The sequence below is a fragment of the Oncorhynchus nerka genome, linkage group LG11, assembly GCF_034236695.1.
Source record: "Oncorhynchus nerka isolate Pitt River linkage group LG11, Oner_Uvic_2.0, whole genome shotgun sequence".
NCBI classification, from domain to species: domain Eukaryota; kingdom Metazoa; phylum Chordata; class Actinopteri; order Salmoniformes; family Salmonidae; genus Oncorhynchus; species Oncorhynchus nerka.
The window spans coordinates 26,261,590-26,405,768 of NC_088406.1; the positions used below are offsets into that span (position 1 = coordinate 26,261,590).

At 45.7% G+C, this 144,179-nt stretch overlaps 1 protein-coding gene and 1 pseudogene across 2 annotated transcripts; both read left to right on the forward strand.

The window, feature by feature from the left end:
- Positions 1-17,532: 17,532 nt before the first annotated feature.
- On the forward strand, positions 17,533-23,313 carry LOC115119987 (cis-aconitate decarboxylase-like; annotated as a pseudogene).
- Positions 23,314-34,829: 11,516 nt separating this feature from the next.
- On the forward strand, positions 34,830-103,902 carry LOC115119984 (solute carrier family 12 member 9-like). Of its 2 annotated transcripts, XM_029648880.2 has the most exons (13): positions 34,830-35,385; positions 50,429-50,563; positions 50,952-51,089; positions 51,646-51,963; positions 54,596-54,703; positions 54,790-54,901; positions 64,753-64,910; positions 67,965-68,047; positions 70,117-70,241; positions 88,194-88,386; positions 100,486-100,660; positions 101,622-101,768; positions 101,896-103,902. In XM_029648880.2, exons 1-13 carry the CDS (start codon positions 35,160-35,162, stop codon positions 102,822-102,824), a joined length of 2,847 nt encoding a protein of 948 aa, XP_029504740.1. In that variant the 5' UTR covers positions 34,830-35,159; the 3' UTR covers positions 102,825-103,902. The 2 variants fall into 2 exon arrangements, with proteins under 2 accessions (XP_029504740.1, XP_064880407.1); XM_065024335.1 differs by lacking the exons at positions 34,830-35,385; positions 50,429-50,563; positions 50,952-51,089; ... (4 more) ...; positions 67,965-68,047; positions 70,117-70,241 and adding an exon at positions 73,412-74,516.
- Positions 103,903-144,179: the final 40,277 nt, after the last annotated feature.

Consider the following 144,179-nt stretch of genomic DNA (forward strand, 5'->3'; position numbering starts at 1 on the left):
CTAGAGAGATAGGAGGCTGCTGCCTTGAGAGATAGAAGGCTGCTGCCTTGAGAGATGGGACGATGCTATCTAGAGAGATAGGATGCTCCTGCCTAGAAAGATAGGAGGCTGCTGCCTAGAGAGATAGTAGGCAGCTGCCTAGAGAGATAGGAGGCTGTTGCCTTGAGAGATGGGAGGCTGTTGCCTTGAGAGATGGGAGGCTGCTGCCTAGAGAGATGGGAGGCTGCTGCCTAGAGAGATGGGAGGCTGCTGCCTAGAGAGATGGGAGGCTGCTGCCTAGAGAGATAGGATGCTCCTGCCTAGAGAGAGAGGATGCTCCTGCCTAGAAAGATAGGAGGCTCCTGCCTAGAGAGATAGTAGGCAGCTGCCTAGAGAAATAGGATGCTCCTGCCTAGAGAGAGAGGATGCTCCTGCCTAGAGAGATGTGAGGCTGCTGCCCAGAGAACTAGGCGGCTGCTGCCTAGAGAGATAGGAGGCTGCTGCCTAGAGAGATAGTAGGCAGCTGCCTAGAGAGATAGGAGGCTCCTGCCTAGAGAGATGTGAGGCTGCTGCCCAGAGAACTAGGCGGCTGCTGCCTAGAGAGATAGGAGGCTGCTGCCTAGAGAGATAGTAGGCAGCTGCCTAGAGAGATAGGATGCTCCTGCCTAGAAAGATAGGAGGCTGCTGCCTAGAGAAATAGGAGTCTGCCTCCTAGAGAGATAGGATGTTGCTGCTTAGAGAGGCTGTTGCTGCCTAGAGAGAAGGAGGCTACTGCCTAGAGATATAGGAGGCTCCTGCCTAGAGAGATGGAAGGCTGCTGCCTAGAGAGAGAGTAGGCAGCTGCCTAGAGAGATAGGAGGCTGCTGCCTTGAGAGATGGGAGGATGCTGCCTAGAGAGATAGGATGCTCCTGCCTAGAAAGATAGGAGGCTGCTGCCTAGAGAGATAGTAGGCAGCTGCCTAGAGAGATAGGATGCTCCTGCCTAGAGAGATAGGATGCTGCCTAGAGAGATAAGAGGCTGCTGCCTGAGCGATAGGAGGCTGCTGCCTTGAGAGATAGGAGGCTACTGCCTAGAGAGATGGCGGCTGCTGCCTAGAGCGATAGGAGGTGGCTGCCTTGAGAGATAGGAGGCTGCTGGCCAGAGAGATAGGAGGCTGCTGCCTAGAGCGATAGGAGGCTGCTGCCTTGAGAGAAAGGAGGCTGCTGCCTAGAGAGATAGGAGGCTGCTGCCTTGAGAGAAAGGAGGCTGCTGCCTAGAGAGATGGTAGGCAGCTGCCTAGAGAGATAGGAGGCTGCTGCCTAGAGAGATAGTAGGCAGCTGCCTAGAGAGATAGGAGGCTGTTGCCTTGAGAGATGGGAGGCTGCTGCTTAAGAAGATAGGAGGCTGCTGCCTAGAGAGATGGGAGGCTGCTGCCTAGAGAGATGGGAGGCTGCTGCCTAGAGAGATAGGATGCTCCTGCCTAGAGAGAGAGGATGCTCCTGCCTAGAAAGATAGGAGGCTGCTGCCTAGAGAGATAGGATGCTCCTGCCTAGAGAGAGAGGATGCTCCTGCCTAGAGAGATGTGAGGCTGCTGCCCAGAGAACTAGGTGGCTGCTGCCTAGAGAGATAGGATGTTGCTGCTTAGAGAGGCTGTTGCTGCCTAGAGAGAAGGAGGCTACTGCCTAGAGAGATAGTAGGCTCCTGCCTAGAGAGATAGGATGCTCCTTTCTAGAGAGATAGGATGCTCCTGCCTAGAAAGATAGGAGGCTGCTGCCTAGAGAAATAGGAGTCTGCCTCCTAGAGAGATAGGATGTTGCTGCTTAGAGAGGCTGTTGCTGCCTAGAGAGAAGGAGGCTACTGCCTAGAGATATAGGAGGCTCCTGCCTAGAGAGATGGAAGGCTGCTGCCCAGAGAGATAGGAGGCTGCTGCCTAGAGAGATAGTAGGCAGCTGCCTAGAGAGATAGTAGGCGGCTGCCTAGAGAGATAGGGGGCTGTTGCCTTGAGAGGTGGGAGGCTGCTGCTTAAGGAGATGGGAGGCTGCTGCCTAGAGAGATGGGAGGCTGCTGCCTAGAGAGATAGGATGCTCCTGCCTAGAGAGAGAGGATGCTCCTGCCTAGAAAGATAGGAGGCTCCTGCCTAGAGAGATAGTAGGCAGCTGCCTAGAGAAATAGGATGCTCCTGCCTAGAGAGAGAGGATGCTCCTGCCTAGAGAGATGTGAGGCTGCTGCCCAGAGAACTAGGCGGCTGCTGCCTAGAGAGATAGGAGGCTGCTGCCTAGAGAGATAGTAGGCAGCTGCCTAGAGAGATAGGAGGCTGTTGCCTTGAGAGATGGGAGGCTGCTGCTTAAGAAGATAGGAGGCTGCTGCCTAGAGAGATGGGAGGCTGCTGCCTAGAGAGATGGGAGGCTGCTGCCTAGAGAGATAGGATGCTCCTGCCTAGAGAGAGAGGATGCTCCTGCCTAGAAAGATAGGAGGCTGCTGCCTAGAGAGAGAGGATGCTCCTGCCTAGAGAGATGTGAGGCTGCTGCCCAGAGAACTAGGTGGCTGCTGCCTAGAGAGATAGGATGTTGCTGCTTAGAGAGGCTGTTGCTGCCTAGAGAGAAGGAGGCTACTGCCTAGAGAGATAGTAGGCTCCTGCCTAGAGAGATAGGATGCTCCTTTCTAGAGAGATAGGATGCTCCTGCCTAGAAAGATAGGAGGCTGCTGCCTAGAGAAATAGGAGTCTGCCTCCTAGAGAGATAGGATGTTGCTGCTTAGAGAGGCTGTTGCTGCCTAGAGAGAAGGAGGCTACTGCCTAGAGAGATAGTAGGCAGCTGCCTGGAGAGATAGATGGCGGCTGCCTAGAGAGATAGGAGGCTGTTGCCTTGAGAGGTGGGAGGCTGCTGCTTAAGGAGATGGGAGGCTGCTGCCTAGAGAGATGGGAGGCTGCTGCCTAGAGAGATAGGATGCTCCTGCCTAGAGAGAGAGGATGCTCCTGACTAGAGAGAGAGGATGCTCCTGCCTAGAGAGACGTGAGGCTAAAGCCCAGAGAACTAGGCGGCTGCTGCCTAGAGAGATAGTAGGCAGCTGCCTAGAGAGATAGGAGGCTGCTGCCTAGAGAGATAGTAGGCAGCTGCCTGGAGAGAGATAGGAGGCTTTTGCCTTGAGAGATGGGAGGCTGCTGCTTAAGAAGATGGGAGGCTGCTGCCTAGAGATATAGGATGCTCCTGCATAGAGAGAGAGGATGCTCCTGCCTAGAGAGATGTGAGGCTGCTGCCCAGAGAACTAGGCGGCTGCTGCCTAGAGAGATAGTAGGCAGCTGCCTAGAGAGATAGGAGGCTGCTGCCTTGAGAGATAGAAGGCTGCTGCCTTGAGAGATGGGACGATGCTATCTAGAGAGATAGGATGCTCCTGCCTAGAAAGATAGGAGGCTGCTGCCTAGAGAGATAGTAGGCAGCTGCCTGGAGAGATAGGAGGCTGTTGCCTTGAGAGATGGGAGGCTGTTGCCTTGAGAGATGGGAGGCTGCTGCCTAGAGATGGGAGGCTGCTGCCTAGAGAGATGGGAGGCTGCTGCCTAGAGAGATGGGAGGCTGCTGCCTAGAGAGATAGGATGCTCCTGCCTAGAGAGAGAGGATGCTCCTGCCTAGAAAGATAGGAGGCTCCTGCCTAGAGAGATAGTAGGCAGCTGCCTAGAGAAATAGGATGCTCCTGCCTAGAGAGAGAGGATGCTCCTGCCTAGAGAGATGTGAGGCTGCTGCCCAGAGAACTAGGCGGCTGCTGCCTAGAGAGATAGGAGGCTGCTGCCTAGAGAGATAGTAGGCAGCTGCCTAGAGAGATAGGAGGCTCCTGCCTAGAGAGATGTGAGGCTGCTGCCCAGAGAACTAGGCGGCTGCTGCCTAGAGAGATAGGAGGCTGCTGCCTAGAGAGATAGTAGGCAGCTGCCTAGAGAGATAGGATGCTCCTGCCTAGAAAGATAGGAGGCTGCTGCCTAGAGAAATAGGAGTCTGCCTCCTAGAGAGATAGGATGTTGCTGCTTAGAGAGGCTGTTGCTGCCTAGAGAGAAGGAGGCTACTGCCTAGAGATATAGGAGGCTCCTGCCTAGAGAGATGGAAGGCTGCTGCCTAGAGAGAGAGTAGGCAGCTGCCTAGAGAGATAGGAGGCTGCTGCCTTGAGAGATGGGAGGATGCTGCCTAGAGAGATAGGATGCTCCTGCCTAGAAAGATAGGAGGCTGCTGCCTAGAGAGATAGTAGGCAGCTGCCTAGAGAGATAGGATGCTCCTGCCTAGAGAGATAGGATGCTGCCTAGAGAGATAAGAGGCTGCTGCCTAGAGCGATAGGAGGCTGCTGCCTTGAGAGATAGGAGGCTACTGCCTAGAGAGATAGGCGGCTGCTGCCTAGAGCGATAGGAGGTGGCTGCCTTGAGAGATAGGAGGCTGCTGGCCAGAGAGATAGGAGGCTGCTGCCTAGAGCGATAGGAGGCTGCTGCCTTGAGAGAAAGGAGGCTGCTGCCTAGAGAGATAGGAGGCTGCTGCCTTGAGAGAAAGGAGGCTGCTGCCTAGAGAGATGGTAGGCAGCTGCCTAGAGAGATAGGAGGCTGCTGCCTAGAGAGATAGTAGGCAGCTGCCTAGAGAGATAGGAGGCTGTTGCCTTGAGAGATGGGAGGCTGCTGCTTAAGAAGATAGGAGGCTGCTGCCTAGAGAGATGGGAGGCTGCTGCCTAGAGAGATGGGAGGCTGCTGCCTAGAGAGATAGGATGCTCCTGCCTAGAGAGAGAGGATGCTCCTGCCTAGAAAGATAGGAGGCTGCTGCCTAGAGAGATAGGATGCTCCTGCCTAGAGAGAGAGGATGCTCCTGCCTAGAGAGATGTGAGGCTGCTGCCCAGAGAACTAGGTGGCTGCTGCCTAGAGAGATAGGATGTTGCTGCTTAGAGAGGCTGTTGCTGCCTAGAGAGAAGGAGGCTACTGCCTAGAGAGATAGTAGGCTCCTGCCTAGAGAGATAGGATGCTCCTTTCTAGAGAGATAGGATGCTCCTGCCTAGAAAGATAGGAGGCTGCTGCCTAGAGAAATAGGAGTCTGCCTCCTAGAGAGATAGGATGTTGCTGCTTAGAGAGGCTGTTGCTGCCTAGAGAGAAGGAGGCTACTGCCTAGAGATATAGGAGGCTCCTGCCTAGAGATGGAAGGCTGCTGCCCAGAGAGATAGGAGGCTGCTGCCTAGAGAGATAGTAGGCAGCTGCCTAGAGAGATAGTGGCGGCTGCCTGAGAGATAGGAGGCTGTTGCCTTGAGAGGTGGGAGGCTGCTGCTTAAGGAGATGGGAGGCTGCTGCCTAGAGAGATGGGAGGCTGCTGCCTAGAGAGATAGGATGCTCCTGCCTAGAGAGAGAGGATGCTCCTGACTAGAGAGAGAGGATGCTCCTGCCTAGAGAGACGTGAGGCTACTGCCCAGAGAACTAGGCGGCTGCTGCCTAGAGAGATAGTAGGCAGCTGCCTAGAGAGATAGGAGGCTGCTGCCTAGAGAGATAGTAGGCAGCTGCCTAGAGAGATAGGAGGCTTTTGCCTTGAGAGATGGGAGGCTGCTGCTTAAGAAGATGGGAGGCTGCTGCCTAGAGAGATGGGATGCTCCTGCCTAGAGAGAGAGGATGCTCCTGCCTAGAGAGATAGGATGCTCCTGCCTAGAAAGATAGGAGGCTGCTGCCTAGAGATATAGGATGCTCCTGCATAGAGAGAGAGGATGCTCCTGCCTAGAGAGATGTGAGGCTGCTGCCCAGAGAACTAGGCGGCTGCTGCCTAGAGAGATAGTAGGCAGCTGCCTAGAGAGATAGGAGGCTGCTGCCTTGAGAGATAGAAGGCTGCTGCCTTGAGAGATGGGACGATGCTATCTAGAGAGATAGGATGCTCCTGCCTAGAAAGATAGGAGGCTGCTGCCTAGAGAGATAGTAGGCAGCTGCCTAGAGAGATAGGAGGCTGTTGCCTTGAGAGATGGGAGGCTGTTGCCTTGAGAGATGGGAGGCTGCTGCCTAGAGAGATGGGAGGCTGCTGCCTAGAGAGATGGGAGGCTGCTGCCTAGAGAGATGGGAGGCTGCTGCCTAGAGAGATGGGAGGCTGCTGCCTAGAGAGATAGGATGCTCCTGCCTAGAGAGAGAGGATGCTCCTGCCTAGAAAGATAGGAGGCTGCTGCCTAGAGAGATAGGATGCTCCTGCCTAGAGAGAGAGGATGCTCCTGCCTAGAGAGATGTGAGGCTGCTGCCCAGAGAACTAGGTGGCTGCTGCCTAGAGAGATAGGATGTTGCTGCTTAGAGAGGCTGTTGCTGCCTAGAGAGAAGGAGGCTACTGCCTAGAGAGATAGTAGGCTCCTGCCTAGAGAGATAGGATGCTTCTTTCTAGAGAGATAGGATGCTCCTGCCTAGAAAGATAGGAGGCTGCTGCCTAGAGAAATAGGAGTCTGCCTCCTAGAGAGATAGGATGTTGCTGCTTAGAGAGGCTGTTGCTGCCTAGAGAGAAGGAGGCTACTGCCTAGAGATATAGGAGGCTCCTGCCTAGAGAGATGGAAGGCTGCTGCCCAGAGAGATAGGAGGCTGCTGCCTAGAGAGATAGTAGGCAGCTGCCTAGAGAGATAGTAGGCAGCTGCCTAGAGAGATAGGAGGCTGTTGCCTTGAGAGATGGGAGGCTGTTGCCTTGAGAGATGGGAGGCTGCTGCCTAGAGAGATGGGAGGCTGCTGCCTAGAGAGATGGGAGGCTGCTGCCTAGAGAGATGGGAGGCTGCTGCCTAGAGAGATGGGAGGCTCCTGCCTAGAGAGATAGTAGGCAGCTGCCTAGAGAAATAGGATGCTCCTGCCTAGAGAGAGAGGATGCTCCTGCCTAGAGAGATGTGAGGCTGCTGCCCAGAGAACTAGGCGGCTGCTGCCTAGAGAGATAGGAGGCTGCTGCCTAGAGAGATAGGATGCTCCTGCCTAGAGAGAGAGGATGCTCCTGCCTAGAAAGATAGGAGGCTGCTGCCTAGAGAGATAGGATGCTCCTGCCTAGAGAGAGAGGATGCTCCTGCCTAGAGAGATGTGAGGCTGCTGCCCAGAGAACTAGGTGGCTGCTGCCTAGAGAGATAGGATGTTGCTGCTTAGAGAGGCTGTTGCTGCCTAGAGAGAAGGAGGCTACTGCCTAGAGAGATAGTAGGCTCCTGCCTAGAGAGATAGGATGCTCCTTTCTAGAGAGATAGGATGCTCCTGCCTAGAAAGATAGGAGGCTGCTGCCTAGAGAAATAGGAGTCTGCCTCCTAGAGAGATAGGATGTTGCTGCTTAGAGAGGCTGTTGCTGCCTAGAGAGAAGGAGGCTACTGCCTAGAGATATAGGAGGCTCCTGCCTAGAGAGATGGAAGGCTGCTGCCCAGAGAGATAGGAGGCTGCTGCCTAGAGAGATAGTAGGCAGCTGCCTAGAGAGATAGTAGGCGGCTGCCTAGAGAGATAGGAGGCTGTTGCCTTGAGAGGTGGGAGGCTGCTGCTTAAGGAGATGGGAGGCTGCTGCCTAGAGAGATGGGAGGCTGCTGCCTAGAGAGATAGGATGCTCCTGCCTAGAGAGAGAGGATGCTCCTGACTAGAGAGAGAGGATGCTCCTGCCTAGAGAGACGTGAGGCTACTGCCCAGAGAACTAGGCGGCTGCTGCCTAGAGAGATAGTAGGCAGCTGCCTAGAGAGATAGGAGGCTGCTGCCTAGAGAGATAGTAGGCAGCTGCCTAGAGAGATAGGAGGCTTTTGCCTTGAGAGATGGGAGGCTGCTGCTTAAGAAGATGGGAGGCTGCTGCCTAGAGAGATGGGATGCTCCTGCCTAGAGAGAGAGGATGCTCCTGCCTAGAGAGATAGGATGCTCCTGCCTAGAAAGATAGGAGGCTGCTGCCTAGAGATATAGGATGCTCCTGCATAGAGAGAGAGGATGCTCCTGCCTAGAGAGATGTGAGGCTGCTGCCCAGAGAACTAGGCGGCTGCTGCCTAGAGAGATAGTAGGCAGCTGCCTAGAGAGATAGGAGGCTGCTGCCTTGAGAGATAGAAGGCTGCTGCCTTGAGAGATGGGACGATGCTATCTAGAGAGATAGTAGGCAGCTGCCTAGAGAGATAGTAGGCGGCTGCCTAGAGAGATAGGAGGCTGTTGCCTTGAGAGGTGGGAGGCTGCTGCTTAAGGAGATGGGAGGCTGCTGCCTAGAGAGATGGGAGGCTGCTGACTAGAGAGATAGGATGCTCCTGCCTAGAGAGAGAGGATGCTCCTGCCTAGAGAGAGAGGATGCTCCTGCCTAGAAAGATAGGAGGCTGCTGCCTAGAGAGATAGGATGCTCCTGCCTAGAGAGAGAGGATGCTCCTGCCTAGAGAGATGTGAGGCTGCTGCCCAGAGAACTAGGTGGCTGCTGCCTAGAGAGATAGGATGTTGCTGCTTAGAGAGGCTGTTGCTGCCTAGAGAGAAGGAGGCTACTGCCTAGAGAGATAGTAGGCTCCTGCCTAGAGAGATAGGATGCTCCTTTCTAGAGAGATAGGATGCTCCTGCCTAGAAAGATAGGAGGCTGCTGCCTAGAGAAATAGGAGTCTGCCTCCTAGAGAGATAGGATGTTGCTGCTTAGAGAGGCTGTTGCTGCCTAGAGAGAAGGAGGCTACTGCCTAGAGATATAGGAGGCTCCTGCCTAGAGAGATGGAAGGCTGCTGCCCAGAGAGATAGGAGGCTGCTGCCTAGAGAGATAGTAGGCAGCTGCCTAGAGAGATAGTAGGCGGCTGCCTAGAGAGATAGGAGGCTGTTGCCTTGAGAGGTGGGAGGCTGCTGCTTAAGGAGATGGGAGGCTGCTGCCTAGAGAGATGGGAGGCTGCTGCCTAGAGAGATAGGATGCTCCTGCCTAGAAAGATAGGAGGCTCCTGCCTAGAGAGATGTGAGGCTGCTGCCCAGAGAACTAGGTGGCTGCTGCCTAGAGAGATAGGATGTTGCTGCTTAGAGAGGCTGTTGCTGCCTAGAGAGAAGGAGGCTACTGCCTAGAGAGATAGTAGGCTCCTGCCTAGAGAGATAGGATGCTCCTTTCTAGAGAGATAGGATGCTCCTGCCTAGAAAGATAGGAGGCTGCTGCCTAGAGAAATAGGAGTCTGCCTCCTAGAGAGATAGGATGTTGCTGCTTAGAGAGGCTGTTGCTGCCTAGAGAGAAGGAGGCTACTGCCTAGAGATATAGGAGGCTCCTGCCTAGAGAGATGGAAGGCTACTGCCCAGAGAGATAGGAGGCTGCTGCCTAGAGAGATAGTAGGCAGCTGCCTAGAGAGATAGTAGGCGGCTGCCTAGAGAGATAGGAGGCTGTTGCCTTGAGAGGTGGGAGGCTGCTGCTTAAGGAGATGGGAGGCTGCTGCCTAGAGAGATGGGAGGCTGCTGCCTAGAGAGATAGGATGCTCCTGCCTAGAGAGAGAGGATGCTCCTGCCTAGAAAGATAGGAGGCTCCTGCCTAGAGAGATAGTAGGCAGCTGCCTAGAGAAATAGGATGCTCCTGCCTAGAGAGAGAGGATGCTCCTGCCTAGAGAGATGTGAGGCTGCTGCCCAGAGAACTAGGCGGCTGCTGCCTAGAGAGATAGGAGGCTGCTGCCTAGAGAGATAGTAGGCAGCTGCCTAGAGAGATAGGATGCTCCTGCCTAGAGAGATGTGAGGCTGCTGCCCAGAGAACTAGGCGGCTGCTGCCTAGAGAGATAGGAGGCTGCTGCCTAGAGAGATAGTAGGCAGCTGCCTAGAGAGATAGGAGGCTGTTGCCTTGAGAGATGGGAGGCTGCTGCCTAGAGAGATAGGATGCTCCTGCCTAGAGAGAGAGGATGCTCCTGCCTAGAAAGATAGGAGGCTCCTGCCTAGAGAGATAGTAGGCAGCTGCCTAGAGAAATAGGATGCTCCTGCCTAGAGAGAGAGGATGCTCCTGCCTAGAGAGATGTGAGGCTGCTGCCCAGAGAGATAGGATGCTCCTGCCTAGAAAGATAGGAGGCTGCTGCCTAGAGAAATAGGAGTCTGCCTCCTAGAGAGATAGGATGTTGCTGCTTAGAGAGGCTGTTGCTGCCTAGAGAGAAGGAGGCTACTGCCTAGAGATATAGGAGGCTCCTGCCTAGAGAGATGGAAGGCTACTGCCCAGAGAGATAGGAGGCTGCTGCCTAGAGAGATAGTAGGCAGCTGCCTAGAGAGATAGTAGGCGGCTGCCTAGAGAGATAGGAGGCTGTTGCCTTGAGAGGTGGGAGGCTGCTGCTTAAGGAGATGGGAGGCTGCTGCCTAGAGAGATGGGAGGCTGCTGCCTGAGAGATAGGATGCTCCTGCCTAGAGAGAGAGGATGCTCCTGCCTAGAAAGATAGGAGGCTCCTGCCTAGAGAGATAGTAGGCAGCTGCCTAGAGAAATAGGATGCTCCTGCCTAGAGAGAGAGGATGCTCCTGCCTAGAGAGATGTGAGGCTGCTGCCCAGAGAACTAGGCGGCTGCTGCCTAGAGAGATAGGAGGCTGCTGCCTAGAGAGATAGTAGGCAGCTGCCTAGAGAGATAGGATGCTCCTGCCTAGAGAGATGTGAGGCTGCTGCCCAGAGAACTAGGCGGCTGCTGCCTAGAGAGATAGGAGGCTGCTGCCTAGAGAGATAGTAGGCAGCTGCCTAGAGAGATAGGAGGCTGTTGCCTTGAGAGATGGGAGGCTGCTGCCTAGAGAGATAGGATGCTCCTGCCTAGAGAGAGAGGATGCTCCTGCCTAGAAAGATAGGAGGCTCCTGCCTAGAGAGATAGTAGGCAGCTGCCTAGAGAAATAGGATGCTCCTGCCTAGAGAGAGAGGATGCTCCTGCCTAGAGAGATGTGAGGCTGCTGCCCAGAGAACTAGGCGGCTGCTGCCTAGAGAGATAGGAGGCTGCTGCCTAGAGAGATAGTAGGCAGCTGCCTAGAGAGATAGGAGGCTCCTGCCTAGAGAGATAGGATGCTCCTGCCTAGAGAGATAGGATGCTCCTGCCTAGAAAGATAGGAGGCTGCTGCCTAGAGAAATAGGAGTCTGCCTCCTAGAGAGATAGGATGTTGCTGCTTAGAGAGGCTGTTGCTGCCTAGAGAGAAGGAGGCTACTGCCTAGAGATATAGGAGGCTCCTGCCTAGAGAGATGGAAGGCTGCTGCCTAGAGAGAGAGTAGGCAGCTGCCTAGAGAGATAGGAGGCTGCTGCCTTGAGAGATGGGAGGATGCTGCCTAGAGAGATAGGATGCTCCTGCCTAGAAAGATAGGAGGCTGCTGCCTAGAGAGATAGTAGGCAGCTGCCTAGAGAGATAGGATGCTCCTGCCTAGAGAGATAGGATGCTCCTGCCTAGAGAGATAGGATGCTCCTGCCTAGAGACAGAGGATGCTCCTGCCTAGAGAGAGAGGATGCTGCTGCCTTGAGAGATAGGAGGCTGCTGCCTTGAGATGGAAGGCTGCTGCCTTGAGAGATGGGAGGCTGCTGCCTAGAGAGATAAGAGGCTGCTGCCTAGAGCGATAGGAGGCTGCTGCCTTGAGAGATAGGAGGCTACTGCCTAGAGAGATAGGCGGCTGCTGCCTAGAGCGATAGGAGGTGGCTGCCTTGAGAGATAGGAGGCTGCTGGCCAGAGAGATAGGAGGCTGCTGCCTAGAGCGATAGGAGGCTGCTGCCTTGAGAGAAAGGAGGCTGCTGCCTAGAGAGATGTGAGGCTGCTGCTTAAAGAAATGGGAGGCTGCTGCCTAGAGAGATAGGAGGCTGCTGCCTAGAGAGATGGGAGGCTGCTGCCTAGAGAGATGGGAGGCTGCTGCCTAGAGAGATGGGAGGCTGCTGCTTAAAGAAATGGGAGGCTGCTGCCTAGAGAGATAGGAGGCTGCTGCCTAGAGCGATAGGAGGCTGCTGTCTTGAGAGATAGGAGGCTGCTGCCCAGAGAGATAGGAGGCTGCTGCCTAGAGAGATAGGAGGCTGCTGCCTAGAGAGATAGGAGGCAGCTGCCTAGAGAGATATGAGGCTAATGCCTAGAGAGATATGATGCTCCTGCCTAGAGAGATATGATGCTCCTGCCTAGAGAGAGAGGATGCTCCTGCCTAGAGAGAAGGATGCTCCTGCCTAGAGAGATAGGAGGCAGCTGCCTAGAGAGATAGGAGGCTGCTGCCTAGAGAGATAGGAGGTTGCTGCCTAGATAGATAGGAGGCAGCTGCCTAGAGAGATGGGAGGCTGCTGCCTAGAGAGATGGGAGGTTGCTGCCTGGAGAGATGGGAGGCTGCTGCCTAGAGAGATGGGAGGCTGCTGCCTAGAGAGATGGGAGGCTGCTGCCTAGAGAGATAGGAGGCTGCTGCCTAGAGAGATAGGATGCTGCTGCCTAGAGAGATAGGAGGCTGCTGCCACTACTAGCTGATGATGATGATGCTCAGATGAGTTTGATCGAACAGAGAGAGAAGACGTTGCTTGCCAGATGTTCTGGAAGAAAGTTTGTCAACATTAATATCCCATCCTGAGAGTGGGAGGAGCTCGAGGAGTTCTTACGCCCTCACCCCCTTCACCCCTCGAGAGGTGACATCACACCTTACTTGGGTTGTTCCATGAAATGAGTGCCTTTTGTGTCCCTTTGATATTTTAAAGGGCCAATGCAGCCCTTCTCATGTGATTGTTCTCAATTAAAATTGTGAAAAATTAACAAAAATGGCTTCTTAGTAAAGATAAATTTCTTTAGCTAAAATGTTGCTAGGACTGTATGGATGTGAAAATGTGTTATTGGCAGGGATGTTTGCAACTCTTTCTTATTGGTCTATTAACTAATTTACCACCTGGTGCTGTCAACAGACAGGCCAAACTCCATCCCACCAAAACAGGTTTCAAACAGTTCCTACACTAAAAGGATATTATCATCATTTTCACAACTTCACAGTATTATTCCGACCTCAGTGTGAAAATATACACTGAGTGTACAAAACATTAGGTACATTGAGTTATTTTTATTTAACCTTTGTCTAACTCGGCAAGTCAGTTAAGAACAAATTCTTATTTACAAACAGTTGCACCCCCTTTTTCACCCTCAAAAAAAGTGCAGGGAGGAGGAACAGGGAGTACTGGGCTTTGGACACGCACAGGAAGCCTGGTGCGGAGGTTGAATGCTCCCGGTCGCCCTGCCAGTGCAGCTAGGTGGAATAGCCCGCACTGGGCTGTGCAGGCGAACCGGGGACACCATGCATAAGGCTGGTGCCATGTATGCCGGCCCAAGGAGACGCACTGGAGACCAGATGCGTAGAGCCGGCACCCGCACTGGGGACACCGTGCGCTCCACAGCATAACATGGTGCCTGCCCGGTCTCTCTTGCTCTCCGGTAAGCACAGGAAGTTGGCGCAGGTCTCCTACCTGGCTTCGCCATACTTCCTGTGTGCCCCCCCCCAATACATTTTAGGGGCTTACTCTCGGGCTTCCTACCGCGCCGCCGTGCTCGTTTCTCCAACTCCATTCTCCTATAACCCTCCTCGCACTGCTCCAGCGAATCCCAGGCAGGCTCCGGCACTCTCCCCGGGTCGACCGCCCACCTGTCTATCTCTTCCCAAGTCGTATAGTCCAGATTCTGCTCCCAAATCCAATAATCCTGACATCGCTGCTCCTCCTGCCGCTGCCTGTCACCACGCCGCTTGGTCCTGTTGTGGTGGGTGGTTCTGTCACGGCTTTCTTCTTTCGAAGGAGAGGTGGACCAAAACGCAGCATGGTTATAGTTCATGGTTCTTTAATAAGAAACCATGAACAAACTACAAAACAATAAACATGAAAACCGTAACAGTCCTAACTGGTGCATAAAACACAAAGACAGGAAACAATCACCCACAAAATACCCAAAGAATATGGCTGCCTAAATATGGTTCCCAATCAGAAACAACAATAAACACCTGCCTCTGATTGAGAACCAATCTAGGCAACCATAGACTTACCTAAACTGAACACAACCCCAAAAATCTACAAAAACCCCTAGACAAGAGAAAACATAAATAAATCACCCATATCACACCTTGGACTAACCAAAATAATAAAGAAAACAAAGATAACTAAGGCCAGGGCTTGACAGCAGTGCTGCAGTTCTTGACACAGTCAAACCGGTTAGTCTATGCCATGGAAAGAGCATTGTACTCTCAGTGTATATAAAACACAGGAAAATCCTGTTTTTGACTGCACTGATCTTGTGGATCAATTAGGGTGTGGATCCAGCCAGGGCAGATGGTACCATTCCTGCTCTCCAAACAGCCAGTGTGTCTCCTCGGGCCAGGATATCCTGCGCAGACGTTGCGCACTGTGTCTCCCGTATGTCTGCACAGCCCAGTGCGTCCTGTGCCTGCGCCCCGCACGTGCCGGGCTAGAGTCACCATACAGCCAGGACGGGTTGTGCAGGCCATTAGCTCGAGACCTCCAGTGCGTCTTCACGGTCCAGTCTATCCAGTACCACCAGTGCCAACACCACGCACCAGACCTCCAGTACGCCTCCACAGCCCAGTACATCCTGTTCCTCCTCCCCGCACTCGCCCTGAGGTGTGTGTCCTCGGTTCAGTACCACCAGTGCCGGCACCAGGCCACCAGTGCGCCTCCAGGGTTCAAGTACTCCCTGTTCCTGCTCCTCGCACTTGCCCTGAGGTGCGTGTCCCCGGTACCTCCAGTGCCGGCACCACGCACCAGGCCTATAGTGCGACGGCAGTCCAGTACGCCCTGTTCCTTCTCCCCGCACTCGCCCTGAGGTGCGTGTCTCCAGCCCGGTACCACCAGTGCCGGCACCACGCACCAGGCCTACAGTGCGCCTCGTCAGCCCAGAGCGTCCGGCAACAGTACCCAGTCCAAAGCGTCCGGCAACAGTACCCAGTCCAAAGCGTCCGGCAACAGTACCCAGCCCAGAGCGGCCGGCAACAGTCTACAGACCGGAACCTTCTACGACGGGCCGCATACCGGAACCTCCTACGTCGGGCCGCAGACCGGAACCTCCTACGACGGGCCGCAGACCGGAACCTCCTACGGCGGGCCGCATACCGGAACCTCCTACGACGGGCCGCAGACCGGGACCTCCTACGACGGGCCGCATACCGGAACCTACCATGACGGGTCGCAGTCCGGAACCTACCACGACGGGTCGCAGTCCGGATCCGCCAGAGTCTCCCTCCAGTCCGGATCCACCAGAGTCTCCCTCCAGTCCGGATCCGCCATAGTCTCCCTCCAGTCCGGGTCCGCCAGCCAGCCAGGAGACGCCAGAGCCGTCAGCCAACCAGGAGCTGCCGATACCGCCTGTCATGCCGGCGATGCTGGAATCTCCCTCTTGTCCGGAACTGTCAGAGCCGCTCCTCAGTCCAGTGACGCCCTCTACGATGATCTTCAGTCTGAGGCCCGCTGCGAGGGTCCCTGTCCACGTCCTGCACCCGAGCCGCCGCTGTGAAAAAGGCCCACCCGGACCCTCCCCTTTAGATTAGGTTTTGTGGCCGGAGTCCGCACCTTTGTGGGGGGGTACTGTCACGCCCTGACCTGAGTATTCTTTGTTTTCTTTATTGTTTTGGTTAGGTCAGGTTGTGACATGGATGATGTACGTGTTTTTTGGACTGTCTAGGGGTTTTGTAGGTTTTTGGGGTTGTTGACTATCTAGGTGTTATATATGTCTATGGTTGCCTAGATTGGTTCTCAATTATAGGCAGGTGTGTCTCTGATTGAGAACCATATTTAGGCAGCCATCTTTGGGTAATTCGTGGGTTATTGTCTATGTCTAGTTGCCTGTCTGCACTGTTTATATATAGCGTCACGTTCATTTGTTGCTTTGTAAGTTTGATTTAGTGTTCTTCATTAAATATAGAAGATGTATTCATATCACGCTGCGCCTTGGCCTCCTCCATTCAATGAACGTGACACATACACATGTTTAGCAGATGTCAGGTTGCAGTTGGAAATGAGATCTTGTTTTCAACTAGCTTACCTGGTTAAATAAAGGTGAAATAAAAAATAAATGTTAAATAAAAAATTGTCAGTGTAGTGAAATTCTTAAAAAAATAAGTTGCTTAGGGGCTGGAACTGCGCGGCTGCCCTATCTTTCGGCGCCATCTTTCATCTGTAAAGCCCTAGTTATTTTGTTGCGTTGACAATGTATGTTCTGAAGAAAAATGCAAATAAACCTAGCCCTCATTTTAAGATCAACCGGTCATCTGAACTGAACTCTTGTTTTAATATGGTGAAACTATTCCTTTTAAACAATGTTTTCAAAAGAAACATTGAACATCTAATAGTCAAATCAGTGTAAAAGCAGGTGGACTGGTTCTACTCTTTTTTTAAAACCATTTTGTGGTGAAAACTGGGTGGGTGGAGCAGAACACGTCAACCCTGTTATCCATAGATAAACAGGCTAGACATGTTTCAACAATTCACTTTTATTTGCATTTTTTACTTGCATTGAATTGCCCCTCCCTGTTGCACACAAGCTTCCATCCCATTGTCACAAGGGAATTTATGGCTAATTTAAGGTGAAATCGTCAACCCTGATACTTTTTTTACACATTATTTATTTAACCTCTTGAGATGAGTTAACTTGTTTTTATTAGGTTCAACATATGCTCTTTATGACATTATTTTTTTGCCCCACCAAGTCATACATCTCATAAGGCACCGAATTGGTGGAATGACCCCCCTGCCCCTCTCTGTCCTGTATCAGGGATCTTTATCTCTCTGGAGTATAACATCACACCTTACCTAAGAGGAAAATGCCTTCCTCCTGATGCTGATGATAGTGAGGGAAAATCCCCGCTTGTTATCGGAGTAGAGGTTCTTGTTTGTGGAATTTCCTGCCTCTCTCTGTCCCCCTGTATGCCCCTCCCACCCTTATCTGCCCCCCCTCCTGCCCCTCTCAGGCCCCCTCCCTGCCCCTCCGTCCCACTCCCTCCCCTCCCTGCCCAGTATTGGGGATCTTTGTCCCTCTGAAGTATAAAAGACTGACAGACTTCACCTGAGAGACAACCTGCCTCCTCTTCTACATATAGTCCTCCATCCATTCATCTATCCCTCCATCTCACCAACAGATCTACGAGGAAGAGAAATAAGAATTGAGAGAAGGAGGACAAACAGAGAGAAGAGCCCAAAACGACAAAACAGAGGACAGACAGTCAAACAACGAGGGAAGAATTTAACCACAGAGAGAGTGACAACAGACAGAGAACATGCTCTTCAAAGTACAGGTAAGCACCAGTCACTATTGTCACACTATGCATATAACCTATATGAGAATTATATGAAATGATTGATATTTATAGTATGGGTCTCTCTCTATCCCATTCCCTGTCAGTGTGTCTGGTTAGAGACCTAGAAAGGATGTTGTTGACTGTTGGTGATGTGTGTGGCTGTAATATGAGCTATATGGACACCATGCATTAACTGATTAATCCTACATTGATATATGTTAGTCTCTCTCTATTCCACTGACCGTCAGTGTGTGAGGCTAGAAGCCGAGAGAGAATAAAGTGGTATGTATGTATGTCTGTCTGTCTGTCTGTCTGTCTGTCTGTCTGTCTGTCTGTCTGTCTGTGATTTGTATGGTGAATACTTCAAGACTCAAGCTTTATCATCTTATACGATCAGGTGTTTTTTTTAAATAATTTGATGTAGTCATGGGGAATTCTGTTTTAATGACGCACGTCACACCAGGCTACACACAGCTCCCCAAGCTGTTTTATGTTCATTCTCTCTCTCTATCGGTCTCTCTATCCGTCTGTCAGGACTGTATTACTGACATACTGCTGTGTGTTTGTCAGAGATCCTTCAGACCCATGTCTGCTACACTGAGAGGACTCCACCAGTCTGCTGTGGAAGGTAAGCTCTGCTCAGCACTCTACTCTGTACTGTGTACTCTCTGCTGTCTCCATCCTGTGTTAGGATTTTCCTTTATCACAATATCAAAACACACACACACACACACACACACACAGAGAGAAACACGTTAGCTAAGTGTTTCTTTCTGGCTTGGATATGAGAAAGCTTATGTTTGACAGTAGTAAATATTGGTATGTTCTGTTCTATTCATACAGGATGTGTTGGTCAGGTCTATACTGTACATAGACCTAGGCTACATAGACCTACATTGACATAGGCTGTCTGTGTTGGTTCTCTAACTCTCCTCTGTTTCTCCGTCTCAGTTCAGACGTGAATAAACTGAGCTTAGAACATACTGGGGAGGTTTTAAACATTCCTGTCTCCTTCTGTCCTCGTCTCCCTTCTTCTCCCCTCTCCTCGTCCTTGTCAACACCTCTCCCCCTTTCCCTCCCTCCTCCTCCTCTCCCCCTTTCTTCCTTCCCCTTTCCACCTCTCCTCCCTCACCCCTCACTCCCCCTCCGCCTCCTCCTCTCCTTCCCCTCCTCCTCCTTCTCTCCTCGTCATCCTCCTCTTCACTCTTAATTTCCTCCCATCCGCCTCCTCTTATCCTTCCTTCCAGTGATACAGCGTCCAGCCTCAGAGGACAGTGTGACGGACAGTTTTGGACAGTTTATCCAGGGTGTCCAGCCCCACCACCTGACCCCCACCCTGCTCCACCGTAGCAAGAGGATGGTTCTGGACTCCATCGGAGTGGGACTACTGGGCAGCACCACACACGTCTTCCAACTGGCCCTACAACACTGTCAGGTGAAATAATAGAATGGAAACTTTATTGTCCATTGGTTACAACAGAAACTTGTCTTCTGCCTTTCCCAACACCCGATATACACACGCACACACGTTGAGAGGCACAGGGTCAGCCGCACAGAGCGCCCCTGGATGCAGAGCAATTGTGGGGGGTTAAGTGCCTTGCTCAAGGGCCCAACGGCAGGCGATGGTGTATGGGCTCAGAGACGAGCAGCTTCTCAGCTGCTAGTTCAGTTCCATTCCCATTTTTATGTCGCCTGGGACTTGAACCAGCATCTTTCAGCTTCCTTTTCTCCTCGTCTCCTTCCCTTCACCCTTCACCCTACCCCTAACTGATGTGAAAGCAGATAGCTTGTAGTGATGTCAGTCTACCAGGTTGGCACACCAGTGCAGATAAAGGAGAGGACACAACGTGAAGAGGCAAGGGCTTCCCTTACTGACAGCTCTATGAGTCCAGCCCAGTGTTGTAACAGTCTGTAAGAGAGAGCCTGCAGCCAACACACAGTCACTGGAACTAGGGTTAAGGTTAGACAGAGACAGTTGACAGACTACATAACTGTTAGAGGCAGACACTCTGTCATCACTTAGTCAGGACAGGAATGAAGGAATGTACTCTGTAAAAATTGGTCACTCACAGTCCCCACGGGGCGGCAGGGTAGCCTATTGGTTAGAGCGTTGGACTAGTAACCGGAAGGTTGCAAGTTCAAACCCCCGAGCTGCCAAGGTACAAATCTGTCGTTCTGCCCCTGAACAGGCAGTTAACCCACTGTTCCTAGGCTGTCATTGAAAATAAGAATTTGTTCTTAACTGACTTGCCTGGTTAAATAAAGGTAAAAAAATTTAAAAAAAAAAAAAAAAATAAAATGGTGATTAAGTTCATGTGTAGCTGTGTGGAAACACAGAGTGATATGGACACAGTGTTGTTAGGAAGAGGAGTAAAACAGGTTATTTTAACAGTTATGTTGTTCTTTCTCTCTACCTCTCCCTCCTGTGTCCTGCAGCACATGTATGCTCCCGATGACGTCAGTTCTGTTTACGGACGCAGAGGAACAAGACTCTCCCCAACCCTTGCTGCCTTCGTCAACGGAGTGGCCGTGAGTAGATACATCTACAGTAGATCTATATAGACATGAGTGTAGATATATGTAAGGTAGAAGAGCATAGACACTGTAGCGGAGAGACAGTAGGAACCAGGTGGTAGGAACCAAAAATCTAAAACTATGACTCATCAGAACAAAGTACAGATCTAATGTCCATTGCTCGTGTACCACAGATACCTTCATGTCTTAAAGTAGTAGTAGTATTTGAGCTGTTCTTGCCATAATATGGACTTGGTCTTATACCACATCACCACCACCACAATCATTCAGCCACACAACCTGGAAAAAGGAAACCCTCAACCTTCACCTTCTGTTTATCTGTTGTCTGCTGTGTCTGGGCTAACTGTGCCTATTGTGTGCCTGTTGCATGTCGGTTGTCCTGTACAGACCCACTCCATGGACTTTGACGACACCTGGCACCCTGCTACTCACCCGTCGGGGGCGGTCCTTCCTGCCCTACTGGCAGTCAGCGATATGCTGCCCAACAACAGGAAGCCTAGTGGGCGAGACTTCCTGTTGGCCTTCAACGTTGGGATAGAGGTCCAGGGACGCCTGATGAGGTTCTCCAATGAGGCTCAGAATATCCCCAAGAGGTGAGGACTGGACCATTTCTCTGGTGCTCTCTATGGTGCTGTAAAATAAAGTCTTCTCAATGCCTACAGGTCTGTTTGTGTGGTATTCTACCAGCCTGTCTCTGGGATAGGAGAGGCTCAGTGGCTAGTCTAATTCGTTTAGTTTAACAGGTGGATTCTCTCGGACATAGGTGTTTAAACACCATTACAGCCGTTCTACTGTGAGAATGCGGTGAAATGACTTATCATTTGTCAAATCCCTCAATACAACTAAAACAGACTCTCAGCCTCTCCTCCCTACGCAGACCTAAACTGTATAGACCAGATGGCTGTCCTGTCCAGTAGTATTCCATTCTGCACTAGACAGACACCTGTCCTCACTTTAGACAAATGCAGGTTAGGGTTTTTGATCAGGAATCTTGTTCTGGAGGCAGCTCTGCAGAGTGGTCAGTATTTGGCACAGGCACAAAGTCATACAATCAGATTTGAAACCTAACCGCAACCTTAACCACACTGCTATCCCTATTGCCTAACTCTAACCTTAAATTAAGACCAAGAAGCTAATATTTGTTTTCATGAATATAGCCAATTTTGATTTTGCAGCTGGCCTATCTAAGGGGAAAGCGCTCAGTTCTGCCTCCAGGACAAGATCCACGACAATAAACGTCAACCTGCTAGACAGACATTTGTACTCACTGGCCCAGGAATCATTTAATAATGACTGAGACAGACACTTTACTCAAGATTACTCAATTAGGCTGCTCCTAAAATAGACATGTTTATTTTAGTTTTAGTTTAGTCATCAACCTGTGCTTCCAAAACATCTGATCTCTCTCTGTCCCCCCCTCCCTCCGTCCCTCCCTCTCTCCACCCCCCCTCCACACCCCTACCCTCCCTCCAGATTCCACCCCCCCACCGTCGTGGGTACTCTGGGTAGTGCTGCAGCCTGCGCCCGCCTCCTCTCTCTGGAACGCTCTCAGTGTAGCCACGCCCTGGCCATCGCTGCCAGCCTATCAGGAGCCCCCATGGCGAATGCGGCCACCCAGTCTAAACCCCTCCACATCGGAACGCTGCGCGGCTGGGGCTGGAGGCGGCTCTGCTGTCCTCAATAGGACTGGAGGCCTCTCCTAGGGTCCTGGATGACACCTCCGGGGTTGCGGGGTTCAGTGCCTTCTACGAGGACTACGCCCCACAGCCTTTGACCTCTCCAGAGGAGGCGGGGTTGCGGTTCCTATTGGAGGACCAGGACATGGGGTTCAAGAGGTTCCCGGCCCACCTGGGGATGCACTGGGTGGCCGACGCTGCTGCCTCAGTGCACAAGCTACTGCTGGGGGAGCTGGGGTCACAGGGGATGGGGCGAGGGTCACAGGTCGTAGGTCAGGTGCAGGACATCTTGCTGAGGGTTCCCCACTCCAAGTACATTAACCGTCCATTCCCGGAGTCGGAGCACCAGGCCAGACACTCCTTCCAGTTCAATGCCTGTTCTGCACTGCTGGATGGGGAGGTCACCGTGTTCTCATTCTCCCAGGAGGCACTACAGCGACCCGACCTGCTGGCCTTGCTGGGGCGTGTCCGCGTTGAGCATCCCCATGACAACCCGGCTAACTTTGACAACATGTATGGCGAGGTGCAGGTGACGCTGGTGGGTGGGGATGTGCTGAAGGGACGCTGTGATACTTTCTATGGTCACTGGCGCAACCCGCTGACCAATGAGAGCCTGAAGAAGAAGTTCTGTAGCAACGCTGGTGCGGTCCTACCCAGGGAAAAGGTGGAGGGGCTGATTGAGGCTGTAGAGGGACTGGACAGACTGGAGGACTGCTCTCCTCTACTGGCACAGCTGCAGTGAAACACACACACATCACAGACGTGCACACACACACACACACACACACACACACACACACACAAATATACACCTCATCACATCACTCTTTTCTGACCAGCTGATCTTTCTGCATTTCACATCAGGTTTTGGGGGGTATCTGTACTTTACTATTTATATTTTTAGCAACTTTGAATTTTATTTCACTACATTCACCACAACATAGTGAATGGCATCATAGCCTAGTGGTTAGAGTGTTGGACTAGCAACCGAAAGGTTGCAAGATCGAATCTCCGAGCTGACAAGGTACAAGATCTCTTGTTCTGCCCCTGAACAAGGCAGTTAACCCACTGTTCCTAGGCCGTTGTTGAAAATAAGAATTTGTTCTTAATACGGACTTGCATAGTAAAATACATTTTGAATGCTTAACAGGACAGAAAAATGATCCAATTCACACACTTATCAAGGGAGCATCCCTGCTCATCCCTACTGCCTCTGATTTGGTGGACTCACTAAAAACAAATGCTTCATTTGTAAATGATGTCTGAGTGTTGGAGTGTGCCCCTGACTATCCGTAAATAAATACAAAATACTACTTTTAGAGGTAAAGTAATATTACTTTTTATACTTAAGGTATATATTTTAATTACATTTACTTTTGATACTTAAGTATATTTCAAATCAAATACTTTTAGACTTCTGCTCAATAAGTACTTTACTGGGTGACTTTCACTTTCACTTGAGTCATTTTCTGTTCAGGTATCTTTACTTTTACTCAAGTATGGCAATTGGGTACTTTTTCCACCACTGCTGTTTACTATAGTGTCATGAAGGGACTTTGCTTGTAGCATTTTAACACTTTCTACTGTGAGACAAGTTATGATGAAGAATCTACTTCCAATGTGAGGGAAGAGACATTTAACTGCATTGAATGATTTAAAGAATTAAAGCTAAATGAAGTTCAAATGAAGAATCTACCTCCAATGTGAGGGAGGTGGGATAGACTATAGGTGATTAACTTTAACTGTACATTAAATGATCTAAACAATCAAAGCTATATTATTATAACGTACTGTACGTTTTCCTGCATCCATTTATGGATTTACTGTGTTTACTTGACAATGTATCTCTACCGTTCTGTGTGGATTGGGAGAATGGAAACAATTCATTTGAAGGATGGCTGTGCTATAGATGTATATGTACATACAATGAATATACTTCATTTTCTTATTCTGTATTTTGAGAGGAGTTAAACTGTCTTATATTATATCAATCGTGTATTATTCTTATTCTATACTTTCGTCTCTAAATAAAAAGGTTGAAAACTCTGCATCTCACCTGTTTTCTCCTCTTTGTTTAACTCACTGTATCAGAAGCACTACTTTCACTCTGCTAACAAATATATTGTTTTTAAGATATTGTAAAAACATGAACCATCAACTCAGTGTCACATATTTTCCTGGTTGTAGTTTCTAAGGGAAAATATACATGTTATTTTCTCATCCTCGATTTCAGATCCTAATGGTCAGTATATTATTGTGGTTGGGACACTGTATTCTAGTGAGAGCATAAACTGGCGCTCACTTTTTTGGGTGTGCATATCGGAATGTTTCTTGGTAGCCTATTGGTTTTCATGGTTGCAAATGGAATAGTACATATTGGAAACATGTTCAGGCTGGCATAGCTTAATTGATTACATGGGTCGAATTTGATCAGAAGTGTATTGTGCCATATGACAACTTGTTGCTGTACTCATGAGCGGCATGGGTGCGCTCCAACCTGTCACTTCAAAAGCACTCAATTAATGGTCTTGGAGACTCAACACCTGAACTTTACGGTTGTGATATAGCTTGATATAAGCAGAATTCTCTGTCAGATAGAGTTGACCGTACAGTATGTGTTTTACACAGTAACATTGCTGTTTATTTGACTTTATTTCCAAGATGGCGTAGCAATGCAGACGTGGTTTGTTGTCCTCTTGTTTACTTTTTGTATTTTTCGTATTTTTTTGTATATATTTCAATATATTTTCAATCTCTTTTCCATTTTTTTTATTAAATATACCTTCCGGTAACCCGCCTCACCCAATGTGACACGGATCCGCTATTTTTTAGACCTTATAGCCAGAACCTCCATCAAAAGCTAGCCATCAGAAGCTAACCAGCTAATTAGCTACTAGCTATTTAGTCATTGTTAGTCACTGCTAGCAGCCTTTACCTTCAGCACAGACACCAGCTGTTTTTTTTTGCCTGGATAATACTTGCCAGCCTGCCTGTATCGGACTGTTTTCTCCACTACAATGCCAGATTCCTGCCGTAAACTCTGGACCATTACTCCTGATCATCACAGCTAGCTAGCTGCCACAGAGTGACCCAGCCCCGAAGCTAGCCCTGAGCCAGGCCCACCTCCCGGCCTACTCTGTGATCACTCGGCTACTCAGCCGATGCCTCCCGGACTCTACCCCTAACACGGCTAGAATCCACTACTCCACCGGATCCTTGCTGTAAGCTCTGGACCTTTGCATCTGATCATCACTGCTAGCTAGCTGCTGCCGAGTGGCTATAGTGGCTAACGCCCCTGCCCCGAAGCTAGCACCAGTTAGCCGCAAGTCAGGCGCATCTCCCGGCTAGCAAACAAAATTACTACAACTACAATACCTCTTTCGCCATCTGGCCCGGACCCTATGTTGACACAGTGCCCCGCCTTACCACCATGACTGGTCCGCCGACATAACTCCATCCGCTGTGCCCTCAACCGGCCTTTGCTGGACATCGGAGCAGACGCTTCTAGTTACCCTGGCCTGCTAACTTTAAACGCTGTGTCTCCCGCGTGCTAGCGTTGTAGAGACTACCCCGCCGCTTCCCTGTTCCATCTATTGCTGTTCACTGGGCCCTATGATCACTTGGCTACATAGCTGATGCCTGCTGGACTGTTCATTAATTATTTTTTGTTCATCTGTTGGCTCCTGCCTTGAACTCAGGCCCTGTGTGTAGTAAACCGACCCTCTCTGCCTATTCATAGCCATTTTACATGTTGTTGTTGTCCTAGCTGATTAGCTGTTGTTGTTTTACCCATTGTTGTCTTAGCTAGCTCTCCCAATCAACGCCTGTGATTTCTTTATGCCTCACTTTATGTCTCTCTCAAATGTCAATATGCCTTGTACACTGTTGTTTAGGATAGTTATCATTGTTTTATTGCTTTATCATTGCTTCTCTGGACGGTTCTGACCAAGAATATGTGGACAACTACAAATACCTAGGTGTCTGGCTAGACTGTAAACTCTCCTTCCAGACTCATATTAAACATCTCCAATCCAAAATTAAATCTAGAATCGGCTTCCTATTTCGGAACAAAGCCTCCTTCACTCACGCCGCCAAACATACCCTCGTAAAACTGACTATCCTACCGATCCTCGACTTCGGCAATGTCATTTTCAAAATAGCTTCCAATACTCTACTCAGCAAACTGGATGCAGTCGATCACAGTGCCATCAGTTTTGTCACCAAAGCCCCTTATATCACCCACCACTGCGACCTGTATGCTCTAGTCGGCTGACCCTCGATACATATTCGTCCCCAGAACCACTGGCTCCAGGTCATCTATAAGTCTATGCTAGATAAAGCTCCGCCTTATCTCAGCTCACTGGTCACGATAACAACACCCACCCGTAGCACGCGCTCCAGCAGGTACATCTCACTGGTCATCCCCACAGCCAACACTTCATTTGGCCGCCTTTCCTTCCAGTTCTCTGCTGCCAATGACTGGAACGAATTGCAAAAATCTCTGAAGCTGGAGACTTGTATTTCTCTTACTAACTTTAAACATCAGCTATCTGAGCAGCTAACCGATTGCTGCAGCTGTACATAGCTCATCTGTAAATAGCCCACCCAATCTACCTACCTCATCCCCATATTGTTTTTATTTACATTCTGCTCTTTTGCACACCAGTATTTCTACTTGCACATCACCATCTACTCATCTATCACCCCAGTGTTAATTTGCTAAATTGTAATTACATCGCTACTAAGGCCTATTTATTGCCTTACCTCCTCACGCCATTTGTACACACTGTATATATACTTTCTTTTTTTCTATTGTGTTATTGACTGTCCTCTTGTTTATTCCATGTGTAACTCTGTGTTGTTGTTTGTGCCGCACTGCTTTGCTTTATCTTGGCCAGGTCACAGTTATAAATGAGAACTTGTTCTCAACCAGCTTACCTGGTAAAACAAAGGTGAAATAAAAATAAATAAAGGCATTTTTTCACAGTGGCATCGTTATGCTAAGCTGTTAATGGCATCAAAACCAAAATTCTGAACACTTTATCTAGCCTAAACAACTGCAGATGGGTAACCCCATGCTACAGCCATCTATAGCCTAATCACTATCTGTAAACACTATCTGTAAAGATGTGTTACTGAGAGTCGGGATTCAAGTTCAGGGAGGGAGTGTTTTAATAAATAAACTCAATATGAAACATGAACAACGCACAGATTTAACACTGGAACAGAAACAATAACTCCTGGGGAAGGAACCAAAGGGAGTGACATATATAGGGAAGGTAATCAGGGAAGTGATGGAGTCCAGGTGAGTGTGATGACGTACATGTGTGTGTAACGATGGTGACAGGTGTGCGCCATAATGAGCAGCCTGGTGACCTAGAGGCCGGAGAGGGAGCACACGTGACACTATCCTACATCAGTTAGGCTACAGGAGAATTGTCATTGCTAATAGCACACCTGCCTGAAAATATGTAGTCTATAGCGTTTGGTGAAAGAGACAGTCCTAAAAATACAACTTTTTGCCAAAATTAGCTAATTTATGGAGGAATATTAGCAGGTGCGTGGTGTGCGCTGACCTCTAAATGGGTATTAAATTGCATTCCAAGTTGCATTGAAGATCCCTGAGAACACACTGGCCTCCATCATTCCTTAATCCCATAATGGAAGAAGTTTTTTGAACCATCAAAACTCTTCCTAGAGCTGTCCGCCTGGCCAAACTGAGCAATTGTGGAAGAAGGGCCTTGGTCAGGGAGATGACCAAGAACCTGATTGTCACTCTGACAAAGCTCCAGATTTCCTCTGTGGAGATGGGAGAACCTTCCAGAAGGACAACCATCTCTGGAGCACTCCACCAATCAGGCCTTTATGGTAGAGGGGCCAGATGGAAGGCACTCCTCAGTAAAAGTTACATGACAGGCTGCTTGGAATTTGTCAAAAGACACGTAAAGGACTGGAGGATTTTGTTTTCTCATTTTGTCTGTCATAGTTGAAATGTACCTATGATGAAAATTACAGGCCTCTCTCATCTTTTTAAGTGGGAGAACTTGCACAATTGGTGGCTGACTAAATACTTTTTTGCCCCACTGTACCTGAGCACAGGAGTTTCCTGTTTTAGTTTCAGTCTATAGGCTGGGAGCAACAAAATGGTGTCATGGTCAGATATTCCAAAGGCAGGGCGGAGGAGGGCTTTGTATGCATCGCGGAAGTTAGAGTAGCAATGATCCAGAATGCAACCAGCTTGTGTCGTGCATTCGATATGCTGATAGAATTTAGGAAGTCTTGTTCTCAGGTTAGCTTTGTTAAAATCCCCAGCTACAATAAATGCAGCCTCAGGATGTATGGTTTCCAGTTTACATAGAGTCTAGTGAAGTTCTTTCAGGGCCGACGATGTTTCTGCTTGGGGGTGGGAAATACACGGTTGTGACTATAATCAAACAGAATTCTCTTGGATGATAATGCAGTCGGCATTTGATTGTAAGGAATTCTAGGTCAGGTGAACAAAAGGACTTGAGTTCCTGTATGTTGTTATGATTACACCATTTGTCGTTAATCATAAGGGATACACCCTCACTCTTCTTCTTACCAGAGAGATGTTTGTTTCTGTCGGCGTGATGCATGAAGAAACCAGGTGGCTGTACCGACTCTGATAACATATCCCGAGTGAGCCATGTTTCTGTGAATCAAATAATGTTACAATCTCTGATGTCTCTCTGGAAGGCAACTCGTGCCCTAATTTCGTTCACCTTGTTATCTAGAGATTTGACATTGGAAAGTAATATGCTCAGAAGTGGTGGATGGTGTGCTCGCCTTCTTATTCTGACCAGTAGGCCGCTCCGTCTGCCTCTCCTTCGGCGACCGCGTTGTTTTGGGTCGGCCTCTGGGATAAGATCCCAGGTCCGAACAAAGGATCCGATTCAGAAAGTCATATTCCTGGTCATAATGTTGGTAAATTGACATCACTTTTATATCCAGTAGTTCTTCCAGGTTGTATGTAATAACACTTGAGATTTTCTGGGAAAACAATGTAAGAAGTAATGCATAAAGAAACGAAGAACCTGTAGCGGGGCAACCATCTCTGTCGGCGCCATCTAGCTCTAAATCCATTATCTGTTACTTCTGTTATTACCATGTATATTTATTTAAGCCTGGCCTTGTTTTGTTCTGAAATATCAAGAACGACTGTTTGATTTTAGGCCCTGAAATCTCCATTCCCTGTTTGGGACCTGTTTGATTCTGTAGCCTACCACATTAGTACATCATTTTGCAATCACAATCATCCTGTTCATTCACTTGCTTTACCCTGGTTATATCTAAATAAGTCGTATTTGTTTTGTAAAACATCTACTGTCTCCAGGATTATATTGCCTTGTAAGTTTAAGAACTAATAAATGAACTGTAGTTATAATTGTAACTATTTGATATTTTCTTGCTGTCTTATAGCAAGTTGTGCTCCATCAATAATTTCACACTCCCTTACAGATAGAAGGAAAGGAACTATGGTGAAGGAATGTCTACACTTCTCACCTGTAACGGGTTGCTGTATGAGAAACACTGAGACGGTAAGCCTGGCATCGTGAAGTTGGCCCGCCAGATTCCATCGATTCAGGCCAGAAAGATCCACCGGCTGTGGCACTCAGCAGATGAGTGCACCCGGAGGATAAATCACAGCACAGTTGATTGACAGACTGTGGGAGCAACACAAAGATTCCCTCCCTTGACAACAACACAACTGGTTTAGTGACGCTGCAGTGCCCAATCCATGTGATTGGAGGCAGGGGGAAATGCGGAAATGGATCAGCCTGGTAACTCAAGGTATGGGGATGCAGGCCTTTGGCAATGACAAGACCAACAAAACTTGACTTGCTAATCCCTCTTCAATGAATTCAAGCACGGTTAGTACATTGATGGGCTTAAGTTGAGGGTCAATGTTTATCCCACCCGGATGCTCGCAAGGGGAAGGCCGGAGATGGATTCTTCTTGCAGGTGCTGTCCAGCCACGTATGAATCTTGCTCACACATCCTGGGTCAATGGTTGTCGATCCAAGGAGCCCACATAAATAGGCAAAACAAGGTGTGTGAACTATTAGTAACGGAAGCTGAAAGCAACAGATGGAATTTTATCAAGGAGATGCATATCTCCATGCTGAATGGGAGACTTAGGAAACCTGACTTGATATTTGTGAAAAGCTGTGCAGATTTGGAGGTTGATATTACGGTGCGATACGAAGTCGCCTTTGACACCCTCGAGGTGGCTAAATCTGAAAAGATTGCACACTACCTCCCTGTTGCTCCATCAATCATAAACAAGCTGCCGGGAGTCGACAGGGCCACCTTCTTTTGCTTCCCAGTAGGGGCCCGGGGGCAAGTGACCTACTCGTAAAGATCAAGTTTTGCAGGTCATGGGAGTATCTCGGTCCTGAAGGGCAGCCTTCGTAAAGCTGATAAACTGGAGAGTCCTGCTCTACTCCATAGATCTGCTGAGAGAATTCCTCTGTGCAGACCAACTCGAGAAAGACGCACCAAGGCACGAAGGTGTTTAAACAACCCGGGGCCACATCAGGCTAAGTGGATAATGCAGCCCCGGATTGTTTAAACAGCAGGTCCGGGACAAGGACGTGCTACCTTGTCCCGGACCTGCTGTTTTCAACTCTCTCTCTCTCTACCGCACCTGTTGTCTCTAACTCTGAATGATCGCTATGAAAAGCCAACTGACATTTACTCCTGAGGTGCTGACCTGTTGCACCCTCTACAACCACTGTGATTATTATTATTTGACCCTGCTGGTCATCTATGAACGTTTGAACATCTTGGCCATGTACTGTTATAATCTCCATCCGGCACAGCCAGAAGAGGTCTGGCCACCCTTCAGAGCCTGGTTCCTCTCTAAGTTTCATCCTAGGTTCCTGCCTTTATGGGAAGTTTTTCCTAGCCACGGCGCTTCTACATCTGCATTGCTTGCTGTTTGGGGTTTTAGGCTGGTTTCTGTACAGCACTTTGTGACATCAGCTGATGTAAAAAAGGGCTTTATAAATTCATGTGATTGCTTGATATTGCTCCCTACTCCATAGAACGAAAACCATAACCGCAGTTGGGAGTCCACTTCGGTGCTCGTCAGAGCATGGTGTAATAGGGTACTCAGATGACAGTGCAGGCTGAAGAGAGTAAACAGGGGTTGCTCACAGTGGTTCATCCTGGCATCAGAAATATGTAAACTTAAATCTAAATTTTAATATAACACAAAGTCATAAAGTTACAAATCGATTTTGTTTGTGCGTGCGTGCATGTGTGTGTGACTCCCTAGCTGCAGGAGAAGCATGCTGAGGTGAGAGGGGTTTGGGGGTGTTGTTGGAGAGTGAGGACACAGACCAAACTCAGCTGGAGAGACTGGAGCATGGAATAACAAACTACCTTCACATAGTCACCAACCTGGACATCACAGTAAGACGCACACACACGTACGCACATACCGACAGAGACATACACACACTTGCACACTTACTCTCTAGCTTTCATTCATGACATCTCTCTCTCTCTCTCTCTTTCTTTCATTCTTTCTTTCTTTTTTTCTCCACAAATACTTGACTGTTTGTCTGCTGGTCCACAGGATGACATGACAGACCCAGATCCAGACCCAGGCTGTCCCAGCCAGCAGAGCCAGAGTCTGAACCAGGTGCTGTAGCTGTACGGCAAGCTGCTCCGGGGGAAGCTGGAGTGCCTCTCCCTGGACCTCAGAGACAGCTGCTTGGGACAGAGATGATAACCTGGGATTTCTTCTCTCTCCCTTATCAATGCTGAACTGGATGAAGAATCTAGGGCACACCCTGGTGGAGATCTCTTTACTACACGGCAGTGTTTTGCTACCACCTGGATTTATTGATGGAGTTACAGAGTCCTCTGCTGGTGATATACAGCACGACATGGTGTGGTACCCGTTGAGGGATAGGTGGGATCTGAGTAGGCTACAACTGGCTTCTATAGAGCTCGCCAGCGTGTAGTCCTAAAAACTGGAAATGAGTTTCCTCTGGTTGGTTCAGCCATTCCTATAGGGGAAATGAATGTTGAAAGAATGCGGTTATGACAGCTTTAGGAGATCTTATATTTTTTGTTCTGTAAGATATCAGTTAACACTACCTTTATGAATGATGTCTTTCTGTGCTTGCTTTGCTGCTTACATAAATGCTTCAAATTTCACAAAAAGTGACATTAGCTGATGAAGATGATCTCATAGAACAAAATGCATACAATCTCCCCAACCTGTGCTTATCAAAATCCTTATTTTCAGCATTAATCCAAAACCCCATTCATTTCCCCATAGGCTTTGGCCAGCGAGCCATGGCGGAGTTAGATCCACAAAAGGACGCCATTAATGGCTCTCTGTTAGAAGCAGGCACTATCAGTGAGGCAAAGTCCACAGAGACTGGACCTATGCTCTTAATTAGATGAGACAATTCTAAAGACTGTTGGCCCCACTTTAAACTGCCTCTGTGCCAAATTGGAAGAAGACTTGCTACATTATTTATTCAAATGGGAATATCCACAGAGTAAAGGTAGCCTATTATGTATGGTTTTTCACAGCCATGATAGGAGGGAAAAAACATCCATGGTGGAAATATAGTTGGTTAAAAATCGATTACTGCACTGGTTGGAAGAATGGAAGAGGAATATTTATCAAATGCACACTTTTGAAGAATGGTTGGTTTGGAAAAAGTTGAGCCAAAAGACTGAATAAAAAGGTCAAGCGAGGGAGGGAGAAAGAGTGTGTGTGTTGTATTCTGTATGATTGATATTCATATAGGCTATGTCACAGTTTATATAGAAATATGATTAGCTTATTATTTCTGTATTTTCAATATGCATGATGTAGCCTGTTACATGGAATGTTATAACAAATTGAAATCATTAAATGCATTCCATTAAACGGTGTAGGCTATGTAAATAATTACATGTATAGACGTTATGTAGCCTCCCCATGGTTTCTATTTATAGACTACATCCGTAGAAGATTAAATCTAATGCAAGAGTGTGGATTTTTGGTATTAGTGCTGGACTCAGTGATTTATTTAGCAGTTTTTAGGTTGCGATTCCATGGTAACGTCAGATAGAAGGATTAGCCAACAGCAACATAATTACTGTAGGCTAATTTATTCCAAGGATACAATGTCACTTGTTGAGTGTAAACAGGTGTCAACTTTCGTTTCGATGCAAAGTTTCCAGTAATAAGGAAGTAAGACACGGAGATTGTCACAATGTAATATTTTAAACCAAAATGCTTTGACAAGTTGGAGAGAGTTGATTGGACAATTGGGCTGGCTCATACGAGCGGGTGACAAACTAGAAAATACTGGCGTCACATGATAAATCTAGTCAACGGAATGAGCTCCGTGAAATCAGCGCCAATATGCGACATCAACGTGTCCCAAATAGCTTCAAAATAAAAGTTCTCCATTTACTTGAACACAATGGCTTGTTCGACATTGCCGATTGACTGATATACAAATCACCTTGCATCATAAATAACTACTTTGTAGAACAGTCAGTCAGCATTTACACAGGATGTATGGTGATTTGACTCTTTTGAACAAGGCCAGCATCACACACGCTATCACCATAAGGCCATTTTCTAATAAAAAATCCCCCCTGAAAAAAAGGTTACTTGACTGTTAAAGAATGCTTTTCTGATTTAACAATTAAAAAAACATATAGTTTAAAGTTCCATGCATTTATTGAAAACACAAACAACATAGAGTCTGGTGTCTAGGTTTCTTCCTAGGTTCCTGCCTCCATGGTTGTTTTCCAAGCCACTGTGCTTCTGCATCTTCATTGCTTTGCTCTTTGGGGGTTTAGGCTCGGTATCTGTAAAGCACTTTGTAACAACTGCTGACGTAAAAAGGGCATTATGAAATACATTTGATCGATTGATCAACAGATGTTTGATTCTATAACATTTATTTTAAACTATAGATGTCGTCAGCATAAAAGGGGGCATTTCAGAATCATCAGACTCTCTACTAATAAGATCCAGTTTCATACCATGAAGTTTACCGCAAGTGTCTATTTTTCAGCAGAAAGCTACTGTGACCGCTGACCCCAAAAAATACCCCAATAACCCAAGGCCTTTTTTTTAATTTTTTTTTTACAAATCTCTCTAAAAAATATCCCAATAACCCAAGGCCTTATTTACAAATCTCTCTAAAAAATACCCCAATAACCCAAGGCCTTATTTACAAATCTCTCTAAAAAATATCCCAATAACCCAAGGCCTTATTTACAAATCTCTCTAAAAAATATCCCAATAACCCAAGGCCTTATTTACAAATCTCTCTAAAAAATACCCCAATAACCCAAGGCCTTATTTACAAATCTCTCTAAAAATATCCCAATAACCCAAGGCCTTATTTACAAATCTCTCTAAAAAATACCCCAATAACCCAAGGCCTTATTTACAGCTCTTTAAAGAATACCTCAATGACACAAGGCCTTATTTGCAGGTCTCTAAAAAATACCCCAATGTCACAAATCTTCACGGTATGACACAGGATCCCATTAGTAGAGGGTCTGAGCATTCCAAAACAACAACTTTTATAGTTTTAAAAGTACAATACTAAGCAGATGTACAGGGCTGACAACTTCTGTAGTTTAAATGGTACAGTAGAAATGTGATGTGTAGAGCTAAAATGAGCTAAAAACTATTTAGAGGGTGCAACAGTTCAACACTTCAGGAGTCAATGTCAGTTGGCTTTTCATAGCTATGTATTCAGAGGTCAAGACAGCAGGGCCGGGAAAGAGAGAGAGACAGAAGGGGCCGAAACAGCAGGTCCGGGAAAGAGAGAGAGACAGAAGGGGCCGAAACATTTACATTACATTTAAGTCATTTAGCAGACGCTCTTATCCAGAGCGACTTACAAATTGGTGCTTTCACCTTATGACAAACAGCAGGTCCGGGACAAGGTAGCACACCCGATGAATCAGGTCAGGGTCCCCAGTTGCAGGAAGAACAGTACAACTGGACCAGCAGCACAACTGGATGGACTGGGGAAGGGGACATCCAGGAGTCGTCAGGCCAGGTAGTCCTGAGGCATGGTCCTAGAGAGCATTTCTAAGATCACAGTACACCAGATAACAACCTGGCACATAGGCTATTGCAGCATACATACTTGGGACTTTCAAAGTTTGTTATTTGATTTCAATAATATATTGTTTGTCTTTTGGATAAATGTATGTTTAAGCAATTTTAAATTCACCCTTAGCGTCATTGGCATTGGATGCATCTGGTTTTCTGGCATTGGAAACAACCTGGTGCATCTGATTTTCAGGGATACAATACCTTCAACCTAGGTTCCCTTTCCCGTGAAAACCAAACGTGGGAACTCCGCTCAGGCGTTTCTTTTACCCCTGCTAAATTAGGTTGCTTAATAACTTTTATTTTGAAAATGTGCTGTATGATTACATGACCTAGATGTCGCTGGGTTCACAACACAGTGGCTATAATGGTAACGCTAAAGACAACTTTTACGAAAATGTTTTTTTTTTAATGTAGGCCCACGACAAGATAGTGCTGTCTCTGAGTTCGAGTGGAGTTAGGCCACACGAGGAGAACATGTATTTATAATGTCGAGGTAGGCATTCTATATCACTATATTGATTAACATTCAGACTTCAATGATTGGCCCGTGACAGTGTTGTCCAGCGTCTGGTTACATTATTGAGAAAATCATGTCTTAGTAAAGTCACGCGAACTGATTTTTGCTTCTACGTTTGGGAGTGAACTCTAGAAACTATCTTAGTTGATAAAGCCGAAACAATTGGTGGCAGGGTGTTCTGAAGTTCTGGCTAGTCCTAGTAGCCAACAGCAGCTTCGCCATGTCGGAGAGGACACCGCTCCTGCACTATCGTCTCTCCACAAGCGTCAATGAGCAGTCGGGGGAGCATCATACATGTCTGCCTGGGGAGACTGTGGAGCAGTCCCTGGCTTTTTCCAGACTGAAGTCGGCGCACCAGAGTCGTCCCAAAAAACTCTCCACATTCTTTGGGGTGGTGATACCCACCTTACTGTCTATGTTCAGCGTGGTGGTCTTCCTACGAATTGGTGAGTATAGCCTACGGTTATTTATGACAGTGTCCACAATATAGCTTTATTTTAGGCCCATATTGGTAAATTTGAGCCAGTTGTAGCCTGGAAACCCGACTTTGAATTCCATCGAATTCTACATCGGGCATAAATTAAAGTTGGAATCAGGAAAGTTAACTCTCACGAACTCTACAAACCAGAATGTGGGAAAAAATGTTAACGTTAAAATATAATTTTATTCAACATTCTTGAATAAAAATACAGGCCTGATGGGAACAATTTTTTCGGTAAACTTTCCAAATGTCGACAAAAAATACGCTAGACAAGGTGGGATCTTCTTGTGTCAGTAAAACGAATGCAATTATTAGATTACAGATTAAGAAAATTATGAAATTCACACGGTGGTGAAAGTGCAAGGTGACGAGTTAAATGCGACTTTTCTATAAATATCGAGTCTTATTCTGGTGATTTGATCGTCGATGTTTGGCTGTCTTTTAACAAAATAATATCGGTCTTTTGTCGTTATGTAGGCTATATGTGCGCTCTAGCCAAAAGCGGGCAGATACCAATTTTGGTTTTAGAAGTGGGGAACATTATTTGGTGGGGATTTGGGGTCCTCTCAATTTTGGGGGGCATCTGAAGCTATTTTCCTTGCATTTCTACAAAATCTAATATGGCCCTTCTAGCCGTCTCTATTTAGAACAACAAAAAGTAAGCAAAAATGCCCACGGTCATCTAGGTAAGAGATCATTATTAAATATGCTTAAATGATTGCAGTGGCGACCTGAAGTTCAGGGCTCTTTTGAGCCCCACATTTTTTGCATAAAAAAACAACAATAAAACAAACAAAAAACCCATTTTAGGGGGGGCTTGCATGTTATTATGGCATTAATACGTGTCACATATCAGTTTGCAAACAATGTAAAATAATATATATTTGAGTTAATAAAGCAGCATACAAACATGGTCTCTTTTTTTGTTTTCTTGAGTAAGGCAGCTCCAAAATGCAGGTATTTCCGCCTAAATCAAATCAAAATCAAATCAAATTTTATTTGTCACATACACATGGTTAGCAGATGTTAATGCGAGTGTAGCGAAATGCTTGTGCTTCTAGTTCCGACAATGCAGTGATAACCAACAAGTAATCTAACTAACAATTCCAAAACTACTGTCTTATACACAGTGTAAGGGGATAAGGAATATGTACATAAGGATATATGAATGAGTGATGGAACAGAGCAGCATACAGTAGATGGTATCGAGTACAGTATATACATATGAGATGAGTATGTAGACAAAGTAAACAAAGTGGCATAGTTAAAGTGGCTAGTGACATAAGAATGCAGTCGATGATCTAGAGTACAGTATATACATATGCATATGAGATGAATAATGTAGGGTAAGTAACATTATATAAGGTAGCATTGTTTAAAGTGGCTAGTGATATATTTACATCATTTCCCATTATTAAAGTGGCTGGAGTTGGGTCAATGACAGTGTGTTGGCAGCAGCCACTCAATGTTAGTGGTGGCTGTTTAACAGTCTGATGGCCTTGAGATAGAAGCTGTTTTTCAGTCTCTCGGTCCCAGCTTTGATGCACCTGTACTGACCTCGCCTTCTGGATGATAGCGGGGTGAACAGGCAGTGGTTCGGGTGGTTGATGTCCTTGATGATCTTTATGGCCTTCCTGTAACATCGGGTGGTGTAGGTGTCCTGGAGGGCAGGTAGTTTGCCCCCGGTGATGCGTTGTGCAGACCTCACTACCCTCTGGAGAGCCTTACGGTTGAGGGCGGAGCAGTTGCCGTACCAGGCGGTGATACAGCCCGCCAGGATGCTCTCGATTGTGCATCTGTAGAAGTTTGTGAGTGCTTTTGGTGACAAGCCGAATTTCTTCAGCCTCCTGAGGTTGAAGAGGCGCTGCTGCGCCTTCTTCACGACGCTGTCAGTGTGAGTGGACCAATTCAGTTTGTCTGTGATGTGTATGCCGAGGAACTTAAAACTTGCTACCCTCTCCACTACTGATCCATCGATGTGGATAGGGGGGGTGTTCCCTCTGCTGTTTCCTGAAGTCCACAATCATCTCCTTAGTTTTGTTGACGTTGAGTGTGAGGTTATTTTCCTGACACCACACTCCGAGGGCCCTCACCTCCTCCCTGTAGGCCGTCTCGTCGTTGTTGGTAATCAAGCCTACCACTGTTGTGTCGTCCATAAACTTGATGATTGAGTTGGAGCGTGCATGGCCACGCAGTCGTGGTGAACAGGGAGTACAGGAGAGGGCTCAGAACGCACCCTTGTGGGGCCCCGTGTTGAGGATCAGCGGGGAGGAGATGTTGTTGCCTACCCTCACCACCTGGGGGCGGCCCGTCAGGAAGTCCAGAACCCAGTTGCACAGGGGCGGGGTCGAGACCCAGGGTCTCGAGCTTGATGACGAGCTTGGAGGGTACTATGGTGTTGAATGCCGAGCTGTAGTCGATGAACAGCATTCTCACATAGGTATTCCTCTTGTCCAGGTGGGTTAGGGCAGTGTGCAGTGTGGTTGAGATTGCATCGTCTGTGGACCTATTTGGGCGGTAAGCAAATTGGAGTGGGTCTAGGGTGTCAGGTAGGGTGGAGGTGATATGGTCCTTGACTAGTCTCTCAAAGCACTTCATGATGACGGAAGTGAGTGCTACGGGGCGGTAGTCGTTTAGCTCAGTTACCTTAGCTTTCTTGGGAACAGGAACAATGGTGGCCCTCTTGAAGCATGTGGGAACAGCAGACTGGTATAGGGATTGATTGAATATGTCCGTAAACACACCGGCCAGCTGGTCTGCGCATGCTCTGAGGGCGCGGCTGGGGATGCCGTCTGGGCCTGCAGCCTTGCGAGGGTTAACACGTTTAAATGTCTTACTCACCTCGGCTGCAGTGAAGGAGAGACCGCATGTTTTCGTTGCAGGCCGTGTCAGTGGCAATGTAAAGCTCAGTGCTTTCTGTGGTGGTGGGGCAAGCCAACAGAAAATACGGAGCATTGCACCGTGATTGGCTCAGTGTTCTGTCACTCATAAGGACACTAAGTCACCTCCAAGTCTTAAGGGTAGAGCTCTCAAATTCAAGCCCCTTGGGTGCTGCCATAAAGTTACATTAGAAGTGCCTATCCAAGAAGACTCAAGGTCATTGGCCACAGATAAAGTACTTACAAATAAATACTAGAGTACTTACAAATAAACAATTCCCCACAAAGACATGGGTCCAAAACCCGTAGCGCACCAGTAACACATAGCACGAGTACTTACAAATAAACAATTCCCCACAAAGACAAAACCTGTACAATAGCATGAGTACTTACAAATAAACAATTCCCCACAAAGACATGGGTACAAAACCCGTAGCGCACCAGTAACACATAGCATGAGTACTTACAAATAAACAATTCCCCACAAAGACATGGGGGGAAACAGAGGGAAAATATACAACATGTAATTAGGGAATTGAAAACAAGACAACAAAAAAAATGGAACATGAAAAATGGATCGGCGATGGCTAGAAGACCGGTGACGTCGACCGCCGAACAACGCCCGAACAAGGAGAGGAACCGACTTCGGTAGAAGTAGTGACAGCACCCCCCCTCCCCCTTGATGCGAGGCTCCAGCAGCGCACCGACACCGGCCTCGTCCTGGCAATAAGATCTCAGAAACCTACCCATATCCTGGTTAACTCTCTCCACCTGCCCATTACTCCTGGGGTTAAATCCTGAGGTAAGGCTGACCGAGACGCCCAGACGTTCCATGAACGCCCTCCAGACCCTCGACGTGAACTGGGGACCCCGATCAGACACTATATCCTCAGGCACCCCATAGTGCCGGAAGACGTGAGTAAACAGGGCCTCCGCAGTTCATAGGGCCGTAGGGAGACCGGGCAAAGGGAGGAGACGACAGGACTTAGAAAAACGATCCACAACGACCAGGATCGTGGTGTTACCCTGTGAAGGTGGAAGATCGGTTATGAAACCCACCGACAGGTGCGACCACGGGCCATTGTGGAACGGGTAAGGGTTGTAACTTACCTCTGGGCAGGTGCCTAGGAGCCTTACACTGGGCGCAATCCGAGAAGGAGGAAACATAAATAAACAATTCCTGACAAGAACATGGGGGAAACAGAGGGAAAATATACAACATGTAATTAGGGAATTGAAACCAGGTGTGTGTGAAAACAAGACATGAAAAATGGATTGGCGATGGCTAGAAGACCGGTGACGTTCTCTTTTCCTAGTTTAAAATGATAAACATTCAACATTGGCCATACTGTCAATGAAGCATGGTTTGTGTCGCTCACAAAACAACTTAACTTGAAACTGCAAAATCTGATTTTAGTGAGTTCAAGACAACTGGGACCTCGGGGAAAAACAAGCTACGACTGGGAAAATACATTTTGGACTGTCATCCAACTCGGAATTGTAAATTCATAACGCTGCCTCTTTCTAGAGCTACGACCTGAAGATCAGTGACTTCATCATGATTCAACCTTTCTATATATTCGAGGAAAGCACCATAAATCCAGAGAATCCCAGACTTTGATGAAAACTTTTGCCCAAGAAGGACCGCCGTGCCACCTTCCTGTTCAAGTGAGCACAGCACATCAAGATGAGTCCAAAAATGTCTGGTATGCTGCTGCATAAATTATGTAATATGCCAGGGAGATATGCATACTGTAGCTAAGAAAGTAATACTATGTGTATGTTGTGTAGTAAGATGTTAGTAGCCCATGTGCCTCACCCTAATAATTTGTCTATTTTTCACCTCTTAATTTTGCCTACTGTTCTGACTTGGTGGTGAACATGTAGCCTATGAGCTGTTTTTGATAAATGTAATCATTGAATGTTGTAAGAGCTTTCATTGTCTGCTTATATGCCCCCTTTATTTATCCTATGGTTCTGACTGTTGTACAGGGAGAACACTGTAAGAATGGCCCATGTTCTTAATTTTTTCACTGTTCATTTCAAAAGTGCTGAACAAATAGTTATACTGACTACGTCCGTCCTAGCTTGCTCGTTAATGTCTTAATCAAAATTACGAATATCCTCTTATCCGCTTGTTGTCCCCTTATGCCATAGTTTGTACATCTCAATTGTCAGTAGAAAGCACATTTGTTTAACTTCTTATGGCTGGGGGCAGTATTGAGTAGCTTGGCTGAATAAGGTGCCCAGATTAAACTGCCTGCTACTCAGTCCCAGTTGCTAATATATGCATAGTATTAGTATATTTGGATAGAACACTCTGAAGTTTCTAAAACTGTTTGAATGATGTTTGAGTATAACAGAATTCATATGACAGGCAAAAACCTGAGATAAAATCCAACCAGGAAGTGGGAAATCTGAGGTTGGTCGTTTTCCAACTCCATTCCCTATTGAAGATACAGTGGGATATTGGTCATGTTGCACTTCCTATGGCTTCCACTAGATGTCAACAGTCTTTAGAACCTAGTTTGATGCTTCTACTGTAAAGTGGGGGCGAATGAGAGGGAATGAGTCAGAGGTCTGGCAGAAGGCTTCGTGCTCGTGAGTCTTGTTCATGTGGGAGGTAGCTTGCGTACCATCTCAATTCTACAGGCAAAGGAATTCTCCGGTTAGAACATTATTGAAGATTCATGTTAAAAACATCCTAAAGATTTATTCTATACATTATTTGACATGTTTCTACGGACTGTAACGTAACTTTTTGACATTTCGTCTGCTCCTAGTGAACGTGCTTCGTGACTTCGCGCTTCGTGACAAAACACGCTAACAAAAGTAGCTATTTGGACATAAATGATGGGCATTATCGAACAAAACAAACATTTATTGTGGGACTGTGATTCCTGGGAGTGCATTCTGATGAAGATCATCAAGTGAATATTTATAATGCTTTCTGACTAATGTTGACTGCACAATATGGCATATCTTTTTGGCTTTTTGGTCTCTGAGCGCCGAACTCAGATTATAGCATGGTTTGCTTTTTCCGTAAAGCTTTTTTGAAATCTGACACAGCGGTTGCCTTAAGGAGAAGTGTATCTAAAGTTCCATGCATAACACTTGTATTTTCATCAACATTTATGATGAGTATTTCTGTAAATTGATGTGGCTCTCTGCAAAATCACTGGATGATTTTGGAACTACTGAACACAACGCGCCAATATATACTGACATTTTTTGATATAAATATGAACTTTATTGAACAAAACATATATGTATTGTGTAACATGAAGTCCTATAAGTGTCATCTGATGAAGATCATCAAAGGTTAGTGATGAATTTTATCTCTATTTCTGATTTTTTTTTTTGTGACTCCTCTCTTTGGCTGGAAAAAAGGGACTTTGCTCTGACCTAACAATTGTTTGTGGTGCTTTTGCCGTAAAGCCTATTTGAAATGAGACACTGTGGTGGGATTAACAAGAAGTGTATCTTTAAAAATGGTGTGAAATACTACTATATTTGAGGAATTTTAATTTGGGGATTTCTGTTTTGAATTTGGCGCCCTGCACTTTCACTGGCTGTTGTCATATCGATCCCGTTAGCGGGATCTCAGCCCAAAGAAGTTTTAAGCATGTCAGCCATATCAACTATATATTTTTTATAGTCAGTAAATGAGACTGTTTCACTGCCAGACAAGGCTCCGCTGATAGCCAGGTAGGTGTAGCAGTGGTAAGGTGTTGGGACTGCTGTTGGGACTCTTATGTAGGCACTAATAGTTTGTGGGCACCGTTTGTCATCGTTATATTGCAGTTAATGTGTTGTGTAGTGGCTTTGCCGGCATTCATCTCACTTTTAAAACATTTTTTACCCACCAAGATGTACATGCTTAAATCACCACTGAGTAATTTATTAGACTGAACTAGATCAATGATAATTAAATAATCAATATTGTTGCACCTTTAACCAATAGCCTAACAAATAAACAACTCTTACAAAGTACAGACTTAAAGAATAAAAGATTATCAAGCCATCTATATCAAATTTCAGCCAGACCGCCCAGCCAGCCTGAACCACCTGCACGCCCAACCCTTATCACTCTAGTCAATAACTCAAATCTCTCCCCAACACAACTTCCTTCCCATGTTTTTTTGAATGTCTCAGGGCAAAGGTTTGGAAAACATCCATTTAATAAAATCACACACACGCTACCGTTCAAAAGTTTGGGGTCACTTCAAATTGTCCTTGTTTTTCAAAAGAAAATCACTTTTTTTGTGCATTAAAATAAGATCAAGTTGATCAGAAATGCAGTGTAGACATTGCTAATGTTGTAAATGACTGTTGTAGCTGGAAACAGCAGATAAATAATAATTGGAATATCTACGTAATTCATTGGACAGTGACCATTTTTTTGTTATTTTGGTTCTGTACTCTAGCATTTTGAAAGGAAACAATAACAATGAGGGTGACGTGTAGACTCCGCTTTAATTTGAGGGTATTTTCATACATATCGGATGAACCGTTTAGAAATGATAGCACCTTTTTGTACATGCCCCCCCCCATTTTAAGGTACTACAAGTTTTTGTTGAATTGGCTTCAGATGTGTCGTTAGGCAGTCGTATTAATTTGTGTTGTTAGTGAATGCAGGAGAGCTGTTGATGAAAAGTATTGATTCTAGACTATGCTATTGCCTTTGGAGGTTGTTGTTGGGGTGTGACAACATGATGAAGATAGCAGTGTTGCAAATTAAGCTGGCCGTCATAAGGCTCAGAAATGAAAATCAATCAGGAACATTGCAAAAACCCTGGGCATGCCCAAGTCAACAGTTTGGTTCATCATTAACAAGAAAAAAACAACCGGTGAACTCAATTATGTCAAAAGACCCAGTAAACTGAGGAAGACCACTGTAGTGGATGACCGGAGAATACTCTCTATGGTGAATAAAACCCCTCTGACAACAGCCCAACAGATCAGAAACACTCTCCTGGATGCAGGTGTAGATGTGTCAAAGTCTACCATACGTAGAAGACCACACCAGCAGGACTACAGAGGGTACACTACAAGATGCAAACTAGAGGTCGACCGATTATGATTTTTCAATGCCGATACAGATACCGATTTATTGGAGGACCAAAAAAGCCGATAACGATTAATCAGCCGATTTTTTTTTTTTTTTTTATTTTTTTAAAAAAAAAAAAGTATTTCTTTGTAATAATGATAATTACAACAATACTGAATTAACACTTATTTTAACTTAATATAATACATCAATACAATCAATTTAGCCTCAAGTAGATAATGAAACATGTTAAATTTGGTTTAAATAATGCAAAAACAAAGTGTTGGAGAAGAACGTAAAAGTGCAATATGTGCCATGTAAGAAAGTTAACGTTTCAGTTCCTTGCTCAGAACATGAGAACATATGAAAGCTGGTGGTTCCTTTTAACATGAGTCTTCAATATTCCCAGGTAAGAAGTTTTAGGTTGTAGTTATTATAGGACTATTTCTCTCTATACCATTTGTATTTCATTAACCTTTGACTATTGGATGTTCTTATAGGCACTTTAGTATTGCCAGTGTAACAGAATAGCTTCCGTCCCTCTCCTCGCTCCTACCTGGGCTCAAACAAGGAACACGTCGACAACAGCCACCCTCGAAGCAGCGTTACCCATGTAGAACAAGGGAAACAACCACAGGCTCAGAGCGAGTGATGTTTGAAACGCTATTAGCCCGTGCTAACTAGCTAGCAATTTCACTTCGGTTACACCAGCCTCATCTCGGGAGTTGATAGGTTTGAAGTCATAAACAGCGCAATGCTTGACTAACAACTAAGAGCTGCTGGCAAAACGCACGAAAGTGCTGTTTGAATGAATGTTTACGCGCCTGCTTCTGCCTACCACCACTCAGTCAGATACTTGTATGCTTGTATGCTCAGTCAGATTATATGCAACGCAGGACAACGCTAGATAATATCTAGTAATATCATCAACCATGTGTAGTTAACTAGTGATTATGATTGATTGTTTTTTATAAGATAAGTTTAATGCTAGCTAGCAACTTACTTTGGCTTAATGCATTTGCGTAACAGGCAGTCTCCTTGTGGAGTGCAACGAGAGAGGCAGGTCGTTATCGAGTTGGACTAGTTAACTGTAAGGTTGCAAGATTGGATCCCCGAGCTGACAAGGTGAAAATCTGTCTTTCTGCCCCTGAAAGAGGCAGTTAACCCACCGTTCCTAGGCCGTCATTGAAAATAAGAATGTGTTCTTAACTGACTTGCCTAGTTAAATAAAGGTGTAAAAAAGAAAATTTTTAAAAATCGTCAATCGGCGCCCAAAAATACAGATTTCCGATTGTTATGAAAACTTGAAATCGGACCTAACTAATCGACCATTCCGATTAATCGGTCAACCTTTAATGCAAACCACTGATAAACCTGAAGAACAGAAAAGCCAGATTACCGTTTGCTAAAAAGCACCTAAAAGAGCCCCAAGAGTTCTGGAGAAAAGTGTTGTGGACAGATGAGACAAAGATTAATATGTACCAGAGTGATGGAAAGAGGAAAGTGTGGAGGAAAAAAGACATGCCCATGATCCAAAGCATACCACCTCATCCGTGAAACACTGTGGAGGGGGTGTTATGGCTGGGGCCTGTATGGCTGCCAGTAGAACAGGCTCACTTGTCTTCTCGATAATGTGACTGCAGACAGAAGTAGAACAATGAATTCTGAGGTCTACAGATATTTTATATGCTTAGATAAAACCAAATGCCTCAACTCATTCGATGGCACTTCATCATGCAACAAGACAATGACCCTGAACATACTGCTAGAGCAACGAAGGGGTTTTTGATGGCCAAAAAGTGGAAAATCCTTGACTGGCTGAGTCAATCACCAGATCTGAATCCTTTTGAGCATGCATTTTACATGCTGAATAGGAGAGTTGAGATTGCCTGCAATGACAACAAGCTCAGTCCGATGATGCCGTGATCGATCCCGCTCCAGAGTACAGGCCTCGTGTAATGCTCATTCCTTTGACGATAAATGCAAATCTGATCATCACCCCTGGTGAGACACAACCGTGACTCGTCAGTGAAGAGCACTTTTTACGTGTCTTGTCTGGTCCAGCGACGGTGGGGTTGTGCCCATAGGCGACGTTGTTGCCGGTGATGTAAGGCAGGTTCTCATCAGACAACAAGTCTACAAGCCCTCAGTCCAGCCTCTCTCAGCCTATTACGGACAGTCTGAGCACTGATGGAGGGATTGTGCATTCCTGGTGTAACTCAGGCAGTTGTTGTTGCCATCTTGTAGCTGTCCAACAGGTGTGATGTTCGGATGTACTGATCCTGTACAGGTGTTGTTACACATGGTCTGCCACTGCGAGGACGATCAGTTGTCTGTCCTGGCTCCCTGTAGCCCTGTCTTAGTGATAGGTGAACATTTCTGTTAATTGAATGATTAGAATATTACCGCCCTGAAACATATAATTGTATGGAATTGATTAGAATGTATGAAATCATAATCAATAAATGTGTAGTCCTAGTCAGAATTAGGGTAAAACAATATGCCTTTATGGTATTTTAAACAGACTGTCTGAGCTTGGTGCCGACCTGACTAGAGATTTGGGAGAGAACGGGGAGTACGTCTCAAGGACAAAGTCACTATCTCTGTCGGCTGGGTAGTGAGACAGACAGTGTGTGCGTAGTAGGACGTGTGTATGTGTGTGCGGGCGTGAGAAGTCAGTATAAAATGAATTGATTTTGTATTCTTGACTTCAGAATGTTCCGTGAATAAACCTTTGACTATTTAGCTGGGCCTCCGTCTGTTTCATTCCACCAGGATCTTACAAATTCTGGTTTGCAGACAGAGAGTAATATAATTAAATTGGGTGATGTACCTGGAGAACATAATTCTCCTGTCACTTAGGCGTCTCGCAGTACGGACATTGCAATTTCTTGCCCTGGCCACATCTGCAGTCCTCATGGCTCCTTGCAGCAGGCATGAGGCACAAGTTTTTTGTTGTTGTTGATTATCTTTGAATGACAGGGTCCTGAAAAAGGGATGTTTCTTTTTTTTGCTGAGTTTAGTACTGTAGAGCTATTTTTACTTGCACACAATATAGCTGGAATCACCCCATCCTAACAATCTCCAGTATCAACGTTTGCAAGCAAACCAAAATGGGGAGAATGTACACATGCTGAGATAAAAGAACATACTCTTTGCCAGAATTCAGCCCGCCTTCACGAGACCACAACATATGCAAATATGTCCCCTTTTTTGCTTTACACTTCCAACAGAATAATACAATTTCTGAGTGAATGATATTCAGTTTCGCTGGCATATAGTACGTTCTATGGATGGTCTTAAACTGCAGTAATTTATGTCTGAGATTATATGAACATGACAGAGCATTCAAACACATCGGTTTCCATTCATCATCATCATCATCCGTCTCCCAGGTCTTCCTCACATTTTTGTTTGACATGTTTTGTCATCTGGAAAAGTCTCTATCAACCCTTGATATATTTTGGATATCAATTTTAGAGGTTTGCCAGACTGCCTTACAATAGGTTCAATCTTTGAAGCGTCTGGCTTGTCCAGTGTTTACTGCACGAGAGAATAAAGTGTTGCATCTGCAAAAAGGTTCACCTCAGTGCAGTCAGACTGGTCTTCCCTGGTTGCCTGACACTGATGAGACCCCTGTCACCATCTGATCCTGCTCAGATGAAGCATTACAAATAATTACCTTGGTGTACATTTATACATGGATTCTATTATTAGATAATATAATGGCTCAATAACTGAAGTGACCATTATTCCCAGATCCCAGACTGTAGCCTACCCATCAACTCAAGATGGAACTTTGTATCCATTCACTGATTGTTATAATGTACTGCAAAATTCACCTGTGCTCCGAAAACTGGTCTTCCCTGGCTGTCTGACCCTGCAGGGACACCGGTCACCATCTGATCCTGCTAAGACATGATGAGCATTGTCTTGTGTACTGACTGTGCACCATAACAGTGAAGCCTGTAGAACTGTTTATACTGTGTCAGTGTAACAAGTAGGAAATTAGCTAGGGAAACTGACAGATCAATAAAGTTACATTGCGCTGAAAAAATGTCTGAGCATCTACAGTTTCATCATTTGACTCAGAATGTGTGTGTGGGGGGGGGTGTCATGTCCCCCCTGTCCCCAGTGATGCCCCTGGTTAGAACACATGCCAATTCGGGAGGTGGCGTACTCACTATATATAATGTAAAGAAACAAAAATATGAGATCAGTAAAGTTGAAAATGCGATGGAAACCCATTTAACTTGTATGTTTTATTCAGTAGTGATTAATTTACATCTGTCCCTCATTTTAAGGTCAACCCTGTTACATGAACTAAACTCTCGTTTTATTATGGTGAACCTATTCCTTTTTACAGTGTAAAAGCAGGTGAGCTGGTTCTATTCTCATTGGCCATTTTCTGGTGGAAAACGAAGCAGATTGAGCAGAACACTTCAACCCTGACATAGATAGACAAGCTTGAAATGTTTTAGCAATTCTGCGTTCAGTTGCTACTCCCTGATACACACATCATGCTTTGATTACCCCTGTCACAATGACATTTATGGATTTAAAGTGAAATCTTCAACCCTGTAATCTTCAACTTGGCACTTACTATATGCATTTTTTTGTTTTTAACCGCTTGATGGGAATAACGTGTTGAAAGTGCTCTTTATGACAATCTTGAAATTAGTTGAAATCAAACCATTTTTTACCACGTTACACTGGGTGGAATGACCCTTGTACCACTTGGAAAGTCCCTTGATGTGTTACAGCACAAGGGTATGAACTTCTGAGAGGTATGGAGAAAAAGTAGGTTCACGGATAGGGCCTACTGGAGTGAGTGCATCCCAGGACACATTGGGAATGGACTGTTATGGCGGTCATAGTCATGATAATAAATGTGAAATAATATGTAAGACAACCATTTTCTTATTGGAGGAATAGAGTAGTTTGAAGTGGACTAACTTTGAGTAAAATGTAGTTCTAGCTCTTGGAAGAAATTGCTTTATTGCCTCGCACCATAACTTCGAAGATATGTTTACAAATACAATCCCCATTCATTAATATCTCATCTGTTTTCTTTGTTCAGAGGTGTTTCATTCTATCACACGGTAAGTAAAGTGGTCCCTGTGTTCTCTCTCCTGCCTTGATGTGCTACCCCCTCTGTTTTGCCCCTAGTCTCATACCTCTGCTGCTGTGGTGTAGAAACGCACAGGCTGAACAGCCAACAGTTTGATAGACAATAATACCATTCCACATAACATAAGCACTGTAGTGCATTGGGTCTTCTCTGGAACAATATAGTGCTTATGTTTCAACAATGCATAGGAGCAATAGGAGTGCTGCCCAGTGAATTGGAAGAGTTCTGTTTTTGTTAAAAGCATGAAATAACTTGTTATGCATTTTGACCTATTGTTGACTGTTGCAAGGAAATGGTAGCATTGTAGAAGTTTGGTATTTTGCCATAGGCTATTATCAATAAAAAACTATTGTCAGTCTAAACTGATTTTGTGACATTCAACAACATTTCTTAAACGTATCTGAATTAGAGGTTGACCGATTATGATTTTCCAAAGCCGATACCGATTATTGGAGGACCAAAAAAGCCGATACCGATTTAATCGGCCAATAAAAAATATAAAAAATAAAAAGTATTTCTTTGTAATAATGACAATTACAACAATACTGAACAAACACTTATTTTAACTTAATATAATACATCAATAAAATCAATTTAGCCTCAAGTAAATAATGAAACATGTTCAATTTGGTTTAAATAAATGCAAAAACAAAGTGTTGGAGAAGAAAGTAAAAGTGCAATATATGCCATGTAAGAAAGCTAATGTTTCAGTTCCTTGCTCAGAACATGAGAACATATGAAAGCTGGTGGTTCCTTTTAACATGAGTCTTCAATATTCCCAGGTAAGAAGTTTTAGGTTGTAGTTATTATCGGAATTATAGGACTATTTCCCTCTATACCATTTGTATTTCGTTAACCTTTGACTATTGGATGTTCTTATAGGCACTTTAGTATTGCCAGTGTAACAGAATAGCTTCCGTCCCTCTCCTCTCTCCTACCTGGGCTCAAACCAGGAACCCGTCAACAACAGCCACCCTCGAAGCAACGTTACCCATGTAGAACAAGGGAAACAACCACAGGCTCAGAGCGAGTGATGTTTGAAACGCTATTAACCCGTGCTAACTAGCTAGCCATTTCACATCGGTTACACCAGCCTCATCTCGGGAGTTGATAGGTTTGAAGTCATAAACAGCGCAATGCTTGACGCACAACGAAGAGCTGCTGGCAAAACGCACGAAAGTGCTGTTTGAATGAATGTGTACGCGCCTGCTTCTGCCTACCACCGCTCAGTCAGATACTTAGATACTTGCATGCTCAGTCAGATTATATGCAGCGCAGGACACTCTAGATAATATCTAGTAATATCATCAACCATGTGTAGTTAACTAGTGATTATGATTGATTGTTTTTTATAAGATAAGTTTAATGCTGGCTAGCAACTTACCTTGGCTTACTGCATTCACGTAACAGTCTCCTTGTGGAGTGCAACGAGAGCGAGGCAGGTCGTTATTGTGCTGGAATAGTTAACTGGTTGCAAGATTGGATCCCCTGAACTGACAAGGTGAAAATCTGTCGTTCTGACCCTGAACAAGGCAGTGAAAATAAGTGTTCTTAACTGACTTGCCTAGTTAAATTTATTTTTTTACAATCGTCAGATTGGCTCCCAAAAATACCGATTTCCAATTGTTATGAAAACTTGAAATCGTCCCTAATTAATCGGCCATTCTAATTAATTGGTCGACCTGTAATCTGAATGCTTTGGCATGATGTTTTGGTTAATAATGACATGACTCTGTATGTCTCAACTGTAGTTAAGGTGAAAGCTAATGAGAATTCCCCACTGCACGTTCTTATAGACAATTACTGTAAATTCCAGTTTCAACTTCCTGTAGGAAAGTTGTTCCACCACTTGTTAAATCACCAAACCCAGTTCCCTTTAGGGACTTTGAGATTATTTGAATTCGTTGTGTTTAACCATAGTGTGGCCCTTGTGTTCTCTCCTCCTCAGGTTTCGTGGTGGGCCAGTGTGGGCTGTATCAGGCCATAGCCATGTTCTTAGTGGCCTACTTCATCATCAGTATGACTGTGCTGTCTGTGTGTGCCATCTCAACCAATGGAGCCCTGGACGCAGGAGGGGCCTACTGTATCCTCCGCAGCAATACACACACACACACACACACACACACACACAGATGAATATGATAGTCAGATGTATAGACATATTATTTCAGGCGATGTATGAATGCCTTTCTCACACCACCCCATATACTTTACACACACTCCACCTCAGTGTTCTTTCTATTTCATTAATGTAGCATTGCATTCGTTCAGGTATCGGTGTGTGTGTGCCAGTGAATGGCTGGTAATTGCTTTCATTTTTATCTGTAAGACACATTGTGAGAGGTGGGTGTGTGTGTGTGTATGTCTGCGCCTATTCTTTCAGTGCCTTCACTACACTTTAGTGTGCACATACAAACACACACTCTCTCTCACACACACATTGACCCAGCCTTAACTCCCTCCTCCCCTAGACATGATAAGTCGTGCATTGGGGCCAGAGTTTGGGGGCAGTCTAGGTGTTATGTTCTTCCTGGCTAATGTGTGTAGCAGTGCCCTCTATATACTGGGTCTGGTTGAGGCCATAGTAGCAACTTTTGGGCTTCCAGAAGGTATACAGCCATACTCTCTCCCTTTTCTTGCTTTGTTTGAAGGTCAATGTTTTTTGGGATAGATCTTGTCCTGGAGGCAGAGCTGTGCGATTTCCACAAGATGGGCCAGCGGTCAAGTCAAGATTGGCTATATATTGTAAAAATTTATGAAATTAATTTAAGGTTAGGCATAATGTTGGAAGTGTGGTGCGGTTTAAAATCTGATTTTATTACTTTTTGGCTGTGACTGCCCTGCAGAGCTGCCTCCAGTACATGAGCCATCCCAATAAATGCCAGCCTGCGCTATGTTTACATAGACAGACTAGTTTTCTAGTATTTTTGTATTTGATCTAAAACTAATCTGATTTCACAATGGCTACTAATGCATTGCATGCCCATGTTAATGCTCATTGAATTAAACTGAATACATTTAAATCAAACTGAATTGGATTCCCACCCTTTGTGACCTTTCATCGTCTGTTTCAGCTTTCACCCTTTCCCCCTCATTCCTTCACTCTGTCATTAACCCCCTACACCTTTTAACCTACTCACCACCATCCCTTCCTTCCCACTCCAGATGGGGTGAGCCCAGCGGGTTCCCTCCAGGTGTTGCCAGCTGGGTATTGGTGGTCGTTGCTCTATGCCACCGGCATCCTCCTCCTCTGCCTGCTTGTGTGTCTGGTGGGGGCAGAGATCTATGCCAAGGCCTCCTTCCTCATCTTCCTGGTGGTCATGATGGTGCTGGCCAGCATCTTTATCAGCTTCTTCGCCATGCGCCCGCGTACCATCCTCCTGCCTGCCGCCCTGCCCGTCCACAACAAAACAGGGCCACAGCCACCCAACATGGCCAACTTTACCGGCTTTAAACTGGACACACTGCTGGGCAACCTGGATGGTGAGTAAGGGGTGTGTGTGTGTGCTACTCCCCAACATACACGTGTGTGCTTAATGCACTGTATGTGTCATTCTAAATAGAATTTTGCTTGATTTAAGGCTGCAATATATCACTTTTTGGGCGCCACTACCAAATTCACATTGAAAGCTCTATAACACACATTTATTTCTCCTTGAAAGCAAATCTAAAAAGCAGTAGATCTGATCTGTGTGCGCTATGCTTCCTGTTCTTGAGTTTAGTTTTTGCATCTTTTACATTTGGTTTTGTGCACCAGCTTCAAACAGCTGAAAATACAATATTTTTGGTTATGGAAAATATATTTCACAGCTGTTTAAATTTGTACAAAATTCTCGACACTTCTTGCTTGTTTTCTCACATAAACTGAAATAAGGCTAACTATTACAATTTTAGCAACCAGGAAATGGTGGAGCAATTTATGTATAATGCATCTTTAAGGAATGAATATAGCAAATAATTATTAAGGTGAGCGACGTCTCATGTCAGTTATGCATACTTTATGGTGGCAGAATTTACTGGTTTATCTCACACACACACACACACACACCATTTATAGCCTTAGCCTCTTGATTTACTGAATGTTTACCAGGGTTGCTGGCAGTGAAAAAGGTAATTGATTATTTAGTTGTAATTAGTGGGTCTCGTAAATATCCTTTGGCTCCCCATTTCCACCGTAACGTACCAACCTGACTACTGAGCTGAAGGATTTATATTCAGAGTGGAAATCAGCCTTCGAAGACCTTGTTGTCAACAAAATCACACATTGACACACTTCACACTTTGTTTGCCACTGTAAAGCTTTGCCTCCAATAACAAGGAAGTAGGTTAGAAGTCAATAGCTTCATACAGTTGAAGTCAGAAATGTATATACACCTTAGTCAAATACCTTTAAACTCAAAAATACCCTGTCCTCCAGTCAGTTAGGATCACCACTTCATTTTAAGAATGTGAAATGTCAGAATAATAGTAGAATGATTCATTTCAGCTTTTATTTCTTTCATCACATTCCCAGTGGACCGGAAGTTTAAATGAACTCAATTAGTATTTGGTAGCATTGCCTTTTAAATGGTTTAACTTGGGTCAAACGTTTTGGGGAGCCTTCCACAAGCTTCCCACAATAAGTTGGGTGAATGTTGGCCCATTCCTCCTGACAGAGCTGGTGTAACTGAGTCAGGCTTGTAGGCCCCCTAGCTCGCACAAGCTTTTTCAGTTCTGCCCACACATTTTCTATGGGATTGAGGTCAGGGCTTTGTGATGGCCACTCCAATACCTTGACTTTGTTGTCCTTAAGCCATTTTGCCACAACTTTGGAAGTATGCTTTCATTGTCCATTTGGAAGACCCATTTGCGAGCAAGCTTTAACTTCCTGACTGATGTCTTGAGATGTTGCTTCAATATATCAATATCATTTTCCTCCTCTTGATGATGCCATCTATTTTGTGAAGTGCACCAGTCCCTCCTGCAGCAAAGCACCCCCACAACATGATGCTGCCACCCCCGTGCTTCACGGTTGGGATGGTGTTCTTCGGCTTGCAAGCCTCCCCCTTTTTCCTCCAAACATAACAACGGTCATTATGGCCAAACAGGTCGATTTTTGTTTCATCAGACCAGAGGACATTTCTCAAAAAAGTATGATCTTTGTCCCTATGTGCATTTGCAAACCGTAGTCTGGCTTTTTTTAATGGCAGTTTTGGAACAGTGGCTTCTTCCTTGCTGAGCTGCCTTTTCAGGTTATGTCGATTTATAGGACTCGTTTTACTGTGGATATAGATACTTTTGTACCTGTTTCCTCCAGCATATTCACAAGGTCTTTTGCTGTTGTTCTGGGATTGATTTTCAGTTTTCGCACCAAAGTACGTTCATCTCTACGAGACAGAACGCGTCTCCTTCCTGAGTGGTATGACGGCTGCGTGGTCCCATGGTGTTTATACTTGCGTACTATTGTTTGTACAGATGAACATGGTACCTTCAGGCGTTTGGAAATTGCTCCCAAGGATGAACTAAACTTGTGGAGGTCTAGAATTTTTTTTTTCTCTGAGGTCTTGGCTGATTTCTTTTGATTTTTCCCATGATGTCAAGCAAAGAGGCACTGAGTTTGAAGGTAGGCCTTGAAATACATCCACAGGTACACCTCCAATTGACTCAAATGATGTCAATTAGCCTACCAGAAGCTTCTAAAGCCATGACATAATTTTCCGGAATTTTCTAAGTTTAGTGTAGGTAAACTTCTGACCCACTGGAATTGTGACACAATGAATTAGAAGTTAAATAATCTGTCTGTAAACAATTGTTGGAAAAATGACCCGTGTCATGCACAAAGTAGATCTCCTAAACGACTTTAAAAACTAGTTTGTTAACAAGAAATTTGTGGAGTGGTAAAACGAGTTTTAATGACTCCAACCTAAATGTATGTATACTTCTGACTTCAACTGTAACAAGCTATATCTGAACTTGACATGGCAAGATGAAGCATTGCTGTCCTTTTTGAATGCTAAGTCCTCCTTAAAGGCAAGAGACATGCATGTTAATCAATTCCATTTTTGTTGTTCATTATCTGAATTTGGGGAGGATTTGAACATGAAGCTGATTGAATTTATATCTAACCCTCCCCTAGCTGACTATGCTGTGGACTACACAACAGGAACCATGATGTCCTTTGCCACGGTGTTTGCGGTCATGTTTAACGGTTGCACAGGCATCATGGCCGGATCCAACATGTCAGGTAATAAATAGTTTTTTGATCAAAGGAGTCGGTCAGGAATGTGTGATTGTCTGTGTTGTCTAACCTGGTGTTGTGCTGTGTCCCAGGTGACCTAAAGAACCCTAGCTACTCTATCCCTCGAGGAACCATCACAGCTGTCATCTTCACCTTCATCATCTACAACCTCCTCAGTCTGATGGTGGCCTGCTCCTGTGACCGGTCAGTCACACACACACACACTAGTTTGGGCGTAATCTGTAGATAAACACACCTGTAACACGTATGTTCACATACAGATATAGGCACACACAAACACACAAACATTTGCACTCAATGAAAGCCACACATACTCGCATTTACAATTCTATCTCTCTCCGACACACTTTTTCTCACTCCCTCTCCCGTCTCTAGCTCAGTGCCAGTGTGCAGTATTGATGTGGCACTAACACAAGTATTGCCAAAGTGCTAAAGTGACATAAAAGGCCCTTTAAAGATGCATTGGAAATCAATACAGCCATCAATTATATTCCTCCCTGTCCTCCCATCTGCCTGTTTCGCCCTCTCCCCCTCAGTAGATCAGACATTGGCAGATAGAAAGGGAAGGGAAATATGCTGACTCATTGGCAGTGTTCACATGCCCACCAAAATCCTGTTATTATTCGGGATACTCAAGTATTGTTTTTGAGTTGACGCATATTAACATCATATCCCATTTATAATAACCCGAAAAAGCTTGTATCGCGGTTATGAGAAACCCGGATAGGATGCCTGGGAAATGCTGATCTTAGATGGGATACTGTGGCATGTATGCCAGCAGCATACCACCCTGCATACCACTGCTGGCTTGCTTCTGAAGGTAAGCAGGGTTGGTCCTGGTCAGTCCCTGGATGGGAGACCAGATGCTGCTGGAAGTGGTGTTGGAGGGCCAGTAGGAGGCACTCTTTCCTCTGGTCTTAAAAAATATCCCAATGTCACCCTACACAGGGCAGTGATTGGGGCGTCTTTCAGATGGGACGTTAAACGGGTGTCCTGACTCTCTGAGTACATTAAAGATCCCATGGCACTTATCGTAAGAGTAGGGGTGTTAACCCCGGTGTCCTGGCTAAATTCCCAATCTGGCCCTCAAGCCATCATGGTCACCTAATAATCCCCAGTTTATAATTGGCTCATTCATCCCCCTCCTTTCCCCTGTAACTATTCCCCAGTTCGTGGCTGTAAATGAGAACGTGTTCTCAGTCAACTTACCTGGTAAAATAACAGCTAAATAAATAACATAAACATCTCATCCAGTTGACTGTTTTTGCCGTCTGCTCAGGGTCAGTATTGAATATCATGGGTGTTGATGTTTTCATCTGATTATCAAACAAATCACTTAAAATGTTTTTTTTTTTTTAAGTAGGCTATACCTGCGCATTTCCATCCACCATAAATTATGGATTTATTTTGCTGATACACCGTAGCCTACTGGACCGTATAGCCTAGTGTCTTCGGCTACTTCCACCCCTAATTTAGATACATTTCTGCTTATAATTTCCAGCATTTGGTAGGCCGTTTATCAACTATAATTAGATACATGCAGCTTCTCACTACAGTAATGCTAACCAGAATGTCTTACATCCAATAGAATGAATGAAAATAGTAATGTAGTTAACACCGGTAAAGTTCTCTGTTTGGTTAGGGACCGTGGAGGAAACTCCACAAGGGTGAAAAGATTATCCCTGTGCAAAATGTCATCCGTTTGGCCAGTTTTTAAGGAAATGAAAAGCCTTTCTGATAAAACTTCAGTTTGCCTTGGGTGCATATTATATGTGGTAGAAATACTGTCTGCTTACGTTAGTGTCAAATATATAAGTTACATGTGCCTTTGCATTTTCTGGAGATGCTAAAAGACCGAAATCCTTTTTCTCCACTCCTGTTCCCGAGACACAAATGTAACCCATGTTATCTCATTTTAAGCCTACTACAAGAAATGGTTAATTCTGTAGGAGTTCATATGATATTCCTCTACATGTGAGAGGTTAGGTCTGTAGTCAGTGTCCAGATTTCTGTTACTTTTCCATTTAACCCATATGAACTTAAATGAGGAATATTCCCTTTATTCATGGATATAGGATACTTGTGAGCGGGATATCAAAGGTGCATGTAAACAGCTTATCCCGAATAAGACCTTAAGCAGGATATGAGCTACTATGTGGAATACTTTGCGCATGTAAACGTGGTCGTTGATGGATAATGTAGTCGTTGATCAGACATACTGGATCATGAAATCATAGGTGGTTGATTTCTACACAATCTAGATCATGAGAAGTGGCATTCAGGACCGGTCAGTACCTCTCTCGCATGCACACACACATTCTTTTTTACACTGAGGAAATTGAGCCCATTTCAATCCATACTTCAGGATATGAACAAAGGATAACAAGAATGCATTTCCTCCTTCGGTGTGTTCAGTTATCTAGCTGTGTCCTTATCTGCTGTTGGTTTAGTGTTGCTTTATTGCTGTTGGACAGGGCCCGGCATGCAGTGGATGGTGACGTTATTGGTCTTAGATAGTCGGACTGAATGGAGGAAATGTACAGGGTTTATGAATGATACTGCCTCCAAGGTCCTTTTATGGTACTTGATGGTGTCAACCATATCTAAACCTTGTACAGTAACTACTTAGACAGTTCAGGATATGTGAAAACACACTGACTGCTCCTCCAGTTGTACATAAAATACAGTGACCCGTGGAAGAGTACAGTGACCCGTGGAAGAGTACAGTGACCCGTGGAAGAGTACAGTGACCCGTGGAAGAGTACAGTGACCCGTGGAAGTGATAATGATAACTTGGCCAGGGGTAAAGTCACCATTTCATCATGCATGTTACTGGAATCATAAACTTGTTATTTGTTGCCATGGAATTCCACATTGATTGTAGCCTAATTTACTTAAAAGGCGTGTATGACATTCTTGACTAGAGGTAAACTCTCATAAATGCCCATTTACATTATGAAACAGTTACACCCTTGTCACAAGGTAGGTCACAGGTTGTCTTTCAACAATAGGCCACATTTCCTTTAGTTGAAAGTTACAATTGGTTGTCAGTTGTAAGGCTGCAGAAAAAGGGGCCAGAGTTTTTTTCAAGTCACTATTCAGAAAAACTCCTGGCGCTAGTCACGGATTGTTACATCTGTCACCAAACTAAAGAGAACTTTCTGCACTTTTAAAGTCAATGTGTCACCAGTGTGTCATTAAGAGACAGACTAAATGGATTACTCAGATTAAATAGGGAGAATGTGCATTAAAGCCATCAGTCAACGTCACGTCAAAGTGACATTACTAAATGCCAAACACTGGACCCCCCTTCACCACGGGCACTCTCTGCATTGCTATAGCAACAAAGCCTCGTTGAAGGGAAAGCAGTTGACTGTCTATCATGGTCTGGGTAAGTGATTTTCACTGAGGGGGAACAAATAGAAGCTTTTTGAGTTGGATGTTATTCCCCCCTTTTTTGGTCAAAAAAAGTAACTTGGTAGCAGTACCCAGAAGTATCCAACAGGTGGAGGTCACACCATCTCACATGAGGAGCTCCCTTTGTATTTGACTCTGACATTGAGGGGTTTCTTAGGTAGCGTTTACACAGGCAGCGCAATACTGATCTTTTCCCCACTAATTGATATTTTGACCAATCACATTAGTTGTTTTCACATCAAATTAGATTTTTTCCGAGCTGATCTGGTTGGTCAAAAAAGATCTGATTTGGGCTACCTGTTTGGATGCAACCTTACAGATACAGAAATGGTGTAACCTTTGAATAAAGCCAAAGTAAATTGCTCCCCTCTTCAGCTAGTTACTCTGCATTCTTGGTTAAAGGTACTGTGTTCACTTAACATAAATGTCAGGGAGATTTAAGAATGGCTGTTCAGATCTACAATAGTGCTGCCTTTTGGGAGAATGACATCTGATGCATACCTGAATAGGTTACAGGTGTACAGTTATAGAGTGTATGTGTTCTAGATGGTTCTGGGAAGGTGCATAGGAGCCCAATGTAAAAGACTATGATGATGGTTTCCTGTCCAGCTATGAGAAGTATATTAACCCAGTGTGACAGGGTAGGGAGTGGTGACAGATAGCCCATTGCCAACTTTCCAGCCCAATCCCCCAACATACAGTAAGCTTAGAGTGAGTGTGTCTGTATCTTGTTTAGGGACTGAGACCTGAATGATCTGTGTGTATTTTACGGTCTGTCTCTTTCTTTGGGGCGAGTGTGTGTGTGTGTGTGCATTCGTTCCCTGGATGACTAACTACAGTGTGTGGTTGTGTGTGTGTGTGTATCTTTATCTTCCCTCTATGGATGAGTGACATTGGAGTGTGTATATATGCAGGTGTGGTGCATGTGTGTGTGTCTGGTTGAGTGACTTTGTGTGTGTGTGTACACCTCTGTGTATTGTGCATCAGTGACCTGTTGGCTAATCCCATCCTGCTATAGAAGCTTATGTATTTATTACTGGCTGAATAATTATATTAATTTAAATCTGCCTCCCTCTTTTGTTCTGCTATCTTCAACATGCAGCCTGGTGTGTGTGTGGAAGCTGTGCAGTCCCACAAGGCTCTCCATCTCTTAGCTTTTTCTTCTGTTTTTCAGCTTTTTCTTCTGTTTTTCAGCCCCCCCCATAAGGCTTTTATTTGTGTTAGAATGTGGTACTGTTTTTCACTCCCTCCCGTTCTCCCTTGAGCATCTTGTCTCCTCCCTAGCTTCCCCTGGGGCTGTTTAATTCTCTCTCATGTCCCCCCCACACTCGCTGGCTCGTAGTGCTAGTCTCTTGTCCAGACATTGAGGCAACAAGTCCAACATTCTCAGTCTGTCTGCCCTCCTCTGCTTTCATCTCATACCTCTGTTCCCTTGCAATCACCCCACTACAGAGTGCCTGTCCTTGGCTCTCTCTGTCCATCCATCCTTTATTTGCTTGCTATCTCTCCACCACAGATCTCTCTCGTTGTCGGTCTCTGTCCGTCTCTGATCTCTCTCTGCATCTTTCTCGTTCCCCCCCTCTGTCCCTGCCAACACACAGGGATAGAGATTGAGAAGACAATGAGGAGGTTCATGTTATGTTGCCCATGACCTCTGGAAGAGGTAGCTGCTACATAAGCAACAGCTAATGGGGATCCTAATAAGGAAATAAAAAAACAACCATAAAAATAGTATAAGGAATGAGAATGTAGCAGAACAATAGGTAATATGAGAAAAGGGGTATAGTAGAGACAGTGAGGTAGAGTGAATGTGAGAGCAGCAGAACAATAGGTAATATGAGAAAAGGGGTATAGTAGAGACAGTGAGGTAGAGTGAATGTGAGAGAGTAGCAGAACAATAGGTAATATGAGAAAAGGGGTATAGTAGAGACAGTCTGAGAGAGTGAATGTGAGAGAGTAGCAGAACAATAGGTAATATGAGAAAAGGGGTATAGTAGAGACAGTGAGGTAGAGTGAATGTGAGAGTAGCAGAACAATAGGTAATATGAGAAAAGGGGTATAGTAGAGACAGTCTGAGGTAGAGTGAATGTGAGAGTAGCAGAACAATAGGTAATATGAGAAAAGGGGTATAGTATAGACAGTGAGGTAGAGTGAATGTGAGAGAGTAGCAGAACAATGGGTAATATGAGAAAAGGGGTATAGTAGAGACAGTCTGAGGTAGAGTGAATGTGAGAGAGTAGCAGGACAATAGGTAATATGAGAAAAGGGGTATAGTAGAGACAGTGAGGTAGAGTGAATGTGAGAGAGTAGCAGAACAATGGGTAATATGAGAAAATGGGTATAGTAGAGACAGTGAGGTAGAGTGAATGTGAGAGAGTAGCAGAACAATAGGTAATATGAGAAAAGGGGTATAGTAGAGAGAGTGAATGTGAGAGCAGCAGAACAATAGGTAATATGAGAAAAGGGGTATAGTAGAGACAGTCTGAGGTAGAGTGAATGTGAGAGAGTAGCAGAACAATAGGTAATATGAGAAAAGGGGTATAGTAGAGACAGTGAGGTAGAGTGAATGTGAGAGAGTAGCAGAACAATAGGTAATATGAGAAAAGGGGTATAGTAGAGACAGTGAGGTAGAGTGAATGTGAGAGAGTAGCAGAACAATAGGTAATATGAGAAAAGGGGTATAGTAGAGACAGTGAGGTAGAGTGAATGTGAGAGCAGCAGAACAATAGGTAATATGAGAAAAGGGGTATAGTAGAGACAGTGAGGTAGAGTGAATGTGAGAGAGTAGCAGAACAATAGGTAATATGAGAAAAGGGGTATAGTAGAGACAGTGAGGTAGAGTGAATGTGAGAGTAGCAGAACAATAGGTAATATGAGAAAAGGGGTATAGTAGAGACAGTGAGGTAGAGTGAATGTGAGAGCAGCAGAACAATAGGTAATATGAGAAAAGGGGTATAGTAGAGACAGTCTGAGGTAGAGTGAATGTGAGAGTAGCAGAACAATAGGTAATATGAGAAAAGGGGTATAGTAGAGACAGTCTGAGGTAGAGTGAATGTGAGAGAGTAGCAGAACAATAGGTAATATGAGAAAAGGGGTATAGTAGAGAGAGTGAATGTGAGAGCAGCAGAACAATAGGTAATATGAGAAAAGGGGTATAGTAGAGACAGTCTGAGGTAGAGTGAATGTGAGAGAGTAGCAGGACAATAGGTAATATGAGAAAAGGGGTATAGTAGAGACAGTCTGGGGTAGAGTGAATGTGAGAGTAGCAGAACAATAGGTAATATGAGAAAAGGGGTATAGTAGAGACAGTGAGGTAGAGTGAATGTGAGAGTAGCAGAACAATAGGTAATATGAGAAAAGGGGTATAGTAGAGACAGTGAGGTAGAGTGAATGTGAGAGTAGCAGAACAATAGGTAATATGAGAAAAGGGGTATAGTAGAGACAGTGAGGTAGAGTGAATGTGAGAGAGTAGCAGAGGGAGGGAGGGGTGGAGAGGAGATCTACAGGCCTTGTTAGCTGTTGATCCCATGTAATACTCCTCAGCCTGTCTCTCTCCCTGTCTGTGTTGCTCTCTCTCTGTCTGTGTTGCTCTCTCTCTGCCTCCCTTCCCCCTGTAAGTTGGTTTTGAAGCTTATTTAAAAGAAATGGCAAAATAATATTAACGTATGAATAAACAAATGAGATGATCAACAAATGAGGTGTGGAATGAGAATGAATGTCCAGGCTCTCATTTAGCTGCACTCTCCTCCTAAAATAATGTTTTTCTTCTGTCAGGTGCTTTACTTCGTTCTGATCTTTATTTCCATGGTACAGCTCATTCCAGCTTCACGATCTGATCAATAATCTGTATTATGGGATGGAGGGAACACCAGGACGCACACTCAAAAACAACTATATACACGCCTGTTTATACAAATGCATAGCCTTCACAGACATGTCAATAAAAAAATCACAAAGTACAAAAATGTGCATGAACACACACACACATGCACACATTATGTCCTCTGCTCTCCCTCTCTGCATGACTCACGTTCTGTCCTCTGCTCTCCCTCTCTGCATGACTCACGTTCTGTCCTCTGCTCTCCCTCTCTGCATGACTCACCTTCTGTCCTCTGCTCTCCCTCTCTGCATGACTCACCTTCTGTCCTCTGCTCTCCCTCTCTGCATGGCTCACGTTCTGTCCTCTGCTCGCCCTCTCTGCGTGACTCGCGTTCTATCCTCTGCTCTCCCTCTCTGCGTGACTCGCGTTCTATCCTCTGCTCTCTCTCTCTGCGTGACTCGCGTTCTGTCCTCTGCTCTCCCTCTCTGCGTGACTCGCGTTCTATCCTCTGCTCTCCCTCTCTGCGTGACTCGCGTTCTGTCCTCTGCTCTCTCTCTCTGCATGACTCACGTTCTGTCCTCTGCTCTCCCTCTCTGCATGACTCACCTTCTGTCCTCTGCTCTCCCTCTCTGCATGGCTCACGTTCTGTCCTCTGCTCTCCCTCTCTGCATGACTCACCTTCTGTCCTCTGCTCTCCCTCTCTGCATGACTCACCTTCTGTCCTCTGCTCTCCCTCTCTGCATGACTCACGTTCTGTCCTCTGCTCTCCCTCTCTGCGTGACTCACGTTCTGTCCTCTGCTCTCCCTCTCTGCGTGACTCACCTTATGTCCTCTGCCTCTCTCTCCCTCTCTGCGTGACTCATGTTCTATCCTCTGCTCTCCCTCTCTGCGTGACTTCTGTCCTCTGCTCTCCCTCTCTGCGTGACTCACGTTCTGTCCTCTGCTCTCCCTCTCTGCGTGACTCACCTTCTGTCCTCTGCTCTCCCTCTCTGCGTGACTCACGTTCTGTCCTCTGCTCTCCCCTCTCTGCGTGACTCACTTCTGTCCTCTGCTCTCCCTCTCTGCGTGACTCACCTTCTGTCCTCTGCTCTCCCTCTCTGCGTGACTCACCTTCTGTCCTCTGCTCTCCCTCTCTGCGTGACTCACCTTCTGTCCTCTGCTCTCCCTCTCTGCGTGACTCACGTTCTGTCCTCTGCTCTCCCTCTCTGCGTGACTCACCTTCTGTCCTCTGCTCTCCCTCTCTGCGTGACTCACCTTCTGTCCTCTGCTCTCCCTCTCTGCGTGACTCACCTTCTGTCCTCTGCTCTCCCTCTCTGCGTGACTCACCTTCTGTCCTCTGCTCTCCCTCTCTGCGTGACTCACCTTCTGTCCTCTGCTCTCCCTCTCTGCGTGACTCACCTTCTGTCCTCTGCTCTCCCTCTCTGCGTGACTCACCTTCTGTCCTCTGCTCTCCCTCTCTGCGTGACTCACCTTCTGTCCTCTGCTCTCCCTCTCTGCGTGACTCACCTTCTGTCCTCTGCTCTCCCTCTCTGCGTGACTCACCTTCTGTCCTCTGCTCTCCCTCTCTGCGTGACTCACCTTCTGTCCTCTGCTCTCCCTCTCTGCGTGACTCACCTTCTGTCCTCTGCTCTCCCTCTGCGTGACTCACCTTCTGTCCTCTGCTCTCCCTCTCTGCGTGACTCACCTTCTGTCCTCTGCTCTCCCTCTCTGCGTGACTCACCTTCTGTCCTCTGCTCTCCCTCTGCGTGACTCACCTTCTGTCCTCTGCTCTCCCTCTCTGCGTGACTCACGTTCTGTCCTCTGCTCTCCCTCTCTGCGTGACTCACGTTCTGTCCTCTGCTCTCCCTCTCTGCGTGACTCACGTTCTGTCCTCTGCTCTCCCTCTCTGCGTGACTCACGTTCTGTCCTCTGCTCTCCCTCTCTGCGTGACTCACGTTCTGTCCTCTGCTCTCCCTCTCTGCGTGACTCACGTTCTGTCCTCTGCTCTCCCTCTCTGCGTGACTCACGTTCTGTCCTCTGCTCTCCCTCTCTGCGTGACTCACGTTCTGTCCTCTGCTCTCCCTCTCTGCGTGACTCACGTTCTGTCCTCTGCTCTCCCTCTCTGCGTGACTCACGTTCTGTCCTCTGCTCTCCCTCTCTGCGTGACTCACGTTCTGTCCTCTGCTCTCCCTCTCTGCGTGGCTCACGTTCTCTGCATGACTCACCTTCTGTCTTCCGCTCTCCCTCTCTGCATGGCTGCCACCTCTTTATGATGGCTTTGTTTTGGAGTGCAGGTTTTAAAATGTCAAGCTTGTTCAGATTTATACTGCACTTGCCACACGTCACAGGAATGAATAACCAGGCTATAGCATTGACCAGCTTCATTACGTAAGCTCACACGTACACACACACACACACACACACACCAGAGTAACTTTAAATGGTCCAACCAACACACGTGCATACTCGAATGACTTGTGTTTTCACTACTCTGTGTGTGTGCTGCTGGTGGATGGTAACATTTTAAAGTGAATCATTATTAAGAATGTCAGAGCCTGATTTAAAGCAATGGTTCATAAACGTTTAACTGCGGCACACAAACAATAATGCAGACCAACACTCACACACCAAATAACACACACACACACAAATCATATCATTGGCATTACCTAATTTTCAGACAGAGGGGACAGACAGGGAATGGAGGGAGTAGACAGACAGAAAAACAGACCAACAGACAGAGATGGGTGGAGGGAAGGAGTAGGGGATGGTTTCATATGAATGTATATCATCTGATTTCTCTCTCATCCTCTCTCAGTATTCTCCTCCAGAGGGACTACAGTTTCCTGCGGGACATTAATGTGTGGAACCCGTTGGTGACCGTTGGTGTGTACTCCTCCACCATGTCTGCTGCCATGAGTAACCTGATAGGGGCCTCTCGCATCCTCTTCGCCCTGGCACGGGACGACCTGTTTGGTGGGTACACTTATGTCCTCCTCTTTCTCACGATCCACCTCACCCTTATTATTTATCTTTATAGCTTCTCTCTCCCTTCTCACTGGCGTTGTGTGTGGATATGGGAGATGAATAGCAGTATTAAGCAGGTTTCCCCTGTAGAGTGGGCAACTGGAGCAGAACAGATGAACTAGACTGAACCATGCTGAACTAGACTGAACCAAACTGACAGTGGCTCAGGATCACTGGCAATGCCTTTCATGGGTTAAACATATATTTTAGCTTATGGGTTTAGTTTTTTGTGACTGTATGATTAAAGGTGTTTAACTTAAAGTTCTCATCGTATGTGTCATTCATGGTGCAACCTGCTTGCCACTGTCCTACACCCACTGGGTAATGGATCCCCTAATATAGTGTAACACACATCTCTTCATCTCACCCAGTTTTAAAATATCTGCTTTGTCTTTGCGCTTCACCTTCCCCTTTTCTCCCCTTCTCTTTTATTTTCCTCCCTCTCTCCTCCATCCCCTTCTCTTTTATTTTCCTCCCTCTCTCCTCCATCCCCTTCTCTTTTATTTTCCTCCCTCTCTCCTCCATCCCCTTCTCTTTTATTTTCCTCCCTCTCTCCTCCATCCCCTTCTCTTTTATTTTCCTCCCTCTCTCTCTTCTTGGCTGCATTGATTTGAGTTGAAAGTCTCTAATTGAATTAATTTCATGTATCAACTGAAATGTGGTCCTAAATGTTACTCCTTCTCCTCCTCCCTCTTGCTCTCACATACAGTTGAAGTCGGAAGTTTACATACACCTTAACCAAATACATTTAAACTCAGTTTTTCACAATTCCTGACATTTAATCCTAGTAAAAATTCCCTATCTTAGGTCAGTTAGGATCACCACTTTGTTTTAAGAATGTGAAATATCAGAATAATAGAAGTGATTTATTTCAGCTTTTATTTATTTCATCACATTCCCAGTGGGTCAAAAGTTTACATACACTCAATTAGTATTTGGAAGCATTGCTTTTAAATTGTTTAACTTGGGTCAAACGTTTCGGGTAGCCTTCCACAAGGTTCGACAATAAGCTGGGTGAATTTTGGCCCATTCCTCCTGGTGTAACTGAGTCAGATTTGTAGGCCTCCTTGCTCGCACACATTTTCTACACGTTGAAGTCAGGGCTTTGTGATGGCCACTCCAATACCTTGACTTTGTTGTCGTTAAGCCATTTTACCACAACTTTGGAAGTATGCTTGGGGTCATTGTCCATTTGAAAGAGCCATTTGTGACCAAGTTTAACTTCCTGACTGATGTCTTGAGATGTTGCTTCAATATATCCACATCATTTTCCTGCCTCATGTTACCACCTATTTTGTAAAGTGCACCAGTCCCTCCTGCAGCAAAGCACCCCCACAACATGATGCTGCCACCCCCGTGCTTCACGGTTTGGATGGTGTACTTCGGCTTGCAAGCCTCCCCCTTTTTCCTCCAAACATAACGATTGTCATTCAAATTCAAATGTATTTATTTATATAGCCCTTCGTACATCAGCTGATATCTCAAAGTGCTGTACAGAAACCCAGCCTAAAACTCCAAACAGCAAGCAATGCAGGTGTAGAAGCACGGTGGCTAGGAAAAACTCCCTAGAAAGGCCAAAACCTAGAGAGGAACCAGGCTATGTGGGGTGGCCAGTCCTCTTCTGGCTGTGCCGGGTGGAGATTATAACAGAACATGGCCAAGATGTTCAAATGTTCATAAATGACCAGCATGGTCGAATAATAATAAGGCAGAACAGTTGAAACTGGAGCAGCAGCATGGCCAGGTGGACTGGGGACAGCAAGGAGTCATCATGTCAGGTAGTCCTGGGGTATGGTCCTAGGGCTCAGGTCCTCCGAGAGAGAGAAAGAGAGAAGGAGAGTTAGAGAACGCACACTTAGATTCACAGAGGACACCGAATAGGACAGGAGAAGTACTCCAGATATAACAAACTGACCCTAGCCCCCCGACACATAAACTACTGCAGCATAAATACTGGAGGCTGAGACAGGAAGGGTCAGGAGACACTGTGGCCCCATCCGAGGACACCCCCGGACAGGGCCAAACAGGAAGGATATAACCCCACCCACTTTGCCAAAGCACAGCCCCCACACCACTATTGTTTACAGAGAGATTATTTCACTTATAATTCACTATCACAATTCCAGTGGGTCAGAAGTTTACATACACTAAGTTGACTGGCATTATGGCCAAACAGTTCTATTTTTGTTTCATCAGACCAGAGGACATTTCTCCAAAAAGTATGATCTTTGTCCCCATGTCCTCTCTGTAGTCTGGCTTTTTTATGGCAGTTTTGGAGCAGTGGCTTCTTCCTTGCTGAGCGGCTTTTCAGGTTATGTCGATATAGGACTCGTTTTTACAGTAGATATAGATACTTTTGTACCTGTTTCCTCCAGCATCTTCACAAGGTCCTTTGCTGATGTTTTGGGATTGATTTTCACTTTTCGAACCAAAGTACGTTCATCTCTAGGACACAGAACACGTCTCCTTCCTGAGCTTGGTGGTATGACTGCTGCGTGGTCCCATGGTGTTTATACTTGCGTACTATTATTTCTACGGGTGAACGTGGTACCTTCAGGCAGTTGGAAATGTATTTTGATATTTCCATGATTTCAAGAAAAAAGGCACAGAGTTTGAAGGTAGGCCTTGAAATACATCCACAGGTACACCTCCAATTGACTCAAATAATGTCAATTAGCCTACCAGAAGCTTCTAAAGCCATGACATCATTTTCTGGAATGTTCCAAGCTGTTTAAAGGCACAGTCAACTTAGTGTATGTAAACTTCTGACCCACTGGAAATGTGATACAGTGAATTATAAGTGAAATAATCTGTAAACAATTGTTGGAAAAATTACTTGTGTCATGTACAAAGTAGATGTCCTAACCAACTTGCCAAAACTATAGTTTGTTAACAAGAAATTTGTGGAGTGGTTGAAAAACTAGTTTTAATGACTCCAACCTAAGTGTATGTAAACAACTGTATTCTCTCTCTCGCTTGCTCACTCCTCTCCCCCGTCTGCAGGCACGGTGTTGTCTCTAGCTAAGAAGACATCTCACAATGGGAACCCCTGGGTGTCTGTCCTCCTCTCCTGGTTCCTAGTCCAGGTAGGCCAATATGAATCCCTGGGTGTCTGTCCTCCTCTCCTGGTTCCTAGTCCAGGTAGGCCAATATGAATCCCTGGGTGTCTGTCCTCTCCTGGTTACTAGTCCAGGTAGGCCAATAGGAATCCCTGGGTGTCTGTCCTCTCCTGGTTCCTAGTCCATGTAGGCCAATAGGAATCCCTGGGTGTCTGTCCTCTCCTGGTTACTAGTCCAGGTAGGCCAATAGGAATCCCTGGGTGTCTGTCCTCCTCTCCTGGTTCCTAGTCCAGGTAGGCCAATAGGAATCCCTGGGTGTCTGTCCTCTCCTGGTTACTAGTCCAGGTAGGCCAATAGGAACCCCTGGGTGTCTGTCCTCTCCTGGTTACTAGTCCAGGTAGGACAATAGGAACCCCTGGGTGTCTGTCCTCTCCTGGTTACTAGTCCAGGTAGGCCAATAGGAATCCCTGGGTGTCTGTCCTCTCCTGGTTACTAGTCCAGGTAGGCCAACAGGAATCCCTGGGTGTCTGTCCTCTCCTGGTTACTAGTCCAGGTAGGCCAACAGGAATCCCTGGGTGTCTGTCCTCTCCTGGTTACTAGTCCAGGTAGGCCAACAGGAATCCATGGGTGTCTGTCCTCTCCTGGTTACTAGTCCAGGTAGGCCAACAGGAATCCCTGGGTGTCTGTCCTCTCCTGGTTACTAGTCCAGGTAGGCCAATAGGAACCCCTGGGTGTCTGTCCTCTCCTGGTTACTAGTCCAGGTAGGCCAACAGGAATCCCTGGGTGTCTGTCCTCTCCTGGTTACTAGTCCAGGTAGGCCAACAGGAATCCATGGGTGTCTGTCCTCTCCTGGTTACTAGTCCAGGTAGGCCAACAGGAATCCCTGGGTGTCTGTCCTCTCCTGGTTACTAGTCCAGGTAGGCCAATAGGAACCCCTGGGTGTCTGTCCTCTCCTGGTTACTAGTCCAGGTAGGCCAACAGGAATCCCTGGGTGTCTGTCCTCTCCTGGTTACTAGTCCAGGTAGGCCAATAGGAACCCCTGGGTGTCTGTCCTCTCCTGGTTACTAGTACAGGTAAGACACAGAGGAGAGAATAGTTCTGATTTCACCTGATCAATAATCTCTGATCAGGTCAGATGAAGGAAAAGGTAGGTTGATATGGTAGAGAGAAGGGTAAATGGAAAAAGATAGGTGGAGAGAGAAGGGAAGTACTTTGAGAGTACTGAGAATTGGCCAAGACATAATGAGAAAAGGAGATGAGATGGGAGGGTAAAGATACAAAGAGACAGAAAAAATAGATGGAGGTAGAGAGCTCTGATAATGACTGGCTAGTCAGATACTCTTCAAGAAGCTAGTGTTAAAGTCTAAATGGCTGGTCTTTGTCTTCCTCTCTCATCCCTCGCTCCGCTTCTACACTGAAGTGGGGGAGTAATTAGAGTGAAATCATTAGCCTGTATCAAAGCTCATTAACTAGTCCTCCCCCTCTTTTCTGCCGCTTGCTCTTTCTCTCTCTGCCATTTGAATGATTCACTGATGACACAAGTGTGATTCTAATCTCACTCCATGTTAAACAATCTCACAGATGAGAGAAAGGGAGCGAGGGAGGTCAGGAAGGAAGGTGAAAGGTGTTGGGCCAAAAGGGAGATGGCTATAGAGACAAGTCATGCATCAATTCAAAGTGATCCAGATGATATTTGAGGAAGAGGGGAAACCTTGGGACTGATTTAGAAGCCCCTCTATCTTTGTGGTCTGACCTTTTGTAAAGGGCTGTGTGATGTTAGTGATAACTCAGCCTCTCAGAAGAGCTTGGTGATTACCATGGGTTTATATGGGCTGGACATACAACACGAAGACAACTGACCTGATCTCACTCAGACACAGAGACAGGACAATGATGCAGTGGCAGGCCCAGAAGTTGCCCATACTGGCCTATGGCTGAGGGCTCAGTTAAAAGCTAATTAATACTCTTATTAAAGGGGAGAACTGAGGAGACTGACTCTCACTGACTTTGTTGTGGATGTCAGAGGAGAAACTATTTCTCCCCTCCATCTCTCTCTCCCTCATCTATTTCTTCTCTCTCCTTTTCTCCATCTGTAGTTGGTGTTGTTCACAGGGAAGTTGAACACCATCGCCAGCATTGTAACCATCTTCTTCCTGCTGGTGTACGCAGCTGTGGACCTGGCCTGTCTGGCTCTGGAGTGGGCCTCAGCTCCTAACTTCAGGTACTAAATCAAATCAAATTGAGTTTATCACACAGACCAAATAAAACTGGTGTGGACATTACAATTAAATGCTTGCTTATGAAACTTCCCCAACAATGCAGAGTTTAGAAAATAATCATGCAAAATTAAATCGAACTAACAAGGAATAAAATGCAGAAGATTGGAGCTATATACAGGAAGTACCAGTACCAGGTCAATGTGGAGCTATATACAGGAAGTACCAGTACCAGATCAATGTGGAGCTATATACAGGAAGTACCAGTACCAGATCAATGCGCAGCTGTATACAGGAAGTACCAGTACCAGATCAATGTGGAGCTATATACAGGAAGTACCAGTACCAGATAAATGCGCAGCTGTATACAGGGAGTACCAGTACCAGATCAATGTGGAGCTATATACAGGGAGTACCAGTACCAGATCAATGTGGAGCGTATAAACAGGGAGTACCAGTACCAGATCAATGTGGAGCTATATACAGGGAGTACCAGTACCAGATCAATGTGGAGCGTATAAACAGGGAGTACCAGTACCAGATCAATGTGGAGCTATATACAGGGAGTACCAGTACCAGATCAATGTGGAGCGTATAAACAGGGAGTACCAGTACCAGATCAATGTGGAGCTATATACAGGGAGTACCAGTACCAGATCGATGTGCAGCTAAATACAGGGAGTACCAGATCGATGTGCAGCTAAATACAGGGAGTACCAGATCGATGTGCAGCTAAATACAGGGAGTACCAGATCGATGTGCAGCTAAATACAGGGAGTACCAGATCGATGTGCAGCTAAATACAGGGAGTACCAGATCGATGTGCAGCTAAATACAGGGAGTACCAGATCGATGTGCAGCTAAATACAGGGAGTACCAGATCGATGTGCAGCTAAATACAGGGAGTACCAGATCGATGTGCAGCTAAATACAGGGAGTACCAGATCGATGTGCAGCTAAATACAGGGAGTACCAGATCGATGTGCAGCTAAATACAGGGAGTACCAGATCGATGTGCAGCTAAATACAGGGAGTACCAGATCGATGTGCAGCTAAATACAGGGAGTACCAGATCGATGTGCAGCTAAATACAGGGAGTACCAGATCGATGTGCAGCTAAATACAGGGAGTACCAGATCGATGTGCAGCTAAATACAGGGAGTACCAGATCGATGTGCAGCTAAATACAGGGAGTACCAGATCGATGTGCAGCTAAATACAGGGAGTACCAGATCGATGTGCAGCTAAATACAGGGCCTTGCAAAAGTATTCATCCACCTTGGCATTTTTCCTAATTTGTTGCATTACAACCTGTAATTTAAATGGATTTTTATTTGGATTTCATGTATTGGACATACACAAAATGGTCCAAATTGGTGAAGTGAAATGAAAAAAGTAACTTGTTTAAAAAAAATCTCTCAAATAAAAAACTGAATTGTGGTGCTTGCATATGTATTCACCCCCTTAGCTATGAAGCCCCTAAATAAGATCTGCTGCAACCAATTACCTTCAGAAGTCACATAATTAGTTAGATTACACACAGGTGGACTTTAAGTGTCACATGATCTCAGTGTATATATACACCTGTTCTGAAAGGCCCCAGAGTCTGCAACACCATTAAGCAAGCCGCACCATGAAGACCAAGGAGCTCTCATAACAGGTCAGGGACAGAGTTGTGGAGAAGTACAGATCAGGGTTGAGTTATAAAAAAACATCTGAAACTTTGAACATCGCACGGAGCACCATTTTAAATCCATTTGAAGAATTTGGCACCACAACAAACCTGCCAAGAGGGGGCCACCCACCAAAACTCACGGACCAGGCAAGGAGGGCATTAATCGGAGAGGCAACAAAGATAACCCTGAAGGAGCTGCAAAGCTCCACAGCAGAGATTGGAGTATCTGTCCATAGGACCACTTTAAGCCGTACACTCCACAGAGCCGGGCTTTACGGAAGAGTGGCCAGAAAAAAAGCCATTGCTTAAAGAAAAAAATAAGCAAACAGGTTTGGTGATCGCAAGAAGGCATGTGGAAGACTCCACCAAACATATATGGAAGAAGGTACTCTGGTCAGATGAGGCTAAAATGTAGCTTTTTGGCCATCAAGGAAAACGCTATGTCTGGCGCAAGCCCAATACCTCACATCACCCCGAGAACACCATCCCAACAGTGAAAATGGTGGCGGCAGCATCATGCTGTGGGGATGTTTTTCATCGGCAGGGACTGGGAAACTGGTCAGAATTGAAGGAATGATGGCTGGCGCTAAATGCAGGGAAATTCTTGACGGAAACCTGTTTGTCTTTCAGAGATTTGAGACTGGAACGGAGGTTCACCTTCCAGCAGGACAGTGCCCCTAAGCATACTGCTAAAGCAACACTCGCGTGGTTTAATGGGAAACAGTTAATTGTCTTGGAATGGCCTAGTCAAAGCCCAGACCTCAATCCAATTGAGAATCTGTGGTATGATTTAAAGATTGCTGTACACCAGCGGAATCCATCCAACTTGAAGGTGTTGGAGCAATTTTTCCTTGAAGACTGGGCAAAAATCCCAGTGGCTATATGTGCCAAGCTTATAGAGACATACCCCAAGAGACTTGTAGCTGTAATTCCTGCAAAAGGTGTCTCTTCAAAGTATTGATTTTGGGGGGATGAATAGTTATGCATGTTCAAGTTATTTTTTGTTGTCTTATTTCTTGTTTGTTTCACAAAAAATATCTTTGCATCTTCAAAGTGGTAGGCATGTTGTGTAAATCAAAGGATACAAACCCCGAAAAAAATATATTTTAATTCCAGGTTGTAAGGAAACAAAATGGGAAAAATGCCTTCGCAAGCCACTGTACAGGGAGTACCAGTACCATATCAATGTGGAGCGATATACAGGGAGTACCAGTACCATATCAATGTGGAGCGATATACAGGGAGTACCAGTACCATATCAATGTGGAGCGATATACAGGGAGTACCAGTACCATATCAATGTGGAGCGATATACAGGGAGTACCAGTACCATATCAATGTGGAGCGATATACAGGGAGTACCAGTACCATATCAATGTGGAGCGATATACATGGAGTACCAGTACCATATCAATGTGGAGCGATATACAGGGAGTACCAGTACCATATCAATGTGGAGCGATATACATGGAGTACCATATCAATGTGGAGCGATATACAGGGAGTACCAGTACCATATCAATGTGGAGCGATATACAGGGAGTACCAGTACCATATCAATGTGGAGCGATATACAGGGAGTACCATATCAACGTGGACCGGTATACGGGGAGTACCATATCAACGTGGAGCGGTATACGGGGAGTACCATGTCAACGTGGAGCGGTATACGGGGAGTACCATGTCAACGTGGAGCGGTATACGGGGAGTACCAGATCAACGTGGAGCGGTATACGGGGAGTACCAGATCAACGTGGAGCGGTATACGGGGAGTACCAGTACCAGATCAACGTGGAGCGGTATACGGGGAGTACCAGTACCAGATCAACGTGGAGCGGTATACGGGGAGTACCAGTACCAGATCAACGTGGAGCGAAATACGGGGAGTACCAGTACCAGATCAACGTGGAGCGGTATACGGGGAGTACCATATCAACGTGGAGCGGTATACGGGGAGTACCATATCAACGTGGAGCGGTATACGGGGATTACCAGTACCAGATCAACGTGGAGCGGTATACGGGGAGTACCAGTACCATATCAATGTGGAGCTATATACGGGGAGTACCATGTCAACGTGGAGCTGTATACGGGGAGTACCAGTACCAGATCAACGTGGAGCGGTATACGGGGAGTACCAGATCAACGTGGAGCGGTATACGGGGAGTACCAGTACCAGATCAACGTGGAGCTATATACGGGGAGTACCATGTCAACGTGGAGCTGTATACGGGGAGTACCAGTACCAGATCAACGTGGAGCGGTATACGGGGAGTACCAGTACCAGATCAACGTGGAGCTATATACGGGGAGTACCATGTCAACGTGGAGCTATATACGGGGAGTACCAGATCAACGTGGAGCGGTATACGGGGAGTACCAGATCAACGTGGAGCGAAATACGGGGAGTACCAGATCAACGTGGAGCGAAATACGGGGAGTACCAGATCAACGTGGAGCGAAATACGGGGAGTACCAGATCAACGTGGAGCGAAATACGGGGAGTACCAGATCAACGTGGAGCGAAATACGGGGAGTACCAGATCAATGTGGAGCGATATACGGGGAGTACCAGATCATTGTGCGGAGGAAGAAGGTATTTGAGGTACATAAAGGCAGGGTAAAGTGACTAGGCATCAGGATAGATAATAATAAGGTATTTGAGATATGTACAGTTGAAGTCAGAAGTTTACATACACTTAGGTTGGAGTCATTAACTTGTTTTTCAACCACTCCACACATTTTTGTTAACAAACTATAGTTTTGGCAAGTCGTTTAGGACATCTACTTTGTACATGACACAAGTAATTTTTCCAACAATTGTTTACAAGCAGATTATTTCACTTATAATTCACTATCACAATTCCAGTGGGTCAGAAGTTTACATACACTAAATTTACTGTGCCTTTAAACAGCTTGGAAAATTCCAGAAAATGATGTCATGGCTTTAGAAGCTGCTAATTGACATCGTTTGAGTCAATTGGAGGTGTACCTGTGGATGTATTTCAAGGCCTACCTTCAAACTCAGTGCCTTTGCTTGACATCATGGGAAAATCAAAAGAAATCAGCCAAGACCTCAGACCTCATCTGTACAAACAATAGTACACAGTATAAACACCATGGGATGAACGTACTTTGGTGCGGAAAGTGCAAATCAATCACAGAACATCAGCAAAGGACCTTAGTGCAGACCCAGGCTTCTACAGAGCTGCAATAGATCCCTTCCATTTTTTTTGACAGTGCTGTCACTGTTGTTGGGTGTTGACGGTGCTGTCCCTGGGCCTGGAAATGTTCTTTCTCTTCCTCAAGTGTGGGAAAGATCTCTGAGTAATCTAGGGATTCTGAGGGGGGATATATATTGTGCAAAGGAACACATATTTTTCTGTCAGTACAAGTTATTTTTCAGTTTTAACCTAATGTGAAATTTAACAATTTTGAGGGGATCAATTGGATTTTGTAGTTTGGATTTGTACCAAATGATCAGTCCTCCAGAGTCTCTGCCTCTATTGACAGAGCTGTGTTTCTGTGACGGCACAATTACCTCTCTGTAGCCTGTGGGGACAGTGAGGGACAATGTCAGCCTTACACCATGTCTCCTGCAGAATGATGACGTTAACATCTTTAAGATTTTTGTTGAACTCCAGTGCTAAACTCTTCAGTCCAAAGGTTGATGAGTTTAGGCCCTCCATGTTCCACATGCTAACTTGCAAAAAGAAAGAATAGCAGTCATAAATATAGTAACTACTAGTTAAGAGTTAAGAGTGAGAAACAGGATGACAGCTAACATTTTTTTGTGTGTATATATATGTATCTATATACTGCTCAAAAAAATAAAGGGAACACTAAAATAACACATCCTAGATCTGAATGAATGAAATATTCTTATTAAATACTTTTTTCTTTACATAGTTGAATGTGCTGACAACAAAATCACACAAATTATCAATGGAAATCAAATGTATCAACCCATGGAGGTCTGGATTTGGAGTCACACTCAATTAAATTGGAAAACCACACTACAGGCTGATCCAACTTTGATGTAATGTCCTTAAAACAAGTCAAAATGACGCTCAGTAGTGTGTGTGTGTCCTCCACGTGCCTGTATGACCTCCCTACAACGCCTGGGCATGCTCCTGATGAGGTGGCATGCTCCTGAGGGATCTCCTCCCAGACCTGGACTAAAGCATCCGCCAACTCCTGGACAGTCTGTGGTGCAACGTGGCGTTGGTGGATGGTGGAGTCCATAGCATCAATGCCTTCCTCTTGCAGGAACTGCTGACACACTCTAGCCACATGAGGTCTAGCATTGTCTTGCGTTAGGAGGAACCCAGGGCCAACCACACAGCATATGGGTCTGAGGATCTCATCTCTTGATGACAGACAACTCCTTTGCCATCTCCTCCTTTACCTGAACCAGCTCTCTCCTCATGGTGGCCTTTACCTCCTCACGCGCGGTGGTAAGGCTCTCTCTGAGCTCCTGGACAGAGTTCTTCAGCTGGGTCATGCACTGGTTGATATGGTCCTGTAGAAGCTCTGTGTCTGGGCTGGTGGTGGTGTAGCTGGGGGGCTGCTCCTTCAGCTCAGTAACCCATACCTCTAACAGAGCCAGCCTGTCTCTCAGCAGGCTGATGGTAGTGTGGTCTTGGCTCTGGTGGTTGTAGGCAGGGGGGAGGATAGTCCTGCAGTTGGGGTGCCTGAGGTGAGGGGAGAGGTCAGGGTGCTGTCCTTGTCTTTTTTGCTTTCCGCCATATTCCTTAGAGTGGGGAAGTCCAGAGCAGAGTGCAGCCTCACTGCCCTGTACCAAAACCACTGTCATGGTCCATGTTTACCATCAGAAACCTGTTTTCCTGGTCCTTATTGCTGTCCTCAAAAATATGGATTTGCCTTCCTTTGCAGATGCCTTTCTTTGTGGTATAGCTGAAATGCCTGGTTACAGCTGTATGCCAGGCAGTTGTGTGGTCTGTGTAAAACAACAGGTTTGTAACAGTCCTGTTTTGTGAGCAATTGGCAAACAAAAGTTTCTGGGTTCTCCCTCAGAATTCTGTTTAAAATTCATTCTTCCCCTCTCAGATTTGATTTTTGCTGGGTATTCAAAAATAAAAGGGGGGAAAGTCTGTCTCTGCTGCTGCTGGCACTGCCTCAGTGGCCATGTTGCTATGGTTACCACCAGTAAACAGTTGGAGCTAGATGGTAAGCTAGCTGACATATTTGAATTTGGCTAGCTACCGCGATGAAGATTGACAGAGTGAGTTAAAAGACCAATATTTACCTCCTGTGTTGATCTTCAGTTGTACAATTTGATTACCTGCACATCTTTTTGCTAATTTAATCGTGGTAGTCTGTTGAAGGAATTTTAATTCCTCTGTTTTAATTCCCAATTCAAATTAAACACTGTCAATTCATAAGAATTTGTAAGACCCTTATTTTATAGGAATGGACAGAGCCTGGTCTTAAAAGTCAAGTAACAGCCTTTATTCAAGAGAGTACTGAGTACATACACATTTTACCACAGGTTATAAACTGAAAATGACGTCAGCGTTTTCTAAATGTTCCATCTCTTCTTGACACTGGTAGAAAGGCTCTATAGCTCTCAAGCCTTTGCTCCTCGCCTAGAGCCAAGGTCAGTCAGTGTAGATAAGCATTCTAGACAGTCTGGAGATATAGTTCATTCATTTGTACCAAGGAACAGACCGTCATTGTTCTAAACTCTTGACCACATTCACTACATTATATTCAATACTGGGATCAAGAGAGAAAATTCATACATGTACAGTAGCATAATAGTATTCTGATTAGTACATCCTGATTGAAATGTATATGTAATTAGTCATTATAGATATAAATTCCCTTAACAGTCTCGCTCTTAACTTCTTTGGGACTTGGGGGCAGTATTGAGTAGCTTGGATGAATAAGGTGCCCAGATTAAACTGCCTGCTACTCAGGCCCAGTTGCTAATATATGCATAGTATAAGTAGATTTGGATAGAAACCACTCAGAAGTTTCTAAAACTGTTTGAATGATATCTGTGAGTATAACAGAACTCATATGACAGGCAAAAACCTGAGAAAAAAATCCAAACAGGAAGTGGGAAATCTGAGGTTTGTAGTTTATCAAGTCATTGCCTATCGAATATCCAGTGTCTATGGGGTCAAATTGCACTTCCTAAGGTTTCCACTAGATGTCAAGAGTCTTTAGAACGTTGTTTGAGGCTTCTACTGTGAAGGAGGGGGCGAATGAGAGCTGATTGAGTCATGGGTCTGGCAGGGTGCCATGAGCTGATCAATCACGCTCACGTGAGAGTTAGCGGCGTTCCATTTCCCTCATTTCTGCAGACAAAGGAATTCTCTGGTTGAAACATTATTGAAGACCTAACATAATCGTTTGGTGTGCTTTCGTCGTAAAGCCTTTTTGAAATCGGACACTGTGGCTGGATTTACAACAAGTTTATCTTTAAAATGGTGTAAAATACTTGTATGTTTGAGGAATTTTAATAATGGGATTTCTGTTTTGAATTTGGCGCCCTGCAATTTCACTGGCTGTTGGTGAGGTGGGACGCTACCGTCCCACATATCCCAGAGAGATTAACAACCAGAAAGTTATAAGTCGGGAGCTGTTCTTCTGCATGACTTCTCTCCCTCAATTATTGTTTTTTTTATTTTCTCTCTCTCCTCCATCTCTTTCCGTCATATCTCTCTTTCCATCATCTCCATCTCTTTCCGTCATCTTTTTCTCTCGATCGCCTCCATATCTCTCCCCCATCTCACTCTGGTTCTCTCCCTTCCTTTCACACACATGCTGCCCCCCGTCTGATGGTGTTGAGTGTGTTCGTGTTCCACTGTATGCCAGCTGGGTGTCGTGGTCACCTGCTAATTAAGACACAAACTGTCCACTTCTCCCAGCTGCACATCTCAGAAGGGATGCAGATAAGTGTGTGTTGAATATGGTGAATCCTTAACGTTGATGTGTGCTAGGGCTGCACAATTAATCACATTTTTATCTAAAGTGCGATATTGATGTGCAATATCCACATCACACACACAAAGAACCACCCCCTTTCACTCCAGCAGACAGCACAGTTCAGTTAGTCTTAGAGCATTACCTAAATAATGTTGTGCACCTCTAATGTATGCTGTTAATGTGTGCCTGGGTAGGTATGTGAACACATCTGTGTATCACAACAAATTTTTCATAGAGGGGAAACTATCTCTAGAAGTTCCTGCATCCCTGTACTTCTCTGTCCATATCAGTGCTTGTCCATGTGTCAAGGGTATTTTAAGTGAACAAAGTTTTATATATAGTTAAACAAACTTTTCCCACCCTCCGTATCTCCCTCCCTATTGGCCGATGGGATTCGGGCGGGGTGCTAAGGCGCGTGTTTGGCTGGCTGCTGTGGGGGCACTTCCTTAATTCTATTAGCCTGTTGTTGCTGCTGTTGTCGCAGGGCTGGTGTTGTTTGTTGTGTTCCCTGCGTCTCTTTCCAGCCGGAAATAATTTAAAGCCATTTAGTGCGTCTCTCCCCTGAGAACTGCTCTGTAATTAGCATAACTCATTTAGCAGAAATATTTCCTCTTTCCCCTAAATTTGGCACACGGGTGTTTTAGCTGACAGGGAGCGGGATACTGAATTATGATGTAGCGGAAGAGCTGTCCGCTTGTTACGTGTGTGCGTGTGTCCTCTGTGTGAGAAAAGCGTGTAAAGGGATGTGTGAAAATCTGTGTGTGTGTTTTCACTGTGTCCAACACACTCCTCTTCATCGTTCTGAATGTGCCGTGAAAGGGCTGTCGGCTGCAGCTTTATCAGTAAATGGCTCCAGTTTTTCAGAGCTCTCCTCTGGGTCAGTATGTTCTACTACTGATGGGACTGACTACTGGGTTTAAACTAGAGGACAGGGCTGAGTGGCCTAGACACACACACACACACACACACACAGGCTATATTTTTGAGTAAGACTTGAAGGCCAGGCTCTGTTATTAACATGCAGTCAGTCTGAGTGTACATTTTGTGAAGATTACTCTAATTACTTCTCAAATTACATGTAATGTGTGAATGAGCACTCACTGACATTGTATTTATAGATCTGCCAGCTTTGTGTGCACTTGAGTCAAGTGTGTGTTTGCAGAGCAAGGGTGTTTTTTAAGGTGATGGTCGGCCATTGCACAGTTATGTCATCTAATCATGATGTGTCTTTTGGCTGGCTGCCGTGTCCCCTCCCTCTCTCAATACTTGATGGTGGACATTATTTTTTTGCTAATGTCAGCAAAGTGACATCAGTCATTGGGAAATGATTGGTAGCAAAGTGACATCAGTCATTGGGAAATGATTGGTAGCAAAGTGACATCAGTCATTGGGAAATGATTGGTATGCGAGAGAGGAGGGGAGAGACATGGGGAGTGCCAGCGACACACTGCCACTAATGAGAGAGGGATTAAAGAGACCAAAGGAGAGAGTGAAAGAAAGGGAGAGCAGGCAGGTTGAGCTTTTAACATAATGACTCCAGCAGGGAGGGAGAGAAAGAAAGAGAGGAATGGATAGCGAGTAAGAGGGACTGAGAGAAGGGGGGTGTAAGATTGAAAAGTAAGACATTGGGGGTGACAAATTATGTGTAATTAGAGCTAAAACAAATGGAAAGTGTGGAGAGAAAGTTGAGCAAACGGAAGGGGAAAGAAGAGCTACACCTATATATACAAAAGTATGTGGATGCCCCTTCAAATAAGAGGATTCGGCTATTTCAGCCACACCCGTTGCTGACCGGTGTATAAAATCAAGAACACAGGCATGCAATCTCCATAGACAAACATTGTCAGTAGAATGGCCTTACTGAAGAGCTCAGTGACTTTCAACGTGGCACCGTCATAGAATGCGTCCTTTCCAACAAGTCAGTTTGTCAAATTTCTGCGTTGCTAGAGTTGCCCCGGTCAACTGAAAGTTTTGTTATTGTAAAGTGGAAACTTCTAGGAGCAACAACGGCTCAGCCGTGAAGTGGTAAGCCACACAAGCTCACAGAACGGAAACGCTGAGTACTGAAGCGCATAAAGTCGTCTGTCCTCGGTTGCAACACTCACTACTGAGTTCCAGACTGCCTCTGGAAGCAACGTCAGCACAAGAACTGTTCATCGGGAGCTTCATGAAATGGGTTTCCATGGCCAAGCAGACGCACACAAGCCTAGGATCACTATGCACAATGCCAAGCATCGGCTGGAGTGGTGTAAAGCTCACCGTGTTCTCTGGAGTGATGAATCACGCTTCACCATCTGGCAGTCCGACGGATGAATCTGGGTTTGAGGAACGCTACCTACCCCAATGTATAGTCCCAACTGTAAAGTTTGGTATAATGGTCTGGGGCTGTTTTCCATGTTTTGAGTCAGGCCCCTTAGTTCCAGTTAAGGGAAATCTTATCAATGCTCCTATGCACAAAGCAAAGTCCATACAGAAATGGTTTGTCGAGATCGGTGTGAAAGAACTTGACTGGCCTGCACAGAGTCCAGACCTCAGCCCCATAGAGCACCTTTGGTAATAATTGAAACGCTGACTGCAAGCCAGGCCTAATCGCCCAACATCAGTTCCGACCTCACTAATGCTCTTGTGGCTGACCTTGAAGCAAGTCCCCGCAGCAATATTCCAACATCTAGTGGAAAGCCTTCCCAGAAGACTGGAGGCTGTTATAGTAGTAAAGGGTGACCAACTCCGTATTAATGCCCATGATTTTGGAATGAGATGTTCAACAAGCAGGTGTCCACATACTTTTGATCGCGTAGTGTACTTCACTCTTCTCTGGTGATTGAGAAAGTGGTACAGTCATTACACTCCTCTCCTTTTCTAATCTTCTCTCTCTCCCATCACGTTTTAGCGGGAGCTACTTATCAATTAGCGCTCAGGTGCATTCCACTCTGTTAATGAAGCTAAGTCTTTTAGCGTAGCCTAGCTCTCCCAGCTGGGCCCAGGCCTGTTCATTTGGATGGTAATTATAGTAGCTAGCCTTAATAGCTGTTTATCTGCTGAAGATGTTATTGCAGGAGATTGGGGTCGCTACGTGATCAATGACCCTACCTTTGTTTGCACCTGCCCTCATGGGGAGCTCAGGTGTGGCATACACATGCATCAAACGCACGCAAATGCATACATCAGACACGCTCACACTCATTGACACACACATACAGTGCATTCGGAAAGTGATCAGACACCTCAACTTTTCCCACGATTTGTTACATTTACAGCCTTATTCTAAAATGGATGGATTATTTTTTTCATCAATCTACACACAATACCCCATAATGACAAATCAAAAAAACTTTTTTTTTTGCAAAAGTAATAAAAATGGGAGGGGTGGAAATATTTTAGGTATGTCTTAACATGATCCAAAGTGCTAATTTCAGACAACGCTGATAGGTATGTTTAAGATGAGCCAAAAGCTGGTTTTGGCGGTAACCCAGTTGGTTATGTTATAAATTTTGACCGTGGAAACGCAGCCTATCCAGCCACGATGCACACTGCCCATATGAGCATGGAGCAAGACCAGCCTAAGGTGCTTTTGGTGCCTGTATTCTTTGTATTTAGAAACACAAACTATTTTTTTCCCATTTTGTTTTTGATTTGGCATAGCCTCCCCTCAATGAAGGCTTTTTTTGTCCTGCCCAAAGCAATCACACAAAGTAGTCTAAAGGGTTTGGCTCCTGAGATCGCATGGAAATAAATCTTAATCACCAATGTTTTATTAAAATATAAAATATGAGAGGAGTAAAACGGTGAACTGAAATCCCCTTTTTACCAATGCATTGCAGGCATGCCCACATTGTTTTGACCATGCAGGTCCTGTTTTGGACTCCCCTTTTTACCAATGCATTGCAGGCATGCCCACATTGTTTTGACCATGCAGGTCCTGTTTTGGACTCCCCTTTTTACCAATGCATTGCAGGCATGCCCACATTGTTTTGACCATGCAGGTCCTGTTTTGACTCCCTTTTTACCAATGCATTGCAGGCATGCAGGTCCTGTTTTGATGCATTGCAGGCATGCCCACATTGTTTTGACCATGCAGGTCCTGTTTTGGACTCCCTTTTTACCAATGCATTGCAGGCATGCCCACATTGTTTTGACCATGCAGGTCCTGTTTTTTTACCAATGGCAGGCATGCCCATTGTTTTGACCATGCAGGTCCTGTTTTGGACTCCCCTTTTTAATGCACCAATTGCAGGCATGCCCACATTGTTTGACCATGCAGGTCCTGTTTTGGACTCCCCTTTTACCAATGCATTGCAGGCATGCCCACATTGTTTTGACCATGCAGGTCCTGTTTTGGACTCCCCTTTTTACCAATGCATTGCAGGCATGCCCACATTGTTTTGACCATGCAGGTCCTGTTTTGGACTCCCCTTTTTACCAATGCATTGCAGGCATGCCCACATTGTTTTGACCATGCAGGTCCTGTTTTGGACTCCCCTTTTTGCACCAATGCATTGCATTGGCATGCCCACATTGTTTTGACCATGCAGGTCCTGTTTTGGACTCCCCTTTTTACCAATGCATTGCAGGCATGCCCACATTGTTTTGACCATGCAGGTCCTGTTTTGACTCCCCTTTTACCAATGCATTGCAGGCATGCCCACATTGTTTTGACCATGCAGGTCCTGTTTTGGACTCCCCTTTTTACCAATGCATTGCAGGCATGCCCACATTGTTTTGACCATGCAGGTCCTGTTTTGACCACTCCCCTTTTTTACCAATGCATTGCAGGCATGCCCACATTGTTTTGACCATGCAGGTCCTGTTTTGGACTCCCCCAATGCATTGCAGGCATGCCCAATTGTTTTGACCATGCAGGTCCTGTTTTGGATGCATTGCAGGCATGCCCATTGTTTTGACCATGCAGGTCCTGTTTTGGACTCCCTTTTTTACCAATGCATTGCAGGCATGCCCACATTGTTTTGACCATGCAGGTCCTGTTTTGGACTCCCCTTTTTACCAATGCATTGCAGGCATGCCCACATTGTTTTGACCATGCAGGTCCTGTTTTGGACTCCCCTTTTTACCAATGCATTGCAGGCATGCCCACATTGTTTTGACCATGCAGGTCCTGTTTTGGACTCCCCTTTTTATCAATGCATTGCAGGCATGCCCACATTGTTTTGACCATGCAGGTCCTGTTTTGGACTCCCCTTTTTACCAATGCATTGCAGGCATGCCCACATTGTTTTGACCATGCAGGTCCTGTTTTGGACTCCCCTTTTTACCAATGCATTGCAGGCATGCCCACATTGTTTTGACCATGCAGGTCCTGTTTTGGACTCCCTTTTTACCAATGCATTGCAGGCATGCCCACATTGTTTTGACCATGCAGGTCCTGTTTTGGACGTGTGTAAAACCCTGTCCATGATGTACGTGCACATGCCCATCATGAAGTGAGAAATGTGAATCCCGGTGAACCTCGTATTTTAGAAGTTATTTGTAACCTGTAACAATTGCTTGTGTTCGGTTTCATACACTGCATTACCAAAAGTATGTGGACAACTGCTCCTCAAAAGTCTCATTCCAAAATCATGGGCATTAATATGGAGTTGGTCCCTCTTTGCTGCTATAACAGCCTCCATTCTTCTGGGAAGGCTTTCTGCTAGATGTTGGAACATTTCTGCAGGGTCTTGCTTCCATTCAGCCACAAGAGCATTAGTGAGGTCGGAACTGATGTTGGGTGATTAGACCTGGCTCACGGTCGCCTTCCAATTCATCCCAAAGGTCTTCTCTGGGTTGAGGTTTGGGCTCTGCAGGCCAGTCAAGTTCTTCCACACCAATCTCAACAAATAATTTCTGTATGGACTTCACTTTGTTCACGGGAGCATTGTCATGCTGTAACAAGAAAGGGCCTTCACCAAACTGTTGCCACAAAGTTGGAAGCACAGAGTCGTCTAGAATGTCATTTGTAAGCTATAGCATTAAGATTTCCCTTCACTGAAACTAAGTGGCCTAGCCCGAACCATGAAAAACAGCCCCAGACCAGTATTCCTCCTCCACCAAACTTTACAGTTGGCACTATACATTGGGGCAGGTAGCGTTCCCCTGGCATCCACCAAGCCCAGATTTGTCAGTTGGACTGTCATATGGTGAAGGGTGGTTCATCTCTACAGAGAATGCCTTTCCACTGCTCCAGAGTCCAATGGTGGCGAGCTTTACACCACTCCAGCCGACGCTTGACATTGTGCATGGTGAACTTAGGCTTGCATTTGGCTGCTCGAACATGGGAACCCATTTCATGAAGCTCCCAATGAACAGTTCTTGTGCTGACCTTGCTTCCAGAGGCAGTTTGGAACTCAGTAGTGAGTGTTGCAACCGAGGACAGATGATTTTTACGTGCTTTAGCACTCAGCGGTCACATTCTGTGAGCTTGTGTGGCTTACCACTTCACAGCTGAGCCGTTGTTGCTTCTAGATGTTTCCACTTCACAATAACAGAACTTACAGTTGACCGGAGCAGCGCTAGCAGGGCAGAAATGTAACGAACTGACTTGTTGGAAAGGTGGCATCCTATGACAGTGACACATTGAAAGTCACTGAGCTCTTCAGTAAGACCATTCTACTGCCAATGTTTGTCTATGGAGATTGCATGGCTGTGTGCTCGATTTTATACACCTGTCAGCAACAAGTGTGGCTGGAATAGCTGAGTCCACGTATTTATTTACTTAACTGACTTGCCTAGTTAAATAAAGGTTAAGAACATTCTTATTTACAATGACAGCCTACCCTGGCCAAACCCTAACCCGGATGACGCTGGGCCAATTGTGCGCCGACCTATGGGACTCCCAGCCGCGACCGGTTGTGATACAGCCTGGAATCGAACCAGGGTCTGTAGTGACGCCTCTAGCACTGAGCTGTGCCACTCGGTAGGGGTGTCCACATACTTTTGTGTTATATTGTGTTTTTTCAAAACTCAAGCCCTCCCTTAGGCCTAGTACTGTATAACAAAGGCTGGTTTAACATCAGTGTGTTTTATCCTGCCGATTTTATGATATCATTACATTTTTACATTTGCTTGCTTTTCTTTTAATTATATTACAACAATAATCTTATTAGAGTAGTTTTCCGGGTTTTATTGTGACTACGTCTGTAGCGTACATGCAATGCAACTTCTGGAGATGTGTGAATGTGATCTAATCTGTAAGATGGTTCTGATTATGTTCATAAAACACAGGCCTATTTGGGAGCAGTACAACGGTGTGGACTTTCTCCCTTTCTCTTTATATTGGATCTTTGTCCAGCTACTGTGAAATGTTTGGATGTGCGTAAAACCCTCCATAGTCTGCGTTGTTTTAATATTCTATGCCCACGGGGAGAAATTATTGTGCCTGTAAGTGTGATGGCCTATTTAAAATGAGTTGTTTTGATTATTTATGTTTTTAGACCTTATCAATAATTAAATTAATCTTCCTCATTGATGTTTTGCGTGTCCATGCTCAGCCGTAATGCAATTTATAGTAGGTCTAGCCCCTATGTCCGTGTGAATGCTATTGAATCCATGCAATTAATTAGAACAATGTGGAATGTAAATGGGTTCAAGTTAATGCATTTAGCATAGATAGGTCTACATTTTGTAATTTCATTTCTATAAGCTATTTAACAGACTAACTTTGGAATTGAGTTGATTCCAAGGCAATACATAAAAGACCATAAATACACAACTTGAAGCAACCAAATGTTTCACAATGGAGCATGTGCTGATTGGCCAGTGAGGGGCCACGCCTCAACACGCCCACTACTTGTTTATTCATCAAAACCCAGCCTTTTCACTACAACGCCAGCAAGTGCATTGATAATTGGGATAGTGAAAATGGAAAATAATATTCCTGACAAACCTTGAACCTATAGCACTACGGCCTGCGCTTAGATTTACCATTGCTTACGGTTTGTTAAATTAGAGCCCTCAATGTTTTCTTGGAAAGCTTGTGTTATTATATGATACAATATCAGTACTTGTTGCATTTACAACTTGTCTAAGTCCTTATCAACTGATTTGAACCCGTTTGTCTGTGGATTGACTGCATTGTTTTAATGGAATGTTGGAATATTGTCAGTCCTCTAAAACTGTCTGGCTAACAAACATAAAGTGCAGATTGTATCAAATAATGAATTTGAAGAATTTATCTTATCACACCACTGGAAATCTATGGTTGACCAACTCCCTGACTAAAAGTTTATTGGTCACATACACAGTTCAGCAAGTGTTATAGCGGCGCAGCAAAATGCTTATGTTACTAGCTCCTAACAATGCAGTCAAATGTCAAACAGCTAGAATATTTTTTTAAAATGCAATCGATACATATTTACATAAGCTAAACTAAGAATGATGTGAACAGCAGTGAATACTCTTGAGTGTAGAAAACATTATGAGCACCTTCCTAATATTGAGTTGAAATCCTTTTGCCCTCAGAACAGCCTCAATTCGTTGGGGCATGGACTCTACGGTCGAAAGCGTTCCACTGGGATGCTGGACCATGTTGACTCCAATGCTTCCCACATTTGTCAAGTTGGCTGGATGTCCTTTGGATGGTGGACCATTCTTGATACACGGGAAACTGTTGTGTGAAAAACCTAGCAGCGGTGCAGTTCTTGACACACTCAAACCGGTGCACCTGGCATCGACTATCATAACCCTACTATCAAAGGCACTTCAATATTTTGACTTTCACCTTCTGAATGGCACACCTACACAGTCCATGTCTCAATTGTCTCAAGGCTTAAAAATCCTTATTTAACCTGTCTCCTCCCCTTCACCTACACTGATTTGAAGTGGATTTAACAAGTGTCATCAATAAGGGATCATAGCTTTCACTTGGATTCTCCTTGTCAATTTGCCATGGAAAGGGCAGGTGTGGCTAAGGTTTTATACACTCAGTGTTTATTAGAGAGCTATGTCAATAATCCAGTATATAAATAAATATGTGGTGTGTAGGTTCCTGTCCATTCTAGTATTCTAATTATATGCTCACAAACACATTAACTAAACACACACTCATTTACTCTCTCTCTCAAACGCACACAATGCATGTACACTACACACTGAACTGTACACCTTTCTATAGATGCAGTTAGTCTAAGACTGAATGAGTTTGTGCACAAAAACACAACGGATAATTAACCCAATCACTTTCTATACACTGACTCACCTTCAGTTGTTTATCATGCTTAGAGCTTTACGTTCACTTAGAGTGTGTGTGTGTGTGTGAGAGAATTATTTGCTTCTCTAAAAGCACATGCATTTGCAAAGGTGTGCGTGTAAAACCTCTCCCCTCTCCCTCCAGGCCCACCTTCCGTTACTTCACCTGGCACACCTGTGTGCTGGGCATCGTGGGCTGTGCTATCATGATGTTCCTGATCAACGCTATCTACGCCTCAGCCTCCATCGCCTTCATGCTGCTTCTACTGCTGCTCATCCACTACCTCAGCCCTACCAGCAGCTGGGGCTATATCAGCCAGGCTCTCATCTTCCACCAGGTACACACACACTTCTGTTCTACATCCACTACCTCAGCTACATCAGTCTGCAGAACATTGACATGACATCATCCGGTAGGGTTGGGCGGTTTTCACATTGTTATTCTGTCCTTCTCATCTCGGAATTTATCCTATTACCAGTTTCTTATACAAGGGGGCAAAAATCTCATTCGGCGTCTACCAGAATGCTAACAAATTAGCACAAATAACTCATTTCCATGGAAGCTGCTAGCTAAGTATGTTAACGAGCACAAATGAAAATAAATGAATTGCAAAGACAGGCACTCTAGCTCACAAAATTATACATACAGTGCATTCGGAAAGTATTCAGACCCCTTGACTTTTTCCACATTCTGTTACGTTACAGCCTTATTCTAAAATGGATTCAATTGATTTTTTTCTCCAAATCAAAAACAAGTTTTTAGAAATGTATGCAAATGTATTGTGTGTGTGTGTATATATATATATATATAATATATAAGTATACAGACCCATTACTCAGTACTTTGAAGCACCTTTTGGCAGTGATTATCTATTTTCAGGTCTCTACAGAGATGTTTGATTGGGTTCAAGTCCGGGCTCTAGCTGGGCCACTCAAGGAAATTCAGAGACTTATACAGAAGCCACTCCTGCGTTGTCTTGGCTGTGTGATTAGGGTCGTTGTCCTGTGGAAGGTGAACCTTCACCCCAGTCTGAGGTCCTGAGCGCTCTGGAGCAGGTGTTCATCAAGGATCTCTCTGTACTTTGCTCTGTTGATCTTTCCCTCGATCCTGACTAGTCTCCCAAGTCCCTGCCGCTGAAAAACATCCCCACAGCATTATGCTGCCACCACCATGCTTCACCATAAGGATTGTGCCAGGTTTCCTCCAGACGTGACACTTGGCATTCAGGCCAGAGTTCAGTCTTGGTTTCATCAGACCAGAGAATCTTGTTTCTCATGGTCTAAGCCCTTTATGTTCCTTTTAGCAAACTCTAAGCGGGCTGTCGTGTGCATTTTTACTGAGGAGTTGCTTCCGTCTGGCCACTCTACCATAAAGGCCTGAAGAGATGGCCATCCTTCTGGAAGGTTCTCCCATCTCAACAGAGGAACTCGGTCAGAGTGACCATCGGGTTCTTGGTCAACTCTCTGATCAAGGCCCTTCTCCCCCAATTGCTCAGTTTGGCCAGGCGGCCAGCTCTAGGAAGAGTCTTGGTGGTTCCAAACTTCTTCCATTTCAGAATGATGGAGGCCACTGTGTTCTTGGGGACCTTCAATACTGCTGAAATGTTTTGGTACCCTTCCCCTGATCTGTGCCTCGACACAATCCTGTCTCAGAGCTTTACAGACAATTCCTTCGACCTCATGGCTTGGTTTTTGCTCTGACATGCACTGTCAACTGTAGGACCAAATATAGACAGGTATCTCTTTCCAAATCATGTCCAATCAATTGAATTTACCACAGGTGGACATCAAGTTGTAGAAACATATCAAGGATGATCAATGGAAACAGAGTGCACCTGAGCTCAATTTTGAGTCTCATAGCAAGTGTCTGAATACTTTTTATGTAAATAAGGTATTTCTGTTTTTTTATTTTTAATAACCTCTTGGGGAGGCTGCGAATTTTCGCAGCTTTTTGTTAAAAATCGCGCAACATTTCAGCGCCCTGCTACTCATGCCAGGAATATAGTATATGCATATGATTAGTATGTGTGGATAGGAAACACTCAGACGTTTCTAAAACTGGTTAAATCACGGTTGTGACTATAACAGAACGTGCGTTTCATTGAAAAGTGCAGGAAAATCTGATCACTGAAAATGGAAAAAAATATCCATGCGCCTCTTCAAACAATTGTTAAAGGTGACCCAGATTAAATGAGGTCGAGGTTGCAATACCTACAGCTTCCACACGATGTCAACAGTCTTGTCATTTGCCTAGTCTTTGTTTCTTGGTCAAACGAAGAAGAGACAAGCCATTTCTTCAGGTATCCGACCGGATATTTTGGTTGAGATTTACCCGGACATTATTTCCAGACGGACAGCTATAGAATATACTTCGCCTCGTAATCAATTCGATCGCTTATTAACGTTTACTAATACCTAAAGTTGCATTACAAAAGTATTTCGAAGTGTTTTGTGAAAGTTTATCGTCGACTTTTTTAATTAAAAAAAAGGACGTTACGTTAAACGCTATTTTTTTCGTTGATCACACACTCTTCATAGATCGATATCTAGGCTATATATGGACCGATTTAATCTAAAAAAATACCCAAAATGATGTTTATGGGACATCTAGGAGTGCCAAGAAAGATGCTCAAAGGTAATGAATGTTTTATATTTTATTTCTGCGTTTTGGGTAGCCCCGGCTATCGCAAAATCTGTCGTTAGGTGACGTTGCAGTATTTTGGGGGTACATGTTATCAGATAATAGCTTCTCATGCTTTCGCCGAAAAGCATTTTACAAATCTGACTTGGTGGATAGATTCACAACGAGTGTAGCTTTAATTCAGTACATTGTATGTGCATTTTAATTAAAGTTTGAGTTTTATCAAAAACTATAGGTGGCGCACTTGAAATTTCCGCTGATTGATGTTCCCACAGCGGGAGCACTTCCCTAACAAGTTTTAATACATTTGCAAACATTTCTAAAAACCTGTTTTTGCTTTGTCATTATGTGGTACTGTGTGCAGATTGACGATTTTTTATTTAATCCATTTTAGAATATGGCTGTAACAATGTCTGAATACTTACCGAATGCACTGGAGGTAGGAGCTCTCGAATGTCATTTTTGGTGAGTTTGGACATTTCCAAGCGAATGTGAACGAGAGACATTGTGCAAAGGACCAAATATTTTTTGCATTAATCGCTGTACAGAACTCATCCAAAGGGCACAATATGATGCCCTGTCACCTTATTAATTCAGCCTTTTACCAAAATAAATAGCTAGTTAAACTTAGGGGTTGCATTAATGTAGAATTCTGTTTTTCACGCAATAAATAAAAACTAATCTTGCTGCGTTTTGTAAACGCAGATATAAAATGCTTCTTGTTGTAATTTCTGTTCGGCATCAGACATATTTTGTGCTTCAGTTGCACGTCTCCATTCGGATGAGAATTCTCTAACAGGCATTCTATCAGCAGACTCCGCTCTGACTGGTGTGTAGCTACTTTTCTCTGTGTAGCCAGCCTGCTTTTCTCCGGTAAAATTCAATATTAACTTTAAAACATTAGGGAATGTAGCTGTAGCTGGTTCCAGTATGGCGCCGACAGAGATGTTCCCTTCAAGTTCTTAGGAATGTATGAAGTATTTTTTTGTGTTATTTCTTACATTGTTACCCCAGGAAATCTTAAGTCTTATTACATACAGCTGGGAAGAACTATTGGATATAAGAGCAATGTCAACTTACCAACATTGCGACCATGAATATGACTGGAAGCGGATCCTCTGTTCGGACCACCACCCAGGACAATGGAGCGAATTCCAGTAGGCGATCCAAAGGAATGACGCCGCAGACGAAGCGGCCACCTGGCCAAGCTCCGTAGACGTGCACACCACTCCCGAGTATACTACTAGCCAATGTCCAGTCTCTTGACAACAAGGTAGACAAAATTCGAGCAAGGGTTGCCTTTCAGAGAAACATCAGATTGTAACATGTCCGTTTCACGGAAATATGGCTCTCTCGGGATATGTTGTCGGAATCGGTTCAGCCACCGGGCTTCTCCATGCATTGCGCCGACAGAAATAAACACCTCTCTGGGAAGAGGAAGGGCGGGGGTGTATTCTTCATGATTAACGACTCATGGCGTAATCATAACAACATACAGGAACTCAAGTCCTGCTCACCCGATCAAGAATTCCTTACAATCAAGTGCCGGCATTTTACCTACCAAGAGAATTCTCTTAGGTTATAGTTATAACAGCTGTGTACATTCCCCCTCAAGCAGACACCAAGATGGCCATCAAGGAACTTCACTAGACTAAATGCAAACTGGAAACCATACATCCTGAGACTGCATTTGTTGTAACTGGGGAATTTAACCTACGTTCTTCCAGCATATTGATTGTGCTACGCGCAAGCGCAGCACCCTTCGCCACTGCTGATCGTGGATTTCAGGAAACCGCAGAGGGAGCACCCTCCTATCCACATCGAAGGGACAGCAATGGAGACGATGAAACATTTTTTAAGTACACATCAACGACAAACTGAAATGGTCCACCCACACAGACCGTGTGGTGAAGAAGGTGCAAGAGCGCTTCTTCAACCTCAGGAGGCTGAAGAAATTTGGCTTGTCACCCAAAACCCTGACAAATTTTTAGATGCACAATCGAGAGCATCCTGTCGGGATGTATCACAGCCTGGTACGGCAACTGCACCTCCCTCAACCGCAAGGCTGTCCAGAGGGTGGTGCAGTCTGCACAATGCATCACTGGTGGCAAACTACCTGCCCTCCATGACCCCTACAGCACCCAATGTCACAGGAAGGCCAAGAATATCATCCAAGGACATCAACCACCCGAGCCACTGCCTATTCACACCGCTACCATCCAGAAGGCGATGTCAGTACAGGTGCATCAAAGCTGGGACGGAGAGTGAAAAACAGCTTCTATCTCAAGGCCAACAGACTGTTAAACCTCAATCACCAACTCCGAGACGCTGCTGCCTACATTGAGACCCAATCACTGGACACTTTAATAAATGGATCACTAGTCACTTTAAACAATGCACTCGAAATAATACTGCTTTAATAATGTTTGCATATCTTGCATTACTCATATCGCATGTACATACTGTATTTTATACTATCTACTGCTCCTTGCCTATGCCGCGTGGCCATCACTCATCCATATACTTATATGTACATATTCTCATTCACCCCTTTAGATGTGTGTGTATTAGGTAGTTGTTAGGGAATTGTTGGATCACTTGTTAGATATTACTGCGCTGTCAGAACTAGAAGCACAAGCATTTTACTACACTTGCATTAACATCTGCTAACCATGTGTACAGTTGAAGTCGGAAGTTTACATACACTTAGGTTGGAGTCATTAAAACTCGTTTTTCAACCACTCCACAAATTTCTTCTTAACAAACTTTAGTTTTGGCAAGTCGTTTAGGACATCTACTTTGTACATGACACAAGTCATTTTTCCAACAATTGTTTACAGACATATTATTTCACTTATAATTCACTATTCCAGTGGGTCAGAAGTTTGCAAGCCGAAGAACACCATCCCAACCGTGAAGCACAGGGGTGGCAGCATCATGTTGTGGGGTGCTTTGCTGATGGAGGGACTGGTGCACTTCACAAAATAGATGGCATCATGAGAATGGAAAATTGTGGCTATATTGAAGCAATATCTCAAGTCATCAGTCAGGAAGTTAAAGCTTGCTCGCAAATGGGGTCTTCCTAATGGACAATGACCCCAAGCATACTTCCAAAGTTGTGGCAAAATGGCTTAAGGACAACAAAGTCAAGGTACTGGAGTGGCCATCACAAAGCTCTGACCTCAATCCTATTGAACATTTGTGGGCAGAACTGAAAAGGCGTGTGCGAGCAAGGAGGCCTACAAACCTGACTCATTTACCACAGCTCTGTCATGAGGAATTCAACCAAATTCACCCAACTTATTGTGGGACGCTTGTGGAAGGCTTCCCGAAGTGTTTGACCCAAGTTAAACAATTTAAAGGCAATGCAACCAAATACTAATTGAGTATATGTAAACTTCTGACCCACTGGGAATATGATGAAGGAAATTAAAGCTGAAATATATCATTCTCTATTATTCTGACATTTCACATTCTTAAAATAAAGTAGTGATCCTAACTGACCTAAGACAGATAATTTTTACTAGGATTAAATGTCAGGAATTGTGAAAAATGGAGTTTAAATGTATTTAGCTAAGGTGTGTGTGTAAACTTCCGACTTCAACTGTATGTGACAAATCAAATTTGATATGATAAACATTAGAAATATGGCCATGCATTGTTCTTGCAAAAATACCTTGCTTTTTCATTGTAAGCTCATTTACTTGTGTGTTTGCCAGCAAAATAGTGTTGCACTTTGGTTGTCATCTGATGAAAATGAAGCTATTTTCTGGCTCAACTGTTCTGGGGAATTATGCTAAGCTTCACAACGTAAAATAATGTGACGGGTGAAATAAAGAACACAATCAGCTTCATCTCTTAACGTATTGTAGGTATTTACTTAAAGTAGCTGCATATATAAAAATGTATGGAAACACTTCAAACGAATAGTTTCAATGGTATTGGCAGTATTGAAAAACCATCCTGTGGCTATTTCCAAATACCCCGGGAATATGGTATATACAATATATCGCCAGAGCCTATCATCCCGAAGTATTTGTATATTTTTCCTCTATTCTACAAGCCTTTTGCTCTAGTGTTGCCAGGAGGGACTGTTGCCAAGGGGACGGTTGCCTGGGCAGTGAAGTACCAGGAGCCTGTCAAAAGCTAGGCTGCTCCAGGAGCATTATTACAGCCACTTAACTTATTGAGCCTTTCTCCAATGCTTCCTCTCCCCATCCCCAGGGAGAGAGGGAAACACGAGGAACGCGGAGACACTTAGTTTAAACTAACTTGTGTGGAGGGATTACGAGGGTGCATGTTTTGGCAATGCTCAGTATGGATCGGTGACATTGAGGAAAGACAGAAGAAGATTGAATTCATGTGATACAGGCAAGGAGATATAAGCTGATAGTCTTGAGGGATGGGGATAGTATTGAAGGAGTGATTGACATGAAAGAAAAAGACAGATGAGTTTCTTGGTGGGCGGATAGAAAATAATGTTGAAGTTAATAAAAGATGCAAATGCAATGACACGGGAATAGGGTGGTGAGAGAGGGGAGGGATTAAGAAAATATGTGATCTATCAGAAGACTGTGATGGAGATGGATCACAAGAGAGGGACGGAGTGAGGGACAGCTGGAGTGGTAGATGAGTGGAGGAGGCAGAAGCACTTTGACTCCAGGAACTCTCTCGGTTTGGCAAAAACTTTGATAATGATTATAATGATGATAATGTTTGTTTAGCATTCTCATCATTAGCCGTATGTACACACACACACACGTACTCTCACAGAAACATACATACACACACAAATTATTCACATGGGGTTTTGGTAATCGGTAAACCGTGTATCATAGCGTTTTATTTTTTTAAATACTTGTTAGATCAGTAATTAGGGCGATTGGATACTAAGTGAAACCTAGAATCGACTACACGTCTTACACAAATGCAGTCATGCCCCTTCAGTGATCACGCCATGGAAGTCATGCCCCTTCAGTGATCACGCCATGGAAGTCATGCCCCTTCAGTGATCACGCCATGGAAGTCATGCCCCTTCAGTGATCACGCCATGGAAGTCATGCCCCATCAGTGATCACGCCATGGAAGTCATGCCCCACCAGTGATCTTGCCAATGTCCAGTCTCTTGACAACAAGGTTGACGAAATCCGAGCAAGGGTAGCATTCCAGAGGGACATCAGAGACTGCAACGTTCTCTGCTTCACGGAAACATGGCTTACTGGGAAGACGCTATCCGATGCGGTGCAGCCAACGGGTTTCTCCACGCATCGCGCCGACAGAAACAAACATCTTTCTGGTAAGAAGAGTGGCGGGGGCGTATGCCTCATGACTAACGAGACATGGTGTGATGAAGGAAACATACAGGAACTCAAATCCTTCTGTTCACCTGATTTAGAATTCCTCACAATCAAATGTAGACCACATTATCTTCCAAGAGAATTCTCTTCGATTATAATCACAGCCGTATATATCCCCCCCAAGCAGACACATCGATGGCTCTGAACGAACTTTATTTAACTCTTTGCAAACTGGAAACTATTTATCCGGAGGCTGCATTCATTGTAGCTGGGGATTTTAACAAAGCTAATCTGAAAACAAGACTCCCTAAATTTTATCAGCATATCGATTGCGCAACCAGGGGTGGTAAAACCTTGGATCATTGTTACTCTAACTTCCGCGACGCATATAAGGCCCTGCCCCGCCCCCCTTTCGGAAAAGCTGACCACGACTCCATTTTGCTGATCCCTGCCTACAGGCAGAAACTAAAACAAGAGGCTCCCACGCTGAGGTCTGTCCAACACTGGTCAGACCAAGCTGACTCCACACTCCAAGACTGCTTCCATCACGTGGACTGGGACATGTTTCGTATTGCGTCAGATGGAAATATTGACGAATACGCTGATTCGGTGTGCGAGTTCATTAGAACGTGCGTCGAAGATGTCGTTCCCATAGCAACGATAAAAACATTCCCAAACCAGAAACCGTGGATTGATGGCAGCATTCGCGTGAAACTGAAAGCGCGAACCACTGCTTTTAATCAGGGCAAGGTGTCTGGTAACATGTCCGAATATAAACATTGCAGCTATTCCCTCCGCAAGGCTATTAAACAAGCTAAGCGTCAGTACAGAGACAAAGTGGAATCTCAATTCAATGGCTCAGACACAAGAGGCATGTGGCAGGGTCTACAGTCAATCACGGACCACAAGAAGAAACCCATCCCAGTCACGGACCAGGATGTCTTGCTCCCAGGCAGACTAAATAACTTTTTTGCCCGCTTTGAGGACAATACAGTGCCACTGACACGGCCTGCAACGAAAACATGCGGTCTCTCCTTCACTGCAGCCGAGGTGAGTAAGACATTTAAACGTGTTAACCCTCGCAAGGCTGCAGGCCCAGACGGCATCCCCAGCCGCGCCCTCAGAGCATGCGCAGACCAGCTGGCCGGTGTGTTTACGGACATATTCAATCAATCCCTATACCAGTCTGCTGTTCCCACATGCTTCAAGAGGGCCACCATTGTTCCTGTTCCCAAGAAAGCTAAGGTAACTGAGCTAAACGACTACCGCCCGTAGCACTCACTTCCGTCATCATGAAGTGCTTTGAGAGACTAGTCAAGGACCATATCACCTCCACCCTACCTGACACCCTAGACCCACTCCAATTTGCTTACCGCCCAAATAGGTCCACAGACGATGCAATCTCAACCACACTGCACACTGCCCTAACCCACCTGGACAAGAGAAATACCTATGTGAGAATGCTGTTCATCGACTACAGCTCGGCATTCAACACCATAGTACCCTCCAAGCTCGTCATCAAGCTCGAGACCCTGGGTCTCGACCCCGCCCTGTGCAACTGGGTACTGGACTTCCTGACGGGCCGCCCCCAGGTGGTGAGGGTAGGCAACAACATCTCCTCCCCGCTGATCCTCAACACGGGGGCCCCACAAGGGTGCGTTCTGAGCCCTCTCCTGTACTCCCTGTTCACCCACGACTGCGTGGCCACGCACGCCTCCAACTCAATCATCAAGTTTGCGGACGACACAACAGTGGTAGGCTTGATTACCAACAACGACGAGACGGCCTACAGGGAGGAGGTGAGTGCCCTCTGAGTGTGGTGTCAGGAAAATAACCTCACACTCAACGTCAACAAAACTAAGATGATTGTGGACTTCAGGAAACAGCAGAGGGAACACCCCCCTATCCACATCGATGGAACAGTAGTGGAGAGGGTAGCAAGTTTTAAGTTCCTCGGCATACACATCACAGACAAACTGAATTGGTCCACTCACACTGACAGCGTCGTGAAGAAGGCGCAGCAGCGCCTCTTCAACCTCAGGAGGCTGAAGATATTCGGCTTGTCACCAAAAGCACTCACAAACTTCTACAGATGCACAATCGAGAGCATCCTGGCGGGCTGTATCACCGCCTGGTACGGCAACTGCTCCGCCCTCAACCGTAAGGCTCTCCAGAGGGTAGTGAGGTCTGCACAACGCATCACCGGGGGCAAACTACCTGCCCTCCAGGACACCTACACCACCCGATGTTACAGGAAGGCCATAAAGATCATCAAGGACATCAACCACCCGAACCACTGCCTGTTCACCCCGCTATCATCCAGATGGCGAGGTCAGTACAGGTGCATCAAAGCTGGGACCGAGAGACTGAAAAACAGCTTCTATCTCAAGGCCATCAGACTGTTAAACAGCCACCACTAACATTGAGTGGCTGCTGCCAACACACTGTCATTGACACTGACCCAACTCCAGCCACTTTAATAATGGGAATTGATGGGAAATGATGTAAATATATCACTAGCCACTTTAAACAATGCTACCTTATATAATGTTACTTACCCTACATTATTCATCTCATATGCATACGTATATACTGTACTCTAGATCATCGACTGCATTCTTATGTCACTAGCCACTTTAACTATGCCACTTTGTTTACTTTGTCTACATACTCATCTCATATGTATATACTGTACTCGATACCATCTACTGTATGCTGCTCTGTACCATCACTCATTCATATATCCTTATGTACATATTCCTTATCCCCTTACACTGTGTATAAGACAGTAGTTTTGGAATTGTTAGTTAGATTACTTGTTGGTTATCACTGCATTGTCGGAACTAGAAGCACAAGCATTTCGCTGCACTCGCATTAACATCTGCTAACCATGTGTATGTGACAAATAAAATTTGATTTGATTTGGAAGTCATGCCCCACCAGTGATCACGCCATGGAAGTCATGCCCCACCAGTGATCACGCCATGGAAGTCATGCCCCATCAGTGATCACGCCATGGAAGTCATGCCCCATCAGTGATCACGCCATGGAAGTCATGCCCCATCAGTGATCACGCCATGGAAGTCATTCCCCATCAGTGATCACGCCATGGAAGTCATGCCCCATCAGTGATCATGCCCCATCAGTGATCACGCCACGATCACGCCATGGAAGTCATGCCCCACCAGTGATCACGTCATGCCCCACCACGTGATCATGCCCCACCAGTGATCACGCCATGGAAGTCATTCCCCATCAGTGATCACGCCATGGAAGTCATGCCCCATCAGTGATCACGCCATGGAAGTCATGCCCCATCAGTGATCACGCCATGGAAGTCATGCCCCATCAGTGATCACGCCATGGAAGTCATGCCCCATCAGTGATCACGCCATGGAAGTGTGGAAGGAACATAATGTTTTCAGACATTTTTAATAGGCCCATTGTCTTGAATATCTGTAGATTGGTGGCCATTTGGACCTAGTATTTGCTAATTATTTCTATGGTTGGCTATGTAACAGGAATTAATATAGGATAGGAAGGTTTATGTTCCAGACGTGGAATGTTTCAACATTGGTCTTGTAGATATAATTACAGCTCTGTGATTTTATGTAATGAGAATATGACGGGAGGTCGCAGTACTGCCATTCCATAATGCCAACTGTCTCTTCATGACCACCACACACCCCTCCTACACACTCCCTGGTCTGCAGTCTCTGCCACAGTCTCATGTGTTAATGGGATTCTGATTCTGGATCCAATTTGTGTCTGCAGTGGTGGAATCCTTCTGATTAGACCACAGACAGACCCACACGCTCACTCTGCAGACAAGGGGCGTTGTGTGGGATGTGCATAGGAACACATGTAAGAAGAAAGTAAAGGAAGGGTTTTATGCAGCGAGAGTGGCCAACCTAAGCCATGTACACCATGGTTTCTAGTTGCCAGTAGTAACCGGATTTGTTTGTGATTTAGCCAACTCCTCTGGTTTGTTGTTATACCATACATATACATAATGTACAGTCGTGGCCAAAAGTTTTGAGAATGATTCAAATATTCATTTTCACAAAGTTTGCTGCTTCAGTGTCTTTAGATATTTTTGCCATTCAGATGGTGGTGCCCTGACTGAAGTATTTCTGGGCGCCCTGAATTACAAGAACAAGTTCTCATAAGGTGTTTAGGTGCAAACTGGCTTTTATTTTTGAAAGCAATTACACGTGAAGGTGATGCAAAAGAACAATGTTCAATATTTATAGTCTGTTATTCTTCAATGAGAGCTCCACACCTAACAGTGATTTACATTGTTTGTTATATTAACAGTATTGCACTTTTCATGTAGCCTACTTTTGGCTGGCTAATAGCCTAACCATCGATTAAGAAAAATGATGGCCAAAAATGTCAGGGCAGAGCAAAATTCAGTTAGTGGTACAGTAACTGAAAAAGGTTTGCTCCACTGCTTTACAGTATACAGCTCTGTTGTAACTCTCGGTCTCTCCCTCCAGGTGCGTAAGTACCTGTTGATGTTGGACGTGCGTAAGGACCATGTGAAGTTCTGGAGACCCCAGCTGTTGCTGATGGTGTCTAACCCTCGTAGCAGTGTAGGTCTCATCACCTTCATCAACGACATCAAGAAGAGCGGTCTCTATGTCCTGGGACATGTACAGCTGGGAGACCTGGGTAAGAGGAAACACTGAGACGTTTGCTTTTTAATAATAAAGAAGCCTTTTATGTTTCCCTTCTGTTATTCTCCCAGAGTGGCTGAATACCTCTGTCATCCATCACAGTTCAGGCTTGTTGGTGAATGTCTAGTGGAATTGTGTTCGACTGAGTTGATGTCAAACCAATGTTTGAAGAAGTATGTCTCTGACTTGGCTAGTACAGTAACTAAAGCTATATGTGTGGTAAGCCAGGCTGCTTACTAGTGTGTGAAGTTTATTCGTTCACGGAAATGGTTTGCTCTGACAGTGAGTCACATTGTCGTAGCTCGCTAAATAAACGGGTGTCAGTATCTCGGAAACGGTCGGCCTCCTGGGCTTTTCACGCAGTGCCTATGGTTTACTGAGAAGGGTGCGACAAACCAAAAACATCCGGTCAGCGGCAGTCCTGTGGGCGAAAACCGCTCGTTAATGAGGTCGAAGGAAAATGGGAAGAATCGTGCAAGCTAACAGGTGGGCCACAAATGGTCAAATAACCGTTCAGTATAGCAGTGGTGTCTCGCTCTCTCTCGGGGTGCATCTCGCTCTCTCTCGGGGCGCCGCTCGCTCTCTCGCAGCCTCTCGCGGTCGCGCTCTTTCTCTGTCTCGCTCTCTCTCGGGGTGCATCTCGCTCTCTCTCGGGGCGCCGCTCGCTCTCTCGCTGTCTCGCAGCCTCTCGCGGTCGCGCTCTTTCTCTGTCTCGCTCTCTCGCAGCCTCTCGCGGTCGCGCTCTTTCTCTGTCTCGCTCTCTCGTGTCTTATGTTTTTCTGTGGCACTGCACAATCAGGTCAATCAGGTCACTACACAGAGAAATAACTCTCTTATTCTCTGAGGACTTGGCAGATAATGGCCCCTGGCCAAAATGTTTGCACAGATATTGATGTTTTGTTTCTCTCGCTCTCTCCATCGATACTCCCACCACCCCTTCTCGCTCTTTCTCTCAGACACGTTACCGTCCAACCCTCTCCAGTGCCGTTATGACTCATGGTTGTCTCTGGTGGACCACCTCAACATCAAGGCATTTGTCAACCTCACCCTGGCTGACTCAGTACGGCATGGAGTCCAACATCTACTCTTCATCTCTGGCCTAGGTCAATGATTATATTCACTACTCTCTGATACCATGCACTCTATTAGCTGTAACTGGCCCAACTGTCATTCATACACCTCTTTTACGATCACACCCATTCACTCATCTCTCCTTCTCTGTCTCTCTAGGTGGGATGAGGCCCAACACATTGGTCTTGGGTTTCTATGATGACTGCACTCCCAAAGACAAACTCACTGACCCCGCCCTCACTGCCACCGTCCCCACTCAGGACCCCGAGGACGAACGCCCGCCCTACCACTTCCCCACCCTGCGGCCATCCAATGAGGGTATGGGGGGAAACGGAAAAGTCATGGGACCCCAAGAATACGTGGCGGTGATCGCAGATGCCATGAAGATGATGAAGAATGTAGCGCTAGCCCGCTACTTCCACCAGTTCGACCGGGCCTCAACCATCTCCTCGTCCCCAGGGAAGGGTGCTCTGTACGTGGACGTGTGGCCCGTCAACCTGCTGAGACCAGACAGCTCCAGCTATGTAGACACCTGCTCCCTCTTCCTGCTCCAGCTTGCCTGTGTCCTCAACATGGTCCGCGCGTGGCGCCATGCTAGACTCCGCCTCTTTCTATGTGTGGAGGAAGGGCGGAGCCTGCGAGGCTCTGAGGAAAAGCTGGGTCAGCTGCTGAAGGAACTGAGGATCAAAGCCAATGTGTACACTGTGCCCTGGGACCAGCAGGTGGCGCTACACTGGCAGAGGCAGGGTGAGGCGGGCAAGAGGAGGCCTACCCGCCAGTCACAGAGAGAGGAGGAGGGGCTGGGGAAGAGGGGGTTGTTTGAGGAGAAGGGAGGCGACGGCGACTATGTGAATAGCTTCCCTAGCAACGCCACAAGGCTGTCGGATGAGTATCTGTTGGCGGTTAATAGGTTGATCCTGGATCAGGCCTGCCCCCCTCCGGCCGTGCGTTTCCTGTATTTGCCCCACCCCCCGGCTGACACGCAGCACTACACGGCCTACCTCCGCCAGCTAGACCTGCTCACCGAGGACCTGGGTCCTACCCTGCTCATACACGGGGTTACACCTGTCCTCACCACTGACCTCTAACACCTGAACTCTCACCAACTGTCCGACGGACTAATCTGGGTTTTGCGGATGCCAGGAGAACGCTACTTCCCCAAATGCAGAGTGCTAACTGTAAAGTTTGGTGGAGGAGAAATAATGGTCTGGGGCTGTTTTTCATGGTTCGGGCAAGGAAATCTTAACACTAAAGCATACAATGACATTCTTGGCGATTCTGTGCTTCCAACTTTGTGGCAACAGTTTGGGAAAGGCTATTTGCTGTTTCAGCATGACAATTCCCCAGTGCACAAAGTGAGGTCCATACAGAAATGGTTTGTTGAGATCGGTGTGGAAGAACTTGACTGGCCTGCACAGAGGCCTGACCTCAACCTGACCTTTTGTGATGAATTGGAACGCCGACTGCGAGCCAGGCCTAATCGCCCAACATCAGTGCCCCACATCACTAATGCTCTTGTGGCTGAATGGAAGCAAATTCCCGCAGCAAAGTTCCAACATCTAGGGGAAAGCCTTCCCAGTAGAGTGGGGGCTGTTGCTCCACTCTAATATTAATGCCCATGATTTTGGAATGAGATGTTCAACAAGCAGATGTTCACATACTTTTGGTGATCTAGTGTATTTCCTCCGTTCCCCTATCCTCCTTATGAATATGGAAGGTGTTGCACTGGCCAAAAAGTAAATAATAATGCTTAAAGGGGACTGAAGTCTGACACTGCCAAGTCATTGGAGCTCAGTAAAAGGTTTTCTTTTCTGAAATCACCATTTTTGTCTTTAATACAGAATCAGAAACGTGACCTTAAGTTTACAGTTAAAATATGAAAATCCAGCAATCTGTTTAATGGGACTATTATGGAACTGTAGTCCGCTCCTCTACATGGAATCCCATGGATGTTTACTGAAGGGAAATCTATTCTATATAGATCTATCTCATCTCCATGGAGCCCTTCTATTGGACACTACACTCCTATGCAAAGAATGCTGGGGTATGACCGGTACTATACAGCTCAGTAACTTTTTGCTGGAACACGCACATTTTAAAAGCACCATCCAAATCATCATGTTTCAAAGTGTTTATATTGTAACTAAATAAAGCTATTTTGTAACAGTTCTGTGTCTTTATTTTCATTTCACTGTCTCATCATTGTGCATTAGTTTTGAGTAAACCAGTAATTTATCTAAACAGTGTTGATTGATGTGTGTGTTCACGGTTAACTAAACTGAAGAAAAATATAAACGCAACATGTAAAATGTTGGTCCCATGTTTCATGAGCTTAAATAAATAAAAGATCCCAGAAATGTTCCACACACTTTTATTTTTTATTTTATTTCACCTTTATTTAACCAGGTAAGCAAGTTGAGAACAAGTTCTCATTTACAATTGCGACCTGGCCAAGATAAAGCAAAGCAGTTCGACACATACAACGACACAGAGTTACACATGGAGTAAAACAAACATACAGTCAATAATACAGTAAAAAAACAAGTCTATATACAATGTGAGCAAATTAGGTGAGAAGGGAGGTAAAGGCAAAAAAGGCCATGGTGGCAAAGTAAATACAATATAGCAAGTAAAACACTGGAATGGTAGTTTTGCAATGGAAGAATGTGCAAAGTAGAAATAAAAATAATGGGGTGCAAAGGAGCAAAATAAATAAATAAATTAAATACAGTTGGGAAAGAGGTAGTTGTTTGGGCTAAATTATAGGTGGGCTATGTACAGGTGCAGTAATCTGTAAGATGCTCTGACAGTTGGTGCTTAAAGATAGTGAGGGAGATAAGTGTTTCCAATTTAAGAGATTTTTGTAGTTCGTTCCAGTCATTGGCAGCAGAGAACTGGAAGGAGAGGCGGCCAAAGAAAGAATTGGTTTTGGGGGTGACTAGAGAGATATACATACCTGCTGGAGCGTGTGCTACAGGTGGGAGATGATATGGTGACCAGCGAGCTGAGATAAGGGGGGACTTTACCTAGCAGGGTCTTGTAGATGACATGGAGCCAGTGGGTTTGGCGACGAGTATGAAGCGAGGGCCAGCCAACGAGAGCGTACAGGTCGCAATGGTGGGTAGTATATGGGGCTTTGGTGACAAAACGGATTGCACTGTGATAGACTGCATCCAATTTGTTGAGTAGGGTATTGGAGGCTATTTTGTAAATGACATCGCCAAAGTCGAGGATTGGTAGGATGGTCAATTTTACAAGGGTATGTTTGGCAGCATGAGTGAAGGATGCTTTGTTGCGAAATAGGAAGCCAATTCTAGATTTAACTTTGGATTGGAGATGTTTGATATGGGTCTGGAAGGAGAGTTTACAGTCTAACCAGACACCTAAGTATTTGTAGTTGTCCACGTATTCTAAGTCAGAGCCGTCCAGAGTAGTGATGTTGGACAGGCGGGTAGGTGCAGGTAGCGATCGGTTGAAGAGCATGCATTTAGTTTTACTTGTATTTAAGAGCAATTGGAGGCCACGGAAGGAGAGTTGTATGGCATTGAAGCTTGCCTGGAGGCTCACACACATATTTCTCTCAATTTTTGTGCACACATTTGTTTACATCCCTGTTCGTGAGCATTTCTCCTTTGCCAAGATAATCCATCCACCTGACAGGTGAGGAATATCAAGAAGCTGATTAAACAGCATTATCATTACACAGGTGCACCTTGTGATGGGGACAATAAAGGCCACACTAAATTGTGCAGTTTTGTCACAACACAATGCCATAGATGTCTCAAGTTTTGAGGGAGTGTAAAATTGGCATGCTGACTGCAGGATTGTCCACCAGAGAATCGAATGTTAATTTCTCCACCATAAGCCGCCTCATGTGGTTTTAAAGAATTTGTATGTCCAATCGCTGCAGACCACATATAACCATGCCAGCCCAAGGCCTCCACATCCCAGGACCTCCACATCCGGTTTCTTCACCTGCGGGAGAATTTGCAGATGTCACCTTTATGAACACTTCCCCATGTAGGTGGTGGGGTTATGGTATGTGCAGGCATAAGCTACGGACAACAAACACAATTGTGTTTTATCGATGGCCATTTGAATACACAGAGATATCTTGACGAGATCCTGAAGACCAGTGTCGTGCCATTCATCCACTGCCATCACCTCATGTTTCAGCATGATAATGCACAGCTCCATATTGCAAAGATCTGTACACGATTCCTAGAAGTTGAAAATACTCACCAAACATGTCACCCATTGAGCAGGTTTGTGATGCTCTGGATCGAAGTGTATGACTGCGTGTTCCAGTTCCCGCCAATATCCAGCAACTTTGCACAGCCATTGAATTGGAGTGGGGCAACACTCCACAAGATACAATCAATGGCCTGATCAACTATATGCAGAGATGTGTCATGTTGCATGAGGCAAATGATGGTTGCACCAGATACTGACTGGTTTTCTAAACCACGCCCATATCTTTTTTTTAAGGTATCTTTGACCAACAGATTCATATCTGTATTCCCAGTCATTCATAGATTAGGGCCTAATTCATTTATTTAATAGGGCCTAATTCATTTAAATGGACTTTTTCCTTGTATGAACTGTTGCATTTTGCGTTTATATTTTGTTCAGGGTACATATAAGGACACTGAGGACCTCAGCAATGTTTTCTAATTTGAAAAAAAAAAATATTAAAATATGTCTTGTACACTAAAGAAAATCGATCACGGGTCAAGGTCAACACCTAAATATTGCTCCTAGCGTTGATCAAAGCTCAGAACGCTAATATTCTTGATCTGCATTCTACACGCGCCTGCCTCTGCGAATGAGTGGAATCATGAACAGTTTGTTCCATATGTTCGCATGCGTCCCCCGGATTTGACTTTTTAGCAGCACATTCGCCACTCTCTCAAACGGTTGATTCCGCTCTCTGGTGGCACAGGCCGAAGACTTGAGACGTGAAACGAACTAACCCAGCTTGAAGTGAGCGAGTCGGCTCAAGTAGAGACGCTGCTGACAGTGTGTGTGCGAGATGCTGGACAAAAGGCCATTTTAAAACCATGTTTGTTTCAATATGAACATCTCCACATCTTCCCTATAGACCTAAGCATACATCAAAAATCAAACAATACAGTTCTTAACCAATATAAACCAAAATATTTGATCTCTCTTATCGCCCACTGGAGTTTATAGTGTACCCATTACCCACCCTTTTTTACGACTACATCACTGATCAACAGAATCATAAGAAATATTCTAATAATGTGGATGTGATAAAAGCATATTTCTGCGGGCTCTATTGGTCTGTTCGTGTTTTGTGTGGTGCTTGATTCGCAATGCCTGCAATACAAATATAAACGCCAGTGAAGGCTGGGGGGAGGAGCTATAGGAGGATGGGCTCACTAATGGCTGGAATTAAATAAATGTAATGGAGTCAATTCCATTTATGCCATTACAATGAGCCCGTTCTCCTATAGCACCTCCCACCAGCCTCCACTGATGAACACTGAGAAAAGAGAGATCAATGTAAAGAGTGGATGATTTTAGGCAATTCATTATTATAACTGATCACTGAACACTGATCACTGATGCTACGTGTCAGTGTGAATCATTTCATCTCAAACCCTGGTTGTTGCCCTGTCTATGGTAACCTTTGGGTGTGTCGAGGTTAATTAGTTCATGTGTCTTGCAGCTGTAGGCCTTGTGCCAACTGTGCTGTGTTTCTCAAATAAACTAGACTTGGATGGGGAGGCTCCAGTCCAGACAGACAAGCCCAGACAAATTGCTCTGTCCCCTAGCTGGCAACTATAAAATAAATGGAGGTAAGGTAAGGGAGAGATGAAAAATGACTCAACATAACCATGAATACCTGGTCAGAAAACGGAGCTGAACAGTGATTGAGATAAAGAGCCACACTGAAAGTGCTGTAGAAGACATGGTATTTGGTGTAAGATTTCTCTATTTGCCCTGAAAAGGTCAAAGAAACTGTGTGATGTGTGTAATGTGTTTGTATGATCAGAGAGCCTCAATTTCCTCTGACAGTTTTCTAACAAGAGAACTCTTATTGCTCTGGGATAGTAGGAAATAGGGAGTGCAGTCAGAGCGGATTGGGGAGGGGGGTCTCACTGTTAGGGTCCTGGCTATGTATTGGGGTGTTGCGGTGCCCCTGGTGTACAACAGACTTGAAACCCTGTTCAGAGGGGCAACATGTCACACTCACCAAGACTCACACTGCCAACCACTGACCACTGGGCACACCACAGGGACACATAATTTATACATACCCACTGATCACTTTGATTTAGCACTCTCCTCTGATCCGATCTCTCTCTCGTCTCGCTCGCTCTCTCTCTCTCTCTCTCTCTCTCTCTCTCTCTCTCTCTCTCCTATCTTCTCGCTCTCTCCTCCATCTCTTCTACCTCTCTTCTCTCCTCTCTCTCTTTCTATCTATCTCAGGGAATGAGTTATCAGAATGCCAATAGTTTCATCTGGTTAATTTTACATGAGATGCAGATTGTCAGAGTCATCAGAAGGATAGAAGGGACTTGGGACTTGGTCACACTGATGCTAGGCAGGATTAGTAATGAAGGAGAGGTGTGTTTGAGAGGGATACAAATGTAGTATGATACACAAATAAAGCAGTGAATGGAAAGCCCTGGTATGGTACACTAATAGAAAGAGCCAACATCCCATGATGCCCCTTGAGTCAGTTTTCTTGTGGTAGTAATGGAGGCTGTACCTTCAATGGCTTGAACTGCCTGAAACAATTCTACTGTCATCTCAAATCTATATCAGGAAGGATGATTAAGGTACGGTGGAAAATTAAATATCAGTTTCTGAGAAAGTTAACCCTTCAACTATGTGTACTACGAATATGCACAGTAGGGACTTTGTACAGTGCATTTGGAAAGTATTCAGACCGCTTGACTTCTCCACATTTTGTTACGTTACAGCCTTATTCTTAAATTGATTTTTAAAAATGACCTCATCAATCTACTCACACACAACCCCGTAATGACAAAGCATTTTTTGCAAATGTTTTAAATTAAACAGAACCTTATTTACATAAGTATTCAGACCCTTTGCTATGAGACTTGAAATTGAGCTCAGTTGCATCCTGTTTCCATTGATCATCCTTGTGATATTACAACTTGATTGGTGTCCACATGTGGTAAATGCAATTGATTGGACATGATTTGGAAAGGCACACACCTGTCTATATAAGCAAAAATAAATCCATGAGGTCGAAGGAATCGTCCGTAGAGCTCCGAGACAGGATTGTGTCGAGGCACGGATCTGGGGAAGGGTACCCAAACATTTCTGCAGCATTGAAGGTCCCCAAAAACACAGTGGCCTCCATCCTTCTTTCTTAAATGGAAGAAGTTTGGAACCACCAAGACTACCTAGAGCTGGCCACCCAGCCAAACTGATCAATCGGGGGAGAAGGGCCTTGGTCAGTGAGGTGACCACGAACCCGATGGTCACTCTGACAGAGCTCCAGAGTTTCTCTGTGCAGATGGGAAAACCTTCCAGAAGGACAGCCAACTCTGCAGTACTCCACCAACCAGGACTTTATGGTAGAGTGGCCAGGCAGAAGCCATTCCTCAGTAAAAGGCACATGACATCCCGCTTGGAGCTTGCCAAAAGGCACCTAAAGGACTCTCAGACCTTGAAAAACAAGATTCTCTGGTCTGATAAAACCAAGATTGAACTATTTGGCCTGAATGCCAAGCGTCATGTCTGGAGGAAACCTGGCACCATCCCTATGGTGAAAGCATGGTGGCGGCAGCATCATGTCTGGAGGAAACCTGGCACCATCCCTACGGTGAAGCATGGTGGCGGCAGCATCATGTCTGGAGGAAACCTGGCACCATCCCTATGGTGAAGCATGGTGGCGGCAGCATAATGTCTGGAGGAAACCTGGCACCATCCCTACGGTGAAGCATGGTGGCGGCAGATTCATGCTGTGGGAATGTTTTTCAGAGGTAGTGACTGGGAGACTAGTCAGGATCAAGGGAAAGATAAACTGAGCAAAGTATAGAGAGATCCTTGATGAAAAACTGCTCCAGAGCACTCAGGACCTCAGACTGAGGTTAAAGGTTCACCTCCCAACAGGACAACGACCCTAAGCACACAGCCGAGACACCGCAGGAGTGGCTTCTGGACAAGTCTCTGAATGTCCCAGCCAGAGCACGGACTTGAACCTGATCGAACATCTCAGGAGATACCTGAAAATAGCTGTGCAGCAACGCTCCCCATCCAACCTGACAGCGCTTGAGAGGATCTGCAGAGGAGAATGGGAGAAACTCCCCAAATACAGGTGTGCCAAGCTTGAAGCTGTAACGGGGTGAGTAACTGGTTGCCGGGAAGTCAGGCGCAGGAGAGCAGAGATGGGTGATAACAGGAGAACTTTAATATACACCCTGGCCCAAAGGCACAGGCGAGGCAGCAAAAAGCACAACCACTGTAACATGAACCGGGTTAAACAAAACAAACAAACCTAGGTTTGAAACAAACCTAGCGCAAGCCAGCCTGTAGCGTAACACCCTACACAAAGAACAATTCCACACACAGACATGGGGGAAACAGAGGTTAATATACATTTAGTCTGATAAGGGAATGTGAACCAGGTGTGCGGGAAAACGAGACAAAACAAATGGAAAATGAAAGGGAGCGGTGATAGCTAGAAGACCGGCGATGCCGAACGCCGCCTGAACAAGGAGAGGGACCGAATTCGGCGGAAGTCGTGACAGTAGCGTCATATCCAAGAAGACTCCAGGATGTAATCGCTGCCAAAGGTGCTTCAACAAAGTACTGAGTTATGGGTCTGAATACTTATGTAAATGTAATATTTAAGTTGCTGTTTATTATATACATTTGCATTTCTAATTACATTTTTTTCTGTCATTTTGGGGTATTGTAGATTGATGAGGGGGAAAAACTATTAATGTAACAACAAAATGTTGAAAAGGTAAAGGTGTCTGAATACTTTCTGAATGCACTGTATTTGTTTCGGGGAGTTGTATGTGTGTGAGTTTGTACCATATAGAGAGATGCTGGATATTAGATTGGGGTTGGGGCATACTGTGTGTGCCCTCCTCTATCCTGCTACATCTGTCACATATTCCAGTGCCCTTTACACAGTCAATCTGTCATAATCTCACCCTTCAATGCAACTACGTTTTCCAATTTAATCAGAATTCGGGAACCTCCATGTCATTTAGAAATGAGGGCTCAAAGATACATTCTTGGGTTGATGAGAAAGACCAGAAGTAAAATTGAATCAAGGCTTCAAGTGTAGCAGGTTACTAGTTTTAACATCTCTGTAGGGTCTGTAATGACATGGCAGGCTCTCCAGTGATCAAACTGCAAGCAGCACTATGGGGCTGATTTTGACCTGAGTTAAGCGCGCATAAATTGAACGTAATTCCCTTTCTATGTACTTTTTTCTCTATGCGTAATTTGACATTGAATTTATGAGAATATCATGGTATTCATTCGGGTGGAGATCTAGGAAATTAAGATATGGCGAAGATGCCGGTTCCAAATTGAAAAAGCCTCTACTTTCTTTTTCCCGATAGCAATTCTCCACGCACTGTAAATTATAAATCGATATGCTCATATATTGATAAGGGCTTGTTAAATGAGTAATCCGTTTGTAGAAGGGGATTGTAAATACACATGGCAATTGTTTTAGATTATTTTTCCTTATGATCCCCGGATGATGTGAAACCTGTCATTGCGGCACCTTTTCCACAGTATAGTAGGCTATAAATAGTTGTGCTGTTATTCAGAATTGTGTTCCTTCATCATTTGTATGGATGAAATTTGGATACACAAGCTAATGCCTTTTGTAGGGCCGAACCGGCAGAGTTGATGTATGCGCTTTAGAATGTCTTGATTATATGCCCAGGTTCTTCTCTTTTGTATTTTACAATTTGTATCATGTTAACTATTAGCCACCATCAGTAATACCCACATACATTTATAACTGTCACTTTAGTGTTCGTTTTCCTCAATTTGTAGCTTACATTTTTACATCATTTAATTCCATTCCGTGTACCTTTCTTTCCTCTGTCATGTCCTTGAAATGATTCGTGAGGGTCACTAGCATAACTGGATCATATTAGGCTAACATTGTGCAATCATTTGGGACATGTAGCCTTTTTTTCATCATGGAACTCATACCACACGTAGCAGGTTAAACCTGCAGCCTGGCGCACGGTTCATGACGACTGAACCATTGTTACAGTTCCATGACTTGGTTAGATTTATAGGACTTTTGTTGAACCCTTCCAATATTTAATGGATTGAACTTGAATATGACAACTTTCTGAATGAATCAAACCAATATTTTTTATTCATCGATATATTTTGTGCCTAAAGGCTCTCCAAATCAGTTAAAAAATATATATTTATACATACCTTTTTAACCCAAAATGTCTCTAAATAATCTACAAGATTAGAGTATTTTTAAATCTACCAGTTTATACTGAAACAGAGATGAATATGCATAGATTTTGATGGCTTTTTTTGATTGATCTCTATATTCTGAACCTGTTCTCTCTAACTATTTTAGTCCATTGAAAAAATTCGAATTGGTACACCATATTTAAATGGAATGCCTAAGATAAATGTACTGAAAACCCTATTGAATGAAAACAAAAAAAAGACTGTTGGCCAGCAAGTTGGAGGGTTTTCAGCGGTTAAATCACATGTATTCAGCTCACACTAATGGGAACTGCTCCTGCATAGCCCGTTATGCACTTGCATACATCTGAATAGGAAAGGCGTACATTTTCGATGTCTGAATCGGCTCCTATGAGCACATCTGCACTGTGACATCACTACTACCTCCTCTATGACAACATGGCAATCATGCCTGTGATGACATCACAACTAACTCCTCTATAAAGTATTAGCTTATCTTCCCTGTGACATCACTTCTAGGTCCTCTATGACATCACTATTATCATTCATAGCTCCTCCGTTGACATCACCATTGTCTTCTCTATGACATCAGTTACCTCCCTGTGACATCATGGCTTCACTCTTCTCTATTCCATCTCAAGACCCCCAGTAGGCTGACTTAAAAGCACTGTATGAGTGTGTAGTCTGGGGTTAGTGGGAGCTCTGTGAGTTGTGTGTGTGCTCAGGTCAGGTAGTGTGTCACACCCCTGTGTTCTCTGGCTAATTTTTGTGTCTGGGTCACTTTATAGTCTGGGAAAAGGATGACCTGCTGTTAATACACACACATACACAAATAATTGAATGTCTGGTCAATGTCAAATTGTCATCAGCAGTTATTATGAGACAGGAAATTGTTGATTATTCTGTCTGGTTCAAGGACTCATCCCCACAACACCCATCTATCAATCTATCTATGGAAACCATGTGTTTGATGTATTTGATACCATTCCACTCCAGCCATTGCCACGAGCCCGTCCTCCCCAATTAAGGTGCCACCTGTGCTATCGATCGATCTATCCATCCCATCCAAACTCATCTCTATTGCTTTCTCTCTCTCTCTCTTTGTCTCTCTCTGTCTCTCAAGCGCACACACAGACATGCTGCATATTGATTGGGCTGTTTGCTCATTGCGGTGGCTGCTTTAGGTGTCCTAATCTGGGGAGATCACGAGCTTGCAGGGTGTTATTACCACAAAGAGGAGCCACGCTCTCATCTTCCTGCCTGCCTGCCCGCCTCCTCACCACCTGACCACCACTAAACAACAACTCACACTGAGTTTTAGAGGTGCTGTAGAGTTAATATATGCTGTGTGTAGCTGCTGTGGTGTGAGTTGTCTAGCTGTGCCATGCCATCATGACCCCATGCATCAGAGGCTTCATGTGTTTTAAGGGATCCCTGGTGGCCTAATGTCCTGCTGTCTGCTATTCATTCCATGACGGAATAAAAGCTACATCTGATGTATTCCCATCATACAAGTGGATGAAATTGAGGGGCATTTCAATGAGATGTTACACACAGATGTCTCAGATTCAGTGGGGCGTGACTCCTCTAGTCCTTTCCTGTGTGATGTTTCATGCTGTGTTCCTACATAAGATCCTCCTTCATACCTAGCAGTTAAGTGCAATGTTGGGTGACTCAGCTCTCTGCTAGGTTCTGCTCAAATTGCTCCCAAACTGTGTAAATAGTTTGAGCTGAGAGAGTGTGTGAGAGAGAGTGCGTGTGAGATTGTGTGAGAGGATGTGTGTAATTGCAGGCTCTCCTTGTTGATTGGGTTCAGGCTCTCTGTCTGAAAGCCCTGTCTGTCCTGGCGAAGAGAAACGAGGAAGGAAGCAGGGAAATGAATGTAGTTATGAGGTTGGCAGATTTCATAGATTCATTCACTGTAATTGGACCCATTTGTGTAAACGTATGGTTACACCCAATGGGGGGGTTATGTTACCAACCTGTGTGTGGCTGTGGACATGCGTGTCTGCGCTTGCATAAGTTTAGGGCCTCTAAAAGTCCCTTCCAAACTCCTTCTTTCCCTAACTATCCTCTTTTCCCTAACTATCCCCTCTTCTCAACCTCTGTTTCACCCCAATCTCTCTCTCCTCCCCTTTCTCTGACTATGTACTATCATCTCTATTTCCCTCATTTATTTTCTCTCTCCCTCTTCCCCACCTTCGGTCTTATTCTGTTCATTTCCCTCTCTTTACCTCCTCCTCTTCATCACTTAATTTCCATCTTATCTCCATCTCTGATTTTTTCCCAAATATTTTCTCATGTTTCTTCCCTGTGTGATGTTCTTTCTCCTCCCTCTTCCTCTCTTTTTCTTGCCCTCTCCTCCCTCCATATTTAAGCGGCCCAGTTGTCATGACCACTCCCGTTTAATGGGATTGTCTTTTCTCTTTTCTTCTCCCAGGTGAGTCTGTTCATCTTTTATCGCCGTGGGAACAAACACACAGGCACCAAATGAATACCTCTCAACCTCTACGGGAACAAGAGATCACAGGTTTAGAGAAAGAAAAATGGGGAAGGACACAGTTGTTGGTTAGAGCGTTGGTAATTAGAGCATGGTGAGAGTGTATGAGTAAGTGTTCAAGCCAACTGGTGCAGAAGGAATGGCTGGCTGGACGGTAATGGACTGTTCCCTACCACCCGCCAACAGCGCTCATTTACTGACGCACAAACGCCCATGTCTGTGAGTCAGGGAGACATCACTCCCCTGCTATGCTCTCAAGCTCTGTTTGACCACTTCTGGTCCAGAGTGGTTCAATGACAATCAGTGTGTTCTTCAACATGGTTCTGAGTCATTGAGTGCAGTTGAGTATGGTTGAGAGGGACTGGTATGGTTATGTCTAGGTTAGAGGGACTGGTATGGTTATGTCTAGGTTAGAGGGACTGGTATGGTTATGTCTAGGTTAGAGGGACTGGTATGGTTATGTCTAGGTTAGAGGGACTGGTATGGTTATGTCTAGGTTAGAGGGACTGGTATGGTTATGTCTAGGTTAGAGGGACTGGTATTGTTATGTCTAGGTTAGAGGGACTGGTATGATAATGTCTAGGTTAGAGGGACTGGTATGGTTATGTCTAGGTTAGAGGGACTGGTATGGTTATGTCTAGGTTAGAGGGACTGGTATGATTATGTCTAGGTTAGAGGGACTGGTATGGTTATGTCTAGGTTAGAGGGACTGGTATGGTTATGTCTAGGTTAGAGGGACTGGTATGGTTATGTCTAGGTTAGAGGGACTGGTATGGTTATGTCTAGGTTAGAGGGACTGGTATGATAATGTCTAGGTTAGAGGGACTGGTATGGTTATGTCTAGGTTAGAGGGACTGGTATGGTTATGTCTAGGTTAGAGGGACTGGTATGATTATGTCTAGGTTAGAGGGACTGGTATGGTTATGTCTAGGTTAGAGGGACTGGTATGGTTATGTCTAGGTTAGAGGGACTGGTATGGTTATGTCTAGGTTAGAGGGACTGGTATGATTATGTCTAGGTTAGAGGGACTGGTATGGTTATGTCTAGGTTAGAGGGACTGGTATGATTATCTCTAGGTTAGAGGGACTGGTATGATTATGTCTAGGTTAGAGGGACTGGTATGGTTATGTCTAGGTTAGAGGGACTGGTATGATTATGTCTAGGTTAGAGGGACTGGTATGGTTATGTCTAGGTTAGAGGGACTGGTATGGTTATGTCTAGGTTAGAGGGACTGGTATGGTTATGTCTAGGTTAGAGGGACTGGTATGGTTATGTCTAGGTTAGAGGGACTGGTATGATTATCTCTAGGTTAGAGGGACTGGTATGGTTATGTCTAGGTTAGAGGGACTGGTATGATTATCTCTAGGTTAGAGGGACTGGTATGGTTATGTCTAGGTTAGAGGGACTGGTATGGTTATGTCTAGGTTAGAGGGACTGGTATGGTTATGTCTAGGTTAGAGGGACTGGTATGGTTATGTCTAGGTTAGAGGGACTGGTATGGTTATGTCTAGGTTAGAGGGACTGGTATGGTTATGTCTAGGTTAGAGGGACTGGTATGGTTATGTCTAGGTTAGAGGGACTGGTATGTTAGAGGGACTGGTATGGTTATGTCTAGGTTAGAGGGACTGGTATGGTTATGTCTAGGTTAGAGGGACTGGTAGTAGAGAGAGAGAGCTGCTGACACTAACAGTTCTGTGTTGTTATTTAGCCCCAGCAGAAAATGCCACTGTCATATAAAAGTCAGCAGAGCGCAGCAAACTTTATGTGAGAGAGACGGAGGGAGGGAGAGACAGAGGGAGGGAGAGACGGAGGGAGGGAGAGACGGAGGGAGGGAGAGACGGAGGGAGGGAGAGACGGAGGGAGGGAGAGACAGAGGGAGGGAGAGACAGAGGGAGGGAGAGACAGAGGAGAGAAAGGCAGAGAGAGAAAAAGCGGCAAGTACAGAGACAGAGGAAGGGAGAGACTGGAAGAGAGGGTGGGAGAAAAGAGTCAGAGAATGAAAGAGAGAGAAAGACAGAAGTGGTCCTAGGTAGACTTTGGGGATTTTAGGAATAAAGCTGTTGGTCAGTCTGTAAACATCCCCTTGGAAAGCGAAAAAGACAGGTTCATACTCTAACACAGACCTATGTATTGTAAGGCACATCCCAACAATAAACATGTATCACTGTTAAGAGACTCTGGCTCTGTCATTCAAAACCATTCTGGGGAAAAATGTATGTCAGGTTGAATTACATTTGAATGGCATACCAATGTAGAGTGTGCCAACTTTTCTCTCTCCTTGTAAGGGTTAGTACAACTTACGGGGTATGGGTTACCTCATAAATAGTAACAAACACATTCTTCCTGACATTTGTTATAAGTGTTTCTGACATTGAGTTGAGGCATCGTTAAGGTATCCAGACTTCAGCAGTATGTATGTGTGTGTCTACTGAAGACAGAGAAAAAGGAGGTTGTGTATAAATCTCAGGGCCAGTCCAATCTGAGCACTAAAACAGCTGGAAAGTCACTCACTCTGTCATCTGGACTAACACACTGTAACTCACACACTCATTTCCTCCTGGACAAACACACACTTGTTTCACACACATATAACCATAATCTGGTAGTTTCAATCAACCCCCCCAGTGATTTTATGTATTTGTTTTTGCAGTGTGTGTGTGGTGTTGCCGTGAGTCTCTGTGTGTTGTTCCACAGACACACTTCTGAACATTCAGACTGAAGTGAATTGGATCCGGTGGGGGAACGAGAAAGGAAAGGTAAATCAAATGGCAGAAAGGAAGACAAACAAATGTCCCCTTTGATTGAATCTGTTGAGGCGTGGCATTGAGAGATCACAAACAGAGGTGTGTGTATGCGTGCGCCCAATCTGATCAAAATGAAAAGAGGTTTCCATCCCTTCAATGTTCAATGCGTGTGTGGGTGGGGTGGGGGGGTTTCACTACCACTATGCTCAGTACTCTTTTACATGGTCAGGTCGGGCCCTGGAGTGCGTGTTCAGTTATGTCTCTCCCTGGTCAGCGTGGCCCCTGGCTGTGCTCCACAGGTCACCTGTCCCCACTGGGGTCCCCTGAGGTCCTGTCAGAGTGACAGCCAAGGCCCCCTGCTGGTGAAAGGTGATACTCCATCCACAGTCCCTAACTGACCACAGGATCACTGCTCTGGGACTGATCTGGATGGAGATGTGTGTGAGGGGCTGGTTAAGAAAACATACACTCCCTTAGCTCTACTCCTCAACACATACCTCCTCTCTCTTTCCACCCCTCTCCTCCTCTTTTCATCCCTCTTTCCCTCTGTCCGTATCCTTCAGGGCATATGTGGTTACCTGTGAGGGTGTTTTTGCCTGGGCTTTATGAACTAGTGAAAAGGCTAGGGATGATAGATTTATAGCCCACTCACACATGGTGGAGCCATCAAGGATCAACCCACCTCATATCCCCAGGACTCATAAAACCAGAGATACTGGGGAGAGAGAAGGGGGCAGGAGGGAGGGAGAGGTAGAGACGGAGAAGGGGTGGGAGAGAGTGTGGCAGGAGGGAGAGAGGGCGAGAGTGGGGCAGGAGGGAGGGAGCAGGAGGAGAGAGATGGGGCAAAAATAAGAGAGGAAGATGGTGGGTGGTTGGTTGGTTGGTGGGAGAGAGTAAAGAGTTAATAAAATATGTTTTCTACATAGCAGGAAGTTCGAGAGGAGGATGGAGTGAGTGAATAAGATTAAAGTTGGCCTAGCCTTATGAAGCTTCAACTCATTTTGATGAAAGAAACCCTTATGTTTATAGCAGCCATCTCAGGACCCTTCTCTTCCCCCTCTCCACTCTGTTTTTCCTCTCTGCCGTCCTTTTGCCTTCTTCCCCCTCCTTCCTCCATCTCTCCCACTCTCTAGGTAAAATGCATATCCCTGTAGGGATAAATAAAAGGCCTGGGAAATGTTTTTCTGTACTAAAAGACAATACTGACGTCTGCAAGGGCTCCCAGCCCATTGCTTCAACCCCAACCAAACATCCATACAACATCTAAAAAACATTACCATACCATTCCCTGTGCTTTGACAATTTTGGGTCATGAAACTGGTCGTATCAACGTTGTTTATAAGTCATTTCAACCCAAAAAATCAATGTGATGAAGATGAATCAACATGGAAAACTGATGGTTTTGCAAAAAGACATCAACATAAGTGCATTAGATAATTTTTTCAGACAACTTTTAACCTAAATCCAATGGCACGAGGACTGGGATATGTTCCGGGTAGCCTCCAGGAATAATATCTACGAATACACTGATACAGTGACTGAGTTTATCAGGAAGTGTATAGGAGATGTTGTACCCACTGTGACTATTAAAACCTACCCTAAACAGAAACCGTGGATAGATGGCAGCATTTGCGCAAAACTGAAAGCGCGAACCCCCACATTTAACCATGGCAAGGTGAATGGGTATATCGCAATTCAACGGCTCAGACACGAGACATATGTGGCAGGGACTACAAAAGGAAAACCAGCCACGTCATGGACACCGACATCTTGCTTCTGGACAAGCTAAACACCTTTGCCCGCTTTGAGGATAACACAGTGCCACTGACTCGGCTGGCTACCAAGGATTGTGGGCTCTCCTTCTCCGTGGCTGATGTGAGGAAGACATTTACGCGTGTTAACACTCGCAAAGCTTCCGGCCCAGATGGTATCTCTAGCCACGTCCTCAGAGCATGCGCAGACCAGCTGGCTGGAGTGTTTAGGACATATTCAATCTCTCCCTATCCCAGTCTGCTGTCCCCACATGCTTCAAGATGGCCACCATTGTTCCTGTACCCAAGAAAGTAAAGGTAACTGAACTAAATGACTAGTCAGGGATCATATCACCTCTACCTTACCTGACACACTAGACCCACTTAAATTTGCTTACCGCCCCAATAGATCCACAGATGATGCAATCGCCATTGCACTACACACTATCCCATCTGGACAAGAGAAATACCTATGTAAGAATGCTGTTCATTGACTATAGCTCAGCATTCAACACCATCGTGCCCTCCAAGCTCATCACCAATCATGAGGCTCTGGGTCTGAACCCCGCCCTGTGCAACTGGGTCCCGGACTTCCTGACGGGTCACCCCCAGGTGGTGAAGGCAGGAAAAAACACCTCCACTTCGCTGATACTCAACACTGGTGCCCCACAAGGATGCGTGTTCAGCCCTTCCTGTACTCCCTGTTCACGCATGACTACGTGGCCAAGCATGCCTCCATCTCAATCATCAAATTTGCAGACGACACAACAGTTGTAGGTCTGAATACCAACAATAACGAGAGAGCCTACAGGGAGGATGTGAGGGCCCTGGGAGTGTGGTGCCAGGAAAACAACCTCTCACCCAACATCAACAAAAGAAAGGAGCTGATCGTTGATTTCAGGAAACGGCAGAGCCCCATCCACGTTGACGGGACAGCAGTGGAGAAGGTGGAAAGCTTCAAGTTGCCTCTTCAACCTCAGGAGGCTGAGGAAATTTGTTTTGGCACCTAAAATCCTCACACATTTTTACAGATGCCCAATTATGAGCATCCTGTCTGGCTGTATCACCGCCTGGTAGGGCAACTGCACTGCCCTCAACCACATGGCTCTCCAGAGGGTGGTGCGGTCTGCCCAACGCATCACCAGGGACAATCTACCTGCCTTCCAGGACACCTACAGCACCCGATGTCACAGTAAGGCCAAAAAGATTATCAAGGACAACAATCACCTGAGCCACTGCCTGTTCACCCTGCTATCATCCAGAAGGTGAGGTCAGTACAGATGCATCAAAGCTGGGACCGAGAGACTGAAAAACAGCTTCTATCTCTAGGCCTTCAGACTGTTAAATACTGATAAATGGGCATTACTAGCACATTATAGGCTGCTGCCCTATATACATAGACTTGGAATCACTGGCCACTTTAATAATACATATTTTGCATTATTCATCTCATATGTATACTTTATTCTATGCTATTCTAATGTATCTTAGTCTTTGCCGCTCTGACTGCCCGCCCAAATATTTATTCATTCTTTACTTTAGATTTGTATTTATTGTTGTGAAAATGTTAGATATTAATGTTAGATATTACTGATATTACTGTTAGATATTACTGTTAGATATTACTGTTAGATATTACTGATATTACTGTTAGATATTACTGTTAGATATTACTGTTAGATATTACTGTTAGATATTACTGTTAGATATTACTGTTAGATATTACTGTTAGATATTACTGTTAGATATTACTGTTAGATATTACTGTTAGATATTACTGTTATATTACTGTTACTGTTAGATATTACTGTTAGATATTACTGTTATTTACTGTTAGATATTACTGTTAGATTAGATATTACTGTTAGATATTACTGTTAGATATTACTGTTAGATATTACTGTTAGATATTACTGTTAGATATTACTGTTAGATATTACTGTTAGATATTACTGTTACTGTTAGATATTACTGTTAGATATTACTGTTAGATATTACTGTTAGATATTACTGTTAGATATTACTGTTAGATATTACTGTTAGATATTACTGTTAGATATTACTGTTAGATATTACTGATATTACTGATATTACTGTTAGATATTACTGTTAGATATTACTGTTAGATATTACTGTTAGATATTACTGTTAGATATTACTGTTAGATATTACTGATATTACTGTTAGATATTACTGTTAGATATTACTGTTAGATATTACTGTTAGATATTACTGTTAGATATTACTGTTAGATATTACTGTTAGATATTACTGATATTACTGTTAGATATTACTGATATTACTGTTAGATATTACTGTTAGATATTACTGTTAGATATTACTGTTAGATATTACTGTTAGATATTACTGTTACTGTTAGATATTACTGTTAGATATTACTGTTAGATATTACTGTTAGATATTACTGTTAGATATTACTGTTAGATATTACTGTTAGATATTACTGTTAGATATTACTGTTAGATATTACTGTTAGATATTACTGTTAGATATTACTGTTAGATATTACTGTTAGATATTACTGTTAGATATTACTGTTAGATATTACTGTTACTGTTAGATATTACTGTTAGATATTACTGTTAGATATTACTGTTAGATATTACTGTTAGATATTACTGTTAGATATTACTGTTATATTACTGTTAGATATTACTGTTAGATATTACTGTTAGATATTACTGTTAGATATTACTGTTACTGTTAGATATTACTGTTACTGTTAGATATTACTGTTAGATATTACTGTTACTGTTAGATATTACTGTTAGATATTACTGTTAGATATTACTGTTACTGTTAGATATTACTGTTAGATATTACTGTTAGATATTACTGTTAGATATTACTGTTAGATATTACTGATATTACTGTTAGATATTACTGATATTACTGTTAGATATTACTGTTAGATATTACTGATATTACTGTTACTGTATTACTGTTAGATATTACTGTTAGATATTACTGTTAGATATTACTGTTAGATATTACTGTTAGATATTACTGTTAGATATTACTGTTAGATATTACTGTTAGATATTACTGTTAGATATTACTGATATTACTGTTAGATATTACTGTTAGATATTACTGTTAGATATTACTGTTAGATACTGTTAGATATTACTGTTAGATATTACTGTTAGATATTACTGTTAGATATTACTGTTAGATATTACTGTTAGATATTACTGATATTACTGTTAGATATTACTGTTAGATATTACTGTTAGATATTACTGTTAGATATTACTGTTAGATATTACTGTTAGATATTACTGTTAGATATTACTGTTAGATATTACTGTTAGATATTACTGTTACATATTACTGTTAGATATTACTGTTACTGTTAGATATTACTGATATTACTGTTATATTACTGTTAGATATTACTGTTAGATATTACTGTTAGATATTACTGATATTACTGTTAGTTATATTACTGTTAGATATTACTGTTAGATATTACTGTTAGTTAGATATTACTGTTAGATATTACTGTTAGATATTACTGTTAGATATTACTGTTAGATATTACTGTTAGATATTACTGTTACTGTTAGATATTACTGTTAGATATTACTGTTAGATATTACTGTTAGATATTACTGTTACTGTTAGATATTACTGTTAGATATTACTGTTAGATATTACTGTTAGATATTACTGTTAGATATTACTGTTAGATATTACTGTTAGATATTAGATATTACTGTTAGTTATATTACTGTTAGATATTACTGTTAGATATTACTGTTAGAGCTGTTAGAATTACACAATATTACTGCATATTACTGCTGTTAGATATTACTGTTAGATATTACTGTTAGATATTACTGTTAGATATTACTGTTAGTTACTGATATTACATCTGCTGTTAGATATTACTGTATATGTGATAAATAAAATGTGATTTGATTTGACATGTTGAATGTTTTTTGTTGATTTCACATTTTATTCACGTTAGTTGACAACTCAACCAAATGTAAATCAAAACTAGACAGTCAGAGATAAAAGCATAAAAAATAAAGCCAAAATAAAACAACAAAAAGTCAGTTTGAATGACCCTGGGGGGCAGTGTTTTTACAGCTAATGCCAGGTTGCCTGTGGCTGATGCTTTGCAGGTGTTTGTACACATGCATATACACACACTCTCATTCAAATGCACACACAGGTAAATAGTGCCATACATGCACTCAGACATAGTCAGTTGGCCTTGCTGTTATGATTTTTGTTGTCTCTGATGTCTTTTGTTTTTTTGCATTGTTTTTTATTTTATTTTTTATTTTTTTCCTTTGTCTTTTCCTCTTTTGTTCATTTTCTTGGTTATTTGGGGAGTGGGGAATGGATTTCAAAATATATATATCTTTTCTTGGTTATTTGGGGAGTGGGGAATGGATTTCAAAATATATATATATTTTCTTGGGGGGCTGTGGGAGGGGACTCGGATGGTTGAGGGGCAGCTCTTGGGGAACTGTGGGGTGGGGGGATATTGGAGGGCTGGTGCACTGGCGGTTGGGAACTTGGGCAGGTGGCTAATGGATTGCTGGTTCAGGTCCCCGTTCTTTTGTTGTACCTTGTGGGAGATCTGTCAACGTGCCCTTGAGCAGGGATTTGACCGTGGAGGCTTCTGTGTGTCGCTCTGAATGGGAGTCTGTTGGATGACTGGTATGATGTAGTTGTTGGATGACTGGTATGATGTAGTTGTTGGATGACTGGTATGATGTAGTTGTTGAGCAGCTTCACTGCAAGTATATTGTATGTTTTAAATATTCAATAATAAAAACTACACGTTGAACTGACTTCTGTGCCCAGTGAGGTGTTGTTAAGTGTATCTTTACAGCTATAGAAATGGACACCAACAGCCTACCTTTCTACCTTTATCCTGCTGACAGTTGACTTTAGAAATCCAAACTCTCCTCTTCCGTTGTCGCTATAGTAACAGCAGCTACCTGCATTGGGACTTGCAAATGAACAGGTATAAATATTGGAGATTGGGTTTGTGGCTCCGGCTAGACTTCATCTGTTAGACTGGGACAGCTGTTCTCATCTAGACAGAATATTTACAATGGCTGAGCGCACATAAACACACAGGTTCGACTCATTCATACACAACACTTCAGAGGACACGCAAGGTTGTACGCACGCGAACACACTTCTACGAGGACACACACACATACAGACACTCCCTCCCTGGCTCCTTGACAGTTAGGATGGAGACAGAGTGAATAGTAAGGTAATCGGGGGACTTTAGCACAGAGTCCAAGCTCCTCTAGGGAAGTTCATGCTGACCTCTACACTCCACTGACCTGGCTTCTCATTATACAGAAACATGCTGACACTCCCTACGCCACACATTACCAAACCTGACCTCTCATCACTTATTCTCTCTCTCTCTCTCTCTCTCTCTCTCTCTCTCTCTCTCTCTCTCTCTCTCTCTCTCTCTCTCTCTCTGTCTCTCTCTGTCTCTCTGTACTCTCCCCCTCTTTCTCTCAGACCCCATATCCTTTCATCCTCCACCCTCCACCATACTTTCTGCCCCCTCTCTTTCAGAGGATAGTGTATGGGCATGGTAGCTTTGACAGTGAGTGAGGGGAGTAGAGCTGGGGCCATGTGCCTGTTCTGATAAGCCCAGTGTTCTCCTCTTAGGGACCCTGGCCCTCTGCCAGACCTTCCCTTATCCTATCCCCCAAAGTCCCTGTACATACACCAAACACAAACACTGCGCACGTACAAGCACTTGCACACACACGCACACACACGCACCTCACGTACAAGTGCACGTGTGCACACTCACTCACTCACTCACTCACTCACTCACTCACTCACTCACTCACTCACACACACCCCCACACACCCCCACACACAAACACATCGGAGCGCAGTCAGAGACCCAACGACCGGAGCATTACTGCAGTTACAGATGATGTCTTTGTTGATGTTGCTGTGTTTGTCAGTGCTCATGTTTCCTGGTGAAGAGTTGGTCTCATGCTGTGTGAGTGTTGCCTGATGCCTGACATCCATGTTAGAGAAATGAATCACAGCTAGTTAGATAAAAGGCATTCATAGAGTCCATTCATAGAGTACTGAATCATTGTCCCTGATGTTGTTAGTTCATTCATAGAGTACTGAATTATTGTCCCTGATGTTGTTAGTTCATTCATAGAGTACTGAATCATTGTCCCTGATGTTGTTAGTCCATTCATAGAGTACTGAATCATTGTCCCTGATGTTGTTAGTCCATTCATAGAGTACTGAATCATTGTCCCTAATGTTGTTAGTCCATTCATAGAGTACTGAATCATTGTCCCTAATGTTGTTAGTTCATTCATAGAGTACTGAATCATTGTCCCTAATGTTGTTATTTCATTCATAGAGTACTGAATCATTGTCCCTAATGTAGTTAGTTCATTCAATATTGTCCCTAGTATTCTGAATCATTGTCCCTAATGTTGTTAGTTCATTCATAGAGTACTGAATCATTGTCCCTAATGTTGTTAGTTCATTCATAGAGTACTGAATCATTGTCCCTAATGTTGTTAGTTCATTCATAGTCCCTAATGTTGTTAGTACTGAATCATTGTCCCTAATGTTGTTATTTCATTCATAGAGTACTGAATCATTGTCCCTAATGTTGTTAGTTCATTCATAGAGTACTGAATCATTGTCCCTAATGTTGTTAGTCCATTCATAGAGTACTGAATCATTGTCCCTAATGTTGTTAGTTCATTCATAGAGTACTGAATCATTGTCCCTAATGTTGTTAGTTCATTCATAGAGTACTGAATCATTGTCCCTAATGTTGTTAGTTCATTCATAGAGTACTGAATCATTGTCCCTAATGTTGTTATTTCATTCATAGAGTACTGAATCATTGTCCCTAATGTTGTTATTTCATTCATAGAGTACTGAATCATTGTCCCTAATGTTGTTAGTCCATTCATAGAGTACTGAATCATTGTCCCTAATGTTGTTAGTTCATTCATAGAGTACTGAATCATTGTCCCTAATGTAGTTAGTTCATTCATAGAGTACTGAATCATTGTCCCTAATGTAGTTAGTTCATTCATAGAGTACTGAATCATTGTCCCTAATGTTGTTAGTTCATTCATAGAGTACTGAATCATTGTCCCTAATGTTGTTATTTCATTCATAGAGTACTGAATCATTGTCCCTAATGTTGTTAGTTCATTCATAGAGTACTGAATCATTGTCCCTAATGTTGTTATTTCATTCATAGAGTACTGAATCATTGTCCCTAATGTTGTTATTTCATTCATAGAGTACTGAATCATTGTCCCTAATGTTGTTAGTTCATTCATAGAGTACTGAATCATTGTCCCTAATGTTGTTAGTTCATTCATAGAGTACTGAATCATTGTCCCTAATGTTGTTAGTTCATTCATAGAGTACTGAATCATTGTCCCTAATGTTGTTATTTAATTCATAGAGTACTGAATCATTGTCCCTAATGTTGTTATTTAATTCATAGAGTACTGAATCATTGTCCCTAATGTTGTTAGTCCATTCATAGAGTACTGAATCATTGTCCCTAATGTTGTTAGTTCATTCATAGAGTACTGAATCATTGTCCCTAATGTTGTTATTTCATTCATAGAGTACTGAATCATTGTCCCTGATGTTGTTATTTCATTCATAGAGTACTGAATCATTGTCCCTGATGTTGTTAGTTCATTCATAGAGTACTGAATCATTGTCCCTGATGTTGTTAGTTCGTTCATAGAGTACTGCATCATTATCCCTAATGTTGTTAGTTCATTCATAGGGTACTGAATCACTGTCCCTAATGTTGTTAGTTCATTCATAGAGTACTGAATCATTGTCCCTGATCTTGTTAGTCCATTCATAGAGTACTGAATCATTGTCCCTAATGTTGTTAGTTCATTCATAGAGTACTGAATCATTGTCCCTGATGTTGTTAGTTCATTCATAGATGAGTAATAACATCAATTTAGCAGAATAGTCCTTATTTCTCTTATAAGAGGAGGGCAGACATGGCCATGAGGAAACTAAAATCTCAATTTCCATGCACACACACACACACACACACTCACTCACTCACTCACTCACTCACTCACTCACTCACTCACTCACTCACTCACTCACCACTCACACACACACACACACACACACACACACACACACACACACACACACACACACACACACACACACACACACTCACACTCACACTCACACTCACACTCACACACACACTCACACACACAATTAATCTAATGAATAGGGCATTTTGTTTGTGTGTGTGTGACTCGGCTCATGTGTTTGGTAGTTTTCTGTGATTAAGTGACTGAGTGTGTTCTCTCCCTTTTATGGTCACGATTTATCGGCCTCAGACTCCACAGTGAACATTAATAGGTGGCTGCAGAGACTTTGTGATCCATCTGAACTATGAAAGAGAGGGAGAGAGAGTGGGGGGAGAGAGAAGGAGATGTTGAAAGGTAATCTTTCTGAACTTTGAAAGAGGGAGAGAAAGAGATCTGATCCATTTAAACTATTAGGCTACAGGAAGACGAGAGTTGGTTTCAAGATGATGCAAGATAGAGGGTTTGGGAAGAGGTGGAATGGGTAGAAAGGATGGAGAAGGAGAAATGGATAGCAAATGGGTGGGGGGGGAGTAGGTAAGTAATGGAGAGTGGGTGGCAGGGAGGCAGAAAGCCTAGAGGTTACGAGCGTTGGGCCGGTAACTGAAAGGTCACTGGTTCGAATCCCCAAGTTGCCTAGGTGAAAAATCTGTCTGTGCCCTTGAGCAAGGCACTTAACCCTGGTTGCTCTGGATAAAAGAGTCTGGTAAAAGAAAGGGAATTTAGTGGGATGATGATGTAGGAGATTGCTCGTTCCTGAACACCTTTACTATCAACAAACTATTATTCCCAATTCACGTATTCAACCTACAGCATACTTCACATTTCATCCACTGTAAAAAGCTGTCCAGTGGGATTTTCAGCTCTTCCTTACTCTTTCACGATTGGTTGAGAGTGCAGGACTAGCCAATGAGGTCAGTTGTGATGTGTGTGTGTGTTGATGTGTGGACAGCCCCACTGACATCAAAGGCAGAAGAGAAGGAGAGAGTATGGGAGTGGTAGAGAGACAGTGTGAGGATGGGAGTGGTAGAGAGACAGTGTGAGGATGGGAGTGGTAGAGAGACAGTGTGAGGACGGGAGTGGTAGAGAGACAGTGTGAGGATGGGAGTCGTAGAGAGACAGTGTGAGGACGGGAGTGGTAGAGAGACAGTGTGAGGACGGGAGTGGTAGAGAGACAGGGTGAGGACGGGAGTGGTAGAGAGACAGTGTGAGGATGGGAGTGGTAGAGAGACAGTGTGAGGATGGGAGTGGTAGAGAGACAGTGTGAGGATGGGAGTGGTAGAGAGACAGTGTGAGGATGGGACTGGTAGAGAGACAGTGTGAGGATGGGAGTGGTAGAGAGACAGTGTGAGGATGGGAGTGGTAGAGAGACAGTGTGAGGATGGGAGTGGTAGAGAGACAGTGTGAGGACGGGAGTGTTAGAGAGACAGTGTGAGGATGGGAGTGGTAGAGAGACAGTGTGAGGACGGGAGTGGTAGAGAGACAGTGTGAGGACGGGAGTGGTAGAGAGACAGTGTGAGGATGGGAGTGGTAGAGAGACAGTGTGAGGATGGGAGTGGTAGAGAGACAGTGTGAGGATGGGAGTGGTAGAGAGACAGTGTGAGGATGGGAGTGGTAGAGAGGACAGTGTGAGGATGGGAGTGGTAGAGAGACAGTGTGAGGATGGGAGTGGTAGAGAGACAGTGTGAGGATGGGAGTGGTAGAGAGACAGTGTGAGGATGGGAGTGGTAGAGAGACAGTGTGAGGATGGGAGTGGTAGAGAGACAGTGTGAGGATGGGAGTGGTAGAGAGACAGTGTGAGGATGGGAGTGGTAGAGAGACAGTGTGAGGATGGGAGTGGTAGAGAGACAGTGTGAGGATGGGAGTGGTAGAGAGACAGTGTGAGGATGGGAGTGGTAGAGAGACAGTGTGAGGATGGGAGTGGTAGAGAGACAGTGTGAGGATGGGAGTGGTAGAGAGACAGTGTGAGGATGGGAGTGGTAGAGAGACAGTGTGAGGATGGGAGTGGAGAGAGACAGTGTGAGGATGGGAGTGGTAGAGAGACAGTGTGAGGATGGGAGTGGTAGAGAGACAGTGTGAGGATGGGAGTGGTAGAGAGACAGTGTGAGGATGGGAGTGGTAGAGAGACAGTGTGAGGATGGGAGTGGTAGAGAGACAGTGTGAGGATGGGACTGGTAGAGAGACAGTGTGGGGATGGGAGTGGTAGAGAGACAGTGTGAGGATGGGACTGGTAGAGAGACAGTGTGAGGATGGGAGTGGTAGAGAGACAGTGTGAGGATGGAAGTGGTAGAGAGACAGTGTGAGGATGGGAGTGGTAGAGAGACAGTGTGAGGATGGGACTGGTAGAGAGACAGTGTGAGGATGGGAGTGCTAGAGAGACAGTGTGAGGATGGGAGTGGTAGAGAGACAGTGTGAGGATGGGAGTGGTAGAGAGACAGTGTGAGGATGGGAGTGGTAGAGAGACAGTGTGAGGATGGGACTGGTAGAGAGACAGTGTGAGGATGGGAGTGGTAGAGAGACAGTGTGAGGATGGGAGTGGTAGAGAGACAGTGTGAGGATGGGAGTGGTAGAGAGACAGTGTGAGGATGGGAGTGGTAGAGAGACAGTGTGAGGATGGGAGTGGTAGAGAGACAGTGTGAGGATGGGAGTGGTAGAGAGACAGTGTGAGGATGGGAGTGGTAGAGAGACAGGGTGAGGATGGGAGTGGTAGAGAGGCAGTGTGAGGATGGGAGTGGTAGAGAGACAGTGTGAGGATGGGACTGGTAGAGAGACAGTGTGAGGATGGGAGTGGTAGAGAGACAGTGTGAGGACGGGAGTGGTAGAGACAGTGTGAGGATGGGAGTGGTAGAGAGACAGTGTGAGGATGGGACTGGTAGAGAGACAGTGTGAGGATGGGAGTGGTAGAGAGACAGTGTGAGGATGGGAGTGGTATAGAGACAGTGTGAGGATGGGACTGGTAGAGAGACAGTGTGAGGACGGGACTGGTAGAGACAGTGTGTGTAGGAGGATGGGAGTGGTAGAGAGACAATGTGAGGATGGGAGTGGTAGAGAGACAGTGTGAGGACGGGAGTGGTAGAGAGACAGTGTGAGGATGGGAGTGGTAGAGAGACAGTGTGAGGATGGGAGTGGTAGAGAGACAGTGTGAGGATGGGACTGGTAGAGAGACAGTGTGAGGATGAGAGTGGTAGAGAGACAGTGTGAGGATGAGAGTGGTAGAGAGACAGTGTGAGGATGGGACTGGTAGAGAGACAGTGTGAGGACGGGACTGGTAGAGACAGTGTGTGTAGGAGGATGGGAGTGGTAGAGAGACAGTGTGAGGATGAGAGTGGTAGAGAGACAGTGGGAGGATGGGACTGGTAGAGAGACAGTGTGAGGATGGGAGTGGTAGAGAGACAGTGTGAGGATGGGAGTGGTAGAGAGACAGTGTGAGGATGGGACTGGTAGAGAGACAGTGTGAGGACGGGAGTGGTAGAGAGACAGTGTGAGGATGGGAGTGGTAGAGAGACAGTGTGAGGATGGGAGTGGTAGAGAGACAGTGTGAGGATGGGAGTGGTAGAGAGACAGTGTGAGGATGGGAGTGGTAGAGAGACAGTGTGAGGATGGGAGTGGTAGAGAGACAGTGTGAGGATGGGAGTGGTAGAGAGACAGTGTGAGGACGGGAGTGGTAGAGAGACAGTGTGAGGATGGGAGTGGTAGAGAGACAGTGTGAGGATGGGAGTGGTAGAGAGACAGTGTGAGGATGGGAGTGGTAGAGAGACAGTGTGAGGATGGATGGGAGTGGTAGAGAGACAGTGTGAGGATGGGAGTGGTAGAGAGACAGTGTGGGAGGATGGGAGTGGTAGAGAGACAGTGTGAGGATGGGAGTGGTAGAGAGACAGTGTGAGGATGGGAGTGGTAGAGAGACAGTGTGAGGATGGGAGTGGTAGAGAGACAGTGTGAGGATGGGAGTGGTAGAGAGACAGTGTGAGGATGGGAGTGGTAGAGAGACAGTGTGAGGATGGGAGTGGTAGAGAGACAGTGTGAGGATGGGAGTGGTAGAGAGACAGTGTGAGGATGGGAGTGGTAGAGAGACAGTGTGAGGATGGGAGTGGTAGAGAGACAGTGTGAGGATGGGAGTGCTAGAGAGACAGTGTGAGGATGGGAGTGGTAGAGAGACAGTGTGAGGATGGGAGTGGTAGAGAGACAGTGTGAGGATGGGAGTGGTAGAGAGACAGTGTGAGGATGGGAGTGGTAGAGAGACAGTGTGAGGATGGGAGTGGTAGAGAGACAGTGTGAGGATGGGAGTGGTAGAGAGACAGTGTGAGGATGGGAGTGGTAGAGAGACAGTGTGAGGATGGGAGTGGTAGAGAGACAGTGTGAGGATGGGAGTGGTAGAGAGACAGTGTGAGGATGGGAGTGGTAGAGAGACAGTGTGAGGATGGGAGTGGTAGAGAGACAGTGTGAGGATGGGACTGGTAGAGAGACAGTGTGAGGATGGGAGTGGTAGAGAGACAGTGTGAGGATGGGAGTGGTAGAGAGACAGTGTGAGGATGGGAGTGGTAGAGAGACAGTGTGAGGATGGGAGTGGTAGAGAGACAGTGTGAGGATGGGAGTGGTAGAGAGACAGTGTGAGGATGGGAGTGGTAGAGAGACAGTGTGAGGATGGGAGTGGTAGAGAGACAGTGTGAGGATGGGAGTGGTAGAGAGACAGTGTGAGGATGGGAGTGGTAGAGAGACAGTGTGAGGATGGGAGTGGTAGAGAGACAGTGTGAGGATGGGAGTGGTAGAGAGACAGTGTGTGAGATAGGAGGATGGGAGTGGTAGAGAGACAGTGTGAGGATGGGAGTGGTAGAGAGACAGTGTGAGGATGGGAGTGGTAGAGAGACAGTGTGAGGATGGGAGTGGTAGAGAGACAGTGTGAGGATGGGAGTGGTAGAGAGACAGTGAGGATGGGAGTGGTAGAGGATGGGAGGGACTGGTAGAGAGACAGTGTGAGGATGGGAGTGGTAGAGAGACAGTGTGAGGATGGGAGTGGTAGAGAGACAGTGTGAGGATGGGAGTGGTAGAGAGACAGTGTGAGGATGGGGGAGTGGTAGAGAGACAGTGTGAGGATGGGAGTGGTAGAGAGACAGTGTGAGGATGGGAGTGGTAGAGAGACAGTGTGAGGATGGGAGTGGTAGAGAGACAGTGTGAGGATGGGAGTGGTAGAGAGACAGTGTGAGGATGGGAGTGGTAGAGAGACAGTGTGAGGATGGGAGTGGTAGAGAGACAGTGTGAGGATGGGAGTGGTAGAGAGACAGTGTGAGGATGGGAGTGGTAGAGAGACAGTGTGAGGATGGGAGTGGTAGAGAGACAGTGTGAGGATGGGAGTGGTAGAGAGACAGTGTGAGGATGGGAGTGGTAGAGAGACAGTGTGAGGATGGGAGTGGTAGAGAGACAGTGTGAGGATGGGACTGGTAGAGAGACAGTGTGAGGATGGGAGTGGTAGAGAGACAGTGTGAGGATGGGAGTGGTAGAGAGACAGTGTGAGGATGGGAGTGGTAGAGAGACAGTGTGAGGATGGGAGTGGTAGAGAGACAGTGTGAGGATGGGAGTGGTAGAGAGACAGTGTGAGGATGGGAGTGGTAGAGAGACAGTGTGAGGATGGGAGTGGTAGAGAGACAGTGTGAGGATGGGAGTGGTAGAGAGACAGTGTGAGGATGGGAGAGAGAGACAGTGTGAGGATGGGAGTGGTAGAGAGACAGTGTGAGGATGGGAGTGGTAGAGAGACAGTGTGGATGGGACTGGTAGAGAGACAGTGTGAGGATGGGAGTGGTAGAGAGACAGTGTGAGGATGGGAGTGGTAGAGAGACAGTGTGTGAGGATGGGAGTGGTAGAGAGACAGTGTGAGGATGGGAGTGGTAGAGAGACAGTGTGAGGATGGGAGTGGTAGAGAGACAGTGTGAGGATGGGAGTGGTAGAGAGACAGTGTGAGGATGGGAGTGGTAGAGAGACAGTGTGAGGATGGGAGTGGTAGAGAGACAGTGTGAGGATGGGAGTGGTAGAGAGACAGTGTGAGGATGGGAGTGGTAGAGAGACAGTGTGAGGATGGGAGTGGTAGAGAGACAGTGTGAGGATGGGAGTGGTAGAGAGACAGTGTGAGGATGGGAGTGGTAGAGAGACAGTGTGAGGATGGGAGTGGTAGAGAGACAGTGTGAGGATGGGAGTGGGAGTGTGAGAGTGGTGAGAGACAGTGTGAGGATGGGACTGGTAGAGAGACAGTGTGAGGATGGGACTGGTAGAGAGACAGTGTGAGGATGGGAGTGGTAGAGAGACAGTGTGAGGATGGGAGTGGTAGAGACAGTGTGAGGATGGGAGTGGTAGAGAGACAATGTGAGGATGTGAGGACAGTGTGAGGATGGTGGTAGAGAGACAGTGTGAGGATGGGAGTGGTAGAGAGACAGTGTGAGGATGGGAGTGGTAGAGAGACAGTGTGAGGATGGGACTGGTAGAGAGACAGTGTGAGGATGGGAGTGGTAGAGAGACAGTGTGAGGATGAGGAGTGGTAGAGAGACAGTGTGAGGATGGGACTGGTAGAGAGACAGTGTGAGGAGGATGGGAGTGGTAGAGAGACAGTGTGAGGATGGGAGTGGTAGAGAGACAGTGTGAGGATGGGACTGGTAGAGAGACAGTGTGAGGATGGGAGTGGTAGAGAGACAGTGTGAGGATGGGAGTGGTAGAGACAGTGTGAGGATGGGAGTAGTAGAGAGACAGTGTGAGGATGGGAGTGGTAGAGAGACAGTGTGAGGATGGGAGTGGTAGAGAGACAGTGTGAGGATGGGAGTGGTAGAGAGACAGTGTGAGGATGGGAGTGGTAGAGAGACAGTGTGAGGATGGGAGTGGTAGAGAGACAGTGTGAGGATGGGAGTGGTAGAGAGACAGTGTGAGGATGGGAGTGGTAGAGAGACAGTGTGAGGATGGAGGATGGTAGAGAGACAGTGTGAGGATGGGAGTGGTAGAGAGACAGTGTGAGGATGGGACTGGTAGAGAGACAGTGTGAGGATGGATGGGAGTGGTAGAGAGACAGTGTGAGGATGGGAGTGGTAGAGAGACAGTGTGAGGATGGGAGTGGTAGAGAGACAGTGTGAGGATGGGAGTGGTAGAGAGACAGTGTGAGGATGGGAGTGGTAGAGAGACAGTGTGAGGATGGGAGTGGTAGAGAGACAGTGTGAGGATGGGAGTGGTAGAGAGACAGTGTGAGGATGGGGATGGGAGTGGTAGAGAGACAGTGTGAGGATGGGAGTGGTAGAGAGACAGTGTGAGGATGGGACTGGTAGAGAGACAGTGTGAGGATGGGAGTGGTAGAGACAGTGTGAGGATGGGAGTGGTAGAGAGACAGTGTGAGGATGGGAGTGGTAGAGAGACAGTGTGAGGATGGGAGTGGTAGAGAGACAGTGTGAGGATGGGAGTGGTAGAGAGACAGTGTGAGGATGGGAGTGGTAGAGAGACAGTGTGAGGATGGGAGTGGTAGAGAGACAGTGTGAGGATGGGAGTGGTAGAGAGACAGTGTGAGGATGGGAGTGGTAGAGAGACAGTGTGAGGATGGGAGTGGTAGAGAGACAGTGTGAGGATGGGAGTGGTAGAGAGACAGTGTGAGGATGGGAGTGGTAGAGAGACAGTGTGAGGATGGGAGTGGTAGAGAGACAGTGTGAGGATGGGAGTGGTAGAGAGACAGTGTGAGGATGGGACTGGTAGAGAGACAGTGTGAGGATGGGAGTGGTAGAGAGACAGTGTGAGGATGGGAGTGGTAGAGAGACAGTGTGAGGATGGGAGTGGTAGAGAGACAGTGTGAGGATGGGAGTGGTAGAGAGACAGTGTGAGGATGGGAGTGGTAGAGAGACAGTGTGAGGATGGGAGTGGTAGAGAGACAGTGTGAGGATGGGAGTGGTAGAGAGACAGTGTGAGGATGGGAGTGGTAGAGAGACAGTGTGAGGATGGGAGTGGTAGAGAGACAGTGTGAGGATGGGAGTGGTAGAGAGACAGTGTGAGGATGGGAGTGGTAGAGAGACAGTGTGAGGATGGGAGTGGTAGAGAGACAGTGTGAGGATGGGAGTGGTAGAGAGACAGTGTGAGGATGGGAGTGGTAGAGAGACAGTGTGAGGATGGGAGTGGTAGAGAGACAGTGTGAGGATGGGAGTGGTAGAGAGACAGTGTGAGGATGGGAGTGGTAGAGAGACAGTGTGAGGATGGGACTGGTAGAGACAGTGTGAGGATGGGAGTGGTAGAGAGACAGTGTGAGGATGGGAGTGGTAGAGAGACAGTGTGAGGATGGGACTGGTAGAGAGACAGTGTGAGGATGGGAGTGGTAGAGACAGTGTGAGGATGGGAGTGGTAGAGAGACAGTGTGAGGATGGGAGTGGTAGAGAGACAGTGTGAGGATGGGACTGGTAGAGAGACAGTGTGGAGGATGGGAGACAGTGGTAGGAGACAGTGTGAGGATGGGAGTGGTAGAGAGACAGTGTGAGGATGGGAGTGGTAGAGAGACAGTGTGAGGATGGGAGTGGTAGAGAGACAGTGTGAGGATGGGAGTGGTAGAGAGACAGTGTGAGGATGGGAGTGGGAGAGACAGTGTGAGGATGGGACTGGTAGAGAGACAGTGTGAGGATGGGAGTGGTAGAGAGACAGTGTGAGGATGAGAGTGGTAGAGAGACAGTGTGAGGATGGGACTGGTAGAGAGACAGTGTGAGGATGGGAGTGGTAGAGAGACAGTGTGAGGATGGGAGTGGTAGAGAGACAGTGTGAGGATGGGAGTGGTAGAGAGACAGTGTGAGGATGGGAGTGGTAGAGAGACAGTGTGAGGATGGGAGTGGTAGAGAGACAGTGTGAGGATGGGACTGGTAGAGAGACAGTGTGAGGATGGGAGTGGTAGAGAGACAGTGTGAGGACGGGAGTGGTAGAGAGACAGTGTGAGGATGGGAGTGGTAGAGAGACAGTGTGAGGATGGGAGTGGTAGAGAGACAGTGTGAGGATGGGACTGGTAGAGAGACAGTGTGAGGATGGGAGTGGTAGAGAGACAGTGTGAGGACGGGACTGGTAGAGACAGTGTGTGTAGGAGGATGGGAGTGGTAGAGAGACAGTGTGAGGATGGGAGTGGTAGAGAGACAGTGTGAGGATGGGAGTGGTAGAGAGACAGTGTGAGGATGGGAGTGGTAGAGAGACAGTGTGAGGATGGGACTGCTGGAGAGACAGTGTGAGGATGGGAGTGGTAGAGAGACAGTGTGAGGATGGGAGTGGTAGAGAGACAGTGTGAGGATGGGAGTGGTAGAGAGACAGTGTGAGGATGGGAGTGGTAGAGAGACAGTGTGAGGATGGGAGTGGTAGAGAGACAGTGTGAGGATGGGACTGGTAGAGAGACAGTGTGGGGATGGGAGTGGTAGAGAGACAGTGTGAGGATGGGACTGGTAGAGAGACAGTGTGAGGATGGGAGTGGTAGAGAGACAGTGTGAGGATGGGAGTGGTAGAGAGACAGTGTGAGGATGGGAGTGGTAGAGAGACAGTGTGAGGATGGGACTGGTAGAGAGACAGTGTGAGGATGGGAGTGGTAGAGAGACAGTGTGAGGATGGGAGTGGTAGAGAGACAGTGTGAGGATGGGAGTGGTAGAGAGACAGTGTGAGGATGGGAGTGGTAGAGAGACAGTGTGAGGATGGGAGTGGTAGAGAGACAGTGTGAGGATGGGAGTGGTAGAGAGACAGTGTGAGGATGGGACTGGTAGAGAGACAGTGTGAGGACGGGAGTGGTAGAGAGACAGTGTGAGGATGGGAGTGGTAGAGAGACAGTGTGAGGATGGGAGTGGTAGAGAGACAGTGTGAGGATGGGAGTGGTAGAGAGACAGTGTGAGGATGGGAGTGGTAGAGAGACAGTGTGAGGATGGGAGTGGTAGAGAGACAGTGTGAGGATGGGAGTGGTATAGAGACAGTGTGAGGATGGGATTGGTAGAGAGACAGTGTGAGGACGGGACTGGTAGAGACAGTGTGTGTAGGAGGATGGGAGTGGTAGAGAGACAATGTGAGGATGGGACTGGTAGAGAGACAGTGTGAGGACGGGAGTGGTAGAGAGACAGTGTGAGGATGGGAGTGGTAGAGAGACAGTGTGAGGATGGGAGTGGTAGAGAGACAGTGTGAGGATGGGACTGGTAGAGAGACAGTGTGAGGATGAGAGTGGTAGAGAGACAGTGTGAGGATGAGAGTGGTAGAGAGACAGTGTGAGGATGGGACTGGTAGAGACAGTATGTGTAGGAGGATGGGAGTGGTAGAGAGACAGTGTGAGGATGAGAGTGGTAGAGAGACAGTGGGAGGATGGGACTGGTAGAGAGACAGTGTGAGGATGGGAGTGGTAGAGAGACAGTGTGAGGATGGGAGTGGTAGAGAGACAGTGTGAGGATGGGAGTGGTAGAGAGACAGGGTGAGGATGGGAGTGGTAGAGAGGCAGTGTGAGGATGGGAGTGGTAGAGAGACAGTGTGAGGATGGGACTGGTAGAGAGACAGTGTGAGGACGGGAGTGGTAGAGAGACAGTGTGAGGACGAGAGTGGTAGAGAGACAGTGTGAGGATGGGAGTGGTAGAGAGACAGTGTGAGGATGGGACTGGTAGAGAGACAGTGTGAGGATGGGAGTGGTAGAGAGACAGTGTGAGGACGGGACTGGTAGAGACAGTGTGAGGATGGGAGTGGTAGAGACAGTGTGAGGATGGGAGTGGTAGAGAGACAGTGTGAGGATGGGAGTGGTAGAGAGACAGTGTGAGGATGGGAGTGGTAGAGAGACAGTGTGAGGATGGGAGTGGTAGAGAGACAGTGTGAGGATGAGAGTGGTAGAGAGACAGTGTGAGGATGGGAGTGGTAGAGAGACAGTGTGAGGATGGGACTGGTAGAGAGACAGTGTGAGGATGGGAGTGGTAGAGAGACAGTGTGAGGATGGGAGTGGTAGAGAGACAGTGTGAGGATGGGAGTGGTAGAGAGACAGTGTGAGGATGGGAGTGGTAGAGAGACAGTGTGAGGATGGGAGTGGTAGAGAGACAGTGTGAGGATGGGAGTGGTAGAGAGACAGTGTGAGGATGGGAGTGGTAGAGAGACAGTGTGAGGATGGGAGTGGTAGAGAGACAGTGTGAGGATGGGAGTGGTAGAGAGACAGTGTGAGGATGGGAGTGGTAGAGAGACAGTGTGAGGATGGGAGTGGTAGAGAGAGTAGTGTGAGGATGGGAGTGGTAGAGAGACAGTGTGAGGATGGGAGTGGTAGAGAGACAGTGGGAGGATGGGACTGGTAGAGAGACAGTGTGAGGATGGGAGTGGTAGAGAGACAGTGTGAGATGGGAGTGGTAGAGAGACAGTGTGAGGATGGGAGTGGTAGAGAGACAGTGTGAGGATGGGAGTGGTAGAGAGACAGTGTGAGGATGGGAGTGGTAGAGAGACAGTGTGAGGATGGGACTGGTAGAGAGACAGTGTGAGGATGGGAGTGGTAGAGAGACAGTGTGAGGATGGGAGTGGTAGAGAGACAGTGTGAGGATGGGAGTGGGACAGTGTGAGGATGGGACTGGTAGAGAGACAGTGTGAGGATGGGAGTGGTAGAGAGACAGTGTGAGGATGGGAGTGGTAGAGAGACAGTGTGAGGATGGGAGTGGTAGAGACAGTGTGAGGATGGGAGTGGTAGAGAGACAGTGTGAGGATGGGAGTGGTAGAGAGACAGTGTGAGGATGGGAGTGGTAGAGAGACAGTGTGAGGATGGGAGTGGTAGAGAGACAGTGTGAGGATGGGAGTGGTAGAGAGACAGTGTGAGGATGGGAGTGGTAGAGAGACAGTGTGAGGATGGGAGTGGTAGAGAGACAGTGTGAGGATGGGAGTGGTAGAGAGACAGTGTGAGGATGGGAGTGGTAGAGAGACAGTGTGAGGATGGGACTGGTAGAGAGACAGTGTGAGGATGGGAGTGGTAGAGACAGTGTGAGGATGGGAGTGGTAGAGAGACAGTGTGAGGATGGGAGTGGTAGAGAGACAGTGTGAGGATGGGACTGGTAGAGAGACAGTGTGAGGATGGGACTGGTAGAGAGACAGTGTGAGGATGGGAGTGGTAGAGAGACAGTGTGAGGATGGGAGTGGTAGAGAGACAGTGTGAGGATGGGAGTGGTAGAGAGACAGTGTGAGGATGGGACTGGTAGAGAGACAGTGTGAGGATGGGAGTGGTAGAGAGACAGTGTGAGGATGGGAGTGGTAGAGAGACAGTGTGAGGATGGGAGTGGTAGAGAGACAGTGTGAGGATGGGACTGGTAGAGAGACAGTGTGAGGATGGGAGTGGTAGAGAGACAGTGTGAGGATGGGAGTGGTAGAGAGACAGTGTGAGGATGGGACTGGTAGAGAGACAGTGTGAGGATGGGAGTGGTAGAGAGACAGTGTGAGGATGGGACTGGTAGAGAGACAGTGTGAGGATGGGACTGGTAGAGACAGTGTGTTCTGGAGGATGGGAGTGGTAGAGAGACAGTGTGAGGATGGGAGTGGTAGAGAGACAGTGTGAGGATGGAGTGGTAGAGAGACAGTGTGAGGATGGGAGTGGTAGAGAGACAGTGTGAGGATGGGAGTGGTAGAGAGACAGTGTGAGGATGGGACTGGTAGAGAGACAGTGTGAGGATGAGAGTGGTAGAGAGACAGTGTGAGGATGGGAGTGGTAGAGAGACAGTGTGAGGATGGGACTGGTAGAGACAGTATGTGTAGGAGGATGGGAGTGGTAGAGAGACAGTGTGAGGATGGGACTGGTAGAGACAGTATGTGTAGGAGGATGGGACTGGTAGAGACAGTATGTGTAGGAGGATGGGAGTGGTAGAGAGACAGTGTGAGGATGAGAGTGGTAGAGAGACAGTGGGAGGATGGGACTGGTAGAGAACAGTGTGAGGATGGGAGTGGTAGAGAGACAGTGTGAGGATGGGAGTGGTAGAGAGACAGTGTGAGGATGGGAGTGGTAGAGAGACAGTGTGAGGATGGGAGTGGTAGAGACAGTGTGAGGATGGGAGTGGTAGAGAGACAGTGTGAGGATGGGACTGGTAGAGAGACAGTGTGAGGATGGGAGTGGTAGAGAGACAGTGTGAGGATGGGAGTGGTAGAGAGACAGTGTGAGGATGGGAGTGGTAGAGAGACAGTGTGAGGATGGGACTGGTAGAGAGACAGTGTGAGGATGGGAGTGGTAGAGAGACAGTGTGAGGATGGGAGTGGTAGAGAGACAGTGTGAGGATGGGAGTGGTAGAGAGACAGGGTGAGGATGGGAGTGGTAGAGAGACAGTGTGAGGATGGGAGTGGTAGAGAGACAGTGTGAGGATGGGACTGGTAGAGAGACAGTGTGAGGACGGGAGTGGTAGAGAGACAGTGTGAGGATGGGAGTGGTAGAGAGACAGTGTGAGGATGGGAGTGGTAGAGAGACAGTGTGAGGATGGGAGTGGTAGAGAGACAGTGTGAGGATGGGACTGGTAGAGAGACAGTGTGAGGATGGGACTGGTAGAGACAGTGTGAGGAGGATGGGAGTGGTAGAGAGACAGTGTGAGGATGGGAGTGGTAGAGAGACAGTGTGAGGATGGGAGTGGTAGAGAGACAGTGTGAGGATGGGAGTGGTAGAGAGACAGTGTGAGGATGGGACTGGTAGAGAGACAGTGTGAGGATGGGAGTGGTAGAGAGACAGTGTGAGGATGGGAGTGTGAGGATGGGAGTGGTAGAGACAGTGTGAGGATGGGAGTGGTAGAGAGACAGTGTGAGGATGGGAGTGGTAGAGAGACAGTGTGAGGATGGGACTGGTAGAGACAGTGTGGGGATGGGAGTGGTAGAGAGACAGTGTGAGGATGGGACTGGTAGAGAGACAGTGTGAGGATGGGAGTGGTAGAGAGACAGTGTGAGGATGGGAGTGGTAGAGAGACAGTGTGAGGATGGGAGTGGTAGAGAGACAGTGTGAGGATGGGACTGGTAGAGAGACAGTGTGAGGATGGGAGTGGTAGAGAGACAGTGTGAGGATGGGAGTGGTAGAGAGACAGTGTGAGGATGGGAGTGGTAGAGAGACAGTGTGAGGATGGGAGTGGTAGAGAGACAGTGTGAGGATGGGAGTGGTAGAGAGACAGTGTGAGGATGGGACTGGTAGAGAGACAGTGTGAGGATGGGAGTGGTAGAGAGACAGTGTGAGGATGGGAGTGGTAGAGAGACAGTGTGAGGATGGGAGTGGTAGAGAGACAGTGTGAGGATGGGAGTGGTAGAGACAGTGTGAGGATGGGAGTGGTAGAGAGACAGTGTGAGGATGGGAGTGGTAGAGAGACAGTGTGAGGATGGGAGTGGTAGAGAGACAGTGTGAGGATGGGAGTGGTAGAGAGACAGTGTGAGGATGGGACTGGTAGAGACAGTGTGTGTAGGAGGATGGGAGTGGTAGAGAGACAGTGTGAGGATGGGACTGGTAGAGAGACAGTGTGAGGATGGGAGTGGTAGAGAGACAGTGTGAGGATGGGAGTGGTAGAGAGACAGTGTGAGGATGGGAGTGGTAGAGAGACAGTGTGAGGATGGGACTGGTAGAGAGACAGTGTGAGGATGGGAGTGGTAGAGAGACAGTGTGAGGATGGGAGTGGTAGAGAGACAGTGTGAGGATGGGAGTGGTAGAGAGACAGTGTGGAGGATGGGAGTGGTAGAGAGACAGTGTGAGGATGGGAGTGGTAGAGAGACAGTGGGAGGATGGGACTGGTAGAGAGACAGTGTGAGGATGGGAGTGGTAGAGAGACAGTGTGAGGATGGGAGTGGTAGAGAGACAGTGTGAGGATGGGAGTGGTAGAGAGACAGTGTGAGGATGGGAGTGGTAGAGAGACAGTGTGAGGATGGGAGTGGTAGAGAGACAGTGTGAGGACGGGACTGGTAGAGAGACAGTGTGTGGGAGGATGGGACTGGTAGAGAGACAGTGTGAGGATGGGACTGGTAGAGAGACAGTGTGAGGATGGGAGTGGTAGAGAGACAGTGTGAGGATGGGACTGGTAGAGAGACAGTGTGAGGATGGGAGTGGTAGAGAGACAGTGTGAGGATGGGAGTGGTAGAGAGACAGTGTGAGGATGGGAGTGGTAGAGAGACAGTGTGAGGATGAGAGACAGTGTGAGGATGGGAGTGGTAGAGAGACAGTGTGAGGATGGGAGTGGTAGAGAGACAGTGTGAGGATGGGAGTGGTAGAGAGACAGTGTGAGGATGGGACTGGTAGAGAGACAGTGTGAGGATGGGAGTGGTAGAGAGACAGTGTGAGGATGGGAGTGGTAGAGAGACAGTGTGAGGATGGGACTGGTAGAGAGACAGTGTGAGGATGGGACTGGTAGAGACAGTGTGAGGATGGGAGTGGTAGAGAGACAGTGTGAGGATGGGAGTGGTAGAGAGACAGTGTGAGGATGGGAGTGGTAGAGAGACAGTGTGAGGATGGGAGTGGTAGAGAGACAGTGTGAGGATGGGAGTGGTAGAGAGACAGTGTGAGGATGGGAGTGGTAGAGACAGTGTGAGGATGGGAGTGGTAGAGAGACAGTGTGAGGATGGGACTGGTAGAGAGACAGTGTGAGGATGGGAGTGGTAGAGAGACAGTGTGAGGATGGGATGTGGTAGAGAGACAGTGTGAGGATGGGACTGGTAGAGAGAACAGTGTGAGGATGGGAGTGGTAGAGAGACAGTGTGAGGATGGGAGTGGTAGAGAGACAGTGTGAGGATGGGACTGGTAGAGAGACAGTGTGAGGATGGGAGTGGTAGAGAGACAGTGTGAGGATGGGAGTGGTAGAGAGACAGTGTGAGGATGGGAGTGGTAGAGAGACAGTGTGAGGATGGGAGTGGTAGAGAGACAGTGTGAGGATGGGAGTGGTAGAGAGACAGTGTGAGGATGGGAGTGGTAGAGACATGTGAGGATGGGAGTGGTAGAGAGACAGTGTGAGGATGGGACTGGTAGAGAGACAGTGTGAGGATGGGAGTGGTAGAGAGACAGTGTGAGGATGGGAGTGGTAGAGAGACAGTGTGAGGATGGGAGTGGTAGAGAGACAGTGTGAGGATGGGAGTGGTAGAGAGACAGTGTGAGGATGGGAGTGGTAGAGACAGTGTGAGGATGGGAGTGGTAGAGAGACAGTGTGAGGATGGGAGTGGTAGAGAGACAGTGTGAGGATGGGACTGGTAGAGAGACAGTGTGAGGATGGGAGTGGTAGAGAGACAGTGTGAGGATGGGAGTGGTAGAGAGACAGTGTGAGGATGGGAGTGGTAGAGAGACAGTGTGAGGATGGGAGTGGTAGAGAGACAGTGTGAGGATGGGAGTGGTAGAGAGAGAGACAGTGTGAGGATGGGAGTGGTAGAGAGACAGTGTGAGGATGGGACTGGTAGAGAGACAGTGTGAGGATGGGAGTGGTAGAGAGACATTTGAACAGTGTGAGGATGGGACTGGTAGAGAGACAGTGTGAGGATGGGAGTGGTAGAGAGACAGTGTGAGGATGGGAGTGGTAGAGAGACAGTGTGAGGATGGGAGTGGTAGAGAGACAGTGTGAGGATGGGAGTGGTAGAGAGACAGTGTGAGGATGGGAGTGGTAGAGACAGTGTGAGGATGGGAGTGGTAGAGACAGTGTGAGGATGGGAGTGGTAGAGAGACAGTGTGAGGATGGGAGTGGTAGAGAGACAGTGTGAGGATGGGACTGGTAGAGAGACAGTGTGAGGATGGGAGTGGTAGAGAGACAGTGTGAGGATGGGAGTGGTAGAGAGACAGTGTGAGGATGGGAGTGGTAGAGAGACAGTGTGAGGATGGGACTGGTAGAGAGACAGTGTGAGGATGGGAGTGGTAGAGAGACAGTGTGAGGATGGGAGTGGTAGAGAGACAGTGTGAGGATGGGGTGGTAGAGAGACAGTG

What these genes read in the sequence shown, in the direction of transcription:
- LOC115119984 (XM_029648880.2), top strand. Translation starts at nt 35,160, where the DNA reads ATGTCGGAGAGGACACCGCTCCTGCACTATCGTCTCTCCACAAGCGTC. An exon ending in AACTTTTGGGCTTCCAGAAG is followed by an intron (nt 51,090 to 51,645) that starts GTATACAGCCAT and finishes TTCCCACTCCAG; the next exon opens with ATGGGGTGAGCCCAGCGGGT. An exon ending in ACTCTTCATCTCTGGCCTAG is followed by an intron (nt 101,769 to 101,895) that starts GTCAATGATTAT and finishes CTGTCTCTCTAG; the next exon opens with GTGGGATGAGGCCCAACACA.